The sequence below is a fragment of the Lampetra fluviatilis genome, chromosome 71 (genome assembly GCF_964198595.1).
Source record: "Lampetra fluviatilis chromosome 71, kcLamFluv1.1, whole genome shotgun sequence".
NCBI classification, from domain to species: Eukaryota; Metazoa; Chordata; class Hyperoartia; order Petromyzontiformes; family Petromyzontidae; genus Lampetra; species Lampetra fluviatilis.
In genome coordinates, this window is record NC_136345.1 from 2,610,987 (window position 1) to 2,738,000 (window position 127,014).

At 54.9% G+C, this 127,014-nt stretch overlaps 1 protein-coding gene across 1 annotated transcript; it reads right to left on the reverse strand.

The window, feature by feature from the left end:
* Positions 1–33,067: 33,067 nt before the first annotated feature.
* Positions 33,068–104,232, reverse strand: PRODH (proline dehydrogenase 1). Its single transcript, XM_078883563.1, has 14 exons — positions 104,104–104,232; positions 103,217–103,425; positions 90,606–90,640; positions 84,279–84,425; positions 80,528–80,592; positions 60,652–60,768; positions 58,837–58,916; positions 56,521–56,602; positions 55,427–55,519; positions 53,363–53,509; positions 42,421–42,596; positions 38,874–38,972; positions 38,242–38,330; positions 33,068–33,926 (listed from the first exon to the last, which is right to left on the reverse strand). The coding sequence occupies exons 2-14, from the start codon at positions 103,372–103,374 to the stop codon at positions 33,700–33,702; spliced, it is 1,515 nt and encodes a 504-aa protein (XP_078739689.1). The 5' UTR covers positions 103,375–103,425; positions 104,104–104,232; the 3' UTR covers positions 33,068–33,699.
* Between the last annotated feature and the right edge of the window lie 22,782 nt (positions 104,233–127,014).

Consider the following 127,014-nt stretch of genomic DNA (forward strand, 5'->3'; position numbering starts at 1 on the left):
CCGGGCCTGGACAACAACAACAACCACAACCACCACAACAACAACCACAACCACTACAACAACAACATCAACAACAACCACTACAACAACCACAACCACTACATCAACAACCACAACCACTACATCAACAACAACAACCACTACATCAACAACAACCACTACAACAACAACCACTACAACAACAACCACAACCACTACATCAACAACAACAACCACTACATCAACAACCACTACAACAACAACCACAACCACTACAACAACAACATCAACAACAACCACTACAACAACCACTACATCAACAACCACAACCACTACATCAACAACAACAACCACTACATCAACAACAACCACTACAACAACAACCACTACAACAACATCAACAACCACAACCACTACATCAACAACAACAACCACTACATCAACAACAACCACCACAACAACAACAACCACTACAACAACCACCACCACTACATCAACAACAACATCAACAACAATACAACAACAATAACAACAACATCAACAACAATAATACAACAACAATAACAACCACAACATCAACAACCACAACCACTACATCAATAACAACAACAACAATACAACAACAACAATACATCAACAACAATAACAACCACAACAACAACATCAACAACAACAACTCATACACAGGGGCCTGGACACAACAACAACCACAACAACAACCACAACAATAACAACAATACAACAACAACTCATACACAGGGGCCTGGACACAACAACAACCACAACAACAACCACAACAACAATAACAATACAACAACAACTCATACACAGGGGCCTGGACACCAACAACAACCACCACAACAATAACAACAACACAACAACAATACAACCACAACAACAACCACACCAACAACAACACTCATACACAGGGGCCTGGACACCAACAACAACCACAACAACAATAACAACAATACAACAACAACTCATACACAGGGGCCTGGACACCAACAACAACCACCACAACAATAACAACAACACAACAACAATACAACCACAACAACAACAATACAACCACAACAACAACAACTCATACACAGGGGCCTGGACACCAACAACAACCACAACAACAACCACCACCAACAACAACTCATACACAGGGGCCTGGACACCAACAACAACCACAACAACAATACAACCACCACAACAACAACTCATATACAGGGGCCTGGACACCACAACTACAACAACAACTCATATACACGGGCCTGGACACCAACAACAACACAATAACAACCACCACCAACAACAATACAACAACAACTCATACACAGGGGCCTGGACACCACCACAACCACCACCAACAACAACACAACCACCATACTCAGGGGCCTGGACACCACCACCACCAACAACAACACAACCACCATACACAGGGGCCTGGACACCACCACAACCACCACCAACAACAACACAACCACCATACACAGGGGCCTGGACACCACCACAACCACCACCAACAACAACACAACCACCATACACAGGGGCCTGGACACCACCACAACCACCACCAACAACAACACAACCACCATACTCAGGGGCCTGGACACCACCACAACCACCACAATCACCAACAACAACACAAACACAACTCATACACAACGTATCTGTTATGCAAATTCCTTTGTCAAGGTGCCCTTCCTCCCCTAACCCAGCAGCTGAAATATACGCTGCCAAGCTTGGTGGTGCTCATTCAGACGCTGTCTTTCCGACAGCCCTGTTCTTCTGAACACCACCAAGCTTGGCAGCGTATATTTAAGTATTTATTTAAGTCTATACGCTGCCAAGCTTGGTGGTGCTCATTCAGACGCTGTCTTTCCGACAGACCTGTTCTTCACCTGAGGACGGCTGCTTGCGTTGTGGCCGAAACGTCGTGAGAATTATTTTATTATGTTTTATTTTTATTATTTTATTACTTCCCTTCTACGTGGTGACTTTACCGAAAGAACCAAGAAGATGAAGTCATGTTTATAATTCCCTACACCTCTGCTGTAGCAGATAGACAGAAAATATGGCATCTGTGCAGGACCGCCCTTTCCTGAAACCGCATGGGGGCTCCGCAAGCCTCTCCTCAGCGTGCCTGGCAAGGCGATGTTGAGTAATCCTTGCCAAGACTTTTCCCAGCACACTGAGGAGGGAGATGCCCCTGTAGTTGTTACAGTCTGTGTGATCCTTTGAATTCTATGGAACCTTCCAGCGGTCCAGACTTGTTATGATGTCATGTCGGGCAGTCTGTGCACAAACGCCACCCTCCCTCAGCATTTTGCTTGGGAGATCATCTCTGCCCGGTGCCTTTCCTGGTCACAGACTCTGGATCGCCTTCAGTACTTCCTCAACAGATGGCACCTCAGCCAGCCACTCACAGGGGGTGACTTCTTCCAATATTTGAGGCATCGCAGCCTCAGCAGGGTCATCCCCACTTTGTGCCATGATGTTTTCCTGGCTGAGGGATTTTTCTTCCCCCAATACCTCACTGAAATGCTCAGCAAATCTGCAAACCTGTTCCTGGGGGTCAGAAATGAGATCACCTTTCTTTCCCCTATGATGGTGATAGGTGTGGCGCTGCAAGTTACTTTTTTTATGGAGTAAACAGGTCCCTGCGGGGTGAGCTGGTAGGAACGAATAACCAAAGAATATAAACATAATGTATTATGACACTTGTTTAGCCAGGAAAGCCTCACTGAGTGTAAAGGTTTTTGTAGGGTCCTGCCAAGTGTTTGCAGTAGGGGGCGATGTTGCTATACCTAAATCGGACAATACGAAGGGAGAGTTTGAGGCCTAGTTCTAGGCTTTAGGCCGCTGTGAGTTAATTTTTAATTTAAATGTTTTAATTATTAATGTAAAAGCTTTAAATGTAAATGTTTCTATTTTTAAAAAAACATCAGGGAATGTAACATTGTTAAACATTAACTCCCTTTCACACACGCGGGGGTACGATACGAAGGGAGAGTTTGAGGCCTAGTTCTAGGCTTTAGGCTGCTGTGAGTTAATTTTTTATTTAAATGTTTTAATTAAAAGCTATCTCAGGGAATTATAATGTATTATGACACTTGTTTAGCCAGGAAAGCGTCACTGAGTCTAAAGGTTTTTGTAGGGTCCTGTCAAGTGTTTGCAGTAGGGGGCGATGTTGCTACATGGACGGACAGACGGACGGACGGACGATATTATCTATTGTAGGCTGGTTCACTTCGTTCCTACCAGTAAAAAGTGATTTGTGATTGCGGGCTACTGAGGCAGACTCCATCTCCTCAGCAATTCATGACCACCACTCATTCTTGCAGTGCCTTATGGCTCTCCGAACCTCCAAGCGAAGGCTGCGTTAAACCTCCTCATTCTCTGAAGTGGGATGCTGTAGCCGATGAGAGTCGGCCTGGACACCTCCTATGTCAGCCAGGGTGTCTGGGGAGCTCTGGATCGTGCACCCAAAGCAGCCATTGCATCTGCATGAGCCACAGTCCTAAACCTCGCCCATTTACCCTCGACATCAGGAGGAGTGGGGGACGATGCCAACCCCAGCCGCCACCACCGGAGTGGAAGATTGGCAGGCGCATCTTGCAGATGACTAGTCGATGGTCAGTGGGCAGATCAGCTCCACGGTAGGTCCTGGTGTCAAGGACATGGGCCCGCATCCACTGTTCCGTCACTATATAGTTCAGCAGATGTTCTTGCTTAGACCCGGCATGCATCCATGATGTTTTGTGGATGCGCCGATGGTAATTACAAGCCCATTGGCTGTACAGATGTCTAGAAGTCCCCTACCATTGTTATTGAGCTGATCTGGCCCATGCCTTCAAATCAGTCCAGACCAGGTACCAGCATCATGACCAACTTGGGCATTGAAGTCACCTATCAAGATGACTCTATCCTGAGGAGCTACTTTAGCTAGCACCTGTGACAGGAGGTCATAGAAGGCATCTAGTCTCATCGGTCTTGCCTGCATCCCTCCATGGATGTTCGTCTTCGGTGGGTGCATAAGTAACCACTACCACCACTCCTCGCTTCTGGTTGATGGGAAGGCGAGCCCAAAGTAGCCTGGGGCTTACAGCTTCCCACACCTCACCGCCACGCTCCCACGCCCCTTAATTTTTTTGTTCAAAAGAAGAGCCACACCCTGTTGTTTGACAGTCTCCTGCCCCGAGTAGAAAAATGTCCACCTCTCATGGTGGCTGGAGCCAGAGCCGGTCCACCGGACCTCCTGAATACCGCAGAGATCCAGGCGGTACCGGTCCAGCTCCCGACAGAGGAGTGGCAGCCTCTCCTCTGCAGTGAGCGTTCGAACATTCCATGTGGCCACTCGCAGTGGCTTTTGGCTGGCCCCGTCTAATCCAGCACAAACTGAGCTATATATTTTTCACGTGGGTTTGTGGAAATTAAATTGAAGGTGGAGGAGTTCCCAGCCCCTCACACCCATCCAGAGACCCCATTTGGCATGTCGCTCACCCGCTCACTCGCTCACTCACCCACTTCCTCGCTCACTCACTCACTCACCCACTTCCTCACCCGCTTCCTCGCTCACTCACCCACTTCCTCGCCCACCCACTTTCTCACTCACCCACTCCCTCGCTCACCTACTTTCTCACCCACTCACTCGCTCACTCACCCACTCCCTTGCCCGCTACCTCACCCACCCCACCGACACCACCACAGCTCACCTGCCCACTCACCTGCACACCCACTCACCTACCCACTCACCTGCCCACTCACCTGCACGCCCACTCACCTGCACGCCCGCCCACTCACCTGCACGCCCACTCACCTGCCCACTCACCCGCCCACTCACCTGCCCACTCACCCGCCCACTCACCTGCACGCCCACTCACCTGCCTGCCCGCCCACTCACCTGCACGCCCACTCACCTGTCCACTCACCCGCCCACTCACCTGCCCACTCACCCGCCCACTCACCTGCCCACTCACCCACCCACTCACCTGCACACCCACTCACCTGCCCACTCACCTGCACGCCCACTCACCTGCACACTCACCTGCACGCCCGCCCACTCACCTGCCCGCCTGCCCACTCACCTGCACGCCCACTCAACAGCCTGCCCACTCACCTGCACGTCCACTCACCTGCACGCCCACTCACCTGCACACTCACCTGCACACTCACCTGCACACCCACTCATCTGCACGTCCACTCACCTGCCCGCCCACTCACCTGCACACCCATTCACCTGCACGTCCACTCACCACTCACCTGCCCACTCACCTGCCCACTCACCCGCACACTCACCACTCACCTGCACACTCACCTGCCCACTCACCTGCCCACTCAACTGCCCACTCACCTGCCCACTCACCACTCACCTGCACACTCACCTGCACGCCCACTCACCTGCACACTCACCTGCCCACTCACCACTCACCTGCACACTCACCTGCCCACTCACCTGCCCACTCACCACTCACCTGCACACTCACCTGCACACTCACCTGCACGCCCACTCACCTGCACACTCACCTGCACACTCACCTGCCCACTCACCTGCCCACTCACCTGCACACTCACCTGCACACTCACCTGCCCACTCACCTGCACGCCCACTCACTCACCCACTCACCTGCCCACTCACCTGCCCACTCACCTGCCCACTCACCTGCCCGCTCACCTGCCCACTCACCTGCCCGCTCACCTGCCCACTCACCTGCCCACTCACCTGCCCGCCCACTCACCTGCACGCCCACTCACCGCTCACCTGCCCACTCACCTGCCCACTCACCTGCCCACTCACCTGCCCACTCACCTGCCCACTCACCCGCCCACTCACCCGCCCACTCACCTGCCCACTCACCACTCACCTGCCCACTCACCTGCACACTCACCTGCACACTCACCTGCACGCTCACCTGCACGCTCACCCGCCCGCTTACCCGCCCACTCACCCGCCTACTCACCTGCACACTCACCTGCACACTCACCTGCCCACTCACCCGCCCACTCACCTGCCCACTCACCTGCCCACTCACCACTCACCTGCCCACTCACCTGCACACTCACCTGCACACTCACCCGCCCACACACTCACCCACTCACCCGCCTACTCACCCGCCTACTCACCCGCCCACTCACCCGCCCACTCACCCGCCCGCTCACCCGCCTACTCACCTGCCCACTCACCTGCCCACTCACCCGCCCACTCACCTGCACACTCACCTGCACACCCACTCACCTGCACACTCACCACTCACCTGCCCACTCACCTGCACACTCACCTGCCCACTCACCTGCCCACTCACCTGCACACCCACTCACCTGCACACTCACCACTCACCTGCCCACTCACCCGCCCACTCACTTGCCCACTCACCCGCCCACTCACCCGCCCGCTCACCCGCCCGCTCACCCGCCCGCTCACGCCGCCCGCTCACCCGCCCGCTCACCCGCCCACTCACCCGCCCACCCACCCGCCCACTCACCCACCCACTCACCCCGCCCGCTCACCCGCCCACTCACCCACCCGCTCACCCGCCCACTCACCCACCCACTCACCCACCCACCCGCCCACTCACCTGCACACGCACTTCCCCGTGAGCACGTCGCAGCGCTCGCTGGCCTCCAGGTTGCAGTAGCACAGGTGGGCGCAGTCGCGTCCCCACCGCCACGGGCGGCACGGACACGCGCCGTCGCTCAGCGCGCACGCCAACGGCACGGAGGTCGTCGTGGGCAAACCTCCTCCTCCACGTCCACCACCGCGTCCACCACCATCTCGACCACGTCCACCTCTCCCACCGCCGCCGCCGCCGCGTCTTCCGTAGGTGCCGCGAGGGTGGCAGCTGCAGGGCTGGCGGCACGAGGGTCCCCAGCGGCCCGGGGGGCAAGAGGAGCAGAGGCCACTCGCCACGTCACAGCCGCCTCCTCCACCTCCACCACCACCACCACCTCCTCCACCACCTACACCACCTCCTCCACCGGCTACTACTACATCTCCTCCACCACCACCACCTCCACCACCACCTCCACCCCGGGCCGGGTGGCACTCGGGGGGGCACTCGGAGAGACACGCGGGGCCCCAGTGGCCTGGGGGGCACTCTGGGGGGGGGGGGAGAGGGGGGTGGGGGGTGGGGTCACGCAGAGTGAACGCAATGATTACCCCTACCACTACCACTACACCACCACCACCACTACACCACCACTACACCACCACTACCACTACCCCTACCACCACCACTACACCACCACTACACCACCACTACCACTACACCACCACTACCACTACACCACCACTACCACTACACCACCACTACCACTACACCACCACTACCACTACACCACCACTACCACTACACCACCACCACCACTACACCACCACTACACCACCACTACCACTACCCCTACCACCACCACTACACCACCACTACACCACCACTACCACTACACCACCACTACCACTATACCACCACTACCACTACACCACCACTACCACTACACCACCACTACCACTACACCACCACTACCACTACACCACCACTACCACTACACCACTACTACCACTACACCACCACTACCACTACACCACCACTACCACTACACCACCACTACCACTACACCACCACTACCACTACACCACCACCACTACACCACCACCACTACACCACCACTACACCTACTACTACCACTACACCTACCACCACCACTACACCTACCACTACCACTACCCCTACCACTACCACTACACCACCACTACCACTACACCACCACTACCACTACACCACCACTACCACTACACCACCACTACCACTACACCACCACTACCACTACACCACCACTACCACTACACCACCACTACCACTACACCACCACTACCACTACACCACCACTACCACTACCCCTACCACCACCACTACACCACCACTACCACTACACCACCACTACCACTACACCATCACTACCACTACACCACCACCACCACTACACCACCACCACCACTACACCACCACTACCACTACACCACCACTACCACTACACCACCACTACCACTACACCATCACTACCACTACACCACCACCACCACTACACCACCACTACCACTACACCACCACTACCACTACACCATCACTACCACTACACCATCACTACCACTACACCTACCACCACCACTACACCACCACTACCCCTACACCACCACTACCACTACACCACCACTACCACTACACCACCACTACCACTACACCACCACTACCACTACACCACCACCACCACTACACCACCACTACACCACCACAACCACTACACCACCACTACCACTACACCACCACTACCACTACACCACCACTACCACTACCCCTACCACCACCACTACACCATCATTACCACTACACCACCACTACCACTACACTACCACTACCCCTACCACCACCACTACACCATCATTACCACTACACCACCACTACCACTACCCCTACCACCACCACTACACCACCACTACACCACCACAACCACTACACCACCACTACCACTACACCACCACTACCACTACACCACCACTACCACTACCACTACCCCTACCACCACCACTACACCATCATTACCACTACACCACCACTACCACTACACTACCACTACCCCTACCACCACCACTACACCATCATTACCACTACACCACCACTACCACTATACCTACCACCACCACTACACCACCACTACCACTACACCACCACTACCACTACCCCTACCACCACCACTACACCACCACTACCCCTACCACCACCACTACACCACCACTACCACTACACTACCACTACCCCTACCACCACCACTACACCATCATTACCACTACACCACCACTACCACTACCCCTACCACCACCACTACACCACCACTACCACTATACCTACCACCACCACTATACCTACCACCACCACTACACCACCACTACCACTACACCACCACTACCACTATACCTACCACCACCACTACACCACCACTACCACTACACCACCACTACCACTATACCTACCACCACCACTATACCTACCACCACCACTACACCACCACTACCACTACACCTACCACTACCACTACCCCTACCACCACCACTACACCACCACTACACCACCACTACCACTATACCTACCACCACCACTATACCTACCACCACCACTACACCACCACTACCACTACACCTACCACCACCACTACACCACCACTACCACTACACCACCACTACCACTATACCTACCACCACCACTACACCACCACTACCACTACACCACCACCACCACTACCCCTACCACCACCACTACACCACCACTACCACTACACCACAACTACCACTACACCACCACTACCACTACACCTACCACCACCACTACACCACCACCACTACACCACCACTACCACTACCCCTACCACCACCACTACACCACCACTACCACTACACCACCACTACCACTACACCACCACTACCACTACACCTACCACCACCACTACACCACCACCACCACTACACCACCACTACCACTACCCCTACCACCACCACTACACCACCACTACCACTACACCACCACCACCACTACACCACCACCACCACTACCCCTACCACCACCACTACACCACCACTACCACTACACCACCACTACCACTACACCACCACTACCACTACACCACCACTACCACTACACCACCACTACCACTACACCACCACCACCACTACACCACCACTACCACTACCCCTACCACCACCACTACACCACCACTACACGACCACTACCACTACACCTACCACCACCACTACACCTACCACCACCACTACACCACCACTACCACTACACCTACCACTACCCCACCACTACCACTACACCACCACTACCACTACCCCTACCACCACCACTACACCACCACTACCACTACACCACCACTACCACTACACCTACCACCACCACTACACCACCACTACCACTACACCACCACTACCACTACACCTACCACCACCACTACACCACCACTACCACTATACCTACCACCACCACTACACCACCACTACCACTACACCTACCACCACCACTACACCACCACTACCACTACACCACCACTACCACTATACCTACCACCACCACTACACCACCACTACCACTACACCACCACTACCACTACACCACCACTACCACTATACCTACCACCACCACTACACCACCATTACCACTACACCTACCACCACCACTACACCTAACACCACTACCACTATCGTTACCACTATCACTACCCCTACACCTACCACTATCACTATACCTACCACTACCACTACCCCTACCACTACTCCCTCCACTACCACTATCACTACCACTATCGTTACCACTACCACTACACCTACCACTACCCCATTCACTGCCCCTATCACGACCACAATCACTTCCCCTATGAGTACAGAAACAGAGAGCGTCTAACTCTGTACTACAACAAACAAACATGGCTAACCAATACACTTTTAGAAATCACCAAAATAAAGCCACGAAAGCAATGAGACGTGCAGGAGAAGTCTGTGCAGCTCTGCTCTAGGACGCCAATCGGTTTCAAATGCGACGCATTATTACATCGTCATCGATGCCATGTGGCTGTGGTTGCATTGCCCTGGTACTGGTCGCCTTCAGGCGTTGTCTCTCTGGAGGAAGGGGGAGACAGAGGAGGAGTGGGAGGAGGAGAGGGAGGAGGAGTGGGAGGAGGGGGAGGAGAGGGAGGGGAGGGAGGAGAGGGAGGGGAGGGAGGGGGGGAGGGGAGGGAGAGGGAGGAGACGGAGGGAGGAGAGGGAGGGAGGAGAGGGAGGGGAGAGGGAGGAGAGGGAGGAGAGGGAGGGGGAGAGGGAGGAGGGGGAGGGAGGAGAGGGAGGGAGGGAGAGGGAGGAGAGGGAGGAGAGGGAGGGGAGGGAGGGGGAGAGGGAGGAGGGGGAGGGAGGAGAGGGAGGGAGGAGAGGGAGGGAGGAGAGGGAGGAGAGGGAGGGGAGGAGGAGAGGAGAGGGAGGGAGGAGAGGGAGGGAGGAGAGGGAGGGGAGAGGGAGGAGAGGGAGGGAGAGGGAGGGAGGAGAGAGAGGGAGGAGAGGGAGGGAGGAGAGGGAGGGGAGAGGGAGGAGAGGGAGGGAGGAGAGGGAGGGAGGAGAGGGAGGGGAGAGGGCGGAGAGGGAGGAGAGGGAGGAGGAGGGAGGAGAGAGGGAGGAGGAGGGAGGAGAGGGAGAGAGGGAGGGGAGAGGGAGGAGGGGAGGGAGGAGAGGGAGGGAGGAGAGGGAGGAGAGGGAGGGGAGAGGGAGGAGGAGGGAGGGAGGAGAGGGAGGGAGGGAGAGGGAGGGAGGAGAGGGAGGGGAGAGGGAGGAGAGGGAGGAGGGGAGGGAGGAGGAGGAGAGGGAGGGGAGGGAGGGGGAGGGGGAGGGGAGGAGGAGGGGAGGCGTTAGGAGAGGGAGGGGAGAGGGAGAGAGGGAGGGAAGGAGGGGGGAGGAGAGGGAGGGAGGAGAAGGGATGAGGGAGGAGAGGGCGGAGGAGGAGGGAGGGAGGGAGGAGTAGGGAGGTTCGAGGAGGAGGAGAGGGAGGGGGAGAGGGAGGAGAGGGAGGAGGGGAGGAGGGGGAGGGAGAGGGAGGAGCGGGAGGAGAGGGAGGAGAGGAGGAGAGGGAGGAGAGGGAGGAGGAGGAGAGAGGGAGGGGATGGAGGAGAGGGAGGGAGAGAGGGAGGGAGGAGAGGGAGGGAGGAGAGGGAGGGGAGAGGGAGGGAGGAGAGGGAGGGGAGAGGGAGGAGGAGGAGGAGAGGGAGGGGAGGGAGGGGGGGGAGGGAGGAGAGGGAGGGAGGAGAGGGAGGAGAGGGAGGGGAGAGGGAGGAGAGGGAGGGAGGAGAGGAGGGGAGAGGGAAGGAGTCGGAGGAGAGGGAAGAGAGGGAGGAGGAGAGGGAGGAGTGGGAGGAGGAAGTTGGGAGGGGGTGAAGTGGTTTCCTCACCGACCGCTGCAAACTTCTCCATTTTTTCCTCCATCCCGGGCAGCAGATGAGCGGCTGCCTGGACTCACAACGCAGAGACAACAACAACAACAACCACCACCCCACGTGGTACACCACGTGGTACACCCACGTGGCCACGTCACGTGGCACGTCACGTGGTACAACACGAGGCACGTCACGTGGTACAACACGAGGCACGTCACGTGGTACAACACGAGGCACGTCACGTGGTACAACACGTGGTACAACACGAGGCACGTCACGTGGTACACCACGTGGTACAACACGAGGCACGTCACGTGGTACAACACGAGGCACGTCACGTGGCACACCACGTGGCACAACACGTGGCACACCACGTGGCACACCACGTGGCACAACACGTGGTACAACAAGTGGTGTCGTACCACCACCACGTGGTTGTACACCACGTGGTACGGCCAATACCCGTACAGCCCACTGGTGCTATTCAGGAGCCTAATGGAAGGGGTGGTGAGGCCAAAACCTCACGCACGCCCGGCCGCCTTTGTCTCCCCAGTGGCGATGTCCACTACACACAACCACCACCACCACGCCAGGTAACTAATTTGAGGCTGAGTCGACCTAGGGGAGGCCCAGGGCCGTTTCAGATCATCGTCAGCAGGGTGGCCGTGAGCGGGAATCTAACTAGGGGCGCCGAGGTTCGTAGTGCCGCGCGCTAAACACTCACACACACACACAGACACACACACAGACACACACACAGACACACACACAGACACACACACCACTACACTACCACTACACACTCACACACACACACAGACACACACACAGACACACACACAGACACACACACAGACACACACACACACACTGACACACACACACACACAGACACACCACTACACTACCGCTACACATTCACACACACACACAGACACACACACAGACACACACACAGACACACACAGACACACACACAGACACACACAGACACACACACAGACACACACACACAGACACACACACAGACACACACACAGACACACACACACACACAGACACACACAGACACACTCACACACACAGACACACACACAGACACACACACAGACACACACACAGACACACACACAGACACACACACAGACACACACACAGACACACACACAGACACACACACACACACAGACACACACACACACACACAGACACACACACACACACAGACACACACACACACACATAGACAGACACACACACACACAGACACACACACAGACACACACACAGACACACACACAGACACAGACACACACACAGACACACACAGACACACACAGACACACACACACACACACCACTACACTACCGCTACACACTCACACACACACACACAGACACACACACACACTGACACACACACAGACACAGACACACACACAGACACACACACACAGACACACACACAGACACACACACCACTACACTACCGCTACACACTCACAGACACACACACAGACACACACACAGACACACACACAGACACACACACAGACACACACACACACTGACACACACACACTGACACACACACCACTACACTACCACTACACACTCACACACACACAGACACACACACACACTGACACACACACACACTGACACACACACCACTACACTACCGCTACACACTCACACACACACAGACACACACACAGACACACACACACACAGACACACACACACAGACACACACACAGACACACACACACACTGACACACACTGACACACACAGACACACACACACACTGACACACACACCACTACACTACCGCTACACACTCACACACACACACAGACACACACACACACACACACAGACACACACAGACACACACAGACACACACACAGACACACACACAGACACACACACACCACTACACTACCGCTACACACTCACACACACACAGACACACACACAGACACACACACAGACACACACTAACACACACACCACTACACTACCGCTACACACTCACACACACACACACAGACACACACACACAGACACACACACAGACACACACACAGACACACACAGACACACACTAACACACACACATACCGCTACACACTCACACACACACACACAGACACACACACAGACACACACACAGACACACACACACACAGACACACACACAGACACACACACACACAGACACACACACTGACACACATACCACTACACTACCGCTACACACTCACACACACACACACAGACACACACACACCACTACACTACCACTACACACACACAGACACACACACAGACACACCACTACACTACCGCTACACACACACACAGACACACACAGACACACACACCACTACACTACTGCTACACACTCACACTCACACACACACAGACACACACACAGACACACACACAGACACACACACTGACACACACACAGACACACACACACACACACAGACACACACACAGACACACACACTGACACACACACCACTACACTACCGCTACACACTCACACACACACACAGACACACACACAGACACACACACAGACACACACACACACTAACACACACACCACTACACTACCGCTACACACTCACACACACACACAGACACACACACAGACACACACACACACAGACACACACACACACAGACACACACACACACACACAGACACACACACCACTACACTACCACTACACACTCACACACACACAGACACACACAGACACACACACAGACACACACACACAGACACACACACAGACACACACACAGACACACACTAACACACACACCACTACACTACCGCTACACACTCACACACACACACACTGACACACACACAGACACACACACACACTGACACACACACCACTACACTACCACTACACACACACACAGACACACACACAGACACACACACACACTGACACACACACCACTACACTACCACTACACACTCACACACACACAGACACACACACAGACACACACTAACACACACACCACTACACTACCGCTACACACTCACAGGCAGACACAGAGACACACACAGACACACAAAGACAGACACACACAGACACACACACACAGACAGGTACACAACAGTAACAAGAACAACCGCCATTCGCCACTAAGTGGCGGTGACGTCACCACGACGCTTGTGCCAGGCCATGTGCACCTTGAGGCTACTACGTGAAGTGTCGAACGCCCGATGGCAGGAGGTCACGGGGCAGACCCAGCAGGTGCCACGGGTCGACTGACCGACATGACCGAGACGACTGGCTGATGCACCACCTGTGCCCCCTACTGTGCCAACTTGCTGTGCTTTAGACACCCGGCGCTCCGCTCGTTGTTGTGAGCGTCACTCCTCCGCCCTCCGTTGTTGTTGGAGGGCGACTGCCTCCAACTGCCCAGTAGCGTCCTTCACGAGCCTCCTACACAGAGGCCGATCTTGACACCGCTGGTACCAGTCATCGGCAAGTCCACTCAGCTCCACGTCCTCCTGTACCACATCACTCCATCTCTTCTCTAGCCCGTGCTGCGGCCATTTAGCCCCCTCGATCCGGCCAAACAAAAGCTGTTTAGGCATGCGGTGGCTGGGCATGCGGGCTACATGGCCCAGCCAACGCAGCCTTGCCTGCCGGAGGAGCTCACCGATGGGACTTTGTCCAGATCTTTCAAGGATTTGTGAGCTCCGCACATAATCCAGCCTGATTAAACCCAGGATGGATCGTAGGCAGGCCAGCCTAAATGTTTCTAACTGATGAAGATGTTCCATTAGGGAAGTCCACGTTTCGCAAGCGTAGAGAAGGGAGGGAATGACCGTGGCCGAGAAGACCTGAAGCTTCGTGCGGAGCGACAGACCAGGTAGCTTCCACACAACGTTACGCAACCGATGAAAAGATATTGCCGCTCGACTGATTCGGAGTGAGACTTCTGCTGTCAAAACGGAACCAGTCATGAGCATATCACCCAGGTATGGGAAACTCTCCACTCTCTCCACAACTGCCCCATCACCGATTGTGAGTTGTGGGGGGGGGGGAGTTCCCGATGGTACAAAATACCCAGATGGTAATAGGTGTGGCGCTGCAGGTTACTTTTTTGATGGAGTTAAATAGGGATTTGTGATCGCGGGCCACTGAGGCAGACTCCATCTCCTCAGCAACCCGCGACCACCACCCATCCTTGCAGCGCCTCACGGCTCTCCGAACCTCCGAGCGAAGGCTGCGGTAAACCTCCTCATTCTCCGACGTGGGATGCTGTAGACGATGAGAGTGGGGGCCTGTCGCTTTTTTTCAACCATCCTGAACACCTCCTCTGTCAGCCAGGGTCTCTGGGGAGGTCTGGACCATGCACCCAAAGCAGCCATTGCAGCTGCATGAGTCACAGTCCTAAACCTCGGCCATTTACCCTCGACATCAGGAGGAGTGGGGGACGATGCCAACCCCAGCCGCAAGCGATGATGAAATTCTTGCTTGCAACTTTCATCAGCTAGCTGAGACCAGGCCATCTGTGGTTGGAATGGGATCCTGGGTGTACACCCACCACCGGAGTGGAAGAATGGCAGGCGCATCTTACAGATGACAAGTCGATGGTCAGAGGGCAGATCAGCTCCACGGTAGGTCCTGGTGTCAATGACATGGGCTCGCATCCGCTGGTCCGTCACTATGTAGTCCAGCAGATGTTCTTGCTTGGACCTGGCATGCATCCATGATGTTGTGTGGATGCGCCGATGCCGGAACAGCGTGTTGGTAATTACAAGCCCATGGGCTGCACAAACATCTAGCAGCCTCCTGCCGTTGTTATTGAGCTGATCTGGTGGCAGGAGCGTGAGCCGGTCCACCGGACCTCCTGAATGCCACAGAGATCCAGGCGGTACCGGTCCAGCTCCCGACAGAGGAGTGGCAGCCTCTCCTCCGCAGTGAGCGTTCGAACATTCCACGTGGCCATCCGCAGTGGCTTTTTGTTGTTTCTGGAGGAGCCCCGAGGGTAAAGATTCATTCCCCTGGCTCCACCAAATGGGATTTGGCCAGGAGACGTCATAGACGCCTGTCCCCCCGGGGCCTCTGGCACAAGCTTATTAATTACATTTAAACATAGTACACACAGACACACACACACACCTACTCACACAGTACACACACACACACAGACACTCACACACACACAGACACACATACAGACACACAGTACACACCTACTCACTCACACTCACCTACTCACACACTTACACACACTCACACACACTCACGCACAGTACACACAGACACACACACCTATTCACACACACACAGACGCACACCTACTCACACACACATAGTACACACACAGTACACACACCTACTCACACACACACATAGTACACACACACACACAGTACACACACAGTATACACTCACACACACACACCTACTCACACACACACACAGTACTCACACACACACAGTACACACACAGTATACACTCACACACACAGTACACACACCTACACACACACGCAGTACACACACAGTACACACACACCTACACACACACACAGTACACACACAGGATACACTCACACACACACACAGTACACACACAGTACACACACTCACACACACACTCACACACACAGTACACACACTCACACACACACTCACACACACAGTACACACACACAGTACACACACACACACTCACACACACAGTACACACACACACACAGTACACACACAGTACACACACACAGTACACACACAGTACACACACAGTACACACACCTACACACACACAGTACACACACAGTACACACACACAGTATACACTCACACACACACACACACACCTACTCACACACACACCTACACACACACACAGTACACACACAGGATACACTCACATACACACACAGTACACACACAGTACACACACTCACACACACACACAGTACACACACACAGTACACACACACACACACAGACACACACACCTACACACACCTACTCACACCCTCACACACACACACACTGCCCCACTCGCGTTCGCCCCGTACCCAGGATCGCTGCAAACTCTCTCCCCTTCAGCGGCGAGTGCCACCTCCACTGCCCACGCTGCCCCATCGAGGGCAGCCACCGCCACCGCCACGGGCAGCAGCAGGGGCAGCAGCAGCAGCAGCCACCTCCACAGAGCCAGAGGGCGACAGAGAGCGGCCATTGAACCTCCCTTGTCCCCTCTCTCTCTCTCTGTGTCCGCAGGCCCCGCCTCCGCTCTTGTGACGTCACTGCCACGTGGTGCCGGGGGGAGGGGGGGGGACAGAGAAGCCATTTTGAACGTCGAAGGCACGTGTAGTGTATAGTGTAGTGTAGTGTATAGTGTAGTGTGTATAGTGTAGTGTGTATAGTGTAGTGTATAGTATAGTGTATAGTATAGTGTATGTGTAGTGTATAATGTAGTGTATAGTGTATAGTGTAGTGTATAGTGTAGTGTATAGTGTAGTGTGTAGTAGTGTATAGTGTAGTGTGTAGTGTATAGTATAGTGTATAGTGTAGTGTGTAGTAGTGTATAGTGTAGTGTGTAGTGTAGTGTATAGTGTGGTGTGTAGTAGTGTAGTGTATAGTGTAGTGTATAGTGTAGTAGTGTAGTGTATAGTGTAGTGTATAGTGTGTAGTGTAGTGTATAGTGTAGTGTATAGTGTGTAGTGTAGTGTATAGTGTAGTGTATAGTAGTGTATAGTGTAGTGTATAGTGTAGTGTATAGTTCTAGATTTGAAGCTTTCGTGACTGCAAGGAATCATCTTCTTAGGTTTTTTCGGTAGTCACGTAGAAAGTAAAATAAAATAAAAACAACATAAAAACAAAAAAATGTAGTGTATAGTGTGTAGTGTAGTGTATAGTCTAGTGTAGTGTATAGTCTAGTGTACAGTGTAGTGTAGTGTATAGTGTAGTGTATAGTGTAGTGTATAGTAGTGTATAATGTAGTGTATAGTGTAGTGTATAGTGTGTAGTGTAGTGTATAGTAGTGTATAGTGTAGTGTGTAGTGTAGTGTATAGTACAGTGTATAGTGTAGTGTATAGTATAGTATATAGTGTGGTGTATAGTGTAGTGTATAGTGTAGTGTGTAGTGTAGTGTATAGTGTAGTGTGTAGTGTGTAGTGTATAGTGTATAGTGTAGTGTGTAGTGTAGTGTGTAGTGTAGTGTATAGTGTAGTGTATAGCGTAGTGTATAGTATAGTGTATAGTGTGTAGTGTAGTGTATAGTGTAGTGTAGTGTATAGTGTAGTGTATAGTGTAGTGTATAGTGTAGTGTATAGTAGTGTAGTGTATAGTGTAGTGTGTAATGTGTATAGTGTAGTGTGTATAGTGTATAGTGTAGTGTAGTGTGTAGTGTATATAGTGTAGTGTATAGTGTAGAGTATAGTAGTGTAGTGTATAGTGTGTAGTGTATATAGTAGTAGTGTATAGTGTAGTGTATAGTAGTAGTGTATAGTGTAGTGTGTAGTGTATAGTGTGTAGTGTATGGTGTAGTGTAATGTATAGTGTAGTGTATAGTGTAGTGTATAGTAGTGTAGTGTATAGTAGTGTAGTGTATAGTAGTGTATAGTGTAGTGTATAGTAGTGTAGTGTATAGTGTAATAGTGTGTAGTGTATGGTGTAGTGTATAGTGTAGTGTATAGTGTATAGTAGTGTATAGTAATGTCGTGTATAGTGTAGTCTATATTGTAGTGTATAGTGTAGTGTATAGTAGTGTAGTGTATAGTAGTGTAGTGTATAGTAGTGTAGTGTATAGTAGTGTAGTGTATAGTGTAGTGTATAGTGTAGTGTATAGTGGTGTAGTGTATAGTGTAGTGTATAGTGTAGTGTATAGTGTAGTGTGTATAGTGTAGTGTATAGTGTAGTGTGTAGTGTAGTGTATAGTGTAGTGTAGTGTATAGTGTAGTGTATAGTGTAGTGTAGTGTATAGTGTAGTGTAGTGTATAGTGTAGTGTATAGTGTAGTACAGTGTATAGTGTAGTGTATAGTAGGGTGTGTAGTAGTGTATAGTGTATTGTGTAGTGTATAGTGTGGTGTGTAGTAGTGTAGTGTATAGTGTAGTGTAGGGTATAGTGTGTAGTGTAGTGTATAGTGTAGTGTATAGTAGTGTATAGTGTAGTGTGTAGTGTAGTGTATAGTATAGTGTATAGTGTAGTGTGTAGTGTAGTGTATAGTGTAGTGTGTAGTGTAGTGTGTAGTGTAGTGTATAGTGTAGTGTGTAGTATAGTGTGTAGTGTATAGTGTAGTGTGTAGTGTAGTGTATAGTGTAGTGTATAGTGTAGTGTATATAGTGTATAGTGTAGTGTGTAGTGTGTATAGTGTAGTGTGTATAGTGTAGTGTATAGTGTAGTGTGTAGTGTATATAGTGTAGTGTATAGTGTAGTGTATAGTGTAGTGTATATAGTGTAGTGTGTAGTGTGTAGTGTATATAGTAGTAGTGTATAGTGTAGTGCATAGTAGTAGTGTATAGTGTAGTGTGTAGTGTAGTGTATAGTGTAGTAGTGTAGTAGTGTAGTGTATAGTAGTGTAGTGTATAGTGTAGTGTATAGTAGTGTATAGTGTCGTGTTTAGTGTAGTGTATAGTGTAGTGTTATAGTGTAGTGTAGTGTGTTGTAGTGTATAGTGTAGTGTGTTGTAGTGTATATGTAATGTAGTAACTTAGCGGGAGACGACCTTACGGGTAGCACACTCTTTTATTTACACCAACTTATATTACACGGGTGGCTAACTCCAGCCTTAACCCACGGGGTTCCCCTGGCTACACCCACACAGGGCTCTTACGCCCCGTAGCTTCCCGGAACCCACCCAGCCGGGGTGTCCGTCTCGACTCTCGGTCCCACAGTCTCGCCCCACATGGACGTCAGACCACGGGTCCCACAGTCTCGCCTCCGAGCCACACCGGGCCCCGGCCCTCACAAGGACAGCGGGACTAGGGGTCTCAGGGCCTACCTCTTGAACTCCGTCTTCGGTCTGCGACTGGTTAACAACTCCCCGAGTGCTCCCGCACGTCCCCCTTTATAGTCCTTCATGCGGACGTCGCTGAGAGCACCCACCCCAGTTGACCAATCACTGCTCGCTGCCCACGATCCTATTTCCCCCCCATGTGTCAGCGCGCACAACCACGCACCCCGCGCCGACCCCGTGATCTCTCACTGTCGGCGCGCGTCAACACCACCACTACATATACATTGGCCTGTGCTGAGTGAAACGTATAATAAATAAGTGTGCCTCTGACTAGGTCGTCCAAGTCTTATTGAACCTACTACAGTAGTGTAGTGAATAGCAGAGGTGTGGACTCGAGTCATGTGACTTGGACTCGAGTCAGACTCGAGTCATGAATTTGATGACTTGCGACTCGACTTGGACTTGCATAACAATGACTTTGTCCCACCTCTGGTGAATAGTGTAGTGCATAGTGTAGTGTGTAGCGTAGTGTATAGTAGTATAGTGTAGTAGTGTATAGTGTGTAGTGTATGGTGTAGTGTAGTGTATAGTAGTGTAGTGTATAGTAGTGTAGTGTATAGTGTAGTGTATAGTAGTGTAGTGTATAGTAGTGTAGTGTATAGTAGTGTAGTGTATAGTAGTGTAGTGTATAGCGTAGTGTATAGTAGTGTAGTGTATAGTAGTGTAGTGTATAGTAGTGTAGTGTATAGTAGTGTAGTGTATAGTAGTGTGTAGTGTATAGTAGTGTAGTGTATAGTAGTGTAGTGTATAGTAGTGTAGTGTATAGTAGTGTAGTGTATAGTAGTGTGTAGTGTATAGTAGTGTAGTGTATAGTGTATAGTGTAGTAGTGTGTAGTGTATGGTGTAGTGTATAATGTAGTGTATAGTGTATAGTAGTGTATAGTAATGTCGTGTATAGTGTAGTGTATAGTGGTGTAGTGTATAGTGTAGTGTATATTGTAGTGTAAAGTAGTGTATAGTGTAGTGTATAGTAGTGTAGTGTATAGTAGTGTAGTGTATAGTAGTGTAGTGTATAGTGTAGTGTATAGTAGTGTAGTCTATAGTAGTGTAGTGTATAGTGTAGTGTAGTCTATAGTAGTGTAGTGTATAGTGTAGTGTATAGTGTAGTGTATAGTGTAGTGTGTAGTGTAGTGTATAGTGTAGTGTATAGTGTAGTGTATAGTGTAGTGTATAGTGGTGTAGTGTAGTCATCCAATCACCCACTCACTCACCCAGCCACTCCATCACCCACTCACCACTCACTCACCCACTCACCACTCACTCACCCACCTACTCACCACTAACTCACCCACCCACGCTCACCCACCCACTCGCCCACCCACTCTGACCCACCCACTCACCACTCACTCACCCACTCTCACCCACTCACCCCTCACCATTCACCCACACTCACCCATTCTCACCCACACTCACCCACACTCACCACCCACTCACTCATTCACTAACTCACTCACGCACTCACTCACCGCTCACCACTCACCTACTCACTCACCCACCCACTCACCTACTCACCACTCACCCACACTCATCCACTCTCACCCACCCACTCACCACTCACTCACCCACTCTCACCGACTCACCTACTCACCACTCACTCGCCCACCCACTCTCACTCACCCACTCATCACTCCCCACTCACTCACCCACCCACTCACCTACTCACCACTCACCCACACTCATCCACTCTCACCCACCCACTCACCACTCACTCACCCACTCTCACCGACTCACTTACTCACCACTCGCCCACCCACTCACCACTCACACGTCACCTACCCACTCATCACTCACTCACCCACCTACTCACCACTCACTCGCCCACACACTCTCCCCCACTCACCACTCACTCGCTCACCCACTCTCCCACTCTCCCACTCACCCACTCCCCACTCACTCACTCACCCACTCACCACTCCCCACTCACCCACCCACCCACCCACTCACCTACTCACCCACACTCATCCACTCTCACCCACCCACTCACCACTCACTCACCCACCCACCCACTCACCACTCACTCACTCACTCACCCACTCACCCACCTACTCACCACTCACTCACTGACGCACCACTTACTCACCACTCACTCACCCACCCACGCTCACCCACCCACCCACTCACCACTCACTCACCCACCTACTCACCACCCACTCTCCCTCTCTCACCGACTCACCTACTCACCACTCACTCACCCACCTACTCACCACTCATTCGCCCACCCACCCTCACCCACTCACCCACTCACCCACCTACTCACCATTCACTCACTGACTCACCACTCACTCACCACTCACTCACCCACCCACGCTCACCCACCCACTCACCACTCACTCGCCCACCCACCACTCACCCACCTACTCACCACTCACTCGCCCACCCACCACTCACCCACCCACTCACCACTCACCCACCCACTCACCAACCCACTCTCACCCACCTACTCACCACTCACTCACCCACCCACACGCCCACCCACTCTGACCCACCCACTCACCACTAACTCACCCACCCACTCGCCCACCCACTCTGACCCACCCACTCTGACCCACCCACTCACCACTAACTCACCCACCCACTCGCCCACCCACTCTGACCCACCCACTCACCACTCACTCGCCCACCCACTCTCACCCACCCACTCACCACTCACTCACCCACCCACTCACCACTCACTCACCCACCCACTCACCACTCACTCACCCACCCACTCGCCCACCCACTCTGACCCACCCACTCACCACTGACTCACCACTCACTCACCTTGGTGGATAAGCAGATCTGAGCTCAGCTCTGGGATGGAGGGGAGAGAGTGGTGGGAGAGTGGTGGGGAGAGTGGGGGGAGTGGGGGGAGAGTGGTGGGAGAGTGGGGGAGAGTGGGGGAGATGCAGGGTAGAAGAGTGGATGGAGAGTGGGAGGGAGTAGATGGATGGAGGTGAGGGGGAGATTTAAAGGAGAGTTCTTGAAAATCACGATCTTGGTGGTGCAGAGAGAGGGGGAGAGAGGGAGGGGAGATGGAGGGGGGGGGAGGAGAGGGAGGGGGGAGAGGAGAGAGGGAGGGGAGGGGGGGGGAGGGAGAGATGGGGGGGAGGAGGATGTGTAACCCTGCGACCTGCAGGATCCTGCCTTTGTTGAGGGACTTCCACTCCGAGCCCCCAAGCCTCTGTAGCATCCTCCCACCCCCCACCCCCCACTCACCACTCACTCACGACTCACTCACCACTCACTCACCACTGCTAACTCCCCACTCACCCCACTCCTCACTCACCCTCACTCACTCACCCCCCCCCCTCACTCACCACTCACCCCCCACTCACGACTCACCACTGCTAACTCTCCACTCACCCACTCACTCACCCACTCCTCACTCACTCACCCACTCCTCACTCACTCACCCCCCCCCTCACTCACCACTCACCCCCCACTCACGACTCACCACTGCTAACTCTCCACTCACCCACTCACTCACCCACTCCTCACTCACCCACTCCTCACTCACTCACTGCACCACAGACTCAACACTGCACCATAGACTCAACACTGCACCATAGACTCACCACTGCACCACAGACTCAACACTGCACCATAGACTCAACACTGCCCCAAAGACTCAGCACTGCACCATAGACTCAACACTGCACCATAGACTCAACACTGAACCACAGACTCAACACTGCACCATAGACTCAACACTGCCCATAGACTCAACACTGCACCATAGGCTCAACACTGCACCACAGACTCAACACTGCACCATAGACTCAACACTGCACCATAGACTCAACACTGCACCACAGACTCAGCACTGCACCATAGACTCAACACTGCCCCATAGACTCAACACTGCCCCATAGACTCAGCACTGCACCATAGACTCAGCACTGCACCATAGACTCAACACTGAACCACAGACTCAGCACTGCACCATAGACTCAACACTGCCCCATAGACTCAACACTGCACCATAGACTCAACACTGCCCCATAGACTCAACACTGCCCCATAGACTCAGCACTGCACCATAGACTCAGCACTGCACCATAGACTCAACACTGAACCACAGACTCAACACTGCACCATAGACTCAACACTGCCCATAGATTCAACACTGCCCATAGATTCAACACTGCACCACAGACTCAACACTGCACCACAGACTCAACACTGCCCATAGACTCAACACTGCACCACAGACTCAACACTGCCCATAGACTCAACACTGCCCATAGATTCAACACTGCACCACAGACTCAACACTGCACCACAGACTCAACACTGCCCATAGACTCAACACTGCACCATAGACTCAACACTGCACCACAGACTCAACACTGCACCACAGACTCAACACTGCCCACAGACTCAACACTGCACCACAGACTCAACACTGCACCACAGCCTCAACACTGCACCACAGCCTCAACACTGCACCAGACTCAACACTGCACCACAGACTCAACACTACCCACAGACTCAACACTGCACCACAGACTCAGCACTGCACCATAGACTCAACACTGCACCACAGACTCAACACTACACCACAGACTCAACACTGCACCACAGACTCAGCACTGCACCATAGACTCAACACTGCACCACAGCCTCAACACTGCACCACAGACTCAACACTGCACCACAGACTCAACACTGCACCACAGACTCAACACTGCACCACAGACTCAACACTGCACCATAGACTCAACACTGCACCACAGCCTCAACACTGCACCACAGCCTCAACACTGCACCACAGACTCAACACTGCACCATAGACTCAACACTGCACCATAGACTCAACACTGCACCACAGACTCAACATTGCACGACAGACTCAACACTGCACCACAGCCTCAACACTGCACCACAGACTCAACACTGCACCACAGCCTCAACACTGCACCACAGACTCAACACTGCACCATAGACTCAACACTGCCCACAGACTCAACACTGCACCATAGACTCAACACTGCACCACAGCCTCAACACTGCACCACAGACTCAACACTGCACCACAGACTTAACACTGCCCACAGACTCAACACTGCACCACAGACTCAACACTGCACCATAGACTCAACACTGCCCACAGACTCAACACTGCACCACAGACTCAACACTGCACCACAGACTCAACACTGCACCATAGACTCAACACTGCACCACAGACTCAACACTGCACCACAGACTCAACACTGCACCACAGACTCAACACTGCACCATAGACTCAACACTGCCCACAGACTCAACACTGCACCACAGACTCAACACTGCACCACAGACTCAACACTGCACCATAGACTCAGCACTGCACCACAGCCTCAACACTGCCCCATAGACTCAACACTGCACCATAGACTCAACACTGCCCACAGACTCAACACTGCACCATAGACTCAACACTGCACCACAGCCTCAACACTGCACCACAGACTCAACACTGCACCACAGACTCAACACTGCACCACAGACTCAACACTGCACCACAGACTCAACACTGCACCACAGACTCAACACTGCACCACAGACTCAACACTGCACCATAGACTCAACACTGCACCATAGACTCAACACTGCACCATAGACTCAACACTGCACCATAGACTCAACACTGCCCACAGACTCAACACTGCCCACAGACTCAACACTGCCCACAGACTCAACACTGCACCACAGACTCAACACTGCACCATAGACTCAACACTGCACCACAGACTCAACACTGCACCACAGACTCAACACTGCACCATAGACTCAACACTGCCCACAGACTCAACACTGCACCACAGACTCAACACTGCACCATAGACTCAACACTGCCCACAGACTCAACACTGCCCACAGACTCAACACTGCACCACAGACTCAACACTGCACCACAGACTCAACACTGCCCATAGATTCAACACTGCACCACAGACTCAACACTGCACCACAGACTCAACACTGCCCATAGACTCAACACTGCACCATAGACTCAACACTGCACCACAGACTCAACACTGCACCACAGACTCAACACTGCCCACAGACTCAACACTGCACCACAGACTCAACACTGCACCACAGCCTCAACACTGCACCACAGCCTCAACACTGCACCAGACTCAACACTGCACCACAGACTCAACACTACCCACAGACTCAACACTGCACCACAGACTCAGCACTGCACCATAGACTCAACACTGCACCACAGACTCAACACTACACCACAGACTCAACACTGCACCACAGACTCAGCACTGCACCATAGACTCAACACTGCACCACAGCCTCAACACTGCACCACAGACTCAACACTGCACCACAGACTCAACACTGCACCACAGACTCAACACTGCACCACAGACTCAACACTGCACCATAGACTCAACACTGCACCACAGCCTCAACACTGCACCACAGACTCAACACTGCACCACAGCCTCAACACTGCACCACAGACTCAACACTGCACCACAGCCTCAACACTGCACCACAGACTCAACACTGCACCATAGACTCAACACTGCCCACAGACTCAACATTGCACGACAGACTCAACACTGCACCACAGACTCAACACTGCACCACAGCCTCAACACTGCACCACAGACTCAACACTGCACCACAGCCTCAACACTGCACCACAGACTCAACACTGCACCATAGACTCAACACTGCCCACAGACTCAACACTGCACCATAGACTCAACACTGCACCACAGCCTCAACACTGCACCACAGACTCAACACTGCACCACAGACTCAACACTGCACCACAGACTCAACACTGCACCACAGACTCAACACTGCACCACAGACTCAACACTGCACCATAGACTCAACACTGCACCATAGACTCAACACTGCACCATAGACTCAACACTGCACCATAGACTCAACACTGCCCACAGACTCAACACTGCACCATAGACTCAACACTGCACCACAGACTCAACACTGCACCACAGACTCAACACTGCACCATAGACTCAACACTGCCCACAGACTCAACACTGCACCACAGACTCAACACTGCACCATAGACTCAACACTGCCCACAGACTCAACACTGCCCACAGACTCAACACTGCCCACAGACTCAACACTGCACCACAGACTCAACACTGCACCACAGACTCAACACTGCACCACAGACTCAACACTGCACCACAGACTCAACACTGCACCACAGACTCAACACTGCACCATAGACTCAACACTGCCCACAGACTCAACACTGCACCACAGACTCAACACTGCACCACAGACTCAACACTGCACCACAGACTCAACACTGCACCACAGACTCAACACTGCACCACAGACTCAACACTGCACCACAGACTCAACACTGCACCACAGACTCAACACTGCACCACAGACTCAACACTTCACCACAGACTCAACACTGCACCACAGACTCAACACTGCACCACAGACTCAACACTGCACCACAGACTCAACACTGCACCACAGACTCAACACTGCACCACAGACTCAACACTGCACCATAGACTCAACACTGCACCATAGACTCAACACTGCACCAGACTCAACACTGCACCACAGACTCAACACTGCACCACAGACTCAACACTGCACCACAGACTCAACACTGCACCACAGACTCAACACTGCACCACAGACTCAACACTGCACCACAGACTCAACACTGCACCATAGACTCAACACTGCACCATAGACTCAACACTGCACCAGACTCAACACTGCACCACAGACTCAACACTGCACCACAGACTCAACACTGCACCACAGACTCAACACTGCACCACAGACTCATCACTGACATAGCGAAACTGCGCGAGATGAGAGGATTTCTCGTGTTGCACAAAGTTGTTTATTGGAAATCGTCGATTTGATGGCGTTCACAAAGTCACTGAGCGAGAGGGTGCAGGAGGGTGCAGGAGGGTGCAGGAGGCGACCAAACGTCACGATTGCGAGGGAGGGGAGGGAGGGGGGTAGAGGAGCGACGCTCACAACAACGAGCGGAGAGCCGGGTGGCTAAAGCACAGCAAGTTGGTACAGTAGGGGGCACAGGTGGTGCATCAGCCAGTCATCTCGGTCATCTCGGTCAGTCGACCCGTGGCACCTGGGTCTGCCCCGTGACCTCCTCCTCATGCACCTAGCCTGGCACAGCAGTACAACCCATGGCACCTGCTGGGTCTGCCCCGTGACCTCCTGCCAGCGGGCGTTCGACACTTCACGTGGTAGCCTCAAGGTGCACATGGCCTGGCACAAGCGTCGTGGTGACGTCACCGCCACTTAGTGGCGAATGGCGGTTGTTGTTGTGTGTATGTGTGTAGTGAGTACGTGTGTACGTGTGTGTGTGTGTATGTCTATGTGTGTGTGTGTAGTGAGTGTGTACGTGTGTGTGTATGTGTGTATGCGTGTGTGTGTATGTGTGTTATGGCGGTTGTTGTTGTTGTGTGTCACTATGTGTCTATGTGTGTGTTGTTGTTGTTGTGTGTCACTGTGTCTGTGTGTGTGTCGTTGTGTGTCACTCTGTGTGTGTCACTGTGTGTGTCTATGTGTGTGTTGTTGTGTGTGTCACTGTGTGTCACTGTGTGTGTCTATGTGTGTGTCTATGTGTGTGTCACTGTGTGTGTCTATGTGTGTGTCTATGTGTGTGTCTATGTGTGTGTTGTTGTGTGTGTCACTGTGTGTCACTGTGTGTGTCTATGTGTGTGTCTATGTGTGTGTCTATGTGTGTGTCACTGTGTGTGTCTATGTGTGTGTCTATGTGTGTGTCACTGTGTGTGTCTATGTGTGTGTCACTGTGTGTGTCTATGTGTGTGTCTGTGTGTGTTGTTGTGTGTGTCACTGTGTGTCACTGTGTGTGTCTATGTGTGTGTCACTGTGTGTGTCTATGTGTGTGTCTATGTGTGTATCAATGTGTGTGTCTATGTGTGTGTCTATGTGTGTGTCTATGTGTGTCACTGTGTGTGTCTGTGTGTGTTGTTGTTGTGTGTGTCTATGTGTCTGTGCGTGTCACTGTGTGTGACTGTGTGTGTGTGTCTATGTGTGTGTCACTGTGTGTCTGTGTGTCACTGTGTGTCACTGTGTGTCTGTGCGTGTCACTGTATGTGTGTCTGTGTGTGTCACTGAGTGTGTGTTTCACTGTGTGTGTCTATGTGTCTGTGCGTGTCACTGTGTGTGTGTCTGTGTGTGTCACTGTGTGTGTCTGTGTGTCACTGTGTGTGTCTGTGTGTGTCACTGTGTGTGTGTCTGTGCGTGTCACTGTATGTGTGTCTGTGTGTGTCACTGAGTGTGTGTTTCACTGTGTGTGTCTATGTGTCTGTGCGTGTCACTGTGTGTGTGTCTGTGTGTGTCACTGTGTGTGTCTGTGTGTCACTGTGTGTGTCACTGTGTGTGTCTGTGTGTGTCACTGTGCGTGTCACTGTGTCACTGTGTGTGTCTGTGTGTGTCACTGTGTGTGTGTCTGTGTGTGTCACTGTGCGTGTCACTGTGTGTGTGTCATTGTGTGTCACTGTGTGTCTGTGTTGTTGTACCTACGAACCAGAGTTCGATTCCGGCCCACGGCCACCAACACTTCCAGTCGTGACGATACATTTGAACTGGTCATGAGCCTCGCCTAGGTCGACTCAGCCTCAAACGAGTACCTGGTATTGTGGTGTGCAGTAAACATCGCGGACACAAATCACTCTTCAATTCCATGACACAAAAAGCAACTTGCAGCGCCACAACCTTCATCACCATCCTTAAGTGGGCGGGGAGAGCGGTGAGCTCATGTCCAGCTCACGCCTAGGCCCTCCCTGGGGCCTGCCTAGGCCTGTGTAGGCCCAAGCCCCCAGGCTTGCCTGGGCCCTGCCTGGGCCTGTGTAGGCCCAAACCCCCAGGCTTACCTAGGCCCTGCCTGGGGCCTGTGTAGGCCCAAACCCCCAGGCTTGCCTAGGCCTTGCCTGGGGCCTACCTAGGGCCTGTGTAGGCAAGCCCCCAGGCTTGCCTAGGCCTTGCCTGGGGCCTACCTAGGGCCTGTGTAGGCCCAAGCCCCCAGGCTTGCCTAGGCCTTGCCTGGGGCCTACCTGGGGCCTGTGTAGGCCCAAGCCCCCAGGCTAGCCTAGGCCTTGCCTGGGGCCTACCTAGGGCCTGTGTAGGCCCAAGCCCCCAGGCTTGCCTAGGCCTTGCCTGGGGCCTACCTAGGGCCTGTGTAGGCCCAAGCCCCCAGGCTTGCCTAGGCCCTGCCTGGGGCCTGCCTGGGGCCTGTGTAGGCCCAAGCCCCCAGGCTTGCCTAGGCCTTGCCTGGGGCCTGCCTGGGGCCTGTGTAGGCCCAAGCCCCCAGGCTTGCCTAGGCCTTGCCTGGGGCCTACCTGGGGCCTGTGTAGGCCCAAGCCCCCAGGCTTGCCTAGGCCTTGCCTGGGGCCTGCCTGGGGCCTGTGTAGGCCCAAGCCCCCAGGCTTGCCTAGGCCTTGCCTGGGGCCTACCTGGGGCCTGTGTAGGCCCAAGCCCCCAGGCTTGCCTAGGCCTTGCCTGGGGCCTGCCTGGGGCCTGTGTAGGCCCAAGCCCCCAGGCTTGCCTAGGCCTTGCCTGGGGCCTGCCTGGGGCCTGTGTAGGCCCAAGCCCCCAGGCTTGCCTAGGCCTTGCCTGGGGCCTACCTAGGGCCTGTGTAGGCCCAAGCCCCCAGGCTTGCCTAGGCCTTGCCTGGGGCCTACCTGGGGCCTGTGTAGGCCCAAGCCCCCAGGCTTGCCTAGGCCTTGCCAGGGGCCTACCTGGGGCGTGTGTAGGCCTAAGCTCCCAGGCTTGCCTAGGCCTTGCCTAGGGCCTACCTAGGGCCTGTGTAGGCCCAAGCCCCCAGGCTTGCCTAGGCCTTGCCTGGGGCCTACCTAGGGCCTGTGTAGGCCCAAGCCCCCAGGCTTGCCTAGGCCTTGCCTGGGGCCTACCTGGGGCCTGTGTAGGCCCAAGCCCCAAGGCTTGCCTAGGCCTTGCCTGGGGCCTACCTAGGGCCTGTGTAGGCCCAAGCCCCCAGGCTTGCCTAGGCCTTGCCTGGGGCCTGCCTGGGGCCTGTGTAGGCCCAAGCCCCCAGGCTTGCCTAGGCCTTGCCTGGGGCCTACCTGGGGCCTGTGTAGGCCCAAGCCCCCAGGCTTGCCTAGGCCCTGCCTGGGGCCTGCCTGGGGCCTGTGTAGGCCCAAGCCCCCAGGCTTGCCTAGGCCTTGCCTGGGGCCTGCCTGGGGCCTGTGTAGGCCCAAGCCCCCAGGCTTGCCTAGGCCTTGCCTGGGGCCTACCTGGGGCCTGTGTAGGCCCAAGCCCCCAGGCTTGCCTAGGCCTTGCCTGGGGCCTACCTGGGGCCTGTGTAGGCCCAAGCCCCCAGGCTTGCCTAGGCCCTGCCTGGGGCCTGCCTGGGGCCTGTGTAGGCCCAAGCCCCCAGGCTTGCCTAGGCCTTGCCTGGGGCCTGCCTGGGGCCTGTGTAGGCCCAAGCCCCCAGGCTTGCCTAGGCCTTGCCTGGGGCCTGCCTGGGGCCTGTGTAGGCCCAAGCCCCCAGGCCTGCCCCAGGCCTGCTTGGGGCCTACCTGGGCCACTCCACTGCGTTAAAATCCGCCCTCTCCTCCTCCTCCACCTCCTGACCACCTCCTCACCACCACCTCACCACCACCTCCTCCAACTCCTCACCACCTCCTCACCAACACCTCCTCCAACTCCTCACCACCTCCTCACCACCTCCTCACCACCTTCTCACCACCACCACCACCACCTCACCACCTCCTCCTCACCACCACCTCACCACCACCCACCACTACCCCTCACTGCTGCGCGTTGCTGTGTGTTGTTGCCGTGTGGGTGCCCCGCTCCCACGAGACTGAGGAGTGGAGCCAGGAGACGTCTCCACCACCACCACCACCTCACCACCACCTCCTCACCACCACCACCTCCTCACCACCTCACCACCACCTCCTTCTCACCACCTCCTCACCACCACCTCCTCACCACCACCTCCTCACCACCTCCTCACCACCTCCTCACCACCACCTCCTCACCACCTCCTCACCACCTCCTCACCACCTCCTCACCACCATCTCCTCACCACCACCTCCTCACCACCTCCTCACCACCTCCTCACCACCTCCTCACCACCTCCTCACCACCTCCTCACCACCTCCTCACCACCTCCTCACCACCTCACCACCACCCCCCGCTCCCACGAGACTGAGGAGTGGAGCGAGGAGACGTCTGCGCAGCTCTCGCACCACCAGCGATCGCTCCACCTCCTCACCACCTCCTCACCACCACCACCACCTCCTCACCACCTCCTCACCACCTCACCACCACCTCCCGCTCCCACGAGACTGAGGAGTGGAGCGAGGAGACGTCTGCGTAGCTCTCGCGCCACCAGCGATCGCTCCACCTCCTCCTCACCACCTCCTCACCACCACCACCATCTCCTCACCACCTCCTCACCACCTCACCACCACCTCCCGCTCGCACGAGACTGAGGAGAGGGGCCAGGAGACGTCTGCGTAGCTCTCGCGCCACCAGCGATCGCTCCAGCTCCTCCTCACCACCTCCTCACCACCACCACCATCTCCTCACCTCCTCCTCACCTCCTCCTCACCACCTCCTCACCACCTCACCACCACCTCCCGCTCGCACGAGACTGAGGAGAGGGGCCAGGAGACGTCTGCGTAGCTCTCGTGCCACCAGCGATCGCTCCAGCTCCTCCTCACCACCTCCTCACCACCACCACCATCTCCTCACCTCCTCCTCACCTCCTCCTCACCACCTCCTCACCACCTCACCACCACCTCCCGCTCGCACGAGACTGAGGAGAGGAGCCAGGAGACGTCTGCGTAGCTCTCGTGCCACCAGCGATCGCTCCAGCGCCGCCCCGCCCCCTCCACGGAGCACCGAGCGGTTCTCCTGGGCGCGGCGCGACAGGTAGGGGAGCACCTCGCGCACCGGGCCGTAGGGCACGTACTTGTACACGGGGTAGCCCGCCTCGCCTGTACACACACACACAGCGTACACACACAATCACAGTGTGTAAACACACACACACAGGTACACACACAGTGTACACACACACACAGGTACACACACACACACACACAGTGTACACACACACAGGTACACACACACAGTGTACACACACACACACACAGGTACACACACACACAGTGTACACACACAGGTACACACACACACAGGTACACACACACACAGGTACACACACAGGTACACACACACACACAGGTACACACACACAGGTACACACACACACACACAGTGTACACACACACACACACAGTGTACACACACACACACACAGTGTACACACACACACACACAGGTACACACACACAGGTACACACACACACAGGTACACACACAGTGTACACACACACACAGGTACACACACAGTGTACACACACACACAGGTACACACACAGTGTACACACACACACAGGTACACACACAGTGTACACACACACACAGGTACACACACAGTGTACACACACACACAGGTACACACACAGTGTACACACACACACAGGTACACACACACACACAGGTACACACACACAGTGTACACACACACACACACACAGGTACACACACACAGTGTACACACACACAGGTACACACACACAGGCACACACACACAGTGTACACACACACAGGCACACACACACAGTGTACACACACACACAGGTACACACACACACAGGTACACACACACACACACACAGGTACACACACAGTGTACACACACACACAGGTACACACACACACAGGTACACACACACACACACACAGGTACACACACACACACAGGTACACACACAGGTACACACACACACACAGGTACACATACACACACACACACACAGGTACACACACACAGGTACACACACACAGGTACACACACGTACACACACACAGGTACACACAGGTACACACACACAGTGTACACACACACACACGTACACACACACAGGTACACACAGGTACACACACACACGTACACACAGGTACACACACACACAGTGTACACACAGGTACACACACACAGTGTACACACACACACAGTGTACACACAGGTACACACACACACACACAGTGTACACACAGGTACACACACACACAGTGTACACACACACAGGTACACACAGGTACACACACACACACACAGGTACACACAGTGTACACACACACACGTACACACAGGTACACACACACACACAGTGTACACACACACAGGTACACACACACAGGTACACACAGGTACACACACACACGTACACACAGGTACACACACACACACAGGTACACACACACACACACACAGTGTACACACAGGTACACACACACACACACACAGGTACACACACACACACAGTGTACACACACACACACAGTGTACACACAGGTACACACACACACACACAGGTACACACAGGTACACACACACACACAGGTACACACAGGTACACACACACATACACAGGTACACACAGGTACACACACACACAGGTACACAGGTAGGTGAAGACACACACACACAGGTACACAGACACACACAGACACACAACAACAATAACCGCCATTCGCCACTAAGTGGCGGTGACGTCACCACGACGCTTGTGCCAGGCCAAGTGCACCTTGAGGCTACCACGTGAAGTGTCGAACGCCCGCTGGCAGGAGGTCACGGGGCAGACCCAGCAGGTGCCATGGGTTGTACTGCTGTGCCAGGCTAGGTGCATGAGCAGGAGGTCACGGGGCAGACCCAGCAGGTGTCATGGGTTGACTGCTGTGCCAGGCTAGGTGCATGAGCAGGAGGTCACGGGGCAGACCCAGCAGGTGCCACGGGTCGACTGACCGAGATGACTGGCTGATGCACCACCTGTGCCCCCTACTGTGCCAACTTGCTGTGCTTTATGTGTTTGTGTATATGTGTGTGTGTATGTATGTGTGTGTGCGTGTGTGTGCGTGTGCGTATGTGTGTGTGTATGTGTGTGTGTATGTATATATGTATATGTGTGTACGTGTGTGTGTGTACGTGTGTGTATGTGTGAGGCTGATCGACGCCCGGGTGCGATCAAGGGATGGCTCCCTATTGGTCAACCACGTTATGTATGCCGATGATTTGGTAATAGCTGCTCATTCAGAAGAGGAGTTGGAGACGCTGCTGCTGAGACTGGAGTGTGCCACCAAGAGGTGGGGCCTTACCATCAGCCCCACCAAAACTAAGCACCTGCCTGGGTATTTTGTACCATCGGGCACTCCACCCCCACAACTCCCAATCGGTGATGGGGCAGTTGTGGAGAGAGTGGAGAGTTTCCCATACCTGGGCAGTGTGCTTATGACCGGCTCCAGTTTATCAGCAGAGGTCTCACTCCGAATCAGTCGAGCGGCAATATCTTTTCATCGGTTGCGTAACGCTGTGTGGAAGCTACCTGGTCTGTCGCTCCGCACGAAGCTTCAGGTCTTCTCGGCCACGGTCATTCCCTCCCTTCTCTATGCTTGCGAAACGTGGACCCCCCTAGTGGAGCATCTTCGCCGGTTGGAAACATTTAGGCTGGCCTGCCTACGATCCATCCTGGGTTTAACCAGGCTGGATTGTGTGAGGAGCTCACAAGTCCTTGAAAGATCTGGGCAAAGTCCCATCAGTGAGCTCCTCCGGCAGGCAAGGCTGCGTTGGCTGGGTCATGTAGCCCGCATGCCCAGCCACCGCATGCCTAAACAGCTTTTGTTCGGCCGGATCGAGGGGGCTAAACGGGCGCGGCACGGGCTAGAGAAGAGATGGAGTGATGTGGTACAGGAGGACGTGGAGCTGAGTGGACTTGCCGATGACTGGTACCAGCGGTGTCAAGATCGGCCTCAGTGGAGGAGGCTCGTGAAGGACGCTACTGGGCAGTTGGAGGCAGTCGCCCTCCAACAACAACGGAGGGCGGAGGAGCGACGCTCACAACAACGAGCGGAGCGCCGGGTGGCTAAAGCACAGCAAGTTGGCACAGTAGGGGGCACAGGTGGTGGATCAGCCAGTCATCTCGGTCATCTCGGTCAGTCGACCCGTGGCACCTGCTGGGTCTGCCCCGTGACCTCCTGCCAGCGGGCGTTCGACACTTCACGTGGCCTCAGGGTGCACATGGCCTGGCACAAGCGTCGTGGTGACGTCACCGCCACTTAGTGGCGAATGGCGGTTGTTGTTGTTGTATGTGTCTACGTGTGTGTGTAGTGAATGTGTGTGTAGTGAATGTGTGTGTACTGAGTGTGTGTGTAGTGTGTGTACGTGTGAGTGTGTGTGTACTGAGTGTGTGTGAGTGTGTGTGTAGTGAATGTGTGTGTAGTGAATGTATGTGTGTGTATCTACATGTCTACGTGTGTGTGTGTATATGTGTGTATATGTGTGTTTGTGTGTGTAGTGTGTGTAGTGAGTGTGTGTGTAGTGTGTGTAGTGAGTGTGTGTGTAGTGAGTGTGTGTGTAGTGTGTGTGTACTGAGTGTGTGTGTAGTGAGTGTGTGTGTGTGTACTGAGTGTGTGTGTAGTGAGTGTGTGTGTGTGTACTGAGTGTGTGTGTGTGTAGTGTGTGTGTAGTGTGTGTGTACTGAGTGTGTGTGTGTGTAGTGTGTGTGTACTGAGTGTGTGTGTAGTGTGTGTGTAGTGAGTGTGTGTGTACTGAGTGTGTGTGTGTGTAGTGAGTGTGTGTGTACTGAGTGTGTGTGTGTGTAGTGAGTGTGTGTGTAGTGTGTGTGTACTGAGTGTGTGTGTAGTGAGTGTGTGTGTGTGTGTAGTGAGTGTGTGTGTAGTGTGTGTGTACTGAGTGTGTGTGTGTGTAGTGAGTGTGTGTGTAATGAGTGTGTGTACTGAGTGTGTGTGTACTGAGTGTGTGTACTGAGTGTGTGTAGTGTGTGTGTAGTGAGTGTGTGTGTACTGAGTGTGTGTGTGTGTACTGAGTGTGTGTGTAGTGTGTGTGTAGTGAGTGTGTGTGTACTGAGTGTGTGTGTGTACTGAGTGTGTGTGTGTACTGAGTGTGTGTGTGTGTACTGAGTGTGTGTGTAGTGTGTGTCTACTGAGTGTGTGTGTAGTGTGTGTGTACTGAGTGTGTGTGTACTGAGTGTGTGTGAGTGTGTGTGTAGTGAGTGTGTGTGTACTGAGTGTGTGTGTAGTGTGTGTGTAGTGAGTGTGTGTGTACTGAGTGTGTGTAGTGTGTGTGTAGTGAGTGTGTGTAGTGAGTGTGTGTAGTGAATGTGTGTGTACTGAGTGTGAGTGTGTGTGTGTATATGTGTGTGTATATGTGTATGTGTGTGTGTGTACCCAGGGCGAAGCTGATGTGGTCACACATCCCCAGCAGCTGCCCAAAGTAAACGCGGCCTGCTGACGGAGACACCTGCAGCTCCATCATCCTGGGGGGGGCACGGGGGGGGGGCACGGGGCACGGGGGGGCACGGGGGGGGGCACGGGGGGGGGCACGGGGCACGGGGGGGTGGGGGACGGGGCACGGGGGGGGGCACGGGGGGGGCACGGGGGGAGTTCCATTACAACCACCATGGTGGCTGTAGTTGTGGTGGTTGTTGTGGTTGTTGTGGTGGTTGTGGTGGTTGTTGTGGTGGTTGCGGTGGTGGTGGTTGCGGTGGTTGTGGTGGTGGTAGTAGTAGTGTAGTTGTTGATGTTGTTTATGTTGATGTTGTTGTTTATGTTGATGTTGTTGTAGTTGTTGTTGTTGATGTTTATGTTGATGTTGTTGTAGTTGATGTTGTTGATGTTGTTGTTGTTGTTGATGTTGTTGATGTTGTTGTTGATGTAGTTGATGTTGTTGATGTTGTTGTTGATGTTGTTGTTGATGTAGTTGATGTTGTTGTTGTTGATGTTGTTGTTGATGTTGTTGATGTTGATGTTGTTGTTGATGTTGATGTTGTTGATGTTGTTGATGTTGATGTTGCTGCTACCTGTTGAGCGTGTGCCTGACGGTGCTCTCGTTGTGAGAGGCCACCATGATGGCGGCCCTCCCTCCGGCAGCGACGTCACGCAGCACCAAGTCCAGACACCTGGGGGGATCACGGGGGGTCACGGGGGGTCACGGGGGTCACGGGGGGTCACGGGGGGTCACGGGGGGGGTCACGGGGGGTCACGGGGGAAGGGGGTCACGGGGGAAGGGGGTCACAGTGAGGGGGGGGGGGCCACGGGGGGAGGTCATGGAGACCAGGGTCTAAGAGAAGCACAGACTCACACAGAGACCCACAGTGAGTGGGCAGGTGGGTGAGTGAGTTAATGAATGAGTGGGTGAGTGGGTGAGTGGGTGAGTGGGTGAGTGAGTGAGTGAGTGGGTGAGTGGGTGAGTGGGTGAGTGGGTGAGTGGGTGGGTGAGTGAGTGAGTGGGTGAGTGGGTGAGTGGGTGAGTGAGTGAGTGGGTGAGTGAGTGGGTGAGTGAGTGAGTGCGTGGGTGAGTGGGTGAGTGAGTGAGTGAGTGGGTGAGTGGGTGAGTGGGTGAGTGAGTGAGTGAGTGGGTGAGTGGGTGAGTGGGTGAGTGGGTGAGTGGGTGGGTGAGTGAGTGAGTGGGTGAGTGGGTGAGTGGGTGAGTGAGTGAGTGGGTGAGTGAGTGGGTGAGTGAGTGAGTGCGTGGGTGAGTGGGTGAGTGAGTGAGTGAGTGGGTGAGTGGGTGAGTGGGTGAGTGAGTGCGTGGGTGAGTGGGTGAGTGAGTGAGTGAGTGAGTGAGTGAGTGCGTGGGTGAGTGGGTGAGTGAGTGGGTGAGTGGGTGAGTGAGTGAGTGCGTGGGTGAGTGGGTGAGTGGGTGAGTGAGTGAGTGAGTGAGTGAGTGAGTGGGTGAGTGAGTGGGTGAGTGGGTGAGTGAGTCAGTGGGTGAGTGGGTGAGTGAGTGAGTGGGTGAGTGGGTGAGTGGGTGAGTGAGTGCGTGGGTGAGTGGGTGAGTGGGTGAGTGAGTGAGTGCGTGGGTGAGTGGGTGAGTGAGTGGGTGAGTGGGTGAGTGAGTGAGTGAGTGAGTGGGTGAGTGGGTGAGTGGGTGAGTGAGTGAGTGCGTGGGTGAGTGGGTGAGTGAGTGAGTGAGTGCGTGGGTGAGTGAGTGAGTGAGTGGGTGAGTGGGTGAGTGAGTGAGTGAGTGCGTGGGTGAGTGAGTGAGTGAATGAGTGGGCGGGTGGGTGAGTGAGTTAATGAATGAGTGGGTGAGTGAGTGAGTGGGTGAGTGGGTGAGTGAGTGAGTGAGTGAGTGGGTGAGTGGGTGAGTGAGTGAGTGAGTGGGTGAGTGGGTGAGTGAATGAGTGGCGGGGTGAGTGAGTGAGTGAGTGAATGAGTGGGTGAGTGAGTGAGTTAATGAGTGGGTGGGTGAGTGAGTGAGTGAATGGATGAGTGGGTGAGTGAGTGAGTGAGTTAATGGATGAGTGGGTGAGTGAGTGAATGAGTGAGTGAGTGAGTGGGTGAGTGAGTGGGTAAGTGAGTGAATGGGTGAGTGAATGGATGAGTGGGTGAGTGAGTGAGTTAATGAATGAGTGGGTGAGTGAGTGTGTGAGTGGGTGAGTGAGTGTGTGAGTGTGTGAGTGAGTGTGTGAGTGAGTGTGTGAGTGACTGAGTGAGTGGCTGAGTGAGTGAATGAGTGTGTGAGTGAGTGAGTGGCTGAGTGAGTGTGTGAGTGAGTGAGTGTGTGAGTGTGTGAGTGGGTGAGTGAGTGAGTGGGTGAGTGAGTGAGTGTGTGTGTGTGTGTGTGAGTGAGTGAGTGTGTGAGTGTGTGAGTGAGTGTGTGAGTGTGTGAGTGTGTGAGTGAGTGAGTGAGTGTGTGAGTGAGTGAGTGTGTGAGTGTGTGAGTGAGTGAGTGAGTGTGTGAGTGGTTGAGTGTGTGTGTGTGTGTGTGAGTGAGTGAGTGTGTGAGTGTGTGAGTGTGTGAGTGAGTGTGTGAGTGTGTGAGTGTGTGAGTGAGTGTGTGAGTGAGTGAGTGTGTGAGTGTGTGAGTGAGTGAGTGAGTGAGTGTGTGAGTGAGTGAGTGTGTGAGTGTGTGAGTGAGTGTGTGAGTGTGTGTGTGTGTGAGTGAGTGAGTGTGTGAGTGTGTGAGTGTGTGAGTGTGTGAGTATGTGAGTGAGTGTGTGAGTATGTGAGTGTGTGAGTGAGTGTGAGTGAGTGTGAGTGTGTGAGTGAGTGTGAGTGAGTGAGTGAGTGAGTGAGTGTGTGAGTGTGTGAGTGTGTGAGTGAGTGAGTGTGTGAGTGAGTGTGTGTGTGAGTGAGTGAGTGAGTGTGTGAGTGTGTGAGTGGTTGAGTGTGTGAGTGAGTGTGTGAGTGAGTGTGTGAGTGAGTGAGTGGGTGGGTGAGTGAGTGACTGAGTGAGTGAGTGAGTGTGTGAGTGGTTGAGTGTGTGAGTGAGTGTGTGAGTGAGTGAGTGAGTGAGTGAGTGAGTGAGTGAGTGAGTGAGTGTGTGAGTGAGTGAGTGAGTGAGTGAGTGAGTGTGTGAGTGAGTGACTGAGTGACTGAGTGTGTGAGTGACTGACTGAGTGAGTGAGTGAGTGTGTGAGTCTCTCACTCACCGATGGTACATGGTGGTGGTGTGTGAGTAGGAGCTGTTGACGGGGTGAGTGAGTGAGTGTGTGTGTGACTGACTGAGTGAGTGAGTGTGTGAGTGAGTGTGTGAGTGTGTGAGTGAGTGTGTGAGTGTATGAGTGAGTGTGTGAGTGAGTGTGTGAGACTGACTGAGTGAGTGAGTGAGTGTGTGAGTGAGTGTGTGAGTGAGTGAGTGAGTGTGTGAGTCTCTCACTCACCGGTGGTACATGGTGGTGGTGTGTGAGTAGGTGCTGTTGACGGGGTGAGTGTGTGAGTGAGTGAGTAGGTGTGTGTGTATAGGTGAGTAGGTGAGTGAGTGGATGAGTGAGTGGGTGAGTGAGTGAGTGTGTGAGTGAGTGTGTGAGTGAGTGAGTGAGTGACTGAGTGAGTGACTGAGTGAGTGACTGAGTGAGTGAGTGAGTGTGTGAGTGTGAATGAGTGAGTGTGTGAGTGTGTGAGTGTGTGAGTGTGTGAGTGTGTGACTGACTGAGTGAGTGAGTGTGTGAGTGAGTGAGTGACTGAGTGAGTGACTGAGTGACTGAGTGTGTGAGTGACTGACTGAGTGAGTGAGTGAGTGTGTGAGTGAGTGAGTGAGTGTGTGAGTGAGTGAGTGAGTGAGTGAGTGAGTGAGTGAGTGTGTGAGTGAGTGAGTGAGGTGAGTGAGTGAGTGAGTCTCTCACTCACCGATGGTACATGGTGGTGGTGTGCGAGTGAGTGAGTGACTGAGTGAGTGTGTGAGTGAGTGACTGAGTGAGTGTGTGAGTGTGTGAGTGTGTGAGTGAGTGAGTGAGCGAGTGTGTGAGTGAGTGTGTGACTGACTGAGTGAGTGAGTGTGTGAGTCTCTCACTCACCGATGGTACATGGTGGTGGTGGTGTGCGAGTGAGTGAGTGAGTGTGTGAGTGAGTGAGTGACTGAGTGAGTGTGTGAGTGTGTGAGTGAGTGAGTGAGTCACTCACCGATGGTACATGGTGGTGGTGTCTGCGTAGCTGCTGTTGACGGGGTCTTCGTAGCCGACCTGCCGAGCCCGCTGGCGCTCCTGCTGCATGTAGGCGCCACGCACCAACTTCACGCCCAAGCACCAGCCCTCCCTCCTCGCACACTCAGCGTCCACGCTCAGGTCGTCGTACGCGCTCTGGACAAACATCAACACCATCAACAACATCAACATCATCACTACCATCATCATCACCATCACTACCATCATCAACATCATCATCAACATCACCACCATCATCACCATCATCACCAGCCCTCCCTCCTCGCACACTCAGCGTCCACGCTCAGCTCGTCGTACGCGCTCTGGACAAACATCAACATCATCAACACCATCACCAACATCAACATCATCACTACCATCATCATCATCATCACCAGCCCTCCCTCTTCGCACACTCAGCGTCCACGCTCAGGTCGTCGTACGCGCTCTGGAGCAACATCAACATCATCAAACAACATCATCACTACCATCATCACCATCATCAACACTACCATCATCACTACCATAATTACCATCACTACAATCACCATCACTACCATCATCATCACCATCAATACCATTATCATCATCACCACCATCATCACCACCATCATCAATACCATCATCATCACCATCATCAATACCATTATCATCATCACCATCATCAATACCATTATCATCAATACCATCATCATCACCATCAATACCATTATCATCACCATCATCAATACCATCATCATCACCATCATCAATACCATTATCATCATCATCATCAATACCATTATCATCATCACCATCATCAATACCATTATCATCAATACCATCATCATCACCATCAATACCATCATCATCATCACCATCAATACCATTATCATCATCATCAATACCATTATCATCAATACCATCATCATCACCATCAATACCATTATCATCAATACCATCATCATCATCACCATCATCAATACCATTATCATCATCACCATCATCAATACCATCATCATCAATACCATCATCATCACCATCAATATCAATACCATTATCATCATCACCATCATCACCATCATCAATACCAACATCATCACCATCAATACCATTATCATCATCATCACCATCATCATCACCATCATCATCACCATCAATACCATCATCATCACCATCAATACCATCATCATCATCACCATCAATACCATCATCATCACCATCAATAGCATTATCATCATCACCATCATCATCACCATCATCACCATCATCAATACCATCATCATCACCATCAATACCATTATCATCATCACCATCATCAATACCATCATCATCACCATCACCATCAATACCATCATCATCACCATCACCATCAATACCATCATCATCACCATCATCACCATCATCAATACCATCATCATCACCATCAACAACATCATCATCATCACCATCATCACCATCATCAATACCATCATCATCACCATCATCACCATCATCAATACCATCATCATCCCCATCAATACCAATATCATCATCACCATCATCACCATCTTCAATACCATCATCATCACCATCATTCATCATCATCACCATCATCAATACCATTATCCTCATCACCATCACTATCACTAACATCACCATCACCATCATCAATACCATTATCCTCATCACCATCACTGACATCACCATCACTAACATCACCATCAATACCATTATCCTCATCCCCATCACTGACATCACCATCATCACCATCAACACATCCACACCTCACCTCACCACACCCAGCTGCAGCAACAGGAGCAGCAGCAGCATAACGCTGGTGGTGTCGGTGATGACAACGTTACCTTGAGATGGTGGGTGGAGGTTGAGGTAGGTGCGTTTATGTTGAGGTGTGTGTGCATGTTGAGGTGTGTGTGTGTGTGTGTTGAGGTGTGTGTGTGTTGAGGTGTGCGTGTGTGTTGAGGTGTGCGTGTGTGTGTTGAGGTGTGCGTGTGTGTGTTGAGGTGTGCGTGTGTGTGTGTTGAGGTGTGTGTGTGTGTGTTGAGGTGTGTGTGTTGAGGTGTGTGTGTTGAGGTGTGTGTGTGTGTTGAGGTGTGTGTGCATGTTGAGGTGTGTGTGTGTGTTGAGGTGTGTGTGCATGTTGAGGTGTGTGTGTGTGTGTGTTGAGGTGTGTGTGTGTTGAGGTGTGTGTGCATGTTGATGTGTGTGTGTGTGTGTTGAGGTGTGCGTGTGTGTTGAGGTGTGCGTGTTGAGGTGTGTGTGTGTGTGTTGAGGTGTGTGTTGATGTGTGTGTGTGTGTGTTGAGGTGTGTGTGTTGAGGTGTGTGTGTTGAGGTGTGTGTGTGTGTTGAGGTGTGTGTGCATGTTGAGGTGTGTGTGTGTGTGTGTGTGTGTTGAGGTGTGTGTGTGTTGAGGTGTGTGTGCATGTTGATGTGTGTGTGTGTGTGTTGAGGTGTGCGTGTGTGTGTTGAGGTGTGCGTGTGTGTGTTGAGGTGTGTGTGTGTGTGTTGAGGTGTGTGTTGATGTGTGTGTGTGTGTGTGTTGAGGTGTGTGTGTGTGTTGAGGTGTGTGTTGAGGTGTGTGTGTGTGTGTTGAGGTGTGTGTGTTGAGGTGTGTGTGTGTGTTGAGGTGTGTGTGTGTATGTTGATGTGTGTGTGTGTGTGTTGAGGTGTGTGTGTGTGTTGAGGTGTGCGTGTGTGTGTTGAGGTGTGTGTTGATGTGTGTGTGTGTGTGTTGAGGTGTGTGTGTTGAGGTGTGTGTGTTGAGGTGTGTGTGTTGAGGTGTGTGTGTGTGTTGAGGTGTGTGTGCATGTTGAGGTGTGTGTGTGTGTGTGTTGAGGTGTGTGTGTGTTGAGGTGTGTGTGCATGTTGATGTGTGTGTGTGTGTGTGTTGAGGTGTGCGTGTGTGTTGAGGTGTGCGTGTGTGTGTTGAGGTGTGTGTGTGTGTGTTGAGGTGTGTGTTGATGTGTGTGTGTGTGTGTTGAGGTGTGTGTGTTGAGGTGTGTGTGTTGAGGTGTGTGTGTGTGTTGAGGTGTGTGTGCATGTTGAGGTGTGTGTGTGTGTGTTGAGGTGTGTGTGTGTTGAGGTGTGTGTGCATGTTGATGTGTGTGTGTGTGTGTTGAGGTGTGCGTGTGTGTTGAGGTGTGCGTGTGTGTGTTGAGGTGTGTGTGTGTGTGTGTTGAGGTGTGTGTTGATGTGTGTGTGTGTGTGTTGAGGTGTGTGTGTTGAGGTGTGTGTGTTGAGGTGTGTGTGTGTGTTGAGGTGTGTGTTGATGTGTGTGTGTGTGTGTTGAGGTGTGTGTGTTGAGGTGTGTGTGTGTGTTGAGGTGTGTGTGTGTATGTTGATGTGTGTGTGTGTGTGTTGAGGTGTGTGTGTGTGTTGAGGTGTGCGTGTATGTTGATGTGTGTGTGTGTGTGTTGAGGTGTGTGTGTGTTGAGGTGTGTGTGTGTATGTTGATGTGTGTGTGTGTGTGTTGAGGTGTGTGTGTGTGTTGAGGTGTGCGTGTGTGTTGATGTGTGTGTGTGTGTGTTGAGGTGTGTGTGTATGTTGATGTGTGTGTGTGTTGAGGTGTGTGTGTATGTTGATGTGTGTGTGTTGATGTGTGTGTGTGTATGTTGAGGTGTGTGTGTGTATGTGTTGAGGTGTGTGTGTGTTGAGGTGTGTGTGTATGTTGATGTGTGTGTGTGTTGAGGTGTGTGTGTATGTTGATGTGTGTGTGTTGATGTGTGTGTGTGCATGTTGAGGTGTGTGTGTGTGTGTGTTGAGGTGTGTGTGTGTTGAGGTGTGTGTGCATGTTGATGTGTGTGTGTGTGTGTTGAGGTGTGCGTGTGTGTTGAGGTGTGCGTGTGTGTGTTGAGGTGTGTGTGTGTGTGTTGAGGTGTGTGTTGATGTGTGTGTGTGTGTGTGTTGAGGTGTGTGTGTTGAGGTGTGTGTGTGTGTGTTGAGGTGTGTGTGTTGAGGTGTGTGTGTTGAGGTGTGTGTGTGTGTTGAGGTGTGTGTTGATGTGTGTGTGTGTGTGTTGAGGTGTGTGTGTTGAGGTGTGTGTGTGTGTTGAGGTGTGTGTGTGTATGTTGATGTGTGTGTGTGTGTGTTGAGGTGTGTGTGTTGAGGTGTGTGTGTGTGTTGAGGTGTGTGTGTGTATGTTGATGTGTGTGTGTGTGTGTTGAGGTGTGTGTGTGTGTTGAGGTGTGCGTGTATGTTGATGTGTGTGTGTGTGTGTTGAGGTGTGTGTGTGTGTTGAGGTGTGCGTGTATGTTGATGTGTGTGTGTGTGTGTGTGTGTTGAGGTGTGTGTGTGTGTTGAGGTGTGTGTGTGTATGTTGATGTGTGTGTGTGTGTGTTGAGGTGTGTGTGTGTGTTGAGGTGTGCGTGTGTGTTGATGTGTGTGTGTGTGTGTTGATGTGTGTGTGTGTGTGTTGAGGTGTGTGTGTATGTTGATGTGTGTGTGTGTTGAGGTGTGTGTGTATGTTGATGTGTGTGTGTTGATGTGTGTGTGTGTATGTTGAGGTGTGTGTGTGTATGTTGATGTGTGTGTGTGTGTGTTGAGGTGTGTGTATGTAGATGTGTGTGTGTGTGTTGTATGTGTGTGTGTGTGTTGTATGTGTGTGTGTTGATGTGTGTGTGTGTGTTGATGTGTGTGTGTGTGTTGTATGTGTGTTGGTGTGTGTATGTGTGTGTGTGTGTTGGTGTGTGTGTGTTGATGTGTGTGTGTATGTAGATGTGTGTGTGTGTGTATGTTGATGTGTGTATGTATGTTGATGTGTGTTGGTGTGTTGTATGTGTGTTGGTGTGTGTATGTGTGTGTGTGTGTTGGTGTGTGTGTGTTGATGTGTATGTGTGTTGATGTGTGTGTGTATGTAGATGTGTATGTGTGTTGTATGTGTGTGTGTATGTAGATGTGTGTATGTAGATGTGTGTATGTAGATGTGTGTATGTATGTATGTGTGTGTGTGTGTTGATGTGTGTATGTAGATGTGTATGTGTGTGTGTGTATGTGTGTGTGTACCTTGAGGTACCCCTGGTACGTGTTGAGGTGTGTGTGTATGTAGATGTATGTATGTGTGTATGTGTGTATGTGTGTGTGTATGTGTGTATGTAGGTGTGTATGTGTGTTGGTGTGTGTACCTTGAGGTACCCCTGGTACGTGTTGATGTGTGTGTATGTTGATGTGTGTTTGTGTATGTGTGTATGTTGGTGTGTATGTATGTATGTATGTGTGTATGTGTAGTGACAGAGAAAGGTCACTACTGTGTCGGCCCGTACGAAGGCTGGGGGCCCCAAGGGGGTGCCTGGGGGGTCGCGTGGTGGAGGGATCCGGACCCTCCCAGAGGTGGGGGAAGTGAGGCGTGTCCTGGGAAGGGAGGCGTGGCCTGAAGAGAGCCAGCCACGCCGGGGCGGAGCCAGCCACGCCAAACCAAATATAAGCGTGGTGTGAACGCAGAGCGAGGCTGCTGTTGTACTGTACTCCAAAGTGAAGACATCATCGGTTGTCAAGTCCCGAGTCGTCGTCCTGGGCCAGGCAGGCCGTTGCCTGCCTGGTCCAGTCTGTGTCGTGTTCCAGAGTGTTAGTGAGTTGAGGAAGGTGGTCACCACCTTATGTACAGTGTTATATTACTTACCGTTTAATAAATAGTGTTGCCTCCAAGCTGCGTGTGTGTGCACCTAATTTGAACCTACTACATTTGGCGTCAGAAGTTGTGGAAATATAAATATTGCTAGGTGTTATCCTAGGGAAGTAAAATGGGCACACGAAAAACAAAGACAAAACTCATCTGGACGCCTTCGTACGACGGGGATGGTGTGACGACCATCCTTCGGACAGCCCCGGGGATGGCAGCCCCGGTGACAGAGGGAGAGAGATGGCGCTGCACGCGGAGCGGCGGGACTGTCATCGCACCGCTGCTTCGCCGCCATCGGGAACGGAGCGATGGAGCCGCGGGGAGAGGACACCGTCGTCTCTGCGGGGGGGCTGGCGGGGGGAGGCCCAGGCATGCGGGCCACGCGGTGGGGCCGCCAACTCGGTGGCTGATCGTGGCGCGGTTCCCGCCAAAACGCCGCTCCCGCCAACTCGAGGGCTGGTCGGGGCGCGGTTCCCGCCAACTCGAGGGCTGGTCGGGGCGCGGTTCCCGCCAACTCGAGGGCTGGTCGGGGCGCGGTTCCCGCCAACTCGAGGGCTGGTCGGGGCGCGGTTCCCGCCAACTCGAGGGCTGGTCGGGGCGCGGTTCCCGCCAAAACGCCGCTCCTGCTGCCGAAATGCCGCTCCCGCCGACATCAACGCCTGCAGAGGGGGAGTTCCAGCCTTCTGCTCGAGCGCGAGAGGTGGATGGGTTCGCAAGAGCAGGCCGTGTTCACCATGAAAGATTCTTCGGGCCGTTCCAGTGCTCCACCTTGCCGCCCTCCGCTATTCACAGTTTGCCAGGCGAGTCGTGACATGACAAGCACCCGGCCCCAAGAAAAATAATAATAATCTTCACCCATCTTACGTGCGCCGGGTTGCGATCGCGTGTGTTTTTTTTTAACTCGCTGGTTTGCGGAGCGTGTTCGTCCGGTTGTGTGCGTGATAAAGTGACGCGGCGACCATGCGGGTTTCTGCTTGTAACAAGTGTTGCTGTTAATTACGGCGTCGAGATCGGTATCTTCGGGGTGTAGTTAATGATTAATTCGTGTTGGTGTCCCGAGCTCCGTTGATATCCTGTATGTTGCCGTGTTAATGACTCGTGTTGTTACATCGTTTTGTTGCGAAATCGCCGTTGTTATTGTGTATACTGTATGGAGTTTCGCTCGTGATTGCCACGTGTAACTGTAAGAAACTTTGATCGTCATTGTTGCCAAGGTACAGACCGTATGGAGCTTTGCTTGGAATTGTTAACAGTGTATGGAATGTTGGGTACTTGCTTGTGATTATTTACTATGTACGGATTGTCTGGAGTATTGATTGTGTGTGTTGCCATGTGGGGACTGGATGGAGCATTGCGCCAAATGATTCACTGTACGAATTTCATATACTGCATATACTGTATTAATCAATTTGGCGATTCTTGGGGTTTGTGTATAGTTTGTTTGCTCTCAAAATTCGAATGCCCTGAGTCCCATGGTTAATGTTGAAGGAGATTTTGAAATGACAGGTTCGATTCGTTTCAAACTCGCTGGTTGGTTCCTGTCCGTTGTTGCACAGATGATGTCTTTTGTGCGGGAATGCTCCTTGTGTTCTGTATGGATCGGGGGTGCGTTTCCGTTAATTGCCGTCAAATTGCGTTGCTCTCCACTCGGTTGGTACAGCTGCATGCTGCAATGCGAGTCTCGGAGATGATGTGTACGGATACGGGATGTGAGGTGTATTGTTGTGACCATTGAATATTCGGGATCGTCACAAATTGTGCGTACCTGTTCGGCATTGGATCAGTTCTGTGGGGGATCATAATTCAAATTGTATGTGTTGTGATGGTGTTAAATTGCGATGGTGACATGCTGCCAGGGATTTGGAATTGTGCTGCTGGTTGTCACCTATCTTGGGGCGCAGGTCCTGGACAGGATGGCCCAGTGAGTGTTGCGTGTCTAACATGAACGTTGTGGTCCCGTCATGCAATGGCTGACGGCTTGACCTGACAGCCCGGAGATTGAAACACTCCGTGGCATGTCTAGCCTAGTGGGCTGTGCGCTCACAGGGCTCGGAGAGTGTGGTCCCGTCATGCAATGGCTGACGGCTTGACCTGACAGCCCGGAGATTGAAACACTCCGTGGCATGTCTAGCCTAGTGGGCTGTGCGCTCACAGGGCTCGGAGAGTGTGGTCCCGTCATGCAATGGCTGACGGCTTGACCTGACAGCCCGGAGATTGAAACACTCCGTGGTATGTCTAGCCTAGTGGGCTGTGCGCTCACATGGCTCTGAGAGTGTGGTCCCGTCATGCAATGGCTGACGGCTTGACCTGACAGCCCGGAGATCGAGACACTCCGTGGCTTGTCTAGCCTAGTGGGCTGTGCGCTCACATGGCTCAGAGAGTGTGGTCCCGTCATGCTGTCTGACAGCTTGACCTGACAGCCCGGAGATCGAGACACTCCGTGGCTTGTCTAGCCAAGTGGGCTGTGCGCTCACATGGCTCAGAGAGTGTGGTCCCATCATGCTGTGTCTGATGGCTTGACCTGACGGCCCGGAGAGTGAGACACTCCGAGGTGCGTTGAAACAGTGGGCTGGAGATTCGTAAGGTTCAGGTAGAGTTGTCCTGTTACGTTGAGACTGTATCCCTCAGTTGTTAGGGTGCATGTTGTGCAGTGAGTGAACGATGGGTCGTCTCGGCTTGGTCGGTACAGCTATATGCTGCGATGCGAGTCTTGGAGAGAGACTGGGTTAAAATCCCCCCCCCGATATGGCCGACGCGTGCTACTAGTTGTGACGCCACGTCGGAAAGGCGGTGGGGTGGTAACATGGAAATTCCCCCCCCGATATGGCCGACGCGTGCTACTGGTTGTGACGCCACGTCGGAAAGGCGGGGGGGTGCTAATGGGTGACTGTCATTGCATGCGTGATTCTAACGGGTGGGGGGGCTGTGCTGGAGCGTAAGTGGGTTAGCCAGTTTTCATGTATAATTGTTGTTAATTCCCCGTTTTCTATGCGGTTCCCTTTTACCCTCGTCGATTCTGTATATATTACGTGATTGTATTTCTTATCGGTCGCCGGTCATTTATTGATGTTGTTGGTTCGGAGGCACACCTTTTCGATGTTTCACAGTTGTGTTACAGCCGGGGACGGCTGTGTGTTTATACAGGGGGGGGTGATGTAGTGACAGAGAAAGGTCACTACTGTGTCGGCCCGTACGAAGGCTGGGGGCCCCAAGGGGGTGCCTGGGGGGTCGCGTGGTGGAGGGATCCGGACCCTCCCAGAGGTGGGGGAAGTGAGGCGTGTCCTGGGAAGGGAGGCGTGGCCTGAAGAGAGCCAGCCACGCCGGGGCGGAGCCAGCCACGCCAAACCAAATATAAGCGGGGTGTGAACGCAGAGCGAGGCTGCTGTTGTACTGTACTCCAAAGTGAAGACATCATCGGTCGTCAAGTCCCGAGTCGTCGTCCTGGGCCAGGCAGGCCGTTGCCTGCCTGGTCCAGTCTGTGTCGTGTTCCAGAGTGTTAGTGAGTTGAGGAAGGTGGTCACCACCTTATGTACAGTGTTATATTACTTACCGTTTAATAAATAGTGTTGCCTCCAAGCTGCGTGTGTGTGCACCTAATTTGAACCTACTACATATGTAGATGTGTGTGTATGTGTGTGTGTGTATGTTGATGTGTGTATGTTGATGTGTGTATGTTGATGTGTGTATGTAGTGTGTATGTGTGTTGGTGTGTGTATGTGTGTATGTAGATGTGTGTGTGTATGTGTGTATGTTTACGTGTGTATGTGTGTGTATGTAGATGTATGTGTGTATGTGTGTGTGTGTATGTTGATGTGTGTATGTTGATGTGTGTATGTAGTGTGTATGTGTGTTGGTGTGTGTATGTAGATGTGTGTGTGTGTATGTAGATGTGTGTGTGTATGTGTGTGTGTATGTGTGTGTATGTTTACGTGTGTATGTGTGTGTATGTAGATGTGTGTGTGTGTGTATGTAGATGTGTGTGTATATAGGTGTATGTGTATGTTGATGTGTGTATGTTTACGTGTGTATGTGTGTTGGTGTGTACCTTGAGGTACCCCTGGTACGTGTTGATGTGTGTGTGTATGTGTGTATGTTGGTGTGTATGTTGATGTGTGTATGTGTGTATGTTGATGTGTGTGTGTATGTAGGTGTAGGTGTATGTGTGTGTGTATGTAGATGTGTATGTTTACGTGTGTATGTAGATGTGTGTATGTGTGTATGTAGATGTGTGTATGTGTGTTGGTGTGTGTACCTTGAGGTACCCCTGGTACATGTTGAGGTGTGTGTGTATGTGTGTATGTTGGTGTGTATGTTGATGTGTGTATGTGTGTATGTTGATGTGTGTGTGTATGTGTGTGTATGTTGATGTGTGTATGTAGATGTGTATGTTTACGTGTGTATGTAGATGTGTGTACGTGTGTATGTAGATGTGTGTATGTGTGTATGTAGATGTGTGTATGTGTGTTGGTGTGTGTACCTTGAGGTACCCCTGGTATGTGTTGAGGTGTGTGTGTATGTTGGTTGTGTGTGTGTATGTGTGTATATGTAGATGTGTATGTGTGTGTGTTGTATGTGTGTATGTGTGTATGTGTGTGTACCTTGAGGTACCCCTGGTACGTGTTGATGTATGTGTGTGTATGTATGTGTGTATGTTGATGTGTGTGTGTATGTGTGTGTATGTGTGTATGTGTGTTTATGTGTGTATGTAGGTGTATGTGTGTATGTGTGTATGTGTGTGTGTGTATGTAGGTGTAGGTGTATGTGTGTGTATGTGTGTGTGTGCATGTAGATGTGTGTGTGTGCATGTAGATGTGTGTGTGTGTATGTAGATGTGTGTGTGTGTGTATGTGTGTGTATGTTTACGTGTGTATGTAGATGTGTGTATGTGTGTATGTAGATGTGTGTATGTGTGTTGGTGTGTGTGTATGTAGATGTGTGTATGTGTGTATGTAGATGTGTGTACGTGTGTATGTAGATGTGTGTACGTGTGTATGTAGATGTGTGTATGTGTGTTGGTGTGTGTGTATGTAGATGTGTGTATGTGTGTATGTAGATGTGTGTATGTGTATGTAGATGTGTGTATGTTGATGTGTGTGTGTATGTAGGTGTAGGTGTATGTGTGTGTGTATGTAGATGTGTATGTAGATGTGTGTATGTGTGTATGTAGATGTGTGTATGTGTGTTGGTGTGTGTACCTTGAGGTACCCCTGGTACGTGTTGAGGTGTGTGTGTATGTGTGTATGTGTGTATGTTGATGTGTGTGTGTATGTAGGTGTAGATGTATGTGTGTGTGTATGTAGATGTGTGTATGTGTGTTGGTGTGTGTACCTTGAGGTACCCCTGGTACGTGTTGAAGAGTGCTGGCCGCTGCCCGTTGTAGCTGCGCATCATCTCCACGGTGAGGCGCGAGATCGCCGGCTGGAAGTACGACTGCTCAGCATCCACCATGAGGCGTACACCACGCTGCACAGCTGCCTGGAGACACGGGGGGACACGGGGGGACACGGGGGGACACGGGGGGACACGGGGGGACACGGGGAGACACGGGGAGAGACACGGGGAGAGACACGGGGAGAGACACGGGGAGAGACACGGGGAGAGACACGGGGAGAGACACGGGGAGAGACACGGGGAGAGACACGGGGAGAGACACGGGGAGAGACACGGGGAGAGACACGGGGAGAGACACGGGGAGAGACACGGGGAGAGACACGGGGAGAGACACGGGGAGAGACACGGGGAGAGACACGGGGGGAGACACGGGGGGACACGGGGAGACACGGGGGGAGACACGGGGAGAGACACGGGGAGAGACACGGGGAGAGACACCGGGAGAGACACCGGGAGAGACACGGGGCAGACACAGGGCAGACACGGGGAGACACGGGGGGGAGACACGGGGAGACACGGGGGGGACACGGGGGGAGAGACACAGGGGGACACGGGGGGACACGGGGAGACACGGGGGGACACGGGGGGACACGGGGGGACACGGGGGAGACACGGGGGAGACACGGGGGAGACACAAGGGAGACACGGGGGGGAGACACGGGGGGGAGACACGGGGGGGAGACACGGGGGGGAGACACGGGGGGGAGACACGGGGGGGAGACACGGGGGGGAGACACGGGGGGGAGACACGGGGGGGAGACACGGGGGGGAGACACGGGGGGGAGACACGGGGGGGAGACACGGGGGGGAGACACGGGGGGGAGACACGGGAGGGAGACACGGGGGGGAGACACGGGGGGGAGACACGGGAGGGAGACACGGGGGGGAGACACGGGGGGGAGACACGGGGGGGAGACACGGGGGGGAGACACGGGGGGGAGACACGGGACACGGGGGGGGAGACACGGGGGGGAGACACGGGGGGGAGACACGGGGGGGAGACACGGGGGGGAGACACGGGGGGGAGACACGGGGGGGAGACACGGGGGGGAGACACGGGGGGGAGACACGGGGGGGAGACACGGGGGGGAGACACGGGGGGGAGACACGGGGGAGACACGGGGGGAGACACGGGGGGGAGACACGGGGGGGAGATACGGGGGGGAGACACGGGGGGGAGACACGGGGGGGAGACACGGGGGGGAGACACGGGGGGGGAGACACGGGGGGGGAGACACGGGGGGGAGGGGAGACACGGGGGGGGGGGAGACACGGGGGGGGGGAGACACGGGGGGGGGGGAGACACGGGGGAGACACGGGGAGACACGGGGGGGGAGACACGGGGGGGGAGACACGGGGGGGAGGGGAGACACGGGGGGGGGGGAGACACGGGGGGGGGGAGACACGGGGGGGGGGGAGACACGGGGGGGAGACACGGGGGGGGGGAGACACGGGGGGGAGGGAGACACGGGGGAGACACGGGGAGACACGGGGGACACACGGGGGGGAGACACGGGGGAGACACGGGGGGGGAGACACGGGGGGGGGGGAGACACGGGGGGGGGGAGACACGGGGGGGGGGAGACACGGGGGGGGGGAGACACGGGGGGGGGAGACACGGGGGGGGGAGACACAAGGGGGAGACACGGGGTGGGGGGGGGAGACACGGGGTGGGGGGGAGACACGATGGAGGGTTATTTATTGGCGTCTTTAACCCGTGCATTCACAACGCGGACTGCTGCCACTGATGATGTTGTTACTGCTACTACTGATGATGATGCTGCTACTGATGATGATGATGCTACTGATGATGATGATGCTGCTACTACTGATGATGATGCTGCTACTGATGATGATGATGCTGCTACTACTGATGATGATGCTGCTACTGATGATGATGATGCTGCTACTGATGATGCTGCTACTACTGATGATGATGATGCTGCTACTGCTGATTATGATGCTGCTACTGCTGATGACGATGATGACGATGCGAGTCACCGTGGCGAGGATGTCCATCCTCTTGAGCATCCTCTTCATCTGCCTCTCCTCCTCGTCCGTAAAGGACATCATCAGCGGCTCCACGCGGCCCGTCTGCAGAGACACGCAGACAAAGGTCCCCCGGGTAGCCTCGCACACGCTGCTGGGGCAAGGGCTGTCCGTGGCAGCAGCAGTAGCAGCAGTAGCTGCGGCTAGGAAGGCCGGCACGCAACCACGTCCATCCAAACACTCACCCACACAAACACTCACCCAGCCACTCACCCAGCCACTCACCCACCCACCCACTCACCCACCCACCCACTCACCCACTCACCCACTCACCCAGCCACTCACCCAGCCACTCACCCACTCAACCACCCAGCCACTCACCCACTCACCCAGCCACTCACCCACACACACATCCACCCACCCAGCCACCCACCCACCCACTCACCCACCCACCCACCCAAACACTCACTACCTCACCCAACCAGCCACTCACCCACCCACCCACCCAGCCACTCACCCACCCACCCACCCACCCACTCACCCAGCCACTCACCCACATACTCACCCACACACTCACCCACACAAACACTCACTCAACCACCCACCCACCCAGCCACTCACTCGCTCACCCACCCACTCGCTCGCCCAGCCACTCACCCACCCACCCACTCACCCACACACACACCCACCCACCCACCCAGCCACCCACCCACTCACCCACTCAACCCCCTACCCACCCACTCACCCACCCACCCACCCACTCACTCACCCACTCACCCACCCACCCAGCCACCCACCCACCCACCCACTCACCCACCCAACCACTCACTCACCCACCCAGCCACCCACCCACTCACCCACTCACCCACCCACCCACTCACCCACCCACCCGCCTTTGTCTCCCCCCAGTGCTGATGTGTATTACACACCGCACCAGGTACTCATTTAAGGCCGAGTTGACCTAGGGGGAGACCCATCATGACCGTGGTCTATCCGCTTTTTGGATGGTGATGGTGACGACGTCTCTCTCTCTCTGTCTCTCCGTCGCACGAGCCCATCAGCACGTGGCAGGGCGGCTAAAGTGGGTACCGCTTTGCGAGTTTCACCTGCCGGTTGGGGACCACCATGAGCTTGGAGATCCGCGTGTGGGAGTCGATCAGACGGCTCCACTCCAGCAGGTCCACCGCTCTACACACACACACACATATACATACATATACACATACAACAACAACCAACAACAACCGCCATTCGCCACTAAGTGGCGGTGACGTCACCACGACGCTTGTGCCAGGCCAAGTGCACCTTGAGGCCACGTGAAGTGTCGAACGCCCGCTGGCAGGAGGTCACGGGGCAGACCCAGCAGGTGCCACGGGTCGACTGACCGAGTTGACCGAGATGACTGGCTGATGCACCACCTGTGCCCCCTACTGTACCAACTTGCTGTGCTTTAGCCACCCGGCGCTCCGTTCGTTGTTGTGAGCGTCGCTCCTCCGCCCTCCGTTGTTGTTGGAGGGCGACTGCCTCCAACTGCCCAGTAGCGTCCTTCACGAGCCTCCTCCACTGAGGCCGATCTTGACACCGCTGGTACCAGTCATCGGCAAGTCCACTCAGCTCCAAGTCCTCCTGTACCACATCACTCCATCTCTTCTCTAGCCCGTGCCGCGCCCGTTTAGCCCCCTCGATCCGGCCGAACAAAAGCTGTTTCGGCATGCGGTGGCTGGGCATGCGGGCTACATGACCCAGCCAACGCAGCCTTGCCTGCCGGAGGAGCTCACCGATGGGACTTTGCCCAGATCTTTCAAGGATTTGTGAGCTCCTCACACAATCCAGCCTGGTTAAACCCAGGATGGATCGTAGGCAGGCCAGCCTAAATGTTTCCAACCACACACACGTACACACACACACATATACACATACACACACACGTACACACATACACACACACATACACACACATACACACACACACACGGGTGGGTGGGTGTGTGTGTGGGTGTGTGGGGGTGAGTGTGTGGGTGTGTGGGTGGGTAGGTGAGTGGCTGGGTGGGTGAGTGGGTGAGTGAGTGTGTGGGTGAGTGAGTGTGTGGGTGAGTGGGTGAGTGTGTGAGTGTGTGGGTGCGTGGGTGGGTAGGTGAGTGGCTGGGTGGGTGAGTGGGTGAGTGAGTGTGTGGGTGAGTGAGTGTGTGGGTGAGTGGGTGAGTGTGTGAGTGTGTGGGTGCGTGGGTGGGTAGGTGAGTGGCTGGGTGGGTGAGTGGGTGAGTGAGTGTGTGGGTGAGTGAGTGTGTGGGTGAGTGGGTGAGTGTGTGAGTGTGTGGGTGCGTGGGTGGGTGGGTGGGTGGGTGAGTGTGTGTGGGCATCGATCAGACGGCTCCACTCCAGCAAGTCCACAGCTCTGCACACACACACATACACGTGGGTGGGTGGGTAGGCAGGTGAGTGGGTGGGTGGGTGGGTGAGTGTGTGAGTGGGTGTGTGTGTGGGTGTGTGAGTGTGTGGGGGTGAGTGTGTGGGTGTGTAGGTGGGTAGGTGAGTGGCTGGGTCGGTGAGTGGGTGAGTGAGTGTGTGGGTGAGTGAGTGTGTGGGTGAGTGGGTGAGTGTGTGAGTGTGTGGGTGCGTGGGTGGGTGGGTGGGCGAGTGTGTGTGGGCATCGATCAGACGGCTCCACTCCAGCAAGTCCACAGCTCTGCACACACACACATACACGTGGGTGGGTGGGTAGGCAGGTGAGTGGGTGGGTGGGTGGGTGAGTGTGTGGGTGGGTGTGTGGGTGAGTGTGTGGGTGAGTGTGTGGGTGGGTGTGTGGGTGAGTGGCTGGGTGGGTGAGTGGGTGGGTGAGTGGGTGAGTGGCTGGGTGGGTGGGTGGGTGAGTGGGTGAGTGGCTGGGTGGGTGGGTGTGGGTGTGTGAGTGGGTGGGTGGGTGAGTGTGTGGCTGGGTGGATGAGTGGGTGGGTGAGTGGGTGAGTGGCTGGGTGGGTGAGTGGCTGGGTGGGTGGGTGAGTGGGTGAGTGGGTGGGTGAGTAGGTGGATGTGTGGGTGTGTTAGTGGGTGGGTGGGGGGGTGGGTGAGTGAGTGGGTGGGTGGGTGAGGGGGTGTGTGAGTGGGTGGGTGAGTGGGTGGGTGGGTGGGTGTGTGGGTGGGTGGGTGCGTGGGTGAGTGGGTGGGTGGGTGGGTGGCTGGGTGGGTGGGTGAGGGGGTGTGTGAGTGGGTGGGTGAGTGGGTGGGTGGGTGTGTGAGTGGGTGGGTGAGTAGGTGTGTGGGTGGGTGTGTGGGTGGGTAAGTGTGTAGGTGGGTGAGTGAGTGGGTGGGCGGGGTAGTGGGTGGGTGGGTGGGCGGGTGAGTTGGTAGGTGGGTGGGCGGGTGGGGGGGTGATGGTGGGGGGGTGATGGTGGGGGGGGTGGAGGTGGGGGGGGGGGCCTCACCCCGAGCGATCTCGGTCCATGACTGTGAACCACTCTCCGCACTCGTCCCGCGTGCCGATGCCCAGACGAGCCAGACTCTCCTGCGGGTACACACAGCGTGGTGGTGTAGTGGTGGTGGTGGTGGTGCGGTGGTGGTGGGCAGTGTGGTGGTGTGGTGGTGGTGGTGTGGTGTGGTGGTGGTGGGGGGTGGTAGTGGTGTGGTAGTGGTGTAGGTGGTGGTGCGGTGGTGGTGGTGGTGTGATGGTGATGGAGGTGGTGTGATGGTGGTGGTGGTGGTGGTGGTGTGATGGTGATGGAGTTGGTGGTGGTGGTGGTGATGGAGGTGGTGGTGGTGGTGGTGCGGTGGTGGTGGTGGTGGAGCGGTGGTGGTGGTGGTGCTGGTGGTGGTGATGGTAGTGGTGGTGGTGTGGTAGTGGTGGTGGTGTGGTGGAGGTGGTGGGCAGTGTGGTGGTGGTGCAGTGGTGGTGCGGTGGTGGTGGTGGGCAGTGTGGTGGTGGTGCAGTGGTGGTGGTGGTAGTGGTGGTGGTGGTGGGCAGTGTGGTGGTGGTGCAGTGGTGGTGGTGGGCAGTGTGGTGGTAGGCAGTGTGGTGGTGGACAGTGTGGTGGTGGTGCAGTGGTGGTAGTGGTGGTAGTGGTGGGCAGTGTGGTGGTGGTGGTGGGCAGTGTGGTGGTGGTGCAGTGGTGGTAGTGTTGGGCAGTGTGGTGGTGGTGCAGTGGTGGTGGTGGGCAGTGTGGTGGTAGGCAGTGTGGTGGTGGTGGTAGTGGTGGTGGTGGTGGGCAGTGTGGTGGTGGTGCAGTGGTGGTGGTGGGCAGTGTGGTGGTAGGCAGTGTGGTGGTGGGCAGTGTGGTGGTGGTGCAGTGGTGGTAGTGGTGGTAGTGGTGGGCAGTGTGGTGGTGGTGGTGGTGGGCAGTGTGGTGGTGGTGCAGTGGTGGTGGTGGTGGGCAGTGTGGTGGTGGTGCAGTGGTGGTGGTGCTAATGTGCAGTGTGGTACCACTGTGCTAATGCTACTACTACTGATACTACTACTACTATTACCGCTACTACTACTGCTGCTACTACTACTACTGCTGCTGCTGCTGCTACTACTACTACTGCTGCTGCTACTACTGCTACTGACACTACTATTACTGCTGCTTCTACTGCTGCTGTACCTGCAGCTACTACTGCTGCTACTACTACTACTGCTGCTGCTACTACTGCTACTACTGCTGCTACTGCTGCTGCTACTGCTGCTGCTGCTACTGCTACTACTGCTACTACTGCTGCTACTGCTGCTACTAATGCTACTGCTGCTGCTGCTACTAATGCTACTGCTACTACTACTACTGCTGCTACTAATACTACTACTGCTGCTACTGCTGCCACCACTACTGCTGCTGCTGCTGCTACTACTGCTGCTACTACTACTGCTGCTACTGCTGTTGCTGCTGCTGCTACTACTGCTGCTACTACTGCTGCTACTGCTACTGCTGCTACTGTTGCTACTGCTACTACTGCTGCATAAGCTACTGCTGCTACTGCTGCTACTACTGCTGCCGCTGCTGCTACTACTATTACTGCTACTGCTGCTACTGCTGCTGCTACTACTGCTACTGCTGCTGCTACTACTGCTGCTGCTGCTACTGCTGCAGCTGCTACTACTACTGCTGCTGCTGCTGCTGCAGCTGCTACTACTACTGCTGCTACTACTACTGCTGATGCTGCTGCTACTACTGCTACTACTACTGATGCTGCTGCTACTACTGATGCTGCTGCTACTACTGCTGTTGCTGCTACTACTACTACTGCTGTTGCTGCTACTGCTGCCGCTGTACCTGCAGCTGCGGTAGCTGCAGCTGCTTCTTGAGTGCCGAGCTGCTGGCCTGGCCGTGCTCCTCCGCCAGGGAGTAGAAGAAGTCCTTCCACTTGACCAGCACCTCGGAGAACTGCATCTGATGGGAGGGAGAGAGAAAGGGTGGGTGGGTGGGTGGGTGAGTGAGTGAGTGAGTGGGTGAGTGGGTGGGTGAGTGAGTGGGTGGGTGGGTGGGCGAGTGGGTGAGTGAGTGAGTGGGTGTGTTAGTGAGTGAGTGGGTGAGTAAGTGAGTGAGTGAGTGGGTGGGTGGGTGGATGGGTGGGTGAGTGAGCAGGTGAGTGGGTGAGTGAGTGGGTGGGTGAGTGAGTGGGTGGATGGGTGAGTGGATGGATGGGTGAGTGGGTGGGTGGGTGGATGGGTGAGTGGGTGAGTGAGTGGGTGGGTGGGTGGGTGAGTGGGTGGGTGGGTGGGTGGGTGAGTGAGTGGGTGAGTGGGTGGGTGGGTGAGTGGGTGGATGGGTGAGTGAGTGGGTGAGTGGGTGGGTGAGTGAGTGGGTGGGTGGGTGAGTGGGTGAGTGGGTGGGTGGGTGGGTGGGTGAGTGGGTGGGTGAGTGAGTGAGTGGGTGGATGGGTGAGTGGATGGATGGGTGAGTGGGTGGGTGGGTGGGTGGGTGAGTGGGTGGATGGGTGAGTGAGTGGGTGAGTGGGTGGGTGGGTGAGTGGGTGGATGGGTGGATGGGTGAGTGAGTGGGTGAGTGGGTGGGTGAGTGAGTGGGTGAGTGGGTGGGTGGGTGAGTGGGTGAGTGAGTGAGTGAGTGGGTGTGTTAGTGAGTGAGTGAGTGGGTGAGTAAGTGAGTGAGTGAGTGGGTGGGTGGGTGGGTGGATGGGTGAGTGGGTGAGTGAGTGGGTGGGTGGGTGGGTGAGTGGATGGGTGAGTGAGTGGGTGAGTGGGTGGGTGGGTGAGTGGGTGGATGGGTGGGTGGGTGGGTAGATGGGTGAGTGAGTGGGTGAGTGGGTGGGTGAGTGAGTGGGTGGGTGAGTGGGTGAGTGGGTGAGTGGGTGGGTGGGTGGGTGGGTGGGTGAGTGGGTGAGTGAGTGGGTGGGTGAGTGAGTGAGTGGGTGGATGGGTGAGTGGATGGATGGGTGAGTGGGTGGGTGGGTGGGTGAGTGAGTGGGTGGGTGAGTGGGTGGGTGGATGGGTGAGTGTGTGGGTGAGTGGGTGGGTGAGTGGGTGGATGGGTGGGTGGGTGGATGGGTGAGTGAGTGGGTGAGTGGGTGGGTGAGTGAGTGGGTGGGTGGGTGGGTGGGTGAGTGAGTGGGTGGGTGGGTGAGTGAGTGAGTGGGTGGATGGGTGAGTGGATGGATGGGTGAGTGGGTGGGTGGGTGGATGGGTGAGTGGGTGAGTGAGTGGGTGGGTGAGTGAGTGGGTGGGTGAGTGGGTGGGTGGGTGAGTGGGTGAGTGAGTGAGTGGGTGTGTTAGTGAGTGAGTGGGTGAGTAAGTGAGTGGGTGAGTGGGTGGGTGGATGAGTGAGCGGGTGAGTGGGTGAGTGAGTGGGTGGGTGAGTGAGTGGGTGGATAGGTGAGTGGATGGATGGGTGAGTGGGTGGGTGGGTGGATGGGTGAGTGGGTGGGTGGGTGAGTGGGTGGGTGAGTGAGTGAGTGGGTGGGTTAGTGAGTGAGTGGGTGAGTGGGTGGGTGAGTGAGTGGGTGAGTGGGTGAGTGGGTGAGTAAGTGAGTGGGTGAGTGGGTGGGTGGGTGGATGGGTGGGTGGATGGGTGGGTGAGTGAGCGGGTGAGCGGGTGAGTGAGTGGGTGGGTGAGTGAGTGAGTGGGTGGGTGGGTGGATGGGTGAGTGGGTGGGTGGGTGAGTGGGTGGGTGGGTGAGTGGGTGGGTGGATGGGTGAGTGGGTGGGTGAGTGGGTGGGTGGGTGAGTGGGTGGGTGAGTGGGTGAGTGATTGGGTGAGTGGGTAGGTGAGTGAGTGAGTGGGTGAGTGGGTGAGTGAGTGAGTGGGTGAGTGGGTGAGTGGATGAGTGAGTGAGTGAGTGGGTGGATGGGTGAGTGAGCGAGTGGGTGGGTGAGTGGATGGATGGGTGAGAGGGTGAGTGAGTGGGTGAGTGGGTGAGTGAGTGGGTGGGTGGATGGGTGAGTGAGCGAGTGGGTGGGTGAGTGAGTGGATGGATGGGTGAGAGGGTGAGTGAGTGGGTGAGTGGGTGAATAAGTGAATGGGTGGATGGGTTATTAAAATGAAAATCAATTTATAACATTTTTGACATGCGTTTTTCTGGATGTTGTTGTTGTTATTCTGTCTCTCGCTGTCCAAATAAACCTACCATTAAAATTAGAGACTGATCATTTCTTTGCAAGTGGGCAAACCTACAAAATGAGCAGGGGATCAAATACTTTTTTTCCCTCACTGTAGATGCCACTGGTCTTCACGTTCTGCAGATGCCACTGGTTCTTCACGTTCTATATATGTAGATGTCACTGGTTCTTCACGTTCTGCAGAAGTAGATGCCACTGGTTCTTCACGTTCTGCAAATGTAGATGCCACTGGTTCTTCACGTTCTGCAAATGTAGATGCCACTGGTTCTTCACGTTCTGCAGATGTAGATGCCACTGGTTCTTCACGTTCTGTAGATGTAGTTGCCACTGGTTCTTTACATTCTACAGATGTAGATGCCACTGGTTCTTCACGTTCTGCAGATGTAGATGCCACTGGTTCTTCATGTTCTGCAGATGTAGATGCCATTGGCTCTTCGCGTTCTGTAGATGCAAATGCGACTGGTTCTTCACATTCTACAGATGCCACTGGTTCTTCACGTTCTGTAGATGTAGATGCCACTGGTTCTTTACATTCTACAGATGTAGATGCCACTGGTTCTTCACGTTCTGTAGATGTAGTTTCCACTGGTTCTTCACGTTCTGTAGATGTAGATGCCACTGGTTCTTCACGTTCTGTAGATGTAGATGCCACTGGTTCTTCACGTTCTGTAGATGTAGATGCCACTGGTTCTTCACGTTCTGCAGATGTAGATGCCACTGGTTTTTCACGTTCTGCAGATGTAGATTCCACTGGTTCTTCACGTTCTACAGATGTAGATGCCACTAGTTCTTCACGTTCTGTAGATGTAGATGCCACTGGTTCTTCACGTTCTGCAGATGTAGATGCCACTGGTTCTTCACGTTCTGCAGATGTAGATGCCACTGGTTCTTCACGTTCTACAGATGTAGATGCCACTGGTTCTTCACGTTCTACAGATGTAGATGCCACTGGTTCTTCACGTTCTGCAGATGTAGATGCCACTGGTTCTTCACGTTCTACAGATGTAGATGCCACTGGTTCTTCACGATCTACAGATGTAGATGCCACTGGTTCTTCACGTTCTACAGATGTAGATGCCACTGGTTCTTCACGATCTACAGATGTAGATGCCACTGGTTCTTCACGTTCTACAGATGTAGATGCCACTGGTTCTTCACGTTCTACAGATGTAGATTCCACTGGTTCTTCACGATCTACATATGTAGATGCCACTGGTTCTTCACGTTCTACAGATGTAGATGCCACTGGTTCTTCACGTTCTACAGATGTAGATTCCACTGGTTCTTCACGATCTACAGATGTAGATGCCACTGGTTCTTCACGTTCTACAGATGTAGATGCCACTGGTTCTTCACGATCTGCAGATGTAGATGCCACTGGTTCTTCACGTTCTACAGATGTAGATGCCACTAGTTCTTCACGTTCTGCAGATGTAGATGCCACTGGTTCTTCACGTTCTGCAGATGTAGATGCCACTGGTTCTTCACGTTCTACAGATGTAGATGCCACTGGTTCTTCACGTTCTACAGATGTAGATGCCACTGGTTCTTCACGTTCTGCAGATGTAGATGCCACTGGTTCTTCACGTTCTACAGATGTAGATGCCACTGGTTCTTCACGATCTACAGATGTAGATGCCACTGGTTCTTCACGTTCTACAGATGTAGATGCCACTGGTTCTTCACGATCTACAGATGTAGATGCCACTGGTTCTTCACGTTCTACAGATGTAGATGCCACTGGTTCTTCACGTTCTACAGATGTAGATGCCACTGGTTCTTCATGATCTACAGATGTAGACGCCACTGGTTCTTCACGTTCTGCAGATGCCACTGGTTCTTCACATTCTACAGATGTAGACGCCACTGGTTCTTCACGTTCTGCAGATGCCACTGGTTCTTCACGTTCTACAGATGTAGACGCCACTGGTTCTTCACGTTCTACAGATGCAGATGCCACTGGTTCTTCAAGTTCTGCAGATGCCACTGATTCTTTACATTCTACAGATGTAGATGCCACTGGTTCTTCACGTTCTGTAGATGCCACTGGTTCTTCACATTCTGCATATGTATATGCCACTGGTTCTTCACGTTCTACAGATGTAGACGCCACTGGTTCTTCACGATCTACAGATGTAGATGCCACCACCGCCATTTATTGCGTGGGGCGGTTGAATTTACGACCGTACATTGACAAGTTTTGTTCGTATCTATGAAAGACCGCAAGTCCACCGTTGTCAAGTATAGGAGGAGTCCCTGTACAACATGTTTCTGGTGACACATGGGTCCAAGTCATCGTTCTCAACATGAGTGGGCACCATCATCTGTCAAGATCTTCTTGGTTCTTTCGGTAACGTCACCACGTAGAAGGAAAATAATAAAATAAGAAAAATAAAACATCATAAAATAATTCTCACGACGTTTCGGCCACAACGCAAGCAGCCGTCTTCAGGTGGAGAACAGGTCTGACTGAGTCTCATTCAGACTGTCTACTTGACAGACCTGTTCTCCACCTGAGGACGGCTGCTTGCGTTGTGGCCGAAACGTCGTGAGAATTATACTTTATTATGTTTTATTTTTATTATTTTATTATTTCCCTTCTACGTGATGACTTTGCCGAAAAAACCAAGAAGATGAATCCCTGCAGTCACGAAAGAAGCTTTTAATCGAAACATCTGTCAAGAGTTTGAGAAACGGCGACTCTCAGCCAACTACAGAAGTGTGAGAGAGGTGGGGTGGGGAGAGGGGGGAGAGAGGGGGGAGGGGAGGGAGAGATTGATGCCACCTTTGCCATACAGATTCTCAGAGTGGGCGGCTGGGTGGGTGGGTGAGTGGATGGGTGAGTGAGTGGGTGAGTGGGGGGGTTTGGTGGGTTGAGTAGGCGGGCGAGTAGGCGGACAAGTGGGTGGGTAGGTGGGTGGTTGAGTGGGTGGGTGGTTGAGTGGGTGGGTAGGTGGGTGGTTGAGTGGGTGGGTGGTTGAGTGGGTTGAGTAGGTGGACGAGTAGATGGACGAGTGGGTGGGTAGGTAGGTGGTTGAGTGGGTGGGTGGTTGAGTGGGTGGGTAGGTGAGTGGTTGAGTGGGTGGGTGGTTGAGTGGGTTGAGTAGGTGGACGAGTAGATGGACGAGTGGGTGGGTAGGTAGGTGGGTGGTTGAGTGGGTGGTTGAGTGGGCGGATAGGTGGGTGGGTGACTGGGTGGGTGAGTGGGTGGATGACTGGGTGGGTGAGTGGGTGGGTGACTGGGTGGGTGAGTGGGTGGGTGAGTGGGTGGATGACTGGGTGGGTGAGTGGGTGGGTGACTGGGTGGGTGAGTGGGTGGGTGAGTGGGGAGGTAGGTGGGTGGTTCAGTGGGTGGATGGGTGAGTGAGTGGGTGGATGAGTGGCCTGAGTGGGTGGATACAGGGGTGGGTAAGTGGGTGGATGGGTGGGTGGGTGAGTGAGTGGGTAGGTGTGAGTGGGTGTGGTGTGAGTGGGTGTGGTGTGAGTGGGCAGATGGGTGGGCAGATGGGTGGGTGGGTGTGAGTGGGTGGGTGGGTGAGTGGGTGTGGTGTGAGTGGGTGTTGTGTGAGTGGGTGGGTGGATGGGTGGGTGTGAGTGGGTGGATGTTTGTGACTGTGGGAGTGAGTGGGTGGGTGTGAGTGGGTGGGTGGGTGGGTGGGTGAGTGAGTGGGTGGGTGAGTGAGTGGGTGTGGAGTGAGTGGGTGTGGTGTGAGTGGGTGGATGGGTGAGTGGGTGTGGTGTGAGTGGGTGGGTGGGTGTGAGTGGGTGGATACAGGGGTGGATAAGTGGGCACATGGATGGGTGTGAGTGGGTGGATGGGTGGGTGGGTGAGTGAGTGGGTGGATGAGTGGGGTGAGTGGGTGGATGGGTGAATGGGTGAGTGGGTGGGTGGGTGTGAGTGGGTGGGTGTGGTGTGAGTGACTGGGTGTGAGTGGGTGGATGGGTGGGTGTGAGTGGGTGGGTGTGAGTGGGTGTGGTGTGAGTGGGTGGGTGTGAGTGGGTGGATGTTTGTGACTGTGGGAGTGAGTGAGTGGGTGGATGGGTGGGTGGGTGAGTGAGTGGGTGTGGTGTGAGTGGGTGGGTGAGTGAGTGGGTGGGTGTGAGTGGGTGGATGTTTGTGACTGTGGGAGTGAGTGAGTGGGTGGATGGGTGGGTGGGTGAGTGAGTGGGTGGGTGTGAGTGGGTGGGTGTGAGTGGGTGGATGTGAGTGGGTGGGTGAGTGAGTGGGTGGATGAGTGGGGTGAGTGGGTGGATGGATGGGTGGGTGAGTGAGTGGGTGTGGTGTGAGTGGGTGGATGTTTGTGACTGTGGGAGTGAGTGAGTGGGTGGATGGGTGGGTGGGTGAGTGAGTGGGTGGGTGTGAGTGGGTGGATGTTTGTGACTGTGGGAGTGAGTGAGTGGGTGGATGGGTGGGTGAGTGAGTGGGTGGGTGTGAGTGGGTGGATGTTTGTGACTGTGGGAGTGAGTGAGTGGGGTGAGTGGGTGGATGGATGGGTGGGTGAGTGAGTGGGTGTGGTGTGAGTGGGTGGATGTTTGTGACTGTGGGAGTGAGTGAGTGGGTGGATGTGAGTGGGTGGATGGTTGGGTGAGTGAGAGTGGGTGGGTGAGTGAGTGGGTGGATGTTTGTGACTGTGGGAGTGAGTGAGTGGGGTGAGTGGGTGGATGGATGGGTGGGTGAGTGAGTGGGTGTGGTGTGAGTGGGTGGATGTTTGTGACTGTGGGAGTGAGTGAGTGAGTGGGTGGATGGGTGGGTGGGTGAGTGAGTGGGTGGGTGTGAGTGGGTGGATGTTTGTGACTGTGGGAGTGAGTGAGTGGGTGGATGGGTGGGTGGGTGAGTGAGTGGGTGGGTGTGAGTGGGTGGATGTTTGTGACTGTGGGAGTGAGTGAGTGGGGTGAGTGGGTGGATGGATGGGTGGGTGAGTGAGTGGGTGTGGTGTGAGTGGGTGGATGTTTGTGACTGTGGGAGTGAGTGAGTGGGTGGATGTGAGTGGGTGGATGGTTGGGTGAGTGAGAGTGGGTGGGTGAGTGAGTGGGTGGATGTTTGTGACTGTGGGAGTGAGTGAGTGGGGTGAGTGGGTGGATGGATGGGTGGGTGAGTGAGTGGGTGTGGTGTGAGTGGGTGGATGGGTGGGTGGGTGGATGTTTGTGACTGTGGGAGTGAGTGAGTGGGTGGATGGGTGGGTGGGTGAGTGAGTGGGTGGGTGTGAGTGGGTGGGTGTGAGTGAGTGGGGTGAGTGGGTGGATGGATGGGTGGGTGAGTGAGTGGGTGTGGTGTGAGTGGGTGGATGTTTGTGACTGTGGGAGTGAGTGAGTGGGTGGATGTGAGTGGGTGGATGGATGGGTGGGTGAGTGAGTGGGGAGCGGTAGTGTAGCGGTTAGCGCGCTGCGCTATGAACCTGGCGACCTGGGTTCGATTCCCGCTCACGGCTAACACCAGTGACGATTATCTGAACCGGTCCTGGGCCTCCCCTAGGTCGACTCAGCCTTAAATGAGTACCTTGGGCGGTGTGTAAACATCGCCACTGAGGAGACAAAGGCGGTCGGGCGTGGTGCTGGCCACCCACCCCCTCGTGTACCGTTCCGGCCTTCATAGGTGCTCGCTAACAGCACTTGCCCCTACAGTCTGTTAAGGCTATACGGGGGATCTTTGTTTGTGGTGTGAGTGGGTGGATGTTTGTGACTGTGGGAGTGAGTGAGTGGGTGGATGGGTGGGTGAGTGAGTGGGTGAGTGAGTGAGTGGGTGTGGTGTGAGTGGGTGGATGTTTGTGACTGTGGGAGTGAGTGAGTGGGTGAGTGAGTGGGTGGATGTTTGTGACTGTGGGAGTGAGTGGGTGTGGTGTGAGTGGGTGGATGTTTGTGACTGTGGGAGTGAGTGGGTGTGGTGTGAGTGGGTGGATGGATGGGTGGGTGAGTGAGAGTGGGTGTGGTGTGAGTGGGTGGATGTTTGTGACTGTGGGAGTGAGTGAGTGGTGTGAGTGGGTGGATGTTTGTGACTGTGGGAGTGAGTGAGTGGTGTGAGTGGGTGGATGTTTGTGACTGTGGGAGTGAGTGAGTGGTGTGAGTGGGTGGATGTTTGTGACTGTGGGAGTGAGTGAGTGGTGTGAGTGGGTGGATGTTTGTGACTGTGGGAGTGAGTGAGTGGTGTGAGTGGGTGGATGTTTGTGACTGTGGGAGTGAGTGAGTGGTGTGAGTGGGTGGATGTTTGTGACTGTGGGAGTGAGTGAGTGGTGTGAGTGGGTGGATGTTTGTGACTGTGGGAGTGAGTGAGTGGTGTGAGTGGGTGGATGTTTGTGACTGTGGGAGTGAGTGAGTGGTGTGAGTGGGTGGATGTTTGTGACTGTGGGAGTGAGTGAGTGGTGTGAGTGGGTGGATGTTTGTGACTGTGGGAGTGAGTGAGTGGTGTGAGTGGGTGGATGTTTGTGACTGTGGGAGTGAGTGGGTGTGGTGTGAGTGGGTGGATGGATGGGTGGGTGAGTGAGAGTGGGTGTGGTGTGAGTGGGTGGATGGATGGGTGGGTGAGTGAGAGTGGGTGTGGTGTGAGTGGGTGGATGTTTGTGACTGTGGGAGTGAGTGAGTGGTGTGAGTGGGTGGATGTTTGTGACTGTGGGAGTGAGTGAGTGGTGTGAGTGGGTGGATGTTTGTGACTGTGAGAGTGAGTGAGTGGTGTGAGTGGGTGGATGTTTGTGACTGTGGGAGTGAGTGAGTGGTGTGAGTGGGTGGATGTTTGTGACTGTGGGAGTGAGTGGGTGTGGTGTGAGTGGGTGGATGTTTGTGACTGTGGGAGTGAGTGGGTGTGGTGTGAGTGGGTGGATGTTTGTGACTGTGGGAGTGAGTGAGTGGTGTGAGTGGGTGGATGTTTGTGACTGTGGAAGTGAGTGAGTGGTGTGAGTGGGTGGATGTTTGTGACTGTGGGAGTGAGTGAGTGGTGTGAGTGGGTGGATGTTTGTGACTGTGGGAGTGAGTGAGTGGTGTGAGTGGGTGGATGTTTGTGACTGTGGGAGTGAGTGAGTGGTGTGAGTGGGTGGATGTTTGTGACTGTGGGAGTGAGTGAGTGGTGTGAGTGGGTGGATGTTTGTGACTGTGGGAGTGAGTGGTTAGCGCTGCGCTGTGAACCCGGGTCACCCCACATCTATTCCCGCTCACGGCCAACACCAGTGACAGCGATTATCCTGGGCCTCCCCTAGGTCAACTCAGCCTCAAATGAGTACCTGGTGCGGTGTGTAGTAAACATCGCCACTGGGGAGACAAAGGCGGCCGGGCGTGGTGCTGGCCACCCACCCCCTCGTGTGCCGTGCCGGCCTTCATAGGTGCTCGCTAACAGCACTTGCCCCTACAGTCTGTTAAGGCTATACGGGGGATCTTTGTCTTTGTGTCACTGTGTGCGAGTGTGAGTGGGTGGGGGTGTGTGTGATGTTTATGTGTGTGTGAGTGTGTGTTTGTGTGTGTCAGTGTGTGTGTGTTTATGTAAGTGTGTGTGTGAGTGTATGTTTATGTGTGTCAGTGTGTGTGTGTGTTTATGTGTGTGTGTGAGTGAGTGTATGTTTATGTGTGTGTCAGTGTGTGTGTCAGTGTGTGTGTGTGTTTATGTGTGTGTGTGAGTGAGTGTATGTTTGTGTGTGTGTCAGTGTGTGTGTTTATGTAAGTGTGTGTGTGAGTGTATGTTTGTGTGTGTCAGTGTGTGTGTGTGTTTATGTGTGTGTGTGAGTGAGTGTATGTTTATGTGTGTGTCAGTGTGTGTGTCAGTGTGTGCGAGTGTGAGTGAGTGTATTTTTATGTGTGTGTGTGTGAGTGAGTGTATGTTTATGTGTGTGTCAGTGTGTGTGTCAGTGTGTGCGAGTGTGAGATGTTTACGTGAGTGTGTGTGTATATGAGTGTGTGTTTATGTATGTGTGTGTGTGCGCGAGTGTATTTTTAAGTGTGTGTGTGAGTGAGTGTATGTTTATGTGTGTGTCAGTGTGTGCGAGTGTGAGTGGGTGGGGGTGTGTGATGTTTACGTGAGTGTGTGTGTATGTGTGTGTGTGCGAGTGTATTTTTACGTGTGTGTGTGAGTGTATGTTTATGTGTGTGTCAGTGTGTGAGTGTATGTTTATGTGAGTGTGTGTGTGTGAGAGTGTGTATTTACGTCAGTGTGTGAGTGTGTGCTGTGTGTGTGTGTCAGCGTAAGTGTGTGAGTGTGTGTTTATGTAAGTGTGTGTGAGTGTGTGTTAGTGTGTGTGTCAGTGTGTCAGTGTGTGTGTGTCAGTGTGTGTGAGTGTGTGTGTCAGTGTGTGTGTCAGTGTGTGTGTGAGTGTGTGTGTGAGTGTGTGTGTCAGTGTGTGTGTGTCAGTGTGTGTGAGTGTGTGTGTCAGTGTGTGTCAGTGTGTGTGTGAGTGTATGTGTGAGTGTGTGTGTTAGTGTGTGTGTCAGTGTGTCAGTGTGTGTGAGTGTGTGTTAGTGTGTGTGTCAGTGTGTCAGTGTGTGTGTGTCAGTGTGTGTGAGTGTGTGTGTCAGTGTGTGTCAGTGTGTGTGTGAGTGTATGTGTGAGTGTGTGTGTTAGTGTGTGTGTCAGTGTGTCAGTGTGTGTGAGTGTGTGTTAGTGTGTGTGTCAGTGTGTGTGTGTCAGTGTGTGTGAGTGTGTCAGTGTGTGTCAGTGTGTGTGTGAGTGTATGTGTGAGTGTGTGTGTTAGTGTGTGTGTCAGTGTGTCAGTGTGTGTGTGTTAGTGTGTGTGTCAGTGTGTCAGTGTGTGTGTGTCAGTGTGTGTCAGTGTGTGTGTCAGTGTGTGTGTGAGTGTATGTGTGAGTGTGTGTGTTAGTGTGTGTGTCAGTGTGTCAGTGTGTGTGTGTCAGTGTGTGTGTGTCAGTGTGTGTGAGTGTGTTAGTGTGTGTGTCAGTGTGTCAGTGTGTGTGTCAGTGTGTGTGAGTGTGTGTGTCAGTGTGTGTGTCAGTGTGTGTGTGTGAGTGTATGTGTGAGTGTGTGTGTTAGTGTGTGTCAGTGTGTCAGTGTGTGTGTGTCAGTGTGTGTGTGTCAGTGTGTGTGAGTGTGTGTGTTAGTGTGTGTCAGTGTGTCAGTGTGTGTGTGTCAGTGTGTGTGTGTCAGTGTGTGTGAGTGTGTGTGTGAGTGTGTTAGTGTGTGTGTCAGTGTGTCAGTGTGTGTGTGTCAGGGTGTGAGTGTATGTTTACGTGAGTGTGTGTGTGTGAGAGTGTGTATTTACGTCAGTGTGTGAGTGTGTGCTGTTTGTGTGTGTGTCAGTGTAAGTGTGTGAGTGTGTGTTTATGTAAGTGTGTGTGAGTGTGTGTGTTAGTGTGTGTGTTAGTGTGTCAGTGTGTGTGTGTCAGTGTGTGTGAGTGTGTGTCAGTGTGTGTGTGAGTGTATGTGTGAGTGTGTGTGTTAGTGTGTGTGTCAGTGTGTCAGTGTGTGTGAGTGTGTGTGTTAGTGTGTGTGTCAGTGTGTCAGTGTGTGTGTGTCAGTGTGTGTGAGTGTGTGTCAGTGTGTGTGTCAGTGTGTGTGTGAGTGTATGTGTGAGTGTGTGTTAGTGTGTGTGTCAGTGTGTCAGTGTGTGTGTGTCAGTGTGTGTGTGTCAATGTGTGTGAGTGTGTGTTTTAGTGTGTGTGTCAGTGTGTCAGTGTGTGTGTCAGTGTGTGTGTGAGTGTGTGTGTGAGTGTGTGTGTCAGTGTGTGTGTGAGTGTATGTGTGAGTGTGTGTTAGTGTGTGTGTCAGTGTGTCAGTGTGTGTGTGTCAGTGTGTGTGTGTCAATGTGTGTGAGTGTGTGTGTTAGTGTGTGTGTCAGTGTGTCAGTGTGTGTGTCAGTGTGTGTGTGAGTGTGTGTGTGAGTGTATGTGTGAGTGTGTGTGTTAGTGTGTGTGTCAGTGTGTCAGTGTGTGTGTGTTATTGTGTGTGTCAGTGTGTGTCAGTGTGTGTGTGTCAGTGTGTGTTTATGTAAGTGTGTGTGTGTGTCAGTGTAAGTGTGTGTGAGTGTGTGTGTCAGTGTAAGTGTGTGAGTGTGTGTGTCAGTGTAAGTGTGTGAGTGTGTGTTTATGTAAGTGTGTGTCAGTGTGTGTGTTTATATAAGTGTGTGTGAGTGTGTCAGTGTGTGTGTCAGTGTGTGTGTTTATGTGTAAGTGTGTGTGAGTGTGTGTGTGAGTGTGTTTATGTGTAAGTGTGTGTGTGTGTTTACATCAGTGTATGTGTCAGTGTGTGTGTTTATGTAAGTGTGTCAGTGTGTGTGTTTATGTGTAAGTGTGTGTGAGTGTGTGTGTAAGTGTGTGTGTGAGTGTGTGTTTATGTGTAAGTGTGTGTGTGTGTGTGTGTTTACATCAGTGTGTGTGTCAGTGTGTGTGTTTATGTGTAAGTGTGTGTGAGTGTGTGTGTAAGTGTGTGTGTGAGTGTGTTTATGTGTAAGTGTGTGTGTGTGTTTACATCAGTGTATGTGTCAGTGTGTGTGTTTATGTAAGTGTGTCAGTGTGTGTGTTTATGTGTAAGTGTGTGTGAGTGTGTGTGTAAGTGTGTGTGTGAGTGTGTTTATGTGTAAGTGTGTGTGTGTGTTTACATCAGTGTATGTGTCAGTGTGTGTGTTTATGTAAGTGTGTCAGTGTGTGTGTTTATGTGTAAGTGTGTGTGAGTGTGTGTGTAAGTGTGTGTGTGAGTGTGTGTTTATGTGTAAGTGTGTGTGTGTGTGTTTACATCAGTGTATGTGTCAGTGTGTGTGTTTATGTAAGTGTGTGTGTGTGTTTATGTGTAAGTGTGTGTGTGTCAGTGGAAGTGTATCAGTGTGAGTGTGTGTGTCAGTGTAAGTGTGTGAGTGTGTGTGTCAGTGTAAGTGTGCAAGCGAGCGTGTGGGGGGTGTGTATCAGCGCCTCCGGCTGATTGGCCAAATTCAAGGGCGTTTGCTAAGCGTGTTAATTTCTGTCCTTGCACAACGATGACGAGTTGTGGGTGGGTGGGTGGGTGGTGGTGGTGGTGGGTGGTGGTGGTGGGTGGGTGGTGGTGGGTGGTGGTGGTGGGTGATGGGTGGTGGTGGTGGTGGGTGGGTCGTGGTGGTGGTGGGTGGGTGGGTCGTGGTGATGGGTGGTGGTGGTGGTGGGTGGGTGGATGGGTCGTGGTGGTGGTGGGAGGGTGGTGGTGGGTGGGTGGGTCGTGGTGATGGGTGGTGGTGGTGGGTGGGTGGGTCGTGGTGGTGGTGGGTGGGTGGTGGGTGGGTGGGTCGTGGTGGTGGTGGTGGGTGGGTGGTGGGTGGTGGGTGGGTGGTGGGTGGGTGGGTCGTGGTGGTGGTGGTGGGTGGGTGGGTCGTGGGTGGGTCGTGGTGGTGGTGGGTGGGTGGGTCGTGGTGGTGGTGGGTGGGTGACTCAGAGCGAGAATAGAGATACACGCAGATACACAGACAAAGATCCCCCCCCCCCCGTACAGCCTCAACAGGCTGTAGGGGCAAGTGCTGTTGGTAGCGAGTAGCAGCACTGCCTATGAACAGTCCCTCCAGAAAAACGCGGAGTTTTTTGGTGATTGTTGCGGGCAAAAATCGTTGATCATGCGGCACGTTTTCTTAAAAAATGCGATGGAATATGCGGGATATTTATGCAATTTTACGCGATTAAATTGCGGGAACTTGCAAAAACTGCGGTTTGATGAAAAAGAGAAAAAAAAGTGATTCCCCCAACACCCTATTCACTAGGCTACTACTTTAATGTAAAGAGTCATTTCTTATTACTTCCTATGATAAGCAAGCATACTACTACATCACAGAAAGTGCTGGGAATATTTAAGTTCTCATCTTGTTTTATTTCAGACCTTAACAAACAGATGGCTCAAACTTACAAAACATTGAGTCGAACAAGTTCTGTAGCTTTACAAAATGAATATGCTACAACTTCTGTAAAAATGAATAAATAAAATATTTAAAAAATAAAATGTGTGCTTCCTGTTTTACAGAGGTAGCTATGCAAAATAATTTGCCCCCACTGTCATGTAACACACTGGGGAACTGCTTTGCGCGGTCTTTTGCGCTTATGTTTGTTGGCAAATGAGAAAGATGTGCGGGCTTCATCATGGTTTCATTGGCATCGCGGGGTTTGCAGCTTTTCAATGATGTCGCGTAATGAGTCACGTCACTTCATAACTTTCCCATGGCAACAGGGGAAATGGCTGCGCTTGTGTGAAGTAAACGCAACACTTTTCAACTTTCTGCTAAGATATATGCGACTTTTGGCAACGAAAACGCGGGGATTATGAAATCATGCAAGCCCGCATATTTTGCGCGCGGAAATCTGCAATTTATGCGGCGAAAGTGCGGCGTATTTGAAAAAACGCGCCCCCCGCATAAATATGCGGACTTTGGCTGATTTTGCGTGAAATCTTGCGATCGCATCATCGCGTTTTACTGGAGGGACTGTATGAAGGCTACCGGCACTGTGGCTACCACACACAGAGGGGGTGGGTGGGTGAGTGGGTGAGTTGGAGGGTGGGTGAGTTGGTGGGTGGGTGGGTGAGTGGGTGGGTGGGTTGGTGGGTGGGTTGGTGGGTGAGTGGGTGGGTGGGTGAGTGGGTGAGTGGGTTGGTGGGTGGGTGGGTGAGTGGGTGGATTGGTGGGTGAGTGAGTGGGTTGGTGGGTGGGTGGGTTGGTGGGTGAGTGGGTGGGTGGATGAGTGGGTGGGTGGGTTGGTGGGTGGGTTGGTTGGTGAGTGGGTTGGTGGGTGAGTAGGTTGGTGGGTGGGTTGGTGGGTGGGTTGGTGGGTGGGTGGGTGAGTGGGTGGGTGGGTTGGTGGGTGGGTGGGTTGGTGGGTGGGTTGGTGAGTGGGTTGGTTGGTGGGTGGGTTGGTTGGTGGGTGAGTGGGTGAGTGGGTGGGTTGGTGGGTGGGTGAGTGGGTTGGTGGGTGAGTGGGTGAGTGGGTTGGTGGGTGAGTGGGTGAGTGGGTTGGTGGGTGGGTTGGTTGGTGGGTGAGTGGGTGAGTGGGTGGGTTGGTGGGTGGGTGAGTGGGTTGGTGGGTGAGTGGGTGGGTGGGTGGGTGGGTTGGTGGGTGGGTGAGTGGGTGAGTGGGTGAGTGGGTGAGTGGGTGGGTTGGTGGGTGGGTGAGTGGGTTGGTGGGTGAGTGGGTGAGTGGGTTGGTGGGTGAGTGGGTGGGTGGGTGGGTTGGTTGGTGGGTGAGTGGGTGAGTGGGTGGGTTGGTGGGTGGGTGAGTGGGTTGGTGGGTGAGTGGGTGAGTGGGTTGGTGGGTGGGTTGGTTGGTGGGTGAGTGGGTGAGTGGGTGGGTTGGTGGGTGGGTGAGTGGGTTGGTGGGTGAGTGGGTGGGTGGGTTGGTGGGTGGGTGAGTGGGTGGGTTGGTTGGTGGGTGAGTGGGTGGGTTGGTGGGTGGGTGAGTGGGTTGGTGGGTGAGTGAGTGGGTGGGTGGGTTGGTGGGTGGGTTGGTGGGTGGGTGAGTGGGTTGGTGGGTGAGTGGGTGGGTGAGTGGGTTGGTGGGTGAGTGGGTGGGTTGGTGGGTGGGTGAATGGGTTGGTGGGTGAGTTGGTGGGTGAGTGGGTGAGTGGGTGGGTTGGTGGGTGGGTTGGTTGGTGGGTGAGTGAGTGGGTGGGTGGGTGGGTTGGTGGGTGGGTGGGTGGGTTGGTGGGTGGGTGAGTGGGTTGGTGGGTGAGTGGGTGGGTGGGTGAGTGGGTTGGTGGGTGAGTGGGTGGGTTGGTGGGTGGGTGGGTGAGTGGGTGGGTTGGTTGGTGGGTGAGTGGGTGAGTGGGTGGGTTGGTGGGTGAGTGAGTGGGTGGGTGGGTTGGTGGGTGGGTGAGTGGGTTGGTGGGTGAGTGGGTGGGTGGGTGAGTGGGTGGGTTGGTGGGTGGGTTGGTTGGTTGGTGGGTGAGTGAGTGGGTGGGTTGGTGGGTGAGTGGGTGGGTTGGTGGGTGGGTTGGTTGGTGGGTGAGTGAGTGGGTGGGTGGGTTGGTGGGTGAGTGGGTTGGTGGGTGAGTGGGTTGGTGGGTGAGTGGGTTGGTGGGTGAGTGGGTTGGTGAGTGAGTGGGTTGGTGAGTGAGTGGGTTGGTGAGTAAGTGGGTTGGTGAGTGGGTGGGTGGGTGAGTTGGTGGGTTGGTTGGTGGGTGAGTTGGTGGGTGAGTGGGTTGGTGGGTGAGTGGGTTGGTGGGTGAGTGGGTTGGTGGGTGAGTGGGTTGGTGGGTGGGTGAGTTGGTGGGTGGGTTGGTGGGTGAGTGGGTTGGTGGGTGAGTGGGTGAGTGGGTGGGTGAGTGGGTGGGTGAGTGGGTTGGTGGGTGAGTGGGTGGGTGAGTGGGTGGGTGAGTGGGTTGGTGGGTGAGTGAGTGAGTGAGTGGGTGGGTGGGTGGGTGAGTGGGTGGGTGAGTTGGTGGGTGAGTTGGTGGGTGAGTGGGTGAGTGAGTGGGTGGGTGAGTGAGTGAGTGGGTGGGTGAGTGGGTGGGTGGGTGGGTGAGTGAGTGAGTGGGTGGGTGGGTGGGTGAGTGGGTGGGTGGGTGAGTTGGTGGGTGGGTTGGTGGGTGGGTGAGTGGGTTGGTGAGTGGGTGAGTGGGTTGGTGGGTGGGTTGGTGGGTTGGTGGGTGGGTGAGTGGGTTGGTGGGTGGGTGAGTGGGTTGGTGGGTGGGTTGGTGGGTGGGTTGGTGGGTGGGTGAGTGGATTGGTGGGTGAGTGGATTGGTGGGTGGGTGGGTTGGTGGGTGAGTGGGTTGATGGGTGGGTGGGTTGGTGGGTGAGTGGGTTGGTGGGTGGGTGGGTTGGTGGATGGGTTGGTGGGTGGGTGAGTGGGTGGGTGAGTGGGTGGGTGGGTGGGTTGGTGGGTGAGTGGGTTGATGGGTGGGTGGGTTGGTGGGTGAGTGGGTTGGTGGGTGAGTGGATTGGTGGGTGGGTGAGTGGGTGAGTGGGTGAGTGGGTGGGTTGGTGGGTGGGTGGGTGAGTGGGTTGGTGGGTGGGTGAGTGGGTTGGTGGGTGGGTGAGTGGGTTGGTAGGTGGGTGAGTGGGTTGGTGGGTGGGTGAGTGGGTTGGTGGGTGGGTGAGTGGGTGGGTGGGTTGGTGGGTGGGTGGGTGAGTGGGTTGGTGGGTGGGTGAGTGGGTTGGTGGGTGGGTGAGTGAGTGGGTGGGTGAGTGGGTGGGTGAGTGGGTGGGTGAGTGGGTGGGTGGGTTGGTGGGTGGGTGAGTGGGTTGGTGAGTGGGTGAGTGGGTGAGTGGGTGGGTGGGTGAGTGGGTGAGTGGGTGGGTGAGTGAGTGGGTGGGTGGGTGAGTGGGTGAGTGGGTGGGTGGGTGAGTGAGTGGGTGAGTGGGTGGGTGAGTGAGTGAGTGAGTGGGTGAGTGGGTGGGTGAGTGAGTGAGTGGGTGGGTGAGTGAGTGAGTGGGTGGGTGGGTGAGTGGGTGGTGAGTGGGTGGGTGAGTAGGTTGGTGGGTGGGTTGGTGGGTGGGTGAGTGGGTGGGTGAGTGAGTTGGTGGGTGGCCAGCACCACCACGCCCCCAGGTTGGTGATGTTTACTACACCACCACACCAGGTACTCATTTGAGGCCGAGTAGACCTAGGGGAGGTGTTGGTGGTCGTGAGCGGGAATGGATCTCTGGACCTCTGCCCGGTTTGTAGCGAGGTGGCATCGCTAACCGCTGTCCCACCGCTCACCACGCACAACATGAAAACAGTTACGTAACCACACACATAACAACAACAGCCGCACCAGGGTCGCAAACGGGTACCCTACCCGTACCCTACCTGTACCCTACCCGTACCCTACCCGTACCCGTCCCCTACCCGTACCCGTACCCGTACCCTACCCGTACCCGTCCCCTACCCTACCCGTACCCTACCCTACCCGTACCCTACCCTACCCGTACCCTACCCTACCCGTACCCTACCCTACCCGTACCCGTACCCGTACCCTACCCGTACCCTACCCGTACAGTACCCGTACCCTACCCGTACCCTACCCGTACCCTACCCGTACCCTACCCGTACCCTACCCGTACCCTACTCTACCCGTACCCTACCCTACCCGTACCCTACCCTACCCGTACCCTACCCGTACCCTACCCGTACCCTACCCTACCCGTACCCTACCCGTACCCTACCCGTACCCTACCCGTACCCGTACCCTACCCTACCCGTACCCTACCCGTACCCTACCCGTACCCTACCCGTACAGTACCCGTACCCTACCCGTACCCTACCCGTACCCTACCCGTACCCTACCCGTACCCTACCCGTACCCTACCCGTACCCTACTCTACCCGTACCCTACCCTACCCGTACCCTACCCTACCCGTACCCTACCCTACCCGTACCCTACCCGTACCCTACCCGTACCCTACCCTACCCGTACCCTACCCGTACCCTACCCGTACCCGTACCCGTACCCTACCCTACCCGTACCCTACCCGTACCCTACCCGTACCCTACCCGTACAGTACCCGTACCCTACCCGTACCCTACCCGTACCCTACCCGTACCCTACCCGTACCCTACCCGTACCCTACCCGTACCCTACTCTACCCGTACCCTACCCTACCCGTACCCTACCCTACCCGTACCCTACCCTACCCGTACCCTACCCGTACCCTACCCTACCCGTACCCTACCCGTACCCTACCCGTACCCTACCCGTACCCGTACCCTACCCGTACCCTACCCTACCCGTACCCTACCCGTACCCTACCCGTACCCTACCCGTACCCTACCCGTACCCGTACCCTACCCGTACCCCTACCCGTACCCTACCGTACCCTACCGTACCCTACCCGTACCCTACCCTACCCGTACCCTACCCTACCCGTACCCTACCCGTACCCGTACCCTACCCGTACCCGTACCCTACCCGTACCGTACCCTACCCGTACCCGTACCGTACCCTACCCGTACCCTACCCGTACCCTACCCGTACCCTACCCGTACCCTTACCCTACCCGTACCCTACCCGTACCCTACCCGTACCCGTACCCTACCCGTACCCGTACCCTACCCGATACCCGGCTACCCGTACCCAGCCGGGTATCGGGTAGGGTACGGGTATCGGGTACCCGGTTGCGACCTCTGTCATTCACCACTAAGTTTCGGTGACGTCTCCACGGCGCTTGTGCCAGGCTAGGTGCACTTTGAGGCCACGCGCAGTGACACATTCTCTCTGCTGGGGGGAGGTCACGGGACAGACCCAGCAGGTGCCATGGGTTGACCGAGATGGTGGTGGTGCTGATGACGATTGATGGTGATGGTGGTGCTGATGGTGGTGATGATGATGATGGTGCTGATGGTGATGGTGCTGATGGTGGTGGTGGTGATGATTGATGGTGATGGTGGTTGTGATGATGATGATTGATGGTGATGATGGTGGTGCTGATGGTGATGGTGGTGGTGATGGTGGTGATGATGGTGGTGATGGTGGTGGTGCTGATGATGGTGATGCTGGTAATGATGGTGGTGCTGATGGTGATGGTGCTGATGGTGGTGGTGGTGCTGATGATGATGCTGATGGTGGTGCTGATGGTGATGATGATGATGGTGATGAAGGTGGTGATGATGGTGATGATGGTGCTGCTGATGATGGTGATGATGGTGCTGCTGATGATGGTGATGATGATGTTGATGATGGTGATGATGGTGATGTAGCTGTGTGTGTGAGCTGTGTGGTCTCACCAGGAACTGAGGACGTCCCAGCGCCGTCAATTTGATGGCAGCAAAACCATCACCAGACGAGTCGGCTGCAACATCAACACCATCAACATCACCACCATCATCAACATCATCATCACCATCATCAACATCACCATCATCACCATCAACATCATCAACATCAACATCATCAACATCAACATCATCAACATCAACATCACCACCATCAACACCAACATCATCAACATCAACACCATCAACACCATCAACATCAACACCATCAACATCAACACCATCAACATCAACACCATCAACATCATCAACATCAACACCATCAACATCATCAACACCATCAACAAAATCAATACCATCAACATCATCAACAACATCAATACCATCAACATCATCAACATCATCAACATCATCAACATCATCAACATCAACATCATCAACATCATCAACACCATCAACACCATCAACATCATCACCATCATCAACATCACCACCATCAACACCAACATCATCAACATCAACACCATCAACATCATCAACACCATCAACATCAACACCATCAACATCATCATCATCAACATCAACAACATCATCAACATCATCAACATCAACAACATCATCAACATCATCAACATCATCAACATCAACATCATCAACATCATCAACATCAACATCATCAACATCAACATCATCAACATCATCAACATCATCAACATCAACAACATCAACATCATCAACATCAACACCATCAACATCATCAACATCATCATCATCAATACCAACATCAACATCATCAACATCATCATCAACACCATCACCACCATCAACATCATCAACATCATCAACATCATCAACATCATCAACATCATCAACATCATCAACATCATCAACATCAACATCATTACCACCATCATCATCATCATCATCAACATCAACATCATCATCAACATCATCATCATCAACACCATCAACATCACCACCATCATCACCATCATCAACATCATCAACATCATCACCATCAACATCATCACCATCACCATCAACATCATCAACATCAAGACCACCATCATCAACATCAGCACCATCATCACCATCAGCACCATCAACATCACCACCATCATCATCACCATCATCATCACCACCACCATCATCAACATCAACATCATCAACATCAACAACAACACCATCAACATCATCAACACCACCATCATCACCATCATCAACACCACCATCAACATCATCATCACCACCATCATCATCAATACCAACATCACCATCAACACCATCACCATCAACACCAACACCACCATCAACATCATCATCATCATCATCACCACCATCAACATCATCAACATCATCATCATCATCATCACCACCATCATCATCAACATCAACACCACCATCAACACCAACAACATCACCACCATCATCATCACCACCACCATCACCACCATCACCACCATCATCATCAACACCACCATCAACATCATCACCACCATCACCACCATCACCACCATCACCACCATCACCACCATCATCATCAACACCACCATCAACATCATCATCACCACCATCATCATCAATACCAACATCACCACCACCACCATCAACATCATCAACATCAACACCATCATCATCATCATCAATACCAACATCACCACCATCATCAACACCAACATCAGCAGCACTCCACCATCACCATCATCATCAGCAGCACCACCACCATCATCATCATCACCATCACCACCACCACCACCACCACCATCATCAGCAGCACCACCATCACCATCAGCACCATCAGCACCATCAGCACCATCAGCATCATCATCATCATCACCACAACCATCACCATCAGCACCACCATCACCAACATCACCATCATCATCATCAGCACCATCATCAGCACCACCATCATCACCACCACCATCATCACCATCAGCACCACCATCATCACCATCAGCACCATCAGCACCATCATCATCACCACCATTATCATCACCACCATTATCATCACCACCACCACCATCAGCACCATCATCACCACCATTATCATCATCATCACCACCATTATCATCACCACCACCACCACCACCACCATCATCACCATCATCACCATCAGCACCATCAGCACCATCATCATCACCACCATTATCATCATCATCATCACCACCACCACCATCAGCACCATCATCACCAGCACCATCATCACCATCATCACCATCAGCACCATCAGCACCATCAGCACCATCAGCACCATCAGCATCAGCACCATCATCACCATCACCATCATCATCATCATCAGCACCATCATCATCAGCACCATCATCATCATCAGCACCACCATCACCACCATCAGCACCATCAGCACCATCAGCACCATCATCATCACCACCACCATCATCATCATCATCAGCACCATCATCACCATCAGCACCACCATCATCATCATCAGCACCACCATCATCACCAACACCACCATCATCACCACCACCATCATCATCATCAGCACCACCATCACCATCATCAGCACCACCATCACCATCAGCACCATCATCAGCACCACCATCACCATCATCACCATCATCATCATCACCACCACCATCATCATCACCACCATCATCATCACCACCACCATCACCATCAGCACCACCATCACCACCATCATCATCATCACCATCACCAACACCACCACCATCACCACCACCACTTTATCATCAGCCTGGTTGAAGTGCTGTAATGATGTCCAGGCCACTTAGCGGTGAACGGCGGCGGTTGTTGTTGTTGTTGATGGCGATGGTCACGGTGGCAATGGTGGTGACAGTGGTGGTGATGATCGTGATGGTAGTGGTGGTGATGATCGTGGTGGTGATGATGTTGGTGGTGATTGTGGTGGTGGTGATTGTGGTGGTGACCGTGATGGTGGTTACCGTGGCGATGGTGGTGGTGATGGCTTTGGTGATGGCGATGGAGGTGATGGTGGTGATGATGATCGTGATGGTGGTGATGACAGTGATGGTGGCGGTGATGGCGATGGTGATGGTGATTGCGATGGAGGTGATGGTGGTAATGATGATCGTGATGGTGATTGCGATGGAGGTGGTGGTGATGAAGATCGTGATGGTGGTGATGACGGTGATGATGGCGGTGGTGATGGCGGTGGTGATGGCGGTGGTGACGGTGATGGTGGGGCGGTGGTGGTGGTGATGATCGTGGTGGTGATGGTGGTGGTGATGATATTGACGGTGGTAGTGATGATGACGGTGATGGTGGTGGCGGTGGTGGTGGCAGTGACGGTGGTGGTGGTGATGACGGTAGTAGTGGTGGTGGTAATGATGATGGTGACGGTGGCGGTGATGGTGGTGATCGTGATGATGATGATGGTGGTGACGGTGGTGACGATGGTGGTGATGGTGGTGATGGTGATGATGATGGTGGTGATGGTGGTGGTGATGATGGTGATGATGACGGTGATGATGACGGTGATGATGACGGTGGTGATGACGGTGATGATGACGGTGATGATGATGATCATGATGATGATGACGGTGATGATGATGATGATGATGGTGGTGGTATTGATGGTGATCATGATGATGATTGATAATTGTGATGATGGTGATGATGATGATGGTGGTGATGACGGTGATGATGATGATGGTGGTGGTGATGGTGATGATGATGGTGGTGGTGATGATGACGGTGACGGTGATGATGATGATGATGATGGTGACGGTGATGATGATGATGATGGTGAGTGTCTCACCGGCCGCCTCGATGCTCTTGAGGAAGGTGTCCACGTGCAGGTCACAGCGATGCTCGTCACGGTAGATGTAGGTGCGGGCGCTCACCACGTGATCTCGGCGGTCGCCAAACTCGCGGTGAGGGACAAACTGCGGTGAGCGCAGCGACGCTGAGGACACAAACACAGACCACTCATGGTACAGCTAGCACAGTAAACACCCTCCACTCATGGTACAGCTAGCACAGTAAACACCCTCCACCCAGCATGGTACAGCTAGCACAGTAAACACCCTCCACTCACTCATGGTACAGCTAGCACAGTAAACACCCTCCACTCAGCATGGTACAGCTAGCACAGTAAACACCCTCCACTCAGCATGGTACAGCTAGCACAGTAAACACCCTCCACCCACTCATGGTACAGCTAGCACAGTAAACACCCTCCACTCATGGTACAGCTAGCACAGTAAACACCCTCCACTCATGGTACAGCTAGCACAGTAAACACCCTCCACCACTCATGGTACAGCTAGCACAGTAAACACCCTCCACCCACTCATGGTACAGCTAGCACAGTAAACACCCTCCACCACTCATGGTACAGCTAGCACAGTAAACACCCTCCACCCACTCATGGTACAGCTAGCACAGTAAACACCCTCCACCCACTCATGGTACAGCTAGCACAGTAAACACCCTCCACCCACTCATGGTACAGCTAGCACAGTAAACACCCTCCACCCACTCATGGTACAGCTAGCACAGTAAACACCCTCCACTCAGCATGGTACAGCTAGCACAGTAAACACCCTCCACTCAGCATGGTACAGCTAGCACAGTAAACACCCTCCACCCACTCATGGTACAGCTAGCACAGTAAACACCCTCCACTCAGCATGGTACAGCTAGCACAGTAAACACCCACCACCACTCATGGTACAGCTAGCACAGTAAACACCCTCCACTCAGCATGGTACAGCTAGCACAGTAAACACCCACCACCACTCATGGTACAGCTAGCACAGTAAACACCCTCCACTCAGCATGGTACAGCTAGCACAGTAAACACCCTCCACCCACTCATAGTACAGCTAGCACAGTAAACACCCTCCACTCAGCATGGTACAGCTAGCACAGTAAACACCCTCCACCCACTCATGGTACAGCTAGCACAGTAAACACCCTCCACCCACTCATGGTACAGCTAGCACAGTAAACACCCTCCACTCAGCATGGTACAGCTAGCACAGTAAACACCCTCCACCCACTCATGGTACAGCTAGCACAGTAAAAACCCTCCACCCAGCATGGTACAGCTAGCACAGTAAACACTCACCACTCAGCATGGTACAGCTAGCACAGTAAACACCCTCCACTCAGCATGGTACAGCTAGCACAGTAAACACCCTCCACCCACTCATGGTACAGCTAGCACAGTAAACACCCTCCACCCACTCATGGTACAGCTAGCACAGTAAACACCCTCCACTCAAGCATGGTACAGCTAGCACAGTAAACACCCTCCACCCACTCATGGTACAGCTAGCACAGTAAACACCCTCCACTCAAGCATGGTACAGCTAGCACAGTAAACACCCTCCACTCAAGCATGGTACAGCTAGCACAGTAAACACCCTCCACCCACTCATGGTACAGCTAGCACAGTAAACACCCTCCACCCACTCATGGTACAGCTAGCACAGTAAACACCCTCCACTCAGCATGGTACAGCTAGCACAGTAAACACCCTCCACCCACTCATGGTACAGCTAGCACAGTAAACACCCTCCACTCAGCATGGTACAGCTAGCACAGTAAACACCCACCACCACTCATGGTACAGCTAGCACAGTAAACACCCTCCACTCAGCATGGTACAGCTAGCACAGCAAACACCCTCCACTCAGCATGGTACAGCTAGCACAGTAAACACCCTCCACTCAGCATGGTACAGCTAGCACAGTAAACACCCTCCACCCACTCATGGTACAGCTAGCACAGTAAACACCCTCCACCCAGCATGGTACAGCTAGCACAGTAAACACCCTCCACTCACTCATGGTACAGCTAGCACAGTAAACACCCTCCACTCAGCATGGTACAGCTAGCACAGTAAACACCCTCCACTCAGCATGGTACAGCTAGCACAGTAAACACCCTCCACTCAGCATGGTACAGCTAGCACAGTAAACACCCTCCACCCACTCATGGTACAGCTAGCACAGTAAACACCCTCCACCCAGCATGGTACAGCTAGCACAGTAAACACCCTCCACCCACTCATGGTACAGCTAGCACAGTAAACACCCTCCACCCAGCATGGTACAGCTAGCACAGTAAACACCCTCCACTCAGCATGGTACAGCTAGTACAGTAAACACCCTCCACTCAGCATGGTACAGCTAGCACAGTAAACACCCTCCACTCAGCATGGTACAGCTAGCACAGTAAACACCCTCCACTCAGCATGGTACAGCTAGCACAGTAAACACCCTCCACTCAGCATGGTACAGCTAGCACAGTAAACACCCTCCACCCACTCATGGTACAGCTAGCACAGTAAACACCCACCACTCAGCATGGTACAGCTAGCACAGTAAACACCCTCCACTCAGCATGGTACAGCTAGCATAGTAAACACCCTCCACTCAGCATGGTACAGCTAGCACAGTAAACACCCTCCACTCAGCATGGTACAGCTAGCACAGTAAACACCCTCCACTCACTCATGGTACAGCTAGCACAGTAAACAGCCACCACTCAGCATGGTACAGCTAGCACAGTAAACACCCTCCACCCAGCATGGTACAGCTAGCACAGTAAACACCCTCCACTCAGCATGGTACAGCTAGCACAGTAAACACCCTCCACCCACTCATGGTACAGCTAGCACAGTAAACACCCTCCACTCAAGCATGGTACAGCTAGCACAGTAAACACCCTCCACCCACTCATGGTACAGCTAGCACAGTAAACACCCTCCACTCAAGCATGGTACAGCTAGCACAGTAAACACCCTCCACTCAAGCATGGTACAGCTAGCACAGTAAACACCCTCCACCCACTCATGGTACAGCTAGCACAGTAAACACCCTCCACCCACTCATGGTACAGCTAGCACAGTAAACACCCTCCACTCAGCATGGTACAGCTAGCACAGTAAACACCCTCCACCCACTCATGGTACAGCTAGCACAGTAAACACCCTCCACTCAGCATGGTACAGCTAGCACAGTAAACACCCACCACCACTCATGGTACAGCTAGCACAGTAAACACCCTCCACTCAGCATGGTACAGCTAGCACAGCAAACACCCTCCACTCAGCATGGTACAGCTAGCACAGTAAACACCCTCCACTCAGCATGGTACAGCTAGCACAGTAAACACCCTCCACCCACTCATGGTACAGCTAGCACAGTAAACACCCTCCACCCAGCATGGTACAGCTAGCACAGTAAACACCCTCCACTCACTCATGGTACAGCTAGCACAGTAAACACCCTCCACTCAGCATGGTACAGCTAGCACAGTAAACACCCTCCACTCAGCATGGTACAGCTAGCACAGTAAACACCCTCCACTCAGCATGGTACAGCTAGCACAGTAAACACCCTCCACCCACTCATGGTACAGCTAGCACAGTAAACACCCTCCACCCAGCATGGTACAGCTAGCACAGTAAACACCCTCCACCCACTCATGGTACAGCTAGCACAGTAAATACCCTCCACCCAGCATGGTACAGCTAGCACAGTAAACACCCTCCACTCAGCATGGTACAGCTAGTACAGTAAACACCCTCCACTCAGCATGGTACAGCTAGCACAGTAAACACCCTCCACTCAGCATGGTACAGCTAGCACAGTAAACACCCTCCACTCAGCATGGTACAGCTAGCACAGTAAACACCCTCCACTCAGCATGGTACAGCTAGCACAGTAAACACCCTCCACCCACTCATGGTACAGCTAGCACAGTAAACACCCACCACTCAGCATGGTACAGCTAGCACAGTAAACACCCTCCACTCAGCATGGTACAGCTAGCATAGTAAACACCCTCCACTCAGCATGGTACAGCTAGCACAGTAAACACCCTCCACTCAGCATGGTACAGCTAGCACAGTAAACACCCTCCACTCACTCATGGTACAGCTAGCACAGTAAACAGCCACCACTCAGCATGGTACAGCTAGCACAGTAAACACCCTCCACCCAGCATGGTACAGCTAGCACAGTAAACACCCTCCACTCAGCATGGTACAGCTAGCACAGTAAACACCCTCCCCCACTCATGGTACAGCTAGCACAGTAAACACCCTCCACCCACTCATGGTACAGCTAGCACAGTAAACACCCTCCACCCACTCATGGTACAGCTAGCACAGTAAACACCCTCCACCCACTCATGGTACAGCTAGCACAGTAAACACCCTCCACTCAGCATGGTACAGCTAGCACAGTAAACACCCTCCACCCACTCATGGTACAGCTAGCACAGTAAACACCCTCCACCCAGCATGGTACAGCTAGCACAGTAAACACCCTCCACCCACTCATGGTACAGCTACCAGCAGCAACAGCAGCGTTATCACCACCATCACCACTAATCAATAACCACTATCATCACTATCACCACCACTAATCACCACCATCACCACTAATCAATAACCACTATCACCACCACCACTAATCAATAATCACCATCACTACCATCACCACCATCACCACCACTATCACCACCACCACTAATCAATCACCAATATCACGACCATCACCACCACCACTAATCAATCACCAATATCACCACTATCACCACTATCACCACCACCACTATCACCACCACCACCGCCACTACCATCCACTCAACTCACCCCACCACCCACCACCCACTCACCCCACTCAACACCCACTCACCACTCACCCACCACCCAACCACTCACCCACCCACCACCCACCCACCACCCACCCACCACCCACTCACCACCCACTCACCACCCACTCACCATCCACTCACCATCCACCCACCCACCCACCACTCACCACCCACCACCCACCCACCCACCAACCACCCACCATCCACTCACCACCCACTCACCACTCACCCACCATCCACCCACCCACCACTCACCACCCACCACCCACCACCCACCCACCACCCACTCACCACCCACCCACCACTCACTCACTCACCACCCACCCACCACCCACCCACCACCCACCATCCACCACCCACCCACCACCCACTCACCACCCACCCACCACTCACTCACTCACCACCCACCCACCACTCACCCACCCACCACCCACCCACCACCCACCCACCACCCACTCACTCACCACCCACCCACCACCCACTCACTCACCACCCACCCACCACCCACTCACTCACCACCCACCCACCACCCACTCACCACCCACCACCCTCTCACCATCCTCTCACCACCCATCCACCACCCACTCACCCACCACCCACCCACCCACCACCCACCCACCACCCACTCACTCACCACTCACCCACCACCCACTCACCCACCACCCTCTCACCACCCACCCACCACCCTCTCACCACCCACCCACCACCCACTCACCACCCACTCACCACCCACCACCCTCTCACCATCCTCTCACCACCCATCCACCACCCACTCACCCACCACCCACCCACCCACCACCCACCCACCACCCACTCACTCACCACTCACCCACCACCCACCACCCACTCACCCACCACCCTCTCACCACCCACCCACCACCCTCTCACCACCCACCCACCACCCACTCACCACCCACTCACCACCCACTCACCACCCACCACCCTCTCACCATCCTCTCACCACCCATCCACCACCCACTCACCCACCACCCACTCACCCACCACCCTCTCACCACCCACCCACCACCCTCTCACCACCCACCCACCACCCACTCACCACCCACTCACCACCCACTCACCACCCACTCACCCACCCACTCACCCACCCACTCACCCACCCCCCACCCACTCACCCACCCCCCACTCACCACCCACTCACTCACCACCCACTCACCACCCACTCACTCACCACCCACTCACCACCCACCACACTCACTCACCACCCACTCACCACACTCACTCACCACCCACTCACCACCCACTCACCACCCACCCACCACCCACCCACCACCCACCCACCACCCACCCACCACCCTCTCACCATCCTCTCACCACCCATCCACCACCCACTCACCCACCACCCACCCACCACCCACTCACCCACCACCCACTCACCCACCACCCACTCACCACCCACCCACCCACCCACTCACCCACCACTCACCCACCACTCACCACCCTCTCACGTTACCTGTGCGTTCTGTCTCAGCCTGCGATGAACAAGAGCTGTGGGTGAGTGACACGGGGGGGGGGGGGAGGGGGGGTGGACACAGAGGGGGGGGGGGGTGGACACGGGGGGGGTGGACGTACGGGCGAGCGAGTGAGTGAATCGTCCAGAATGCACACCGCCTGCACAACCAATCAGCCCCAGGGTTGACCTGGCAGAGACAAAGGCGGCCGGGCGTGGTGCTGGCCACCCAGCCCTCCCTCTGTGTGAGCGAGTGCCTGGGTGGGTGAGTGGCTGGGTGGGTGAGTGCCTGGGTGGGTGAGTGGCTGGGTGAGTGAGTGGCTGGGTGAGTGAGTGAGTGGCTGGGTGAGTGAGTGGCTGGGTGGGTGAGTGGCTGGGTGAGTGAGTGAGTGGCTGGGCGAGTGAGTGGCTTGGTGGGTGAGTGAGCGGCTGGGTGGGTGAGTGAGTGGCTGGGTGGGTGAGTGGCTGGGTGAGTGAGTGGGTGGGTGAGCGAGTGGCTGTCTGTTACAGGCTACACGGGGGATCTTTGTCTGAGTGGGTGGGTGGGTGGGTGAGTGGGTGGGTGAGTGAGTGGCTGAGTGGGCGAGTGAGTGGCTGAGTGAGTGAGTGGCTGGGTGGGTGAGCGAGTGCCTGGGTGGGTGAGTGAGTGGCTGGGCGAGTGAGTGGCTGAGTGAGCGAGTGGCTGGGTGGGTGAGTGAGTGAGTGGCTCGGTGGGTGAGTGAGTGGCTGAGTGAGTGAATGAGTGGCTGGGTGAGTGGCTGGGTGGGTGAGTGAGTGGCTGAGTGAGTGAGTGTCTGTGTGGAGGAGAGACAAAGGCGGCCGGGCGTGGTGCTGGCCACCCACCCCTCCCTCTGTGTGTGCCACAGTGCCGGTAGCCTCCATAGGTGCTGCTGCTACTCGCTACTAACAGCACTTGCCCCTACAGCCTGTTACAGGCTACACAGGGGAGCTTTGTCTGAGTGGGTGGGTGAGTGGGTGGGTGAGTGGCTGGGTGGGCGAGTGAGTGGCTGAGTGAGTGAGTGACTGAGTGAGTGAGTGGCTGGGTGGGCGAGTGAGTGGCTGAGTGAGTGAGTGGCTGGGTGGGTGAGTGAGTGAGTGGCTGAGTGAGTGAGTGGCTGGGTGGGCGAGTGAGTGGCTGAGTGAGTGAGTGACTGAGTGAGTGAGTGGCTGGGTGGGCGAGTGAGTGGCTGAGTGAGTGAGTGGCTGGGTGGGTGAGTGAGTGAGTGGCTGAGTGAGTGAGTGGCTGGGTGGACGAGTGAGTGGCTGAGTGAGTGAGTGGCTGGGTGAGTGAGTGGGTGGGCGGGTGAGTGGGTGGGTGAGTGTCTGTGTGGAGGAGAGACAAAGGCGGCCGGGCGTGGTGCTGGCCACCCACCCTCCCTCTGTGTGTGCCACAGTGCCGGTAGCCTCCATAGGCGCTGCTGCTACTCGCTACTAACAGCACTTGCCTCTACAGCCTGTTACAGGCTACACGGGGGAGTTTTGTCTGTGTGAGTGGGTGGGTGGGTGAGTGGCTGGGAGATTGAGTGGCTGGGCGAGTGAGTGGCTGGGTGGGTGAGCGAGTGCCTGGGTGGGTGAGTGAGTGGCTGGGCGAGTGAGTGGCTGGGTGGGTGAGCGAGTGCCTGGGTGGGTGAGTGAGTGGCTGGGCAAGTGAGTGGCTGAGCGAGTGGCTGGGCGAGTGAGTGGCTGGGTGGGCGAGTGAGTGGCTGGGTGAGTGAGTGGCTGGGCGAGTGAGTGGCTGGGTGGGTGAGTGAGTGGCTGGGCGAGTGAGTGGCTGGGTGGGCGAGTGAGTGGCTGGGTGAGTGAGTGAGTGAGTGGCTGGGCGAGTGAGTGGCTGGGTGGGTGAGTGAGTGGCTGGACGAGTGAGTGGCTGGGCAAGTGAGTGGCTGAGTGAGTGCCTGGGTGGGTGAGTGAGTGGCTGGGTGGGCGAGTGAGTGGCTGGGTGAGTGAGTGAGTGGGTAGGTGAGCGAGTGCCTGGGTGAGTGAGTGAGTGGCTGGGCGAGTGAGTGGCTGGGTGGGCGAGTGAGTGGCTGTGTGGAGGAGAGACAAAGGCGGCCGGGCGTGGTGCTGGCCACCCACCCCTCTGTGTGTGCCACAGTGCCGGTAGCCTCCATAGGTTCTGCTGCTACTCGCTACTAACAGCACTTGCCCCTACAGCCTGTTACAGGCTACACGGAGGATCTTTGTCTTTGCACCAGGGAGTAATTCTATAGGCTGTGTCCGTGGTATAGATGGTCTGCGAGTAGCACAGGCTGTGTGTGCATGTGGGTACAGTAACGGCTGTGTGTGTGTGTGTGTACCTGTGTGTGTGTGTGCGTGTGTGGGGTGAAAAACAACCCCCTACCTCCTCGCGGTGCCGGACGGGCAACTCTGTCGTGGGCAGTGCCGTGGGGGGGGAGGGCCAATTCCGATTGGCCTCTCCCCTCATGGCGTCTGTGACCACCACAGCGGCCAAAAGGGGGCTCTGGACGGGTGCGAGGGGCTGGTAACCCCTCCACCTTCAATTAATGACCACTAAGCCACAACGGAATTTTTTTTATTAAATGAATAAGTTTGTGCCGGAGGCCCCGGGGGGGACAGGCGTCTATGACGTCTCCTGGCCAAACCCCATCTGGCGGAGCCAGGAGATTGAATCTTCACCCTCGGGGCTCCTCCAGAAACAACAAAAAGCCACTTCGTGTGGCCACGTGGAATGTTCGAACGCTCACTGCGGAGGAGAGGCTGCCACTCCTCTGTCGGGAGCTGGACCGGTACCGCCTGGATCTCTGTGGCATTCAGGAGGTCCGGTGGACCGGCTCTGGCTCCTGTCACCATGAGGGGTGGACAGTCCTCTACTCGGGGCAGGAGACTGCCAAACAACAGGGTGTGGCTCTTCTTCTGAACAAAGGAATGAAGGGGGCGTGGGAGCGTGGCGGTGCGGTGTGGGAAGCTGTAAGCCCCAGGCTACTTTGGGCTCACCTTCCCATCAACCAGAGGCGAGGAGTGGTGGTCGTGGTTACTTATGCCCCCACCGAAGACGAACATCCGTGGAGGGATGCAGGCAAGGCCGATGAGTCAGATGCCTTCTATGACCTCCTGTCAAAGGTGCTGGCTAAAGTGGCCCCTCGGGATAGAGTCATCCTGTTGGGTGACGTCAATGCCCGAGTTGGTCATGATGCTGGCACCTGGTCTGTAGTGATTGAAAGGCATGGGCCAGATCAGCTCAGTAACAACGGTAGGAGGCTGCTAGACTTCTGTGCAGCCCATGGGCTTGTAATTACCATGACCTATGACCTCCTGTCACAGGTGCTGGCTAAAGTAGAGTCATCGTGATGGGTCACTCTCGGCCACCGGTCATTCCCTCCCTTCTCTACGCTTGTGAAACGTGGACCCCCCTAATGGAGCATCTTCGCTGGTTAGAAATATTTAGGCTGGCCTGCCTACGATCCATCCTGGGTTTAACCCGCAGGCTGGATTGTGTGAGGAGCTCACAAATCCTTGAAAGATCTGGACAAACTCCCATTGGTGAGCTCCTCCGGCAGGCAAGGCTGCATTGGCTGGGTCATGTAGCCCGCATGCCCAGCCACCGCATGCCTAAACAGCTTTTATTCGGCCGGATCGAAGAGGCTAAACGGGCGCGGCACGGGCTAGAGAAGAGATGGAGTGATGTGGTACAGGAGGACGTGGAGCTGAGTGGACTTGCCGATGACTGGTACCAGCGGTGTCAAGATCGGCCTCAGTGGAGGAGGCTCGTGAAGGACGCTACTGGGCAGTTGGAGGCAGTCGCCCTCCAACAACAACGGAGGGCGGAGGAGCGACGCTCACAACAACGAGCGGAGCGCCGGGTGGCTAAAGCACAGCAAGTTGGTACAGTAGGGGGCACAAGTGGTGCATCAGCCACTCGTCTCAGTCAGTCGACCCGTGGCACCTGCTGGGTCTGCCCCGTGACCTCCTGCCAGCGGGCGTTCGACACTTCACGTGGCAGCCTCAAGGTGCACATGGCCTGGCACAAGCGTCGTGGTGACGTCACCGCCACTTAGTGGCGAATGGCGGTTGTTGTTGTGTGTGTGTGTCTACGTGTATGAGTGTGTGTGGGGGTGAGTGTGTGTGAGTGTGAGTGTGTGAGTGTGTGTGCGAGTGTGTGTGTGTGTGTGTGTTCGTGTGTCTGTGTGTCTGTGTGTGTGTGTGTGGCCTCAAGGTGCACATGGCCTGGCACAAGCGTCGTGGTGACGTCACCGCCACTTAGTGGCGAACGGCGGTTGTTGTTGTTGTTGTTGGAGTGGTGGCGCAGCGATTAGCAAACTGCGTAACGAACCCGGCAGAGGTCAGAGTTCGATTCCCGCTCACAGCCACCAACACCAGCAGTGACGATCATCTGAATTGGTCCTTGGCCTCCCCTAGGTCGACTCAGCCTCAAATTAATTACCTGGTGCGGTGGTGGTGGTGGTGGTGTAGTAAACATCGCCACTGGGGGAGACAAAGGCGGCCGGGCGTGGTGGTGCTGGCCACCCACCCCCTCTGTGCGTGCCACATACAGGCAGTTCTGCGACCCACTACTGAAAGCACCTGCCCCAAACGTCTGCCGAGGCTGTACGGGGGATCTTTGTCTGTATCTCTCTCACTGCGCGTGTCACCGCTTGCATAGCTCCTTGGAACAGAGTGGACGAGTTTCCCTACCTGAGCATTGTGCTCATGATGACCGGTTAGGCAGCAGAGGGCTCGCACACCCGGGTGGCATTATCTTTTCATCGGCTGCGTAACGCTACGCGGAAGCTACCCGTGGTCCGTCGCTGCACACACGAAGCTTCCGTTGTTTTGTTTAAACTGCAGGTCGTCCCCGACTTGCGATATTTCGATCTTGCGACGACGATCTTGCGACAAAATTGAAAAGCATTTCACATTTCGCGCGGCAGGCAAACGCAGCAGCGTACGAGGCAAAGGTCGCAACCGGGTACCCGATACCCGTACCCTACCCGATACCCGTACCCTACCTGATACCCGTACCCTACCCATACCCGATACCCGTACCCTACCCATACCCGATACCCGTACCCTACCCATACCCGATACCCGTACCCTACCCGATACCCGTACCCTACCCGATACCCGTACCCGTACCCTACCCGATACCCGTACCCTACCCGATACCCGGCTACCCGTACCCTACCCGATACCCGGCTACCCGTACCCGATACCCGTACCCTACCCGATACCCGTACCCTACCCGATACCCGGCTACCCGTACCCTACCCGATACCCGTACCCTACCCATACCCGGCTACCCGTACCCTACCCGATACCCGTACCCTACCCGATACCCGGCTACCCGTACCCATACCCGATACCCGTACCCTACCCGATACCCGTACCCTACCCGATACCCGTACCCTACCCGATACCCGGCTACCCGTACCCTACCCGATACCCGTACCCTACCCGATACCCAGCTACCCGTACCCTACCCGATACCCGTACCCTACCCGATACCCGGCTACCCGTACCCTACCCGATACCCGTACCCTACCCGATACCCGGCTACCCGTACCCTACCCGATACCCGGCTACCCGTACCCATACCCGATACCCGTACCCTACCCGATACCCGGCTACCCGTACCCTACCCGGCTACCCGTACCCTACCCGATACCCGTACCCTACCCGATACCCGGCTACCCGTACCCATACCCGATACCCGTACCCTACCCGATACCCGTACCCTACCCGATACCCTACCCGATACCCGTACCCTACTACCCGTACCCGGCAGGGTACGGGTACTGATACCCGTTTGCGACCCTGGTGCGGCCGGGTACGGGTAGGCCGTGAGTCACTGGTGAGTCACCGTTTGTCACTCATTTCGGGTAGGGTACGGGTAGGGAACGGCTACCCGTACCCGGCTGGGTACGGGTACCGGTTTGCGACCCTGGTGCGACCGGGTACGGGTACGGGTAAGGAATCAAAACCTGTTTGCGACCTCTGGTACGAGGTACGATGCTGAAAGGTTTGGACGCTGCCGGGATGAACTGAACGCATCTCCCGCCTTGTGTGTCGATGCCTCTCACTCGCACCAGCGGTCGACGGGGTTAAGTTGCCACGGTGTTAGCTCGTGTATTTGTTTTCTGTGTTTCAGAATCTTGGTGAGCGCAGTGCAATATGATACGTTGCGATACGTTCGATGCATGTGTGATACGTAGCTTTAGAGATTTCATCTGAGGGTTACCACGTTACGATACGTTCAATGCATGTTAGAATGTTTTTTTTTATAGCAGATAGGATTGTTTTCCTGAAAAAACTTTCTATTAAATTGCAGTTCATATAGGTAGGCTAAGAATTTACCTTGGTTTTTACTTTACATTTGACTGTGCAATACAGTATTGTAATTAATACATACACACAGTATATAGTAATTGTTTTTTTACCCTTTTATCTGGCAACAAAACTGACACCTTTTTTTGCAAGGAGTCATGTTTGCATAGACCACAATACCTGCAGTCGTAATGCAAACAAACCTGCAGTCGTAATGCAAACAAAAAACACAACTCTGATAATATATGCACTGTCCTTGAAGTTGATTGGTCCACACCCGAGACAGCTTTCCTTAGAGCCTAGTCTCACATGGTCCTTGAAGTTGATTGGTCCACACCCGAGACAGCTTTCCTTAGAGCCTAGTCTCACATGGTCCTTGAAGTTGATTGGTCCACACCCGAGACAGCTTTCCTTAGAGCCTAGTCTCACATGGTCCTTGAAGTTGATTGGTCCACACCCGAGACAGCTTTCCTTAGAGCCTAGTCTCACATGGTCCTTGAAGTTGATTGGTCCACACCCGAGACAGCTTTCCTTAGAGCCTAGTCTCACATGGTCCTTGAAGTTGATTGGTCCACACCCGAGACAGCTTTCCTTAGAGCCTAGTCTCACATGGTCCTTGAAGTTGATTGGTCCACACCCGAGACAGCTTTCCTTAGAGCCTAGTCTCACATGGTCCTTGAAGTTGATTGGTCCACACCCGAGACAGCTTTCCTTAGAGCCTAGTCTCACATGGTCCTTGAAGTTGATTGGTCCACACCCGAGACAGCTTTCCTTAGAGCCTAGTCTCACATGGTCCTTGAAGTTGATTGGTCCACACCCGAGACAGCTTTCCTTAGAGCCTAGTCTCACATGGTCCTTGAAGTTGATTGGTCCACACCCGAGACAGCTTTCCTTAGAGCCTAGTCTCACATGGTGTTGGACCAGATGACGCCAAAAGGCGCACAACTCAAAGACAATGCACCATCAGAGTATGAGAGCTCGGGGTGAAGCATTTACACCATTGGTACCTCATTTGCCAGAAGAAAAATATGATAATTGTTTTTTTACCCTTCTATCTGGCAACAAAACTGACACCTTTTTTTGCAAGGAATCATGTTTGCATAGACCACAATACCTGCAGTCATAATGCAAACAAAAAACATAACTCTGATAATGTATGTGCACTGTCCTTGACATTATCAGAGTTGTGTGTTTTGTTTGCATTACGACTGCAGGTATTGTGGTCTATGCAAACATGACTCCTCGTAAAAAAAGGTGTCAGTTTTGTTGCCAGATAGAAGGGTAAAAAAACAATTAGCATATTTTTTACTGGCAATTGAGGTTCCAATGGTGTCAACACAGTATATAGTTTATACAGTACGCTACTGTAAATTGCTCGGTTTTGCTAAATTATCACCATTCTTTTAGACTCCTGGGAAGGTTATAGGCCATTTTTGACTTACGATATTTTCCACTAACGATGGGGGTGGTAGTAACGCATCCCCATCGTAAGTCGAGGACTGCCTGTGTTTGTTTTACGTTACGTGGTGAGCGCAAGTCAAGGCCACTGAACTTCCGTGTAGCATGATAATTGGTTCTTTACCCTTCTATCTGGCAACAAAACTGACACCTTTTTTTACAAGGAGTCATGTTTGCATAGACCACAATACCTGCAGTCGTAATGCAAACAAAAAACACAACTCTGATAATGTATGTGCACTGTCCTCGAAGTTGATTGGTCCACACCCGAGACAGCTTTCCTTAGAGCCTAGTCTCACATGGCCCTTGAAGTTGATTGGTCCACACCCGAGACAGCTTTCCTTAGAGCCTAGTCTCACATGGTCCTTGAAGTTGATTGGTCCACACCCGAGACAGCTTTCCTTAGAGCCTAGTCTCACATGGTCCTTGAAGTTGATTGGTCCACACCCGAGACAGCTTTCCTTAGAGCCTAGTCTCACATGGTCCTTGAAGTTGATTGGTCCACACCCGAGACAGCTTTCCTTAGAGCCTAGTCTCACATGGTCCTTGAAGTTGATTGGTCCACACCCGAGACAGCTTTCCTTAGAGCCTAGTCTCACATGGTCCTTGAAGTTGATTGGTCCACACCCGAGACAGCTTTCCTTAGAGCCTAGTCTCACATGGTCCTTGAAGTTGATTGGTCCACACCCGAGACAGCTTTCCTTAGAGCCTAGTCTCACATGGTCCTTGAAGTTGATTGGTCCACACCCGAGACAGCTTTCCTTAGAGCCTAGTCTCACATGGTCCTTGAAGTTGATTGGTCCACACCCGAGACAGCTTTCCTTAGAGCCTAGTCTCACATGGTCCTTGAAGTTGATTGGTCCACACCCGAGACAGCTTTCCTTAGAGCCTAGTCTCACATGGTCCTTGAAGTTGATTGGTCCACACCCGAGACAGCTTTCCTTAGAGCCTAGTCTCACATGGTCCTTGAAGTTGATTGGTCCACACCCGAGACAGCTTTCCTTAGAGCCTAGTCTCACATGGTCCTTGAAGTTGATTGGTCCACACCCGAGACAGCTTTCCTTAGAGCCTAGTCTCACATGGTCCTTGAAGTTGATTGGTCCACACCGGAGACAGCTTTCCTTAGAGCCTAGTCTCACATGGTCCTTGAAGTTGATTGGTCCACACCCGAGACAGCTTTCCTTAGAGCCCAGTCTCCATTGGTGTTGGACCAGATGACGCCAAAAGGCGCACAACTCAAAGACAATGCACCATCAGAGTATGAGAGCTCGGGGTGAAGCATGTATGGTGTAAATGCTTACCCTGAGCTCTCATACTCTTTTACTGGCAAATGAGGTTCCAATGGTGCCGTGTAGCACTTTCTCATAAGCAATCTGGACCTCTCAGATTACACTGGTCAACAACAACAACAAAATCTGGCCTGGACTTTTGCAGCTGTTTTAAATTAATTTCAGGGTGCTGATTTGGAATCCTCATCACACAAAGACCCATAGACGCACCACACAGACAGCCATAGACTAATCAACATGAAGGTCCTTAACGATTGTGAGCAGAGACTCGAAGAACAACCCAGAGCACTGGTGCGGCCGGCTACGGGTACGGGTAGGCCGTGAGTCACTGGTGAGTCACCGTTTGTCACTCATTTCGGGTAGGGTACGGGTAGGGTACGGGTAGGGTACGGGTACGGGTAGGGTACGGGTCGGGTACGGGTAGGGTACGGGTAGGGTACGGGTAGGGTACGGGTAGGGTACGGGTAGCGTACGGGTAGGGTAGGGTACGGGTAGGGTACGGGTAGCGTACGGGTAGCGTACGGGTACGGGTAGGGTACGGGTAGTGTACGGGTACGGGTAGGGTACGGGTAGGGTACGGGTAGTGTACGGGTAGTGTACGGGTAGGGTACGGGTAGCGTACGGGTAGCGTACGGGTAGCGTACGGGTAGGGTACGGGTAGGGTACGGGTAGGGTACGGGTAGGGTACGGGTAGCGTACGGGTAGCGTACGGGTAGCGTACGGGTAGCGTACGGGTACGGGTAGGGTACGGGTAGGGTACGGGTAGCGTACGGGTAGGGTACGGGTAGGGTACGGGTAGGGTACGGGTAGGGTACGGGTAGGGTACGGGTAGGGTACGGCTACCCGTTTGCGACCCTGGTGCGGCAGGGTACGGGTAAGGAATCAAAACCGTTTGCGACCTCTGCCGTGTGGACATTCATAGCAGCAGCCGAACACTCGAAATGTGTGACGTGGGTTCTAAATGCGCGGGGGAAACACGGAGGGTCCGGGAGAAAAATTCCACGCGACCACCACAGGGAGAGAGAGAGAGACGCAGACTCCAAATATACAGCAACATCAGGGTCGGGATGGAACCCACGACCTCCTGTAGACCAGGCGAGGTAGTCAACATCTCTTGGTGCCAAATATACAGCAGCAGGCGTCGTCAGGGTCGGGATCGAACCCACGACCTCCTGTATACCAGGCGAGGTAGTCAACATCTCACAGTGTCACGGGATAGAACCCACGACCTCCTGTAGACCAGGCGAGGTAGTCAACATCTCTCGGTGCCAAATATACAGCGGTAGGCATCGTCAGGGTCAGGATCGAACCCACGACCTCCTGCGTACCAGGCGAGGTAGTCAACATCTCTTGGTGCCAAATATACAGCAGCAGGCGTCGTCAGGGTCGGGATCGAACCCACGACCTCCTGCGTACCAGGTGAGGTAGTTAACATCTCCCAGCCACGGTGAGGTCACAGTCAATGCCCTCCCTTCTCTACGCTTGGAGCCCCCTCGAATGGAATATGTGCGCGCTGGTTAGGAACATTCAGGCTGGCCCTGCCTACGATGCATTCTGGGTTTAACCTGCAGGCCGGACTCCATGGTGAGGAGCTCATAAATCATTCAGAGATGTTTGTGCTGTAAACACATTCCCATCGGCGAGCTCCTCCGGCGGGTGAGGCTGCGTTGGCTGAGTCATGGAGCTTGGCATGCCTAGCCACCGCTTGCCCAAACAGCTTCTGTTTGGGCGGAGAGAGGGGGCTAAACGGGCGCAGAGATGGAGTTGATGGGTGGGTGCGTGGGTGAGTGAGTGGGTGAGTGAGTGGGTGGATGGGTGGGTGGGTGAGTGAATGGATGGGTGGGTGGGTGAGTGGATGGGTGAGTGCGTAGGTGAGTGAGTGAGTGGGTGGGGGAGTGGGTGAGTGAGTGGATGGGTGGGTGGGTGAGTGAGTGGATGGGTGGGTGGGTGAGTGGCTGGGTGAGTGAGTGGCTGGGTGAGTGAGTGGATGGGTGGGTGCATGGGTAGATGGGTGGGTGGGTGGGTGAGTGGATGGATGGGTGGGTGCGTGGGTAGATGGGTGGGTGGGTGAGTGGATGGATGGGTGGGTTAGTGAGTGGGTGGATGCGTGGGTAGATGGGTGGGTGGGTGGGTGAGTGGATGGATGGGTGAGTGGATGGGTGGGTGAGTGGATGGGTGGGTGAGTGGATGGATGGGTGGGTGGGTGAGTGAGTGGGTGGATGCGTGGGTAGATGGGTGGGTGAGTGGGTGGGTGAGTGGATGGATGGGTGAGTGGATGGGTGGGTGAGTGGCTGGATGGATGAATGGCTGGAGAAGAGATGGAGTTGATGGGTGCGTGGGTGAGTGAGTGGGTAGGTGGATGGGTGGGTGAGTGGGTAGATGGGTGGGTGGGTGAGTGGATGGATGGGTGGGTGAGTGAGTGAGTGAGTGAGCGAGTGGGTGAGCGAGTGGGTGAGCGAGTGGGTGAGCGAGTGGGTGAGCGAGTGGGTGAGCGAGTGGGTGAGCGAGTGGGTGAGCGAGTGGGTGAGCGAGTGGGTGAGCGAGTGGGTGAGCGAGTGGGTGAGCGAGTGGGGTGAGCGAGTGGGTGAGCGAGTGGGTGAGCGAGTGGGTGAGCGAGTGGGTGAGCGAGTGGGTGAGCGAGTGGGTGAGCGAGTGGGTGAGCGAGTGGGTGAGCGAGTGGTGTGAGCGAGTGGGTAGGTGAATGGATGGGTGGGTGAGTGAGTGGAAGGGTGGGTGGGTGAGTGGATGGGTGAGTGGATGGGTGAGTGGATGGGTGAGTGGGTGAGTGAGTTGATGGGTGGGTGAGTGAGTGGATGGGTGGGTGGGTGAGTGGATGGGTGAGTGGGTGAGTGAGTGGATGGGTGGGTGAGTGAGTGGATGGGTGGGTGAGTGGATGGGTGAGTGGGTGAGTGAGTGGATGGGTGGGTGAGTGAGTGGATGGGTGAGTGAGTGGATGGATGAGTGGGTGAGTGAATGGATGGGTGAGTGAGTGGATAGGTGAATGGATGGGTGCGCGAGGCGGTGGGTGGGTGTATTGTTATTCTTTGGGTCTTTCGGTAAAGTCACGTAAATAGTTTCAAAGAAAATACCAAAAAACGACGACCCTGAATACGACCGCTTGTGTTGCGATCGAAACGTCGTAGTTTTTTTGTTCTTTTCTTCGAACCCATCTCCGTGACTTTACCCAAAGACCCAAAGAATAACAATCCCCGCAGTCACACAAGCTTCAAGTCGTGGCGTGTGTTGTTGTTGTTGTCGTTGTAACCTCATCATCCACACAACCCACGCGTCTCCCCTCCAGCATCTCCATCCCTTGCGAGACTCCCACCCCCCCTCCCCAACATCTCCCTCTCCTCAGCCGTGTCCCACCCCCCCCCCCGGGCGTGTCCCACCCCCCCCCCCCGGGCGTGTCCCACCCCCCCCCACGCGTCTCCCCCCCCACCCACGCGTCTCCCCCACCCCCCACCCCACCCACCACCCCCCCACCCCTCACCCCCCACCCCTTCCCCCCCACCCACCCCTTCCCCCCCACCCCCCACCCCTCCCTCCTCACCCCCCCACCCCCACCCCCCCCACCCCCCCCACCTCATCTCCTGTGTCTGTGCGTCGTCGTGGCTGAGATCCTCCTCCACGCTGTAGTCCAGGATGGAGCCGACTCCGTGCCGGGCGTGGGCCCTCACCGTGGGCCGGATGGCCACGCGGTCCTCCCCCCCCACGAACTGGCCATAGACCGTGGCCTTCATGAGGGCCGCAAACAGGCGAGGGCCCAGGAGGCGCTCGGCCCAGCGCAGGATCTGGGGACGCGGCGCGAGACGGCGGTAGGCAGCGGACACGGTCGACGCACGAGGCAACAACGTCAACAACGTCAACAACGTCAACAACAACAACACCCACTCACCACCCACTCACCCACCCACCCACTCACCCACTCACTCACCCACCCACTCACTCACTCACCCACCCACTCGCCCACCCCACCCTCACCCACTCACTCACCCACCCACACACCCACCCACTCACCCACACACCCACTCACCCACTCACTCACCAACCCACTTGTTCACCCACTCACCCACCCACTCACCCAACCACTTGTTCACCCACTCAACCACCCACTCACCCACCCACCCACCCACCCACCCACCCACTCACCCACCCACCCACTCACTCACCCACTCACCCACCCACCCACCCACTCACTCACCCACCCACCCACCCATCCACACACCCACCCACCCACCCACTCACCCACCAACCCACCAACCCACCAACCCACCCACTCACCCACCCACCCACACACCCACTCACTCACCAACCCACTTGTTCACCCACTCACCCACCCACTCACCCAACCACTTGTTCACCCACTCAACCACCCACTCACCCACCCACCCACCCACTGACCCACCCACTCACCCACCCACCCACTCACCCACCCACTCACTCACCCACCCACCCACTCACCCACCCACCTCCTTGTTGTGGTCCACCAGCAGGTCAATGGAACACAGGCTGTAGACTAGGAAGGCCCGCAGTAGCTGCCCGCTGCTCTTGCTGCGGAAGGCCACCAGTGTGTCTCCAAAGTCCGGCACCGCCCCGCTGGGGGGGGGGCAGGTCCCCGCTGGGGGGGGGCAGGTCCCCGCTGGGGGGGGGCAGGTCCCCGCTGGGGGGGGGCAGGTCCCCGCTGGGGGGGGGCAGGTCCCCGCTGGGGGGGGGGGCTGCCCCGGTGAGGGGGGGGGCCGCCCCGGGGGGGGGGGGCCACCTGAGAGGTGGCCGAGCGGTGAGGGGGGCGGGAGGCCGTGAGACCCACGCGGCGGAGGCAACGGCCCAGAGACCCGCGGAGGAGAGACATGGGGAGACCTGAGGTGGGGAGAGGGTGGGGGGGTGAGAAGGGTGGGGGGTGGGGGGGGTGAGAAGGTGGGAGGGGGTGAGAGGGTGGGGGGGGGTGAGAGGGTGAGGGGGGTGAGAGGGTGGGGGGTGAGTGGGTGGGTGAGTGTGTGAACAAGTGGTTTGGTAAGTGGATGGGTGAGTGGTTGAGTGAGTGAACAAGTGGTTGGGTGGGTGGGTGGATGGTTGGGTGGGTGAGTGGATGGGTGAGTGGATAGGTGAGTGGTTGAGTGAGTGAACAAGTGGTTGGGTGAGTGGGTGAGTGGTTGGGTGGGTGGGAGGATGGGGGGGGGGGTGAGTGGGGTGGGTGTGTGTGTGAATAAGTGGTTGGGTGAGTGGATGGGTGAGTGGTTGAGTGAGCGAACAAGTGGTTGGGTGGGTGGCTGAGTTTGATGGGTAAGTGGTTGGGTGGGTGGGTGGATGGGTGGGTGGGTGGATGGGTGAGTGGATGGGTGAGTGGATGGGTGAGTGGATGGGTGAGTGGTTGAGTGAGTGAACAAGTGGTTGAGTGGGTGGGTGAGTTTGATGGGTGGGAGGGTGGGGGGGTGTGTGTGTGAACAAGTGGTTGGGTGAGTGGATGGGTGAGTGGTTGAGTGAGTGAACAAGTGGTTGGGTGGGTGGGTGAGTGGATGCGTGGGTGGGTGAGTGAGTGGTTGAGTGAGTGAACAAGTGGTTGGGTGGGTGGGTGAGTGGATGCGTGGGTGGGTGAGTGAGTGGTTGAGTGAGTGAACAAGTGGTTGGGTGAGTGGTTGGGTGGGTGAGTGGATGGGTGGGTGGGTGAGTGGATGGGTGGGTGGGTGAGTGGATGGGTGGGTGGGTGGGTGAGTGGATGGGTGGGTGGGTGAGTGGATGGGTGGGTGGGTGAGTGGATGGGTGGGTGGGTGAGTGGATGGGTGAGTGGTTGAGTGAGTGGTTGAGTGAGTGAACAAGTGGTTGGGTGAGTGGTTGGGTGGGTGGGTGGGTGAGTGGTTGGGTGAGTGGTTGAGTGGATGGGTAAGTGGTTGAGTGAGTGGTTGAGTGAGTAAACAAGTGGTTGGGTGAGTGGTTGGGTGGGGTGAACAAGTGGTTGGGTGAGTGGTTGGGTGGGTGGTTGAGTGGATGGTTGGGTGGATGGGTGAGTGGATGGGTGAGTGGTTGAGTGAGTGAACAAGTGGTTGGGTGAGTGGTTGGGTGGGTGAGTGGATGGGTGAGTGGGTGGGTGAGTGAACAAGTGGTTGGGTGAATGGTTGCGTGGGTGAGTGGATGGGTGAGTGGGTGGGTGAGTGAACAAGTGGTTGGGTGAGTGGATGGGTGAGTGGTTGAGTGAGTGAACAAGTGGTTGGGTGAGTGGTTGGGTGGGTGAGTGGATGGTTGAGTGGTTGGGTGGGTGGGTGAGTAAATGGGTGAGTGGTTGAGTGGGTGAACAAGTGGTTGGGTGAGTGGGTGGGTGAGTGGTTGGGTGAGTGGGTGAGTGGTTGGGCGAGTGGTTGGGTGAGTGGGTGAGTGGTTGGGTGAGTGGTTGGGTGAGTGGTTGGGTGGGTGAGTGGATGGGTGAGTGGTTGAGTGGGTGAGTAGTGAAGATTCTCTGAACCGATCCTGGGCATCCCCTAGGTCGACTCAGCCTCAACTGAGTAGCTGGTGTAGCGGTGTGTAGTAAACATCGCCACTGGGGAGACAAAGGCGGCCGGGCGTGGTGCTGGCCACCCACCCCCTCGTGTGCCACAGTGCCAGCTTTTTTTGGCAGCACTGCTACTCGCTACAGACAGCCTGTTACAGGATGGGTAAGTGGGTAGGTGAGTGGATGGGTGGGTGAGTGGGTGGGTGGGTGAGTGAGTGGGTGAGTAAGTGGGTGGGTGAGTGAGTAAGTGGGTGGGTGAGTGAGTGGGTGGTTGAGTGGATGGGTGGGTGAGTGAGTGGGTGAGTAAGTGGGTGGGTGAGTGAGTAAGTGGGTGGGTGAGTGAGTGGGTGGTTGAGTGGGTGGGTGGGTGAGTGGGTGGGTGAGTAAGTGGGTGGGTGAGTGAGTAAGTGGGTGGGTGAGTGAGTGGGTGGTTGAGTGGGTGGGTGAGTGAGTGGGTGGGTGAGTGAGTAAGTGGGTGGGTGAGTGAGTGGGTGGGTGGTTGAGTGGGTGAGCGGGTGGGCGAGGTGAGTGAGTGAAGTGGGCGAGTGGGTGAGTGAGTGAGAGGGTGAGTGAGTGGGTGGGCGAGTGGGTGAGTGGTTGGGTGGGTGAGTGAGTGAGTGGGCGGGTGGGCGAGTGGGTGAGTGGTTGGGTGGGTGAGTGAGTGAGTGGGCGGGTGGGCGAGTGGGTGAGTGGTTGGGTGGGTGAGTGGTTGGGTGGGTGAGTGAGTGGGTGGGCGAGTGGGTGAGTGGTTGGGTGGGTGAGTGAGTGAGTGAGTGGGCAGGTGGGCGAGTGGGTGAAGTGGCTAAGTGGGTGGGTGAGTGGTTGTGTGGATGCGTGAATGAGTGGGTGGGTGAGTAATGAAGATTCTCTGAACCGGTCCTGGGCATCCCCTAGGTCGACTCAGCCTCAACTGAGTAGCTGGTGTAGCGGTGTGTGCCACAGTGCCAGCTTTTTTGGCAGTGCTGCCAAAAAAGCTGGCAGCCTGTTACAGGATACAGGGTATCACCCATCCACACACTCACAACACACTTACTCACCACTCACTCACACTCACCCCACACCACCCACACTCACCATACACTCACCACACTCACTCACCATACACTCACCACACTCACTCACAACTCACACTCACCACACTCACTCACAACTCACACTCACCACACACCACACACTCACCAGACACCACTCACACTCACCACACACACTCACCACACACACTCACCACACACACTCACCACACACCACCCACTCACCACCCACTCTCACCACTCACCACCCACTCACCACACACTCACCACCCACACACTCACCACTCACTCACCCACCCCACTCACCCACCCACTCACCCACCCCACTCACCCACCCACTCACCCACCCCACTCACCCACCCCACTCACCCACCCCACTCACCCACCCCACTCACCCACCCACTCACCCACCCACCTACTCATCCACCCACCTCACCCTCAACACACACTCACTCACCACACACTCACTCATCACCCACTCACCACACACCACCCATTCACCACTCACCACCCACTCACCTCACTCACCACCCACTCACCACCCACTCACCCACCACCCACTCACCACACTCACCACCCATTTCACCACTCACCACCCACTCACCACACTCACTCACTCACCACCCACTCACTCACCACCCACTCACTCACCACCCACTCACTCACCACCCACAGTCACCACCCACTCACTCACCACCCACTCACTCACCACCCACTCACTCACCACCCACTCACTCACCACCCACACAGTCACTACCCACTCACTCACCACCCACCCACTCACTCACTCACCAACCACCCACTCACCACCCACCACTTACCACTCACCTCACCACCCACTCACCACCCACTCACCACTCACCACCCACACTCACCACCCACTCACTCACCACCCACTCACCACCCACTCACTACTCACTCACCACCCACACACTCACCACTCACTCACTCACCACACACTCACTCACCACACACTCACTCACCACACACTCACTCACCACACACTCACACACTCACTCATCACCCACTCACCACACACCACCCATTCACCACTCACCACCCACTCACCTCACTCACCACCCACTCACCACCCACTCACCAGCCACTCACCAGCCACTCACCCACCACACTCACTCACCACCCACACACTCACCACACACTCACCACACACTCACCACACACACTCACCACCCACTCACCTCACTCACCACCCACTCACCATTCACCACACACACCACACTCACCACCCACTCACCACACCCACTCACCAGTCACTCACCAACCACTCACCACCCACTCACCACACACTCACCACTCACCTCACTCCACACTCACTCACCACTCACCACCACCACTCACCACACACCCACCACCCACCCACTCACTCACCTCACTCCACACTCACCACTCACTCACCACTCACTCACCACTCACCACACACCCACCACCCACTCACTCACTCACCTCACTCCACACACACCACTCACTCACCACTCACCACCACCCACCACTCACCACACACCCACTCACCTCACTCCACACTCACCACCCACCCACTCACCACACACCCACCACCCACTCACTCACTCACCTCACTCCACACTCACCACTCACCACCACCACTCACCCACACACCCACCACCCACCACTCACTCACCCTCACCCACACTCACCACACCCCACCACTCACCACCACTCACCACCACCACTCACCACACACCCACCACCCACTCACCCACCACCTCACTCCACACTCACCACACTCACCACACTCACCACACTCACCACACCCACCACACACCCACCACCCACCACTCACTCACCTCACTCCACACTCACCACACCCACCACTCACACACCACTCACCACCACCACTCACCACACACCCACCACCCACTCACCACCTCACCCACACCACCACACTCACCACTCACCCACCACACCCCACCACCCACTCACTCACTCACCTCACTCCACACTCACCACACACCCACCACCCACTCACTCACCACACCTCACTCCACACTCACCACACTCACCACTCACTCACCACTCACCACCACCACTCACCCACACCACCCACCACCACCCACTCACTCACCCACCCACACCCACCCACCACCCCACCACCCACTCACCACTCACTCACCACTCACTCACCACTCACTCACTCCACACTCACCACTCACTCACCACCACCACTCACCACTCACCACACACCCACCACCCACTCACTCACTCACCTCACTCCACACTCACCACACTCACTCACCACCACCACTCACCACTCACCACACACCCACCACCCACTCACTCACTCACCTCACTCCACACTCACCACCCACTCACCACACTCACCACTCACCACCACCACTCCACCACACACCCACCACCCACTCACTCACCACCACCTCACTCCACACTCACCACACCACCCACTCACTCACCACTCACTCACCACCACCACCACCACACACCACCCACCACCCCACCACACACACCACCACACCCACACTCACCACACCACACCACTCACTCACCACACCTCACCACTCACTCACCACACACACCACTCACTCACCACCACCACACACCACTCACCCACTCCACACTCACTCACCACCACCACCACCTCACACCACACTCACCACACTCACCACACTCACACACTCACCACACTCACCACCACCACTCACCACACACCCACCACCCACACACTCACTCACCTCACTCCACACTCACCACACTCACCACTCACTCACCACACACCACACACCCACACCACACTCACTCACCACCACCACCACCTCACTCCACTCCACACCACCACCACTCACCACACTCACCTCACTCACCACCCACTCACCACCCACTCACCCCACTCACCACTCACTCACCCACTCACTCACCACCACTCACCACCCACTCACCACCCACTCACCCCACTCACTCACCACCCACTCACCACTCACCACCACTCACCACTCACCCACCACCCACTCACTCACTCACCTCACTCCACACTCACCACTCACTCACCACTCACCACCACCACTCACCACACACTCACCACACACCCACCACCCACTCACTCACTCACCTCACTCCACACTCACCACACTCACCACTCACTCACCACTCACTCACCACCCACTCACCACCCACTCACCCCACTCACTCACCACCCACTCACTCCCCACTCACCTCACCACCCACTCACCACCCACTCACCCCACTCACTCACCACCCACTCACCACCCACTCACCACCCACTCACCACTCACCACCACTCACCACTCACCCCACCACCCACTCACTCACTCACCTCACTCCACACTCACTCACTCACTCACCACTCACCACCACCACTCACTCACCACACACACCACTCACTCACCACTCACTCACCACTCACTCACCACCACCACTCACCACACACCCACCACCCACTCACTCACTCACCTCACTCCACACTCACCACACTCACCACTCACTCACCACTCACTCACCACTCACCACCACCACTCACCACACACCCACCACCCACTCACTCACTCACCACACTCACCACACTCACCACTCACTCACCACTCACTCACCACTCACCACCACCACTCACCACACACCCACCACCCACTCACTCACTCACCTCACTCCACACTCACCACTCACTCACCACTCACCACCCCAACAGTGGCGGTGACGTCACCACGGCGCCCGTGCCAGGCTAGGTGCATGCACCTCGAGGCGACGCGAAACGCAACACGACGTGACAAGCTGGCCTCGTATCGATCACGTACCTGGGGTGTGGAACAGTTCACAATGTCCTCGACGGCGGTCAATAAATTAAAGTTTAACGTTTTACGTAATCAATAAAATTAATTACACGCCGTTGAAATACGATAAATGAGGAAATCCTGAGGTAACTTTCGCTCGCTCTGCCTCCGGCAACGACGGGCCGACGTCAAGGCTCCATCACATTGAACGCTTTAGTTAATAATCGCTAATCAATGTTTTATTATTTTAATTTATCGGTCAACTCGATCAGCACGCGCGATTTCCCGCCTTAAATGAGGCGAGTGGCACGCGCACGATGTCAGTTGGGTGACGTCACCGAGAGCTCCACCCCCCTTGGCCCCTCCCCCTCCAGCCCCACCTGGCCCCTCCCCCTCCAGCTCTCATCCAATCAGGTCGGTCCACGCCCCCCCTCGCCCCGCCCCTCTCCTCACCCCCCCCCTCACCCCCCCTCCTCACCCCCCCCCGCATTGCCTTATAAGGAAATGTCACTTTCCATTTCCGCTCGTTTGTGCACGCCCCCTTCGTCGCCTTATAAGGATGTGGCCCCGCCTCTCACCCCCCTCCCCCCACCCGCCAAACTCACGTAAACAAAGCCCACCCCCACCGTGGGTTTACGCGGTGACGTCATCCGGGAGGTGTGAGAGACATCCGCGTCGCTCATTGGTCGAAAGTCTCCGCTGACGTCATGACGCGGGTGGTGTTGTCGGCGGCGGTGGGTGTGAGGTGACGTCACCGCAAGCGATTGGTCCCAGTTGCGTCGTGACGTCATGACGCAGCCAGCACCCCCCCCCACCCCTCACTCACAACCCACGTGTCCTTCAGTTCGGGGAGCGGTGGCGCTGTGGTTGGGGAGATATACTGTACTTACAGTCCATACTCACCAACAGGCTCACTCACCCACCTCACTCACCCATCCAGCCACTCACTCACCCACTCACCCATCCAGCCACTCACTCACCCACTCACCCATCCAGCCACTCACTCACCCACTCACCCATCCAGCCACTCACTCACCCACTCACCCATCCAGCCACTCACCCACACACTCACTCACCCACTCACGCACCCATCCAGCCACTCACCCACACACTCACTCACCCACTCACCCATCCAGCCACTCACCCACACACTCACTCACGCACCCATCCAGCCACTCACCCACACACTCACTCACCCACTCACGCACCCATCTCGCCCTTCACTCACCCACTCACCCATCCAGCCACTCACCCACACACTCACTCACCCACTCACGCACCCATCCAGCCACTCACTCACCCACTCACCCATCCAGCCACTCACCCACACACTCACTCACGCACCCATCCAGCCACTCACCCACACACTCACTCACCCACTCACGCACCCATCTCGCCCTTCACTCACCCACTCACCCATCCAGCCACTCACCCACACACTCACTCACCCACTCACGCACCCATCCAGCCACTCACTCACCCACTCACCCATCCAGCCACTCACCCACACACTCACTCACGCACCCATCCAGCCACTCACCCACACACTCACTCACCCACTCACGCACCCATCTCGCCCTTCACTCACCCACTCACCCATCCAGCCACTCACCCACACACTCACTCACCCACTCACGCACCCATCTCGCCCTTCACTCACCCACTCACCCATCCAGCCACTCACCCACACACTCACTCACCCACTCACGCACCCATCTCGCCCTTCACTCACCCACTCACCCATCCAGCACACTCACCCACACACTCACTCACCCACTCACGCACCCATCTCGCCCTTCACTCACCCACTCACCCATCCAGCCACTCACCCACACACTCACTCACCCACTCACTCACCCATGTCGCCATTCACTCACCCACACACTTACCACACTCACTCAGCCACCCACTCACTCACCCATCCAGCCACTCACTCACCCATCTAGCCACTCACCCACTCACCCACTCACCACACTCACTCACCCACCCACCTCACTCACCCACTCACTCACTCACCCATCCAGCCACTCACTCACCCATCCAGCCACTCACCCACTCACCACACTCCCTCACCCACCCACCTCACTCACCCACCCACTCACTCACCCATCCAGCCACTCACCACACACTCACCACACTCACTCACCACCCACTCTCCTCACTCCACACTCACCACCCACTCACCACACTCACTCACCACTCACTCACCACACTCACTCACCACTCACTCACCACACTCACTCACCACTCACTCACCACACTCCACACTCACCACCCACTCACCACCCACTCACCACACTCACTCACCACCCACTCTTCTCACTCCACACTCACCACACACTCACCACACTCACTCACCCCACTCACTCACCACCCACTTACCACCCACTCACCCCACCCACTCACCCCACTCACTCACCACACACTCACCACACACTCACCACCCACTCGCTCACTCACCTCACTCCACACTCACCACTCACTCACCACTCACTCACCACACTCACTCAGCCACCCACTCACTCACCCATCCAGCCACTCACTCACCCATCTAGCCACTCACCCACTCACCCACTCACCACACTCACTCACTCACCCACCTCACTCACCCATCCAGCCACTCACTCACCCATCTAGCCACTCACCCACTCACCCACTCACCACACTCACTCACTCACCCATCCAGCCACTCACTCACCCATCCAGCCACTCACCCACTCACCACACTCCCTCACCCACCCACCTCACCCACCCACTCACTCACCCATCCAGCCACTCACCACACACTCACCACACTCACTCACCACCCACTCACCACCCACTCACTCACCACCCACTCTCCTCACTCCACACTCACCACCCACTCACCACCCACTCACCACACTCACTCACCACCCACTCACTCACCACCCACCACTCACTCACCACCCACTTACCACCCACTCACTCACCATCCACTCACTCACCACCCACCCACCCACTCACCACACTCACTCACCACCCACTCACTCACCACCCACTGACTACCCACTCACCACCCACTCACTCACTCACCACCCACTTACCACCCACTCACCACCCACTCACCACACTCACTCACCATCCACTCACTCACCACCCACCCACTCACCCACTCACCCACCCACTCACCACCCACCACTCACTCACCACCCACTTACCACCCACTCACCACCCACTCACTCACCACCCACTTACCACCCACTCACCACCCACTCACTCACCACCCACCACTCACTCACCACCCACTTACCACCCACTCACCACCCACTCACTCACCACCCACTCACTCACCACCCACTGACTACCCACTCACCACCCACTCACTCACCACCCACCACTCACTCACCACCCACTTACCACCCACTCACCACCCACTCACTCACCACCCACCCACTCACCCACTCACCACCCACTCACTCACCACCCACCCACTCACCCACTCACCCACCACCCACTCACCACCCACTCACTCACCACCCACTCACCACCCACTCACCCACCACCCACTCACCACCCACTCACTCACCACCCACCACTCACTCACCACCCACTTACCACCCACTCACCACCCACTCACTCACCACCCACTTACCACACACTCACCACACACTCACTCACCACCCACTCTCCTCACTCACTCACCACACTCACTCACCACACTCCACACTCACCACCCACTCACCACCCACTCTCCTCACTCCACACTCACCACCCACTCACCCCACTCACTCACCACCCACTCACCACCCACTCACCACACTCACTCACCACCCACTCACCACACTCACTCACCACACACTCACCACACCCCATCACCACCCACTCACCTCACTCCACACTCACCATACACTCACCACACTCACTCACCACACACTCACCACACTCACTCACCACACACTCACCACACCCCATCACCACCCACTCACCACACTCACTCACCACCCACTCACCACACTCACTCACCACACACTCACCACACCCCATCACCACCCACTCACCTCACTCCACACTCACCACCCACTCACCACACTCACTCACCACCCACTCACTCACCACCCACTGACTACCCACTCACCACCCACTCACTCACTCACCACCCACTTACCACCCACTCACCACCCACTCACCACACTCACTCACCATCCACTCACTCACCACCCACCCACTCACCCACTCACCCACCCACTCACCACCCACCACTCACTCACCACCCACTTACCACCCACTCACCACCCACTCACTCACCACCCACTTACCACCCACTCACCACCCACTCACTCACCACCCACCACTCACTCACCACCCACTTACCACCCACTCACCACCCACTCACTCACCACCCACTCACTCACCACCCACTGACTACCCACTCACCACCCACTCACTCACCACCCACCACTCACTCACCACCCACTTACCACCCACTCACCACCCACTCACTCACCACCCACCCACTCACCCACTCACCACCCACTTACTCACCACCCACCCACTCACCCACTCACCCACCACCCACTCACCACCCACTCACTCACCACCCACTCACCACCCACTCACCCACCACCCACTCACCACCCACTCACTCACCACCCACCACTCACTCACCACCCACTTACCACCCACTCACCACCCACTCACTCACCACCCACTTACCACACACTCACCACACACTCACTCACCACCCACTCTCCTCACTCACTCACCACACTCACTCACCACCCACTCACCACCCACTCACTCACCACCCACTTACCACACACTCACCACACACTCACTCACCACCCACTCTCCTCACTCACTCACCACACTCACTCTCACCACACTCCACACTCACCACCCACTCACCCCACTCACTCACCACCCACTCACCACCCACTCACCACACTCACTCACCACCCACTCACCACACTCACTCACCACACACTCACCACACCCCATCACCACCCACTCACCTCACTCCACACTCACCATACACTCACCACACTCACTCACCACACACTCACCACACTCACTCACCACACACTCACCACACCCCATCACCACCCACTCACCACACTCACTCACCACCCACTCACCACACTCACTCACCACACACTCACCACACCCCATCACCACCCACTCACCACACTCACTCACCACCCACTCACCACACTCACTCACCACACACTCACCACACCCCATCACCACCCACTCACCTCACTCCACACTCACCACCCACTCACCACACTCACTCACCACCCACTCACTCACCACCCACCACTCACTCACCACCCACTTACCACCCACTCACTCACCATCCACTCACTCACCACCCACCCACCCACTCACCACACTCACTCACCACCCACTCACTCACCACCCACTGACTACCCACTCACCACCCACTCACTCACTCACCACCCACTTACCACCCACTCACCACCCACTCACCACACTCACTCACCATCCACTCACTCACCACCCACCCACTCACCCACTCACCCACCCACTCACCACCCACCACTCACTCACCACCCACTTACCACCCACTCACCACCCACTCACTCACCACCCACTTACCACCCACTCACCACCCACTCACTCACCACCCACCACTCACTCACCACCCACTTACCACCCACTCACCACCCACTCACTCACCACCCACTCACTCACCACCCACTGACTACCCACTCACCACCCACTCACTCACCACCCACCACTCACTCACCACCCACTTACCACCCACTCACCACCCACTCACTCACCACCCACCCACTCACCCACTCACCACCCACTCACTCACCACCCACCCACTCACCCACTCACCCACCACCCACTCACCACCCACTCACCACCCACTCACCCACCACCCACTCACCACCCACTCACTCACCACCCACCACTCACTCACCACCCACTTACCACCCACTCACCACCCACTCACTCACCACCCACTTACCACACACTCACCACACACTCACTCACCACCCACTCTCCTCACTCACTCACCACACTCACTCACCACCCACTCACCACCCACTCACTCACCACCCACTTACCACACACTCACCACACACTCACTCACCACCCACTCTCCTCACTCACTCACCACACTCACTCACCACTCACTCACCACCCACCCACTCACCCACTCACCCACCCACTCACCACCCACCACTCACTCACCACCCACTTACCACACACTCACCACACACTCACTCACCACCCACTCTCCTCACTCACTCACCACACTCACTCACCACTCACTCACCACCCACTTACCACACACTCACCACACACTCACTCACCACCCACTCTCCTCACTCACTCACCACACTCACTCACCACACTCCACACTCACCACCCACTCACCCCACTCACTCACCACCCACTCACCACCCACTCACCACACTCACTCACCACCCACTCACCACCCACTCACCCCACTCACTCACCACCCACTCACCACCCACTCACCACACTCACTCACCACCCACTCACCACACTCACTCACCACACACTCACCACACCCCATCACCACCCACTCACCTCACTCCACACTCACCATACACTCACCACACTCACTCACCACACACTCACCACACTCACTCACCACACACTCACCACACCCCATCACCACCCACTCACCACACTCACTCACCACCCACTCACCACACTCACTCACCACACACTCACCACACCCCATCACCACCCACTCACCACACTCACTCACCACCCACTCACCACACTCACTCACCACACACTCACCACACCCCATCACCACCCACTCACCTCACTCCACACTCACCACCCACTCACCACACTCACTCACCACACACTCACTCACCACCCACCACTCACTCACCACCCACTTACCACCCACTCACTCACCATCCACTCACTCACCACCCACCCACCCACTCACCACACTCACTCACCACCCACTCACTCACCACCCACTGACTACCCACTCACCACCCACTCACTCACTCACCACCCACTTACCACCCACTCACCACCCACTCACCACACTCACTCACCATCCACTCACTCACCACCCACCCACTCACCCACTCACCCACCTACTCACCACCCACCACTCACTCACCACCCACTTACCACCCACTCACCACCCACTCACTCACCACCCACTTACCACCCACTCACCACCCACTCACTCACCACCCACCACTCACTCACCACCCACTTACCACCCACTCACCACCCACTCACTCACCACCCACTCACTCACCACCCACTGACTACCCACTCACCACCCACTCACTCACCACCCACCACTCACTCACCACCCACTTACCACCCACTCACCACCCACTCACTCACCACCCACCCACTCACCCACTCACCACCCACTCACTCACCACCCACCCCACTCACCCACTCACCCACCACCCACTCACCACCCACTCACTCACCACCCACTCACCACCCACTCACCCACCACCCACTCACCACCCACTCACTCACCACCCACCACTCACTCACCACCCACTTACCACCCACTCACCACCCACTCACTCACCACCCACTTACCACACACTCACCACACACTCACTCACCACCCACTCTCCTCACTCACTCACCACACTCACTCACCACCCACTCACCACCCACTCACTCACCACCCACTTACCACACACTCACCACACACTCACTCACCACCCACTCTCCTCACTCACTCACCACACTCACTCACCACTCACTCACCACCCACCCACTCACCCACTCACCCACCCACTCACCACCCACCACTCACTCACCACCCACTTACCACACACTCACCATACACTCACTCACCACCCACTCTCCTCACTCACTCACCACACTCACTCACCACTCACTCACCACCCACTTACCACACACTCACCACACACTCACTCACCACCCACTCTCCTCACTCACTCACCACACTCACTCACCACACTCCACACTCACCACCCACTCACCCCACTCACTCACCACCCACTCACCACCCACTCACCACACTCACTCACCACCCACTCACCACACTCACTCACCACACACTCACCACACCCCATCACCACCCACTCACCTCACTCCACACTCACCATACACTCACCACACTCACTCACCACACACTCACCACACTCACTCACCACACACTCACCACACCCCATCACCACCCACTCACCACACTCACTCACCACCCACTCACCACACTCACTCACCACACACTCACCACACCCCATCACCACCCACTCACCTCACTCCACACTCACCACCCACTCACCACACTCACTCACCACCCACTCACTCACCACCCACTTACCACCCACTCACTCACCATCCACTCACTCACCACCCACCCACCCACTCACCACACTCACTCACCACCCACTCACTCACCACCCACTGACTACCCACTCACCACCCACTCACTCACTCACCACCCACTTACCACCCACTCACCACCCACTCACCACACTCACTCACCATCCACTCACTCACCACCCACCCACTCTCCTCACTCACTCACCACACTCACTCACCACCCACTCACCACCCACTCACTCACCACCCACTTACCACCCACTCACTCACCACCCACTTACCACACACTCACCACACACTCACTCACCACCCACTCTCCTCACTCACTCACCACACTCACTCACCACACTCCACACTCACCACCCACTCACCACCCACTCTCCTCACTCCACACTCACCACCCACTCACCCCACTCACTCACCACCCACTCACCACCCACTCACCACACTCACTCACCACCCACTCACCACACTCACTCACCACACACTCACCACACCCCATCACCACCCACTCACCTCACTCCACACTCACCATACACTCACCACACTCACTCACCACACACTCACCACACTCACTCACCACACACTCACCACACCCCATCACCACCCACTCACCACACTCACTCACCACCCACTCACCACACCCCATCACCACCCACTCACCACACTCACTCACCACACACTCACCACACTCACTCACCACCCACTCACCTCACTCACTCACCACACACTCACCACACTCACTCACCACACACTCACCACACCCCATCACCACCCACTCACCACACTCACTCACCACACACTCACCACACTCACTCACCACACACTCACCACACTCACTCACCACACACTCACCACACCCCATCACCACCCACTCACCACACTCACTCACCACACACTCACCACACCCCATCACCACCCACTCACCACACTCACTCACCACACACTCACCACACCCCATCACCACCCACTCACCTCACTCCACACTCACCACCCACTCACCACACTCACTCACCACCCACTCACTCACCACCCACTCTCCTCACTCACTCACCACACTCACTCACCACACTCCACACTCACCACCCACTCACCACCCACTCACTCACCACCCACTCACCCCACTCACTCACCACCCACTCACCACCCACTCACCACACTCACTCACCACCCACTCACCACACTCACTCACCACCCACTCACCACCCACTCACCACACTCACTCACCACCCACTCACCACACTCACTCACCACACACTCACCACACCCCATCACCACCCACTCACCTCACTCCACACTCACCATACACTCACCACACTCACTCACCACACACTCACCACACTCACTCACCACACACTCACCACACCCCATCACCACCCACTCACCACACTCACTCACCACACACTCACCACACCCCATCACCACCCACTCACCTCACTCCACACTCACCACACACTCACCACACTCACTCACCACACACTCACCACACTCACTCACCACACACTCACCACACCCCATCACCACCCACTCACCACACTCACTCACCACACACTCACCACACCCCATCACCACCCACTCACCTCACTCCACACTCACCACCCACTCACCACACTCACTCACCACACACTCACCACACCCCATCACCACCCACTCACCTCACTCCACACTCACCATACACTCACCACACTCATCACCACCCACTCACCACACTCACTCACCACCCACTCACCACACTCACTCACCACCCACTCACCACACTCACTCACCACCCACTCACCACACTCACTCACCACCCACCACACTCACTCACCACCACCACAACAGTGGCGGTGACGTCACCACGGCGCCCGTGCCAGGCTAGGTGCAAGTTCAAGTTCATGTATTAGGTATAGCCCTGTGAGCCATTTGGCTCTTGAATCGGGTGCAACCGCAACAAACAAAAAACAAAAACATGAACAAAAAAAACATCTTAAAGTGACTATATGTGACTAAGTGCAAACAGAAAATCTATGAAAAGACGGCAAAATATTGCAGAAAAAGCACCGTACACCAACGCTGTGTGCAAAAATCCCAGTGGGATGCAAGTCAAACAACAACAACAACCACAAGACAACTTAGATTAAGGCCATCAGCCTAACTCTGTACTACAACAACACAAACATGGCCAAACCGAAAAACTTTTCAAAAATCACCAAAATAAAGTCATAAAAGTCAAACAACAACAACAACCACAAGACAACTTAGATTAAGACCATCAGTCTAACTCTGTACTACAACAACACAAACATGGCCAAACCAAGACACTTTTTGAAAATCACCAAAATAAAGTCATAAAAGTCAAACAACAAGAACAACCACAAGACAACTTAGATTAAGACCATCAGCCTAACTCTGTACTACAACAACACAAACGTGGCCAAACCAATACACTTTTCGAAAACACCAAAATAAAGCCACGAAAACAATGAAACAGTGTTAATTTTAGAACTTTCGTGACTGCAGGAATTATTATTTGGTTCTTTCGGTTAAGTCACGTCTAAAGACCCTCTGTGTTGTATTACATTACATTTCGATATTTTACTAGGTTATTTAATTTGAGTGTGTCCTTCTCCTGATTTTCAGGCTTGCTTGCCGTGCCATCGCATTCGCAGCACCACGTCTGTTGTCCACTCATTGATATGCTAATTTTTTCTCTAACCCTCCTCCCTCTCTCTGCCTCCGCCCCCTCTGTCTATTTAAGGCCACCACACAGAGACGATCACCCCTCTCTGTTACCTGTGTTGCTCTCGCTATGTATCTTGGTGATATCTGTCTGCTAATATGTCTGTCTATAGTTCTCTGGTTAGATTTTATGTCGCTATTTCATTGTACCTGATGATGATTGCTTGTGTTGCAATCGAAACGTCGTATTCTATTATTTAATTTAATTTATTATTTTATCTTTAGACGTGACTTAACCGAAAGAACCAAACAATGAAACAGTGATCATAGGAACTGTGACGGGATTTTCACAATAAACGACGTAAACAACATGTGCTACCTAAACCCTGCAGCCACAGCTGGCTGCATGAGTCACCCCACAACAGCAGCAGGAACATCAGTAGAAGTGTCAACATTTTGCAATGCGCCTTTAAAGATCAGCGCACTAAAGCTAAACACAGATCATACTTTTTAGCGATCATCCGGAGCGAAACATTTTCTTTTAGGCCACTAAATTGCATTGGCAGCTAGGGATGTACAATTCCTCTACAGCAGTTTTGAGTGAAGATCTCACAGGTAGCGATTCAAGTTGCAGTTTATTGGCGATAGCATTCTAGATCTAGCCTGGGGCATCAATAACAAAGGCCCTTCCTCCAGTATGTGTACGGCAATAGGGAATGTGAAGCTGCTAAATGAGTGTAGACCTTAGGTCACATTTGTTCTTCGAAACAGGGAGGAGATCCAGCAGGCAATCTGCGGATGTTTTTGCAGATACATCGTGAATCAATAAGATCTGATGCACAAGCCGTCGATCATTCAGAGGTGTTCAGTTTGACCCAATGTAGAGATCGCAGTGGTGAGTCCTATATGGGCAGTTCAATGCAAATCTTGAGGCCGAGTGATACATTGAGTGAAGCTTCTTCAGTGCAGTACTGGGGGGCTGATTTATACACGATGTCACATCAATCACCTCGAGGCGAAACGCAACACGACAGGACAGGCTGGTCTCGTATCCATCACCACCCACTCACTCACCCACTCACCCACCCACTCACCCACTCACCCACCCACTCACCACCCACTCACTCACCCACTCACCCACCCACTCACCCACCCACCCACCCACCCACTCACCACCCACTCACCCACTCACCCACCCACTCACCCACTCACCCACTCACCCACCCACTCACCACCCACCCACTCACCACCCACTCACCCACTCACCCACTCACCCACCCACTCACCACCCACTCACCCACTCACCCACCCACTCACCCACTCACCCACTCACCACCCACTCACCCACTCACCCAACCACTCACCACCCACTCACCCACTCACCCACCCACTCACCACCCACTCACCCACTCACCCACCCACTCACCACCCACCACCCACTCACTCACCACCCACTCACCACCCACTCACCCACTCACCACCACTCACCACTCACCCACCCACCCACTCACCCACTCACCCACCCACTCACCACCCACTCACCACTCACCACCACTCACACACCCACTCACCCACTCACCCACCCACTCACTCACCCACTCACCACCACTCACCACCCACTCACCACCCACCCACTCACTCACCACCCACTCACCACCCACTCACTCACCACCACTCACTCACCACCACCACTCACTCACCACCCACTACCACCCACTCACCACCCACTCACTCACCACCCACTCACTCACCACCCACTCCACTCACCTCACCACCCACTCACTCACCACACACACCACTCACCCACCACCCACTCACCACCACTCACTCACCACCACTCACCACCCACTCACCACACACTCACCACTCACTCACTCACCACACACTCAACACACTCACCACACACTCACCACGCACACTCACTCACTCACCACTCACTCACTCACCACACACTCAACACACTCACCACACACTCACCACTCACTCACCACTCACCATCCACACTCACCACACACACACAACACACTAACCACACTCACTCACCACCCACTCTCACTCACTCCACACTCACCACCCACTCACCCCACTCACTCACCACCCACTCACCACCCACTCACCACACTCACTCACCACCCACTCACCACACTCACTCACCACCCACTCACCACGCTCACTCACCACCCACTCACCACACTCACTCACCACCCACTCACCACACTCACCACCCACTCACCACACTCACTCACCACCCACTCAAAACACACACTCACCACCCACTCACCTCACTCACTCACCACCCACTCACCACACTCACTCACCACTCACACCACTCACCACACTCACTCACCACCCACTCACCACACTCACTCACCACCCACTCACCACGCTCACTCACCACCCACTCACCACACTCACTCACCACCCACTCACCACACCCACTCACCACACTCACTCACCACCCACTCACCACACTCACTCACCACCCACTCACCACGCTCACTCACCACCCACTCACCACACTCACTCACCACCCACTCACCACACTCACCACCCACTCACCACACTCACTCACCACCCACTCAAAACACACACTCACCACCCACTCACCTCACTCCACACTCACCACACTCACTCACCACCCACTCACCACCCACTCACCCCACTCACTCACCACCCACTCACCACCCACTCACCACACCCACTCACCACACTCACTCACCACCCACTCACCACACTCACTCACCACCCACTCACCACGCTCACTCACCACCCACTCACCACACTCACTCACCACCCACTCACCCACTCACCCACCCACTCACCACCCACCACTCACTCACCACCCACTTACCACCCACTCACCACCCACTCACTCACCACCCACTCACTCACCACCCACCCACTCACCCACTCACCACCCACTCACTCACCACCCACCCACTCACCCACCACCCACTCACCACCCACTCACTCACCACCCACTTACCACCCACTCACCACACACTCACCACTCACTCACTCACCACACACTCAACACACTCACCACACACTCACCACGCACACTCACCACTCACTCACCACTCACTCACTCACCACACACTCAACACACTCACCACACACACTCACCACTCACTCACCACTCACCATCCACACTCACCACACACACACAACACACTAACCACACTCACTCACCACCCACTCTCCACACTCCACACTCACCACCCACTCACCCCACTCACTCACCACCCACTCACCACCCACTCACCACACCCACTCACCACACTCACTCACCACCCACTCACCACACTCACTCACCACCCACTCACCACGCTCACTCACCACCCACTCACCACCCACTCACCACACCCACTCACCACACTCACTCACCACCCACTCACCACACTCACTCACCACCCACTCACCACGCTCACTCACCACCCACTCACCACACTCACTCACCACCCACTCACCACGCTCACTCACCACCCACTCACCACACTCACTCACCACCCACTCACCACACACTCACCACCCACTCACCACACTCACTCACCACCCACTCAAACACACACTCACCACCCACTCACCTCACTCACTCACCACCCACTCACCACACTCACTCACCACCCACTCACCACACTCACTCACCACCCACTCACCACACTCACTCACCACCCACTCACCACGCTCACTCACCACCCACTCACCACACTCACTCACCACCCACTCACCACACCCCACTCACCACACTCACTCACCACCCACTCACCACACTCACTCACCACCCACTCACCACGCTCACTCACCACCCACTCACCACACTCACTCACCACCCACTCACCACACTCACCCACTCCCACCCACTCACCACACTCACTCACCACCCACTCAACACACACTCACCACCCACTCACCTCACTCCACACTCACCACACTCACTCACCACCCACTCACCACACTCCACCACTCACCACACTCACTCACCACCCCACTCACCACCACCCACTCACCACTCACTCACCACCCACTCACCACCCACTCACCACCCACTCACCACACTCACTCACCACCCACTCACCCACTCACACACCACCCACTCACCACACTCACTCACACCACCACTCACCACACTCACTCACCACCCACTCACCACACTCACCACCCCACTCACCACACTCACTCACCACACCACTCACCACACTCCACACTCACCACACCACTCCACCCACTCACCACCCACTCACCCACCTCACTCACCACCCACTCACACCACCACCACTCACCACCACACTCACCCACTCACCACCACTCACACCACCACCACCTCACTCACCACCCACTCACCACCACCCACTCACCACCCACTCACCACCTCACTCACCACCCACTCACCACCCACTCACCACACACCACTCACTCACCCCCCACTCACCACCCACTCACCACCACCCACTCACCACCACTCACCACCCACCACCCACTCACTCACCCACTCACCACTCACCACCCACTCACCACCCACTCACCCACTCACCACCCACTCACCACCACTCACTCACCACCCACTTACCACCCACTCACCACCACTCACTCACCACCACTCACTCACTCACCACACACTCACACACTCACCACACACTCACTCACCACCACACCACCACTCACCACCACCACACACTCACCACACACTCACACACCACCACTCACTCACCACCACTCACCACACACTCACCACTCACTCACCACCACACTCACACACACACACTCACCACACACTCACTCACCACCCACTCACTCACTCACACTCACCACACTCACCACACACTCACCACTCACTCACCACCACTCACCACACTCACACACACCACTCACCACACTCACTCACACTCACTCACTCCACCCACTCACCACCTCACTCACCACCCTCACCACCCACTCACCCACCCACACCCACTCACTCACCACCCACTCACCACACTCACTCACCACCCACTCACCACGCTCACTCACCCACTCACCACGCTCACTCACCACCACACTCACACTCACTCACCACCCACTCACCACACTCACCACCCACTCACCTCACTCACTCCACCCACTCACCACTCCACA

Coding starts and splice junctions, on each gene's coding strand:
- PRODH (XM_078883563.1), bottom strand. CDS start 103,374: ATGAAGGCCACGGTCTATGGCCAGTTCGTGGGGGGGGAGGACCGCGTG. Junction 90,641..103,216: donor GCACAGACACAGGAGATGAG/GTGGGGGGGGTG, acceptor ACTCACCCACAG/CTCTTGTTCATCGCAGGCTG. Junction 58,917..60,651: donor TGCAGCTACCGCAGCTGCAG/GTACAGCGGCAG, acceptor GTGTACCCGCAG/GAGAGTCTGGCTCGTCTGGG.